The 144,179-nt window shown below is 37.0% G+C and overlaps 3 protein-coding genes across 4 annotated transcripts; 1 reads left to right on the top strand and 2 right to left on the bottom strand.

Annotated features, from left to right (window-relative positions):
* Nucleotides 1-33,507: 33,507 nt before the first annotated feature.
* Nucleotides 33,508-48,488, bottom strand: LOC140165888 (protein phosphatase inhibitor 2-like). Its single transcript, XM_072189234.1, has 4 exons — nt 48,328-48,488; nt 37,676-37,861; nt 35,559-35,659; nt 33,508-34,466 (listed from the first exon to the last, which is right to left on the bottom strand). The coding sequence occupies exons 1-4, from the start codon at nt 48,444-48,446 to the stop codon at nt 34,243-34,245; spliced, it is 630 nt and encodes a 209-aa protein (XP_072045335.1). The 5' UTR covers nt 48,447-48,488; the 3' UTR covers nt 33,508-34,242.
* Nucleotides 48,489-55,827: 7,339 nt separating this feature from the next.
* LOC140165503 (deubiquitinating protein VCPIP1-like) lies at nt 55,828-85,925 on the top strand. The gene is given in 16 exon segments (XM_072188793.1): nt 55,828-55,971; nt 57,087-57,969; nt 58,448-58,580; nt 62,234-62,363; nt 64,674-64,785; nt 69,394-69,477; nt 69,480-69,611; nt 69,792-69,876; nt 70,208-70,351; nt 71,475-71,664; nt 72,915-73,175; nt 77,450-77,740; nt 78,753-78,972; nt 82,800-82,946; nt 83,838-84,025; nt 84,783-85,925. Coding segments are annotated over 16 exon segments (3,993 nt in total). The 3' UTR covers nt 85,632-85,925.
* Nucleotides 85,926-104,761: 18,836 nt separating this feature from the next.
* On the bottom strand, nt 104,762-143,504 carry LOC140165887 (UDP-N-acetylhexosamine pyrophosphorylase-like). 2 transcript variants are annotated; one of them, XM_072189232.1, is made up of 11 exons: nt 143,387-143,504; nt 139,674-139,970; nt 132,411-132,615; nt 129,829-130,004; nt 128,830-129,002; nt 127,483-127,676; nt 121,558-121,698; nt 120,186-120,371; nt 112,797-112,865; nt 107,546-107,618; nt 104,762-105,674 (listed from the first exon to the last, which is right to left on the bottom strand). In XM_072189232.1, exons 2-11 carry the CDS (start codon nt 139,942-139,944, stop codon nt 105,573-105,575), a joined length of 1,590 nt encoding a protein of 529 aa, XP_072045333.1. In that variant the 5' UTR covers nt 139,945-139,970; nt 143,387-143,504; the 3' UTR covers nt 104,762-105,572. The 2 variants fall into 2 exon arrangements, with proteins under 2 accessions (XP_072045333.1, XP_072045334.1); XM_072189233.1 differs by lacking the exon at nt 112,797-112,865 and having other exon boundaries at nt 143,387-143,503.
* Between the last annotated feature and the right edge of the window lie 675 nt (nt 143,505-144,179).

The raw sequence follows: 144,179 nt of genomic DNA, 5'->3' as shown, positions 1-144,179 counted from the left end.
AGACTGTTTTTGAGTACTGGTACATGAACATAAACTGGCCTCAAAAAGAAACTTATAATTTTTTACAAGGTCATATCTTAAAATCCTCTGCATAAAAATGAACAAAAATTGCACACAGGATTACTTCAATAGTCTACTCTAAACACATGTCAGTAACCAAGCAGTTGTCCAACTGACACAACAGCAAAATGCACTGACATGGAACACCTTCCTGGACCAAAATTCAGATCCCAACAGATTTCTTTTGTTGGGTTCCAATTATTCGCCTGTACATGCACATAAATTACACACAGGATAACTTAAATACTCTACTCTAAACACACTTCAGTAACCAAGCAGTTGTCCAACTGACACATCCGGAACAGCTTCCGGGATCACATTCACAGGCGAATAATTGGAACCCAACAAAGGAAATCTGTTGGGATGTGAATTTTGGTCCAGAAAGGTATTCCATGTCAGTGCATTTTGCTGTTGTGTCAGTTGAACAACTGCTTGGTTACTGACATGTGTTTAGAGTAGAGTATTGAAGTAATCCTGTGTGCAATTTTTGTTCATTTTATGGTGAGGATTTTAAGATATGACCATGTGAAAAATTATAAGTTTCTTTTTGAGGCCAGTTTACATTATAACATACCTTCAAAATGATATATGTTGCAATGACAACGGTACAGGTCTTCTAAGATATGATAAACTCATTTTGGTAAAATGGAGTTGAGTCCTTCTTCCACTCAGGTATTCAATTAAACACAGGTCAATTTAATGTAGTGAGGTCCAGATTTGAAAATTGCACTTGTAAAAACAACAATGCAAAAACACTCTGGGATATCTTTACAGAGATTTCCATCCATTATATTGAATACAAATCAATAGAATTTACTGCAACTTTCAAATCTTGGGTTACATTGATTTAAATGTATGCCATGACGTCAATATTTAGATAATTGCTACAAATGAGGTGTTAAAATGTGCAGAAATAAACACATTTTACAGATTTGTAATACAATTGCCCATTTTTGAGTAATGGCTGTTATTTAAGGGGAGGGGGTAGTTACTTTTGTGAGATATTTATATATTTACTATAGCTTGCATGAATAATTAAGAAGTTTTGGCAACTCACAATTACAGTATTTCTGAGAGGTAGACTTGCCAAAACATTATAAAACTGTTTAGCAATTAAACACATTCATTTATCACTCTGTAACATGTTTAGAAGGTAAACAATGTGTAAATTGCTAAACATTTGTGTTTATATCATCCATCAATTTTATGTATTTGTATTAAAATGTTTAATAAGTCATATAGAAAGAAAAAATGTGTTTAAATAAGTCAAACATTTTTTTCAATGAACGTTGATACTGAAATAGCTAAATATTTAAAGTGTTTAGAGTATATACACCAATGTGTGTACTTTGTACATGTGTTTAATTTCAACTGTATTTTCAACATTGTGTTTAGTATTGGTAAAGTAAATACCTTGCTGTGTTTAAAAATTGTTACAGCCTGATAAACACTTACATGTACATGTGTTTAATTAATAAATGCAATGTGTGTTTATTTTAATAAACAAAGTGTTGATAACTTAAACAGAATGTTTGGTTTAGTGTCTATTTGTGTCTGAGTGCAGTGTTCGTGATATTAAACATGTTTAATACTGCAACACTAAATGTGTTTATCCATTACGCAGAGTGTGTAGGTTGTAAACACACCATGGACGAAATAAACACATTTGTGTTTTAAAAGTGTTACACCTTCTATCTGGGGTGATTAAATAAGTGCTTAAAACCTAAACGTTTGGATTTACATTGTAGGTGTTTGCTAGAAGTATATGATGTGCATGTATAAAAGGCTAAAAGCTATAGTTTAAAATTAAATCAATGCCCCTATATTATCGCACTCTTGTCATCAATTTGTAAACATGTTTAAATGTGAAACATGTTTGAGTATGAGGGTTAATGTTTATAGACCTTCGAATGAATGAAGAAAGAAACAAACATGGTTTTCCTATTCATTCTGCCTTCAAACAGATAATTAGCCTGATTTTATATGAAAAGAAAGGAAGAAAAAACAAATGAAGGAAAGAAAATCAGTTCAAAACTGTTTAATATATCGGCCTATTATACAAAAACATCCAAAAAGCAGGCAAAATAGACAACTTGAAGGAATGGTTTGTGGAATTAAATTGAAAGAAAGTCACTGAAAGAGAGAAAACAAAATAAGAAAGAAATATATTTTATTTTTAATTTTGATGCAGAAAGTTATCCCCTTTACAAAGATGTTTAATAATTATCTATCAAATGGCTACAGCCTGACTAAGCACACGGCAAAAACCGACCCACTTTCTATGCTTCCAAATCTGGGTATTTGATATACCTAGATATGGAAGACCTATGTGCGCGCGTGAATAGGAAAAATAACGAGTTATTTATATGAAACTTAAAATTAAACCAGTTTGTGGAAAAAAAATTTCAGTGCAATGCTTCTTGGCGCGCCAACTGCTGCGCGATTTGTGCACCACGCTCTTTATGCGTCGCGTCGCGCTCGCGTGTGACGCAAAGCATCGACCCCGATGCCACAGATTTGGTTTGTACTTTTGTGGACAGACTTTTTTTTGTAATGTGTAAATTTAGATTTTAAAAAGTCCCCAAATGGGCTGAAGATGCCTAAAAGTGTGGAAAGAATGACTTTATAAAAGAAGGAATTCGGGCAAAAGAAGAAAAGGTGGCATCTCTGATATCGGAAATTACTGGGAAATACTTACATTGAAATTACTAGTATGGCAATTTAGAAATATCGTATAGTTAATTTGAATGTTTGAATGCTGAACATGTTTGAGTATATTGAGGGATAGTGTTTATAGACAAAAACATGCTAAAAAGACAAAGCAATATTTTGTTAAAATGTGGAATAAAATTTAAAAAAGTGACTGAAAGAGAGAAAGAAATATATTATATTTTTTGATTTGAAAAAGAAAGTCATCTTACTTTACGTAAGAAATAGGTGCTATTATTTGTGTCGACAGCCTGACCATGCACACGGCATAAAACCGATCCACTATTAATGCTTCCAAATCTGGGTGTTTGATATATCTAGATATGGACGGATGATGTTTGATATACCTAGATATGGACGGATGACATGTTTGAATGCTGAACATGTTTGAGTATATTGAGGGATAGTGTTTATAGACAATAACATGCTAAAAAGACAAAGCAATGTTTTGTTAAAATGTGGAATAAAATTAAAAGAAAGTTACTGAAAGAGAGAAAGCAATATATTATATTTTTTAATTTGAAAAAGAAAGTCATCTTACTTTATGTAAGAAATAGGTGCTATTATTTGTGTCGACAGCCTGACCATGCACACGGCATAAAACCGATCCACTATTAATGCTTCCAAATCTGGGTGTTTGATATACCTAGATATGGACGGATGATGTTTGATATACCTAGATATGGACGGATGACATGTTTGAATTTGAATGCTGAACATGTTTGAGCATATTGAGGGATAGTGTTTATAGACAAAAACATGCTAAAAAAGACAAAGCAATATTTTGTTAAAATGTGGAATAAAATTAAAAGAAAGTTACTGAAAGAGAGAAAGAAATATATTATATTTTTTATTTTTTTAAGAAAGTCATCTTACTTTATGTAAGAAATAGGTGCTATTATTTGTGTCGACAGCCTGACCATGCACACGGCATAAAACCGATCCACTATTAATGCTTCCAAATCTGGGTGTTTGATATACCTAGATATGGACGGATGATGTTTGATATGGACGGATGACATGTTTGAATGCTGAACATGTTTGAGTATATTGAGGGATAGTGTTTATAGACAAAAACATGCTAAAAAGACAAAGCAATGTTTTGTTAAAATGTGGAATAAAATTAAAAAGAAAGTTACTGAAAGAGAGAAAGAAATATATTATATTTTTTTAATTTGAAAAAGAAAGTCATCTTACTTTAGGTAAGAAATAGGTGCTATTATTTGTGTCGACAGCCTGACCATGCACACGGCATAAAACCGATCCACTATTAATGCTTCCAAATCTGGGCGTTTGATATACCTAGATATGGACGGATGATGTTTGATATACCTAGATATGGACGGATGACATGTTTGAATGCTGAACATGTTTGAGTATATTAAGGGATAGTGTTTATAGACAAAAACATGCTAAAAAGACAAAGCAATATTTTGTTAAAATGTGGAATAAAATTAAAAGAAAGTTACTGAAAGAGAGAAATAAATATATTATATTTTTTTTTTGAAAAAGAAAGTCATCTTACTTTATGTAAGAAATAGGTGCTATTATTTGTGTCGACAGCCTGACCATGCACACGGCATAAAACCGATCCACTATTAATGCTTCCAAATCTGGGTGTTTGATATACCTAGATATGGACGGATGATGTTTGATATACCTAGATATGGACGGATGACATGTTTGAATGCTGAACATGTTTGAGTATATTGAGGATAGTGTTTATAGACAAAAACATGCTAAAAAGACAAAGCAATGTTTTGTTAAAATGTGGAATAAAATTAAAAGAAAGTTACTGAAAGAGAGAAAGAAATATATTATATTTTTAATTTGAAAAAGAAAGTCATCTTACTTTATGTAAGAAATAGGTGCTATTATTTGTGTCGACAGCCTGACCATGCACACGGCATAAAACCGATCCACTATTAATGCTTCCAAATCTGGGTGTTTGATATACCTAGATATGGACGGATGATGTTTGATATACCTATATGGACGGATGACATGTTTGAATGCTGAACATGTTTGAGTATATTGAGGATAGTGTTTATAGACAAAAACATGCTAAAAAGACAAAGCAATGTTTTGTTAAAATGTGGAATAAAATTAAAAGAAAGTTACTGAAAGAGAGAAAGAAATATATTATATTTTTTAATTTGAAAAAGAAAGTCATCTTACTTTATTTAAGAAATAGGTGCTATTATTTGTGTCGACACTGTACCTGACCATGCACACGGCATAAACCGATCCACTATTAATGCTTCCAAATCTGGGTGTTTGATATACCTAGATATGGACGGATGATGCTCTTTCACCCGAAGACCCCTTATTAAAACATTTGATCTGTCACCCAAAGACCCTTGCCAGTTCAATTTGAACAGCAACTTGGTTTATCACTGATTTTGCTGCTTATTTTGAAAAATGAAGACATTTGAAGCCATTTAGAACTAGAAATTCGATTTTCGAGGTTTCTGTGGCGCTGTTTCGGTTCCACCCAAAGATTCCATTTAAAAAAAGGTTATGTTCTCACCCAATGACCCCGATGATATTTTTTACATTTTGCTCTCACCGAATGCTTAAAACCATGCTCTCACCCAATGACCCCATATTTTTTACATTTTGCTCTCACCGAATGCCCCTTAGTGCGGCACCTGTATCCATTTCAAATTGAAGTGAATCCCCAGGATTCTTCCACTCCAATGTTCAGCTGAATTATGACTATGAGTCGATCAGAGTCAATTTGTTTCAGCTCACCCTATGACCGTTAAAGATGGTCAAGATCCTAAAATGGGTTCAGTATAGGGTCAGATGCTAAATATTGGGTCTTTTGGAGCAGAGTGTTGCAACAGTAGGGTATTGGGTGCACAAATATGCATTTTTGGGAGGAATGACAAGGCATTATGGGGTCGGGGATTGCATGAATCTCATAATATTAGAGCATTAATTGCCTTTTTGGAGGAGAACAAGAAAAATATGGTGCTGGGGAATCTTGGGAAGGCACTAGTAAAATATGAGGTCTCATACGGTGGGGTAAACGGGCCAAAAACAAAAAACATAGGCCTACATACAAAAAACAAAAACAAAAACAAAACAAAAACAGGGGGGTTTTAGGGGTGCGCATGTCGGCCTATTTATTGTGGTACTGAATCATGACAATATGGGCTAAAATTATCAATTTGTCATTACAATGACATTCTGAAAAAGAAAGAAACAAATACAGAACAAAGAAAGAGATCCGATCTATTTCTTGTGTCTATTTAAGTGCAAAGAGAACAAATATCTAGCTCATTTGACAAAGATAATCTTTGTCAAATTGCTCGTCCATCATGTCATTTTGTTTTCTCAAAAGTGACCAGCATACCCGCCAGCATACCAACTTCGGTCTGCAAAGGACAGAGGCGCGATCTGATGACGCTTCAGTGTTAACAATGCACTATTTTGTTTGTACATACTTCTCAAATTCAGAAATCAAATATTTAGAGTTATATTATGCAGAAGAATGAAACTTGAAAGAGTGAAAGTCCGAAAATCTACATGCGAATTCCAAAACGACTGCAACGGAAGTCTATGAACAAATTAGGCAACTCGGTATTAAGGACATATAGGCACGATCTGACGCCTCAATTCTGGTTAACAATGCATTATTTTGTTTGTATAAACTCCTTTCTTAAATTTCTCAAATTCGGAAATCAAATATTTCATCAAGGGTGGAATGACAAAAGACCGAAAAACCACATGCGAATTCCAAAACGACTGCAACGGAAGTCTATGAAAAAAAAAATTATGATAAAAATGATCGGTTTTTTTGTTTGTTTTTTTTGTATGTTATTTTTGCATGTGTATAGGCTTATACCATATACAATGCTTCCAACATTCAATGTTTGAAATTAGATGCAACACATTTTCTTAATGCCTACCGGTATTATTTATACTATAAGCCTCTCCCTAATAATATCATTATTTTCTAATAAATAGGCCTACACGCCGGCAATGATACCAGTATTCATTTTTATGATAGGCCGATATCGTAAACACCAAAGAAAGCTTGGTCAAATCACACGTGCGAAATTTTAAACGACTACAACAGAAGTCTTATTGAACAAAAATTCTTAAAGTTGAACTGAAAAATGCTCTGAAAACCATGAAAACTTTGCACCTAATTATTTTGAAATTTAATGTTTACTCGCGAGTCGCGATATGCTTTATTTAATACAGACCATTGATGGGGGCCATATCCGGGAGCAACGATCCGTTCGTGTACTTCCTCCTCTAAAATCAATAACCCATTGAATCTGCAATACTCTCATATCGATGATTTAGCCGATTTGAGAGACTCTCAAATCGATGATTTAGCCGATTTGAGAGACTCTCAGATTGATGTTTTAGCGCATCTGAGAGACTCTCAAATCAATGAATTGGCCTATTTGTGTGCTCTCCTCTTTACTCTCAGAACTTGGAATTCTACCTCTTTAGCTACCTGGAGTAAGCCCTAAAATCACAAAAGGTCCGCTTATGAGCCTGTCGAACCCCAAAGCACGTGTGCATGGCCACAGTGTCGCCCTTCCATCAATGTCTATCTCCCTATTTTGCTTCCTCTTGCCCCCCCCATGATCAGTCTCCCACCTCCCTCCCCAGTCCCTACTCTCTCCTCTCGAGTTCTTCTCTTTCTAGTCTTTCAGTCTCTCCCTCTCCTCTCTTTCTTCCTCACCCTCCCACTCTCACTTGTTCAGTCTCAAGTATTTCCCTCTCTCCCTCCCTCTCCGTCCCTTGCGAAATTTATCAGTATGATCCATGACTGAAAATAAGCTCTGCAAATAAACATTTAAAATAAACCCGAGCCTTGCATATAGACCCAACCAATTATCAGATTAGCTTGCCAGTAATACGAATGAATAGAATACATTATCTTTGCTCCAATGCAATTCTTTTGTTGTATTTCAATATAAAACATGATCAGATGATTACCAAATCACCACTTGTACGCGCCTCATTGGGAGATATTTGACTATTTTAGACGCTCGTTTCATCGCCAATATGATAAACTTTTGCTTATAACTTGGCAAATGGTTAGTATATATTTCAATGCAAGACAATTTTTACGAGCCACTTACGTCTAGGCGTAAGTGCATATACACCAGGGCATATACACCAAACACAAGTCAATTGAAGCCGTACAATTTACCGCGAATTTAGGACCGTAAAATTTAGACTCTTCTTTTGTCTAGATTAGCACCCAACCGCACATCTCAAGGTTTTATGTAAAAAATCTATATAACTTACCAAAACGAAAACTGAAATTCACGAGCTTCAAATTTTCAGTAACAAACAAAAGGCTAGAATAAAAGATTGGCCACACCTGGGAGACTACCACTTCAGAATAACAATGACTTACAAAAACTATTACGGTTACCATGGAAATAGTAGATGAGAAGGAATCTCAACTAACCATCATCAAAGTTCCAAACACATTGCCGACATGTACATTGACGTTTCTATACACGTCAACCGCTATAGTTATATCATAATCCTCGGGATTATATCCCAACACGATGGTCATCGGTGACGTAACATTTCTATGACATGACATTTTCAATTCTAAAGCTGCAGTCAAGCGACCAATGCTTATGGACTAAATGCGGCCTTGTGAGCAGGAAAGGGCGGGAAATATGAATGCATTATGGGACAGATGGGATAACATAGCCAAAAATAATGCCTTGTGGGAAGGATGTATTACCAAAATCGGAAGTAGAAACTCATATATTTGAAACATTTAGGGGCAAATTTACCTATGTGGGCGGTCTGGGGCACATATGAAGGCAATTTGATAGAATTGATTTTCCGTTTGTCTTATGATAGAATCTGTTCCCATTTTTCGGAAACAATCGGAACAACTTGTTTTATACCTTTACATTTTAATTGAATTTGGGGTCAGCGAAAATACGATTATCCTTACAAAATGTAAAACTTTTTTTAAAGTGTCTTTAGTCGAAAATACAACGTATTTTGATTAAATTTCCCAATATTTGTATTGTTTTGACTTCTCTGCATCTGAAAATGCAGAAATCTGTTGCAAATGTTTATAAAATCCAGTCTAATTGAACGTTAAAAGTGCGCTTCATCAACGAAGCGCGAAGGTCACAACAACCGGTTCAAAATTTGTTTGTGCGCAAAGATTTATCGCTATGAATTTCCAGTTATGCTACCAAATCACGCTGATGGCGGCAATATGAGTGTCCTCAAAAGGGAATTTGTTGAGTCCTCTTCCTTTGTAATGAAGAATAGATAAGCGGGATTAGTCACAGGCGATCGATTTCGTTGTGATTCCTTCTCATCTACTATTTCCATGCGGTTACGGAAACAGAAACTGAAAAGATAAAACGACGGATAGGTTGTGGGTTCGAACCCCAGGTAAACCGTTATAGAATTTTAATTCTATCGATTTCTTTTTATTTTATAAGAGGAAATAATAATGGTAATAAACTCGTGTTATATCTAGCCTCATAGGCTTATAATTACATGTATGTACTATGTGTTATCGCATTGCGGCCCATTATGGTTGCAGAAAGAAATAACGCTTCCGGCAGCAGGGCCGTCGCCATGGGGGTGTAGGGGGGTGCGACACCCCCCTGGCGATCCCAAAAAAGGGAAAAAAGAAAGAAAAGAAGAAAGAAAGGGAGAGAGAAGGGGAAGAAAGAGGGGAGAGAGGGAGAGAGAGAGAGAGAGAGAGGGGGGGGTTGAGGTGATGTGGCCAATAAACGAATGATTTTGTAAGATCGACAGAATTATATGCGCATTCCAATACCCCTCCGCACCTGGCCCTTCATCAGCTCCAATGGAGATAAACCGTGGGCATAGGCGTAGATCCCAGGGGGGGGGGGTGGGGGAAAATTCCTCAAAAATAATGAAAGGGGGATCACGGTCCATACAATCACCCCCGATATGTTGACACCGACACCTGTATATGGGTTTCCGACTAAATTAACCTCATATTTGGCCAAATAACCCTAAAAAGTGCCTATTTTTGAGCGCTTCGCGCTAATTTATTCCACTTTTGTACCATTCTTCACCAGTTTAGCTTATAAATATGCTAAATTTTTCGCGCGCTTCACGCACATTTATACCATAGACTGATATTGTCACCAAAAGATGCTGAATTCACTTCCAAGAAATATTTTCCAACCCCATCCCCATGTTAAAAAGAAATATACGCCATTGCCATAGGGCAGGGTGGCAAGTCAGTCCCCTACCCTGCTCATTCTACAGAAATGTTGTGACAAAATTAACGATTTGCATCTTCCTTTTGGTCTATTTTAGACCCAAAATTAAGCCCATTTTGGTATATTTAGTATTAAAATGCCAAATTGCCGCGCGCTTCGCGCGCATTTATTTTAGCAAACCCAAGTGTTAGTAGATCTGCAAGACGCCCCATTGGAAATTCCTATTTTTTTCATCTCAAACTTGAACACAATCCCCGGGGGGGGGGGGCACTCCCTATCTGAAATGGCAGGGATGTGCCTCGGCCATGTTAAAAGTAGGGGGCATTCAGGTCAAATGTACAATACAAAAATATGGGGTCATTCAGTACACAACCTGAATAAGAATGGGGTGATTCGGTATGAAACTTCGAAAAAAGGATGGTCATTGGGGTAACAAAAAGTAAAATGGGAGTCATTGAGTACAGGATTGCCAAAAGAGTATCATTAAGTACACATAAATAAGTGCCAAACTGCGTAAAAACAACTTGGCCACCTTGGAAATGTGAAAAATCTCATTATTTCTGGAGGAGAACACAAATACCACCTAAATTTGGGACTTAAAAGGGGGGTCATTGGGTATAGCAGGAAATAGAAAAAGGAGGTCATTGAGTACATGGAGTTTCTAAAGGGGGACATTAAGTAATAGGTAGGACCATAACACAAAAAAGGGGGTCATTGGGTACAAGCCGGTTTGAAAAAGGGGGTCATTCCCGAGGCACATGATGCGTATCCACTATGGAAGTGCCCCCCCGGGACACAATCACGAAGTCGGGCACGAAGTCTCAAAAATGACAGTTATAATAATCCATCCTTTCTATTAAATTATAAATATGAGCGCTACTAGTAGGGCATACAGGTCTAATAAGTTAAGCATAAAGCTCATGAGCTGGGTCAAAATACCAAAATTGTAAAGACCTATGCATCTTCCTTTAGCACGATTTTAGGACACAATTGTCATCGTTGCGTTCATTTTAGCATTGAAATTGCAATTTTTTTTTTTTTTTTTTAGATTAGTCCCAGCAAAGTTCTTTTAGTAGCAGGTCAGCGGGACAATTTGGAAATTTTTCCCCTGGCTCGGTGTCTCTGGTACATCTCCCTTTGAATTTTAGCATTGAAATAGCAAATTTTCAGGCGCTACGCGCGCAATTTATCAAAATTTCGTTTCTTAGTTTCCCGGTAAAGGAATTCCGGCGAGTGGAAAAATGTGTGTTACAGTAAGTTTGTGGGGGACGGGTGCAGGTGTCTTCTATCCGAGGAGCCAGGGGTGGCATGTTGTACAGGTGCCAGCAAAAGGTAAATCAGGGCATACCAGGAAAATTTATTTCTCGACACCCCCCTGAGAAAATGGTCTAGCGACGGCCCTGCGTTCCGGACCTATACATGTTTCTCCGTTTAATAGCTCGGCATTAGGTTTACTGAAGCTAGCATTTAGCATCTCATCCCGATTCACAATCCATTTCTACTGTAGAAATCACGTTTTACATCATTTTCATTTTATCACGTAGCGGCTATTTTGTTTCTTTCTAGTAGGCCTATCAGTCCCGATAAGAAATTTGAAAGCAATATTAAAACCTCATCACGTTCAATACCTACATACCCATGATAACCCAACATTTATATGTTTTACATTTTGTGTTCGCTGGGAAGTGAGGTCCGGGCCTAAGCCCATAACACTAACAGTGCCAAAATACAAAAATTCCAAAAAAAGGAAATTGAGTGAAATTATGGAAAAAAATGTCGAAATAACAACTGGTCATTTTATAGACAAGAGTACCGCGATGGTGCAAAAACCTCGCCTGAATTGAGCATTCACAACTGGAATTGTATGCAGTCATGGCAGTCTGGTTCAAACTTTGTTAGAGCCTTTTGGCTTGGTTGGTGCCTTTTTTGCAACATCTTTCCTCTCAGTTGGCATGGATTGTAGGGGCTGTGCAATAATAATGAGCCCCGGGGGAGAATAAAATCGCTTGCCCCCTGCTCGGCCCGCCAAAAAATCTTTGTCTCCCCCGACACTTTCCCAATTTGCAAACCTTAAATGGTTTTAGACATATGTTGTGAGCACAGCAAGCAGTAAAATTTGCATATTAAAGCGTTTCTGTACTGTTTTTCTAAGCCTTTTTAGAGCGTTTTTATTAAAAAGACGCACCATGAATGTGTGCCAAAAATTGCTTGCACCTCCTCTCGGCTGGCCAAAAATTGTTCCCCCCCCCTTGGCTCGCCAAAATCCCCCAGGGCTCATAATTATTGCACAGCCCCTTACTCCTCAGGTCTGTCAAATGGGACACCCTTGCTAGATCCCTCATTGTTCTGTACAGGGCCTTTCAGTTCCAGTCAATTCTCAGCGGAGAAAATACCAATTTGTCTTTCTTGGATAATTATTGGAAGTTGATTTCCCTGATGAAAATTTGAACTTTTGGAATTGTTTCATCAAGAAGTTATTTATTTTATGGCATTTTACCATTGAACACAACTCTGCTTCGTGTCAGAGGGTGTGAGATGGAACAGCTAAATACCGGCAAAAAAAAAAACACTGGAAAGAAGCGATTTATGCCTGCCGACCAAATCCAGACTAAGTAGCACAAAAATAATGACTTCAAATTCCCACCATGTTTTACTCAAATCTGAACAAATTTACAAAACATTTGTTTGATGGCATGTAATACTGAGTCATGATTTTTAAGAAAAGTTGAACAATGATGGCGCTATTTGTCTTAAATTTTGTGTGCATCTTTTCAAGGGGTAGGCACTTGTATAATGGTATTAGAACATCAGCAAAAAGACTAACAAGTGACAAGTGAATTTTCAAAAACTTATCATCATCAAAATGTAACTCATATTATTTGGCTAATTTGAATTTAAAATATATGTAAATAGCGCCCTCAATTTGCACACAAATGTACAGTTTAGAGAATAAAAATTAACACAAAAAGCAGAAAAATTTGAATAATTTGGTATAGAAACGAAAATCTATTTTATGAATTGCTATAAAATCTATGTGTATATACAGTCTATTAGTGTGATAGCTGTTGGTATTATTCAGGTCTAGAATTGAACATTATGTAATGTTTTGTTAGAAAATTTAATAAATAATCACATTAAACAACCATGACAATGTGACCTCTAGACGACATCTGGTTGAATTTTATCATATCTGCCACCCCAAATTTATTTCCAGCAAGTATTTGCCAAATCGAGCTATTTTCTGAAATTTCATAAAAATGTGTACATGACCCCCTAGAGGTGACTGACCCGTCCCACATTAAGTATTTTGACCAACCTTCAAGTTGGCAGTGACAAGAATGATCTTTTCAGTATTTTCAATATGACCCTTGACGTCAACATCCTTTGGGTCACCGTAAGTCTCCCACCCAAATGATTATTGCTACTACTAAATTTGAGTTCGCTAGTTGTGATACTTTTGGAATGGCATCTTATCTATTTTACGAATTAATTTAGAACATACATGTACCCCTACAAACACACCCCTACCCAAACAGAAATAGTGACTGCATAGTCTCTTTTCTAAGTTCAAGCAAAACAAAAAAGGTCACTCGGTGTGAGCTTTTCATATGAAAAAGTTTGGCCACAATATGAGCAGAAAAGTGGTAGCATGAGGAGCAACATTTTTTTACTGCATGACCTTGTATTAGGCAAGCATGGGAAAACCCATTGTGCTCCCCATTGTTCACTCGTTATGGCTGATTGATTTCCATTGTTAGGAATCCCCGTGCACACCAAAAATATGAGTTTTGGTGATATTTATTATTATTTTGGATCAAAAAGTGCCACCATTTGCTATCCACTAATAAACATGAATTTTATATCATCAGAAAGATAACTCTCTCAAGTGTTTATTGCAATGCGAAGAAAAATGTTAGCATGTTCCAGTGAAATGTTCTGAAATTATTTATCAAATAATTTGCCCAAAAAACTTGAAAAAGAAAGAAAAATGTCTCATTTCCCATTGAAAATTGAAAAATGTACAACTTTCTAAGTAAAAAGTGCCACCTTTTCCCAAAACTCAATGGATTTATAATTTATATTATTTGAAAGTAGATATAGCAAAGTTTTTAATACCGAGCGAAGATATTTAAAAACATTTTTCATTTTCCTGTAGTGGTTGAAGATAGGTAGAAAAGTCGAAATTTTACTAGAGTTTCCTGTGCTAAAAAGACCTTTTGAAAGTGGTGTGAGCAGATGCACCAAAGTTTTCCATATGAGAATTAAAAAAAAGGGGTCATTGGGAAAGAGCAAAACAAAAAGGGTCATTGTTAAAGAGTGAGTTTAGAATGGGGGTCAATGAAGCTGGCAAGCTGCACATCCCCATCACCACCCTGCACATCCCCAACACCCATTTTCAATAAGTGCACCCATTGTCAATGAGTGCCCCCCCCCCCTGGATTGAAGTCTTCAACAACACAAATTGACAAGACACACACTTAAATTTGTTATAAATTGTTTTTACTAAATGATACGTAAAATCAATTCATACATCATCAATCGGCACCCTTCAACAAAAATCATGATCACAATCACGGAAGATCCGAGATAAATAATCTCAGATTCCATGCAGTGTCAAAACAATGTTTCATAGTTCATACATTTACGAAATAATGGACACAGTTATACAGTTATTGCTTTTAAAAAAGCATACATTCACATACTTTTAAGAAACTTATCTCACATTTTCATGTTTTTGAAGAACTTACCATAACAATTTCAACATTCCAATGAATCCCATATGGGTAAACTATCCCATTAGTCTATAAAAAAGTTGACTTGCCCTTATCTACCACAAAAAAACAGGGTCGCTGTTTTTTTTTATTTATTTTTTTTCAATATGATATTTTGGTTTATAATATTCAAAATGTGGTTTATTCATGTGTTAAATGCGGTATAAACGCATAAAATCACAATTCTGACTCAATTTCTGCATTTGTTTAGTTAATGTCAGCTTTGTAAACATAATAGAGACCCCAGCAGCTGTGTATGTGTATATTTACGTGCCTAAAGATGTTGAGATCCAGAAAGTATGGACCATGCATGCAGTAGGATACATTTGTAAAGCGCATAAACATACAAAAATATGCAAAGTATTACGTGTCACATCGAATTTTGCAGAGATTACCAAAAAAAAAATAAAAAATATAGACCAATCGACCGACCGACCCAGGTGCTGGCACGTAAAGGGCAAGTCAACTATTTTTTTTAGCCTTATTATAATGATTTTTATATAGTGATAATAAATTAACCCTGTATATTGCAATTCAGAAACTATATTCACAAAGCTTTGTCAAACAAGGTAATAGCTAGTCTTGGACAGATGAAGACGTAAGTGACAACTTACTTGCCAGTGCTACGCAAATTGGTATGACTCCAACATATTATTACATAATAATAATCAATTATTTGGTTCACCTCAAGTTTGGTAGTGACGTATGTGCGTATTTCGCTGGTTCCAGTATCAAATCGCACACACAGAGCGTAGCATAGAGGGGAGGTTTGTCGGCAAGTTTGTGGCGCAACTGCGAAAAGGCACTGACGTCACTCACTACCAAACTCAAAACGATTCGGAGCCAACAGATAAAAAATACACTGTTTAAAACTTTGTGAATATATTCCCAAAACATGATAGTTCAAACTCAAGTTCAATATCTGTCTACATCAGAAGTACTTGTTTCACTAATTTGCAGAAATTTGCACAAAGTATCTTATGAAAATGTTCTTTTGATCAAAAATGTTCTTAGTTCAAAAATTGTAACTGGATAAGATGGCACATGACCCTATTCTTTTTCCACTTAAATAACTATAATTATACATCACAAAAGGATATTTTAAGGTTGTGGCAACATTCACTAAAGCTACCACACATTTTCCAAAAGTTTTGTATACCATTTTTTGATCTTTGTCTCCCCTGGGGACTCTGTGTACTTTCCAAAGGTCATGTGCCATCTTATACTGAACAGACTTTAGTTACCAAAACATTCTCTTTCTCACACATACTTTTTGCACTATCAGCGATTCCAGCGAAAGCATAAACAAATAACAATTTGTAGGAATTGCTGAAGGATAACCAATAAAATTGTCATTAGAGAAAGAAAAATTGCAAAAACAAAGAAAACACCCAGCTCCATTCAAATGCACAGAGCTTTAAGAATCTGTACTCAACACTGACCAAAATATGGCATTTTACCCTTACTATGCTGTTCTCAATCTTATCCAGGCCCGTACGCAGGATGTTATTTGGGGGGTGCTGATTTTGAAAAAGTGTACCTTTTTTCAGGGAAGGGGGGCGATTTGGTGAAAAGTGGACTAAATTTGGACCTTTTTTGTCAAAAAAAAAGCGTAAAACACCTGCTTTTTTTGCTTGCTACGATCGCAAATTCTGAAATTTTGGGACTTTTTGTATACTTTTCCAATTTTTTTTTTGGGGGGGCCTGCGTGACGGGCCTGATCTTATCACTTGCATGGTATGTACGCTCATCATCCCCTTCACAATGCAAAAATATGGTTTTTGATGACATTTTAGATTTTCTGAAATCTGTGAATCACTGATTGTGTCTTTATTAATACTCTTTAATGTGACATATACGCTGGCGAAAGTTACGTAATAATCGGATTAACTACAATAGCAATAGGTGAAAACAATTTTTGAATATACCACCTGCACTGATATGTTCATGCGGTACCTCTGCATTGAGCCATATCATGTTGATCACTTGCACCTGTAAGATTAGTATCTTTGAAAAGACCAGTTATTGTATTCAATCTATATTGCAGACAACACAGGTGATGAGTGTACCTGCTAGTAGTGCAGCGCGATATGTTCAAAATTGTTTTCACCTATTGCTATGGTAATTAATCCGATTAATTACGTAACTTCGCCAGTGTATAGGGATATAATAAGAGTGAGGGTACACATTCAGGTGAATGGGAAAGTGGGGGACTTATAAACACATTTCATATTTGGTCCTCATTGAGGATGTGTGACAAATTAGTAGAACAGCATATATATTCATTTTCACTTTTACATTTCACATATACACCTTTTCAAATCATTGTTCAACTCAATCTACAATACTAAAACAGTTGGCAAATATATAAAATTATATCCATACATATTTATACATACATTTCTAACAAAACATTTTTAAGGCAAATATATTGAAACATGTGTCTTTGTAGTTACCTACAGTAGAAATTTCAATTGAATGAACACAGCTTTCAACAGCTGTACTTGATCCAACTGCGATGGTCTATCGTGTATTTCAAACTACAATGCGAACGTACCACTTTGGATACAATACTTAGCAATCGCGAGCGAGTTGGCATGGTTAGATTCACTTGCGCATTAGGCACGCACACGCTGGCGTACATTGCCGTGTTCATTCAATTGAAATTTTTACTGTAATACAAACTCTTCAATTCAAGTGAGAAAACCAGGGATCTAGGTACTGTAAAAGTAGAAATTTTCGCGAGGTTTTTATTTTCGCGAATTTCGCGAGTGGACATAAAATCGCGAAAATAAAAAACTCGCGAAAATAACCTTTTGCATTAGGTTGCTATTGTATCAATTTCAAAACCGTGAAATTTAATTCTCGCGCAATTGACAAAATCTTCAAAATCGCGAAAATATCTTCTCGCGAAAATATTGACTTTTACAGTATTTGCATGTTCTGATGTCTTTATATACATCAAGGTTGATCATAATTCAAATCCATTCGGCATGTTACCATGGTTACACAATTTCAAATGGGCTATTCCAGTTGAAATCCATACACCCCCCTATGGAGGACATGACCTTAATCTACCCCACAGGGGGTATACATTTCAAATGGGTCTACCTGAATGGGCGAGTCCATTTGAAATCTACACTCCCTGTGTGGACGATAAAGGTCATGTCTTCCACAGGGGGTGTATGGATTTCAGTTGGAATATCCCAATGCACAATCTCACACACATACACTCTACACACGGGTAAGAGATTTTGTGGGCACACTGTAAAGCGTGAATGTCTGTCTGTGTGCATGAACATTTTGTGAACTTCACGACTGCAGTTGATTTGCAAAGTTTTCATGCACAAAAAATATTTTTCTTCCTGCAGGCCTTTAAAGACATGTGCAAGATATCGAAACATTCATGTCGTGGAAACATAGGTTCTCTCCAAAACATGAAATTTTAATGCTGTGAAAATGTCACGCTTTACAGTATTCACTTGAATTGGTCTAAGGGACCGTTCACAAACACTTGTAAGGGGGGGCCTGATGCAAAAAAATTTTATTGCAAAAATTTTTCGGGGCCCCCCTTTACAGACCTCGAAAATTTCAGGGCCCCCCTTTTTGACCTGAAAATTATGGGTCAATCCCATAGAAAAGCATATAAACTCAATCTTTCCAGGAAAATTTGTGGTAATTTTTTTAGGGTCCCCCCTTAAGAGGCTCAAAAATTTTCAGGGCCCCCCTTTTTGCATCAGGCCCCCCTAACAAGTGTTTGTGAACGGTCCCTAAAATGTCTTTTGACATGATGCAGCTGCACATCTAACTAAAACATAAGCTGAAAAATGTGGGTGATCTCATATTTATAATCAGCCCGTACCACACTACTCATGGATAGGGTTAGGTTGATCTGTAATGATTTCTCAGCTGTATTGAGGGAGTAGTGCGTTTTAATATTGGCTTAATGCCGGTGCCAGTGCCACAAACTATATTGGACAAAGACTATGATTGTGTATATCGCATGATGATGATCTGAATATCAGATATATACTGTTTAAATAAATTATATTACAAAATAATACAAACAAGATTCTTTACTTTTAACAAAATTAAATAGATAGCCACCATTCTTTCTGATTGTCTACAAAAAATACTCCTGCTGTAAACACATGAGCTTTCATAGCTGATGATTAACATACCGTATTTCGTCAAATAGTCGCCCCCCCTCAAATAAACATAAACGCCCCCCCCACCACTTTTTTCAACCAAGATGTTTTAAAAATGCCGATATTTCCATGCTATCTTGTGTAGTATGCTTACCAAGTTGTCCACATGGTCGATAATAGCGTCACTTTTTGGCAAAAATCTCGATTGGAAACCCGGAAGTGAAGCAGAAGTCAGTGTTTCTAGTTCATCAGTTTTAAGTTTACCTAATGATTTTAACGGGAATTATCGTTCTAAAATTGACCTTGAATAAACGCCCCCCCCCCTGGGAAAATGTAACGCCCCGGGAGCGTTTATTTGACGAAATACGGTAACGGTGATTGATATTTAATATTTTTGTGCAACACAAATTTCTTCTCATAACAATTATCAGCAAACACTCCAATACATGTACATTTGACAGGATCAGCTTTATTTATGTGATCGTTATTTTTATCCAGCACTCTCCACTGTATAATTTGCACTTATATTTTGGGCTGCGACTCATCTGTTGGAGCACACTTGCAAACGCAGTGTGTAGTTCTTCATTTGCAGAAGTCAGCACTACAAGGAAGGAATGTGTGATGTCAATTTGATTTCATTCAAGAATTTCATTCATTCATTGATTAGTGCAGCGACATAACGTGCATGGGCGTCAAACACAGGGGGGGCAGGGGGGCGTGTCCCCCCACATTTCAGCAAAAAGACCCATTTTTTGTTATTTTCAGCCACTTTTTAACAATTTTGGACGGTCCCCCACATTTCAAGCCAGATTAGGCGCTATTGATGTGACATAACACATTCAGATATATTGTCTGTCTGGGGGGGAGGTACTCAGTAGAAATGGCCATACTGGAAAGTGCTGTAAACCTGTTTTGCATTTTCGATCTTCTAGGGAACAATTGAAAATTGTGTTCAATTTAGCCGAACAAAAATTCTTGACTTTTTGGTATATTGATGGGTCCAAATGTCTTGGAAAATTTGGTACAGTGATGGAACCACTTTCAGAATTCCACCCCTCCCAAGTCGATTCCATATGAAAACCATTCCTGTCAATTATTATGTATAAGTGTGGATTTCATTTTATAAGGCAATCACTCCAAAGTACTCATCTTTATTTTGCCCACTATCCTAAAGTTGCATTTTGTTTTACGAGGAGTGTCTTTTCAACATGATTTCCTTTCTTTTTACACACTATATTCACAATGTCCAAAGAATCCTGAAATCCATAAACTAAGTCCTCAAGTTGCATCCAATTCATGAGAAAAATGAATATAGTAAAAGATTATTCATTAATTTGTTTAACAGCCCCAATGATGTAATTATTTACATCTCACAAATATTTTACATTTGAATGACTGCAGGTGCAAGTAAACTGGCCTCTAATACAGCGGTAAAGTTTGTTCGGTTTATAGGCCTTATACAGGCATTGAGTTTTGCAAAGTGACAGGTGTGCTGTAAATCGCACGCCTGGATAGCCCGAGGTGTGCTCTTAGGTGTGCTGCAAATCGCACACCTAAATAAATCAAGGTGTGCTTTTTTCAAAACTGGTGTATGACTATGATTTCATTTTCAGTTAAAACTTAGCAATATTGTGACTACATGTACTTTTTTAATTGGCCACGTTAAGCTCTGGGGTAATGAACGTGCATTCTGCAAAGATGTCTTTTAGCTGTAAATTTGCTTTGGTGATAACTTTGCTTGTATCATTCGTGGTTAATTGAAAAAATACAATAACAAGAAAAAATTATTTTACAAGTTGGTATGCACAAAGGGCAAAGTTGTATTGTGTTCATATCACAATCTACCGTAATTTTTTAATTTTGTTTTTTACATTTTATATTCCCCTGGATTTAGAATGTCCCTGGACCTTGGACTAATTGCTAGTGTCATTTGTAATTAATTTAATAAAAATACAAAAAAATTACAAAAGATTTAAAAAATTATAAATTCTTGTTTAAAATAGGCAAATTAAGTAACTTATGTTCACATAATAATCTATGAATGATTTTCAAATGCATTTGTTTTGTATGAGTCTTTACATCATAAATAGGTTGCAATGTGAACATCAATTATAAATTTGCCTATTTTGAACATGAATTAATAATTTTTTTAAATCTTTTTGTAATTTTATTTTTTTTATTTCTAAAAATTTTTTCAGGGACATTCTTAAGTTCCAGGGACATTCTAAATCCAAAAAAAACTTAAAAAAAAAAAAAAAAAAATTTTTTTTTTTTTTTTTTTTTTTTTTTAGGCGTGCAAAAAATCGCACCCCTCGGCGCATTTTCAGGCGTGCGGCGCGTGCGAATCGCACTCGCACGCCTTAAAACTCAATGCCTGGGCCTATAAGGCTGAAATTATTAAATTATTCGGCTTTTGTTACTGCACGAGTCAATAAAGCCCCAACTCATGCTCACGTTCGCTAGTCGCGCATTACGCAACACACACCTAGCGTAAGCATTGTGCCCAACAGCGTGCACGCCATGCTATATCAATACAGTGTTATGGGTTTTATTTTTCCCACCTTATATAAGCCGAACAAACTTTAGTATAATACGAAAATTACAATTATTATGAAATTTTGGAAGAAAACAAAATGACAACTGCACATCACAAAGTTATGTCCTCAAGCACACATTGAACTCAAAAAGGCAAAATTATTTTTAAATAATACATGATAACTGAATAATTGAATACTTGAGTGGAAGAAGGGCCGAACTGCAATTTTTTACCAAAATGAGTTAGACCCAATATTTTATTGCCAGCAGACTGTTCTTCCTTGTGTGTGAAAGATGAGCCAAAATCCACTCCCTAAATAGTCTTCCATGTACACTTAATCATGGTTTTCATGGAAGAAAGGCCCAACTCCATGGAGTTGGGCCCTTCTTCCACAAATATTGGGTTAAAGAGGAATTTTGTTCATCCATGAAATCTGCTTTTCAATTACAATAAACATCTTGCTAACATATTACATGCTTCTACTTGTGCAGTTAATGGATAATTTTCAAATTTCTGTAGCTATTTATAACACATCTGCTTGGCGAACGGTCACTTTCAGTATATTAGTGGAAGGGCCCAACTCCATCTCATATTAAGACCTGTACCATTGCCATGGAGACATCATATATAATTTTGAATGTATGTAATATTGTATGTTAATGTATTAAAAGTCCCCTGAAGACGAAAAACATTCTGTCTATAAAACTTCAAAATATTAAGTTTTTTCTTAATATCTTAAAAACGGTTTTGATGGAGTTGGGCCCTTCTTCCACTCAGGTATTCAATTGAATGTATGTTTACAGCAACATTATGTGCATCACATTAATAATTAATGGGCTATTCCAGTTTATATCCATACGCCCCCTATGGAAGACATGACCTTAATCTTCCACACAGGGAGTGCAAATTTCAAAGTTGCCTAAATGGGCAACTCCTTTTGAAATCTACACCCCCTGTGTTAGAAATTAAGGCCATGTCTTTCACAGGGGTATTAGTATATAGATTTTAACTGAAATAGCCAAATGCACATCATACTTTTTTTCTGGTCAACTTTTCAGCTGCACAAAATACCCAATACTGTCTGTAGCCCTCCTAGCCTGTCATGCCCCAGGCATTGCACTCTTCATTTGCTGGTTCTAAATGTCACATGAACACACAGGAAGCAATATCATTTGGGTCATTGACTGCTTGTAGCATTTCAGCAAGCTCCCTGGTATTCAAGCAGAATTTCTATTGATGTTGGCAACATAATTCCTTTAGCATTATCCTTCCAGATATTCCAGCAGGGTGATCAAGTTTGAAGCAAATCTGTGAATTCTTGCACTGTTCTAGTGTGATGTGCCCTGAGTAATTTGATTTAATTTAATTATTTAACTTTGTTTACAAGCTGAAAGTATTTCATGAGATGGGAAACCCCTTGTATTTTGGAATTCCCCAAATTATTGTAAACAAAGTCAGAGCTATGTTTGGAACTTGGAAAGCCCCAGTTCATTATTGCACCATCAGGAAAACCCCCCAGGAAGTGATGTAATGTGAAAGGTGAATGTGTATAATTAATCTTGGGAAATCCCAAGATTGCAGCAATGTTGTGAAAATGTGATTGAAGTAATGGTTTATTAATAGATGATGGGTTTTTTGCATGAGTACTGATATAAAAAGCTGAAGGTTTTTGTTGGGACTTTACAGAATGTCATGTGAGATTGAAAACTCCACATGTGTGTGATGGTCTTCGTGCTTCAAAAAAGAAGTACATTTTAACCAGTTTATATAGCCAATAATTGAGCTAATTTTAATACAGCAACGAAGAAGACAGCGAGCACACAAAAGTGCTCTTCCTCATCAAAGGATTAAAAGTTCTTCTGTCAAATTGCTGGAGTTTGCTGAGTTTGTGAAGGCCACGCATCTGTCAAAAACAGCGGAGCTGTGTTAACGAAACCTGTTCCCTGGAAAAAGAGTGATTGGTGAAAGAAACACCATTTTTGGAGAAAGCAGCGCAAAGAGATATATTGCGGAGAGAGCAGCGCAAGAAGATAAGCAATAGAAGAAAGCAGCATCATTTTCGTTTGAGGATTTCATACGCAAGGATATTTATAAACGCAAGAATACACTGGACTTCGGGACAAGTGAATAAGGATATAATACATCAGTCGTCCAGAACATTGCAAGAACTCTAGGATCACCAATAACAAGACAGCTGGTTAAGTACTGATATAGTAAAACTGTCATTGTGTGATTTTATTGTATATGCGATATTGTTATTATATGTACCAATCATACTCCGTTTTCAATTAAAGACTTAGATTTTGTTAGCTTAAACAAACAGTGTATTTGTGTTGTGCATTCGTGTAAGTTCGGGAAAAAGGTGATTTTGGCCTTGAGTCAAGTACGACTCGTAACAAAAATTGGGGGCTCGCGTCCGGGAAAATACACTGTAAAAAAGTTGACATTAATTTACTGAGTCTTAAAAGTGAAAGTACAGTATGGAGTTCAAAGCAGAAGAGTTTCTTGAAACTATAGATTGGGAGAAGTTTGATAAGTTGAAGAAACCTGATTTATTAGCATTTGCAAAATACTATGAATTGGATGTAAAGCAAGCCAACAGAAAACAAATAATCAAAAATGCCTTGATTGAAGTTTTGGTTGATGAAGAGTATTTTGAGGAATCCATTTTGGAGAAGAGAAAAGAGGTCAAAACTGAAATTGGGGATGCAGTTAAGTTGAAAGAACTAGAAGTTCAGGTGGAAATGGAAAAAATGAAAATGCAATTGCAGTTGGACATGCAAAAGCTAGATATGCAAAATAAAGAATTAGAAATGGAAAAAAAAGCACGCCAAGAAAAGATGGCGCTTGAGCACCACAAATTAGAAACAGAAGAAAAGGAAAAGGTAGCAAAATTGGAACTTGAAAAACAAAAGTTGGAAATGGAAGAAAATTTGAAACAAAAAGAAATTGAAGAAAAGTACAAGTTTGAACAAGAGAAGTTGGCAAAGCTAGGTGACAAATACTCATCAAGTTTCTCCTCAAAGTCAGGGTTTGATGTTACAAAGTATGTAAAGCTTGTGCCTAAATTCAAAGAGAAAGAAGTTGACGAGTACTTTCAACATTTTGAAAAGGTAGCTACAAATTTGAAATGGCCTCCAGAGCATTGGACCCTACTTTTACAAAGTAGTTTTGTGGGGAAGGCCAGGAGACTTACTCAGCTCTACCAATAGAGAAGTGTAATAATTATGAAGAAGTCAAACAGGCAGTTCTTAAGGCCTATGAGCTGGTGCCTGAAGCATACAGACAAAAGTTCAGAGATTCAAGAAAGCAAGCAGATCAAACCCATGTAGAATTTGCTAGAGTAAAAGAACAAATGTTTGACAGATGGCTTGGGTCAAAAGAAGTCAAAGATGATTTGACCAACTTAAGCAATTAGTTCTTATAGAAGAGTTCAAGAAATGTGTCCACGTTGACATTAAAACCCATTTGGATGAAAGCGCTAGCAAAATTAAGACGCTAAACGAAGCGGCGACAATGGCGGACGACTATGGCTTAACTCACAAATTGAATGGGAGTAAATTTAGTCATAACAGAAGTTATTCAAACAGGTTCAGCCATAATCAACCTAGAGCAAATCAGGGTGGTACACAAGAAGTGAAACCTCAGTCTAATTTACAGCATAGTGCTGGTGGTAGAGGGACCCCAGGGAGTTCAGGTAACAGAGCAAAATTTGGAACTGAATTTAAAGCCAAAGTAACTTGTACTCATTGTAAGAGACCAGGGCATACGATGACCCAGTGTTATTTCTTAAAAGGCAGACAAGACGCACAAAAACAGCAGCAAACTGCTAGTAATACTGTAGGATGTGCAGTGTCACTTGTGTCAAAGAAACAAGTCAGTCAAATCAAGAAACAAGAATTCCCACAAAGGGAAGTGAGACAGACAAGGTGTGTGAAGAATTTGAACCATTTGTGTTAGAGGGAGTGGTATCACTTGGTGATAATGGTAGTCCAAAGCCCATTAAGATTGTGCGAGATACGTGTTGTGCACGGTCTATGATTCTGGAAGGAACTTTGCCCTTTAATGAGGATAGTTCAGCAGGTAATGCTTTGATCCAGGGTATTGGGATGGAAATAATTAGTGTACCTCTCCACAAAATTAACTTGAAATCTGACTTAGTTTCTGGTCCTGTAACCATAGGAGTTAGACATGAATTACCAGTCAAAGGAGTGTCTATGTTGCTAGGAAATGATCTGGCAGGGGGGAAGGTTTTCCTGACCCAATAGTCACAGAATAAGCCCTGTATACAGGATGATAATAGTGAGGAAGAGGAGATATTTCCTGCATGTGCAGTGACACGGGCAATGAGTAAAAGAGCCTCATTAGAAACAATTGAGGACAACCAAATTGATGACTTAGGCTACAATTTGGAAGACACATTTGTGTCAAAGTTGAATGAGAAAGAAGATAAACTTCCTTCTCCTGGGGATAAAAATACCCCTAAAGAGGACGCAGCCTCTGAGCATGAACAAATTGGGGAAACCATGAAAGACCCATTAAGTCATGACAAGCTGATTCTGGAGCAACAAAATGACCCAGAACTCAAAGAGATCAATCAAAGGGCATTGACCCTAGAAGAAGCAGAACAAAATTCTGTCTGTTTTTACAAACAAGATGATGTGCTAATGAGAAAATGGCGCCCCCTGATGTACCTGCCGATGAAGAGTGGAAGGTAGTGCACCAAATTGTGGTACCAAAAGTCTACCACACTGAAGTTATTAACATAGCACATGATAGTCCCATGGCAGGGCATTTGGGTGTTAAGAAAACTCATGAAAGAATTCTGAGACATTTCTGGTGGCCCACTCTCAGAAAAGATGTTTCTGAATATTGCAAAACATGTCACATATGCCAAGTAGTAGGAAGCCAAATCAGAAAATACCTCCTGCTCCATTAAAGCCAATTCCAGCCTTTGATGAACCATTTAGTAGGGTTATTATTGATTGTGTAGGCCCCTACCAAAGACTAAGTCAGGTAATCAATACCTTCTGACAATTATGTGCGCGTCAACACGCTTTCCTGAAGCCATACCCTTGAGAAATATTAAAGCAGTGACAATAGTGAAAGCTTTAACCAAGTTCTTCACATTTGTGGGGCTCCCCAAGTCCATACAGTCAGACCAAGGATCAAACTTTACTTCTGGAGTATTTCAGCAGGTCATGTATCAATTAGGTATAGAACAGTATACCTCAAGTGCTTACCATCCGAATCACAAGGTGCACTAGAAAGGTTCCACCAAACTTTGAAAAACATGATCAGACCTTACTGTTTGGAATTTCAGAGGGACTGGGATGAGGGAGTACACTTGTTGTTGTTTGCTGCTAGGAAGCTGTTCAGGAAACTTTAGGATTTAGTCCTTTTGAGTTCGTGTTTGGCCACACAGTACGCGGACCCTTCAAGTTGTTGAAAGAAAAGTGGCTCAATGAGAAATCAGATATCAATTTGTTGGATTATGTCTCCAATTTTAAGCATAGGCTTAACAGAGTAACTGATATTGCCAAAGAAAACTTGAAACAGGGTCAGGCCAAAATGAAACAATGGTATGATAAACATGCCAAAGAGAGAGTGTTCAAACCAGGTGACAAAGTTCTAGTACTGTTTCCAATTCCAGGACACCCATTACAAGCCAGATATCATGGCCCATGTGAGGTAGAGTCAAAAGTGGGTGAAGTAGATTATATTATCAAGACTCCTGGTAGACGCAAGAGCAGGCAGTTATGCCACATAAATATGCTCAAAGAGTATGTTGAAAGAAGTGACAGTGGCATTCCAAAACCTGTGTGTACAGTAAAACATGCTGATATTAATGTAGACAAACATGCCGATGTAGACAAAATCGCCAATGTAGACAAGAGTAAAGATGACAATTCTGATGTCACATTTGACCAGGATAAAGAGCTGGAGCACAAAGAGTATAATGTAAAATTGAACAATTCTGATGTGCTCACTAATTTGGACTCAAAGTTAGGTCATCTTTCTCAAGATCAACAAAGTCAAATTGCAAATTTGATTCACAAATTTGACAATATATTTCCTGATACGCCAAGTAGAACAAATGCTGCATTTCATGATGTAGATGTTGGTGATACAAAACCAATCAAGCAGCATCCTTACAGAGTCAATCCATTGAAAATGGAACACCTCAAAAATGAGATTAATTGTATGCTAGACAATGATATCATAGAACCAAGTAGTAGTGAGTGGAGTTCACCATGTATTCTTGTTCCCAAGCCTGATGGTTCATACCGATTGGTCGCAGACATGAGAGCTGCAAATGTACATTCAAAGACAGACTCGTACCCAATTCCAAGAATTGATGATTGCATAGACAAAATTGGGAATGCAAAATTTGTTAGCAAATTTGATCTATTGAAAGGGTACTGGCAGGTTCCACTCACAGACCGTGCCAAAGAGATTTCTGCTTTTTGTACACCTTTTGGTCTTTACCAATACAAAGTTATGCCATTCGGGTTGAAAAAGCAGCATGGCGACATTTCAGAGAATGGTGAACCAAATTGTGGCAGACATAGAGGGATGTGAAGCGTATGTAGATGATTTGATTGTTTACAGTCAAACTTGGGAACAACACATGGAACAACTCCATCAATTGTTTGAGAAGCTGTCTGAAGTACAATTGACAGTCAATCTGGTAAAAAGTGAGTTTTGCCATGCCACAGTCACATACTTAGGATATGTTGTAGGTCAAGGTCAGGTGAAACCTATCAAAGCCAAAGTTGAAGCAATTGAGCAATACCCCACACCTGTAAACAAGAAGGCACTCATGAGATTTCTAGGAATGGTTGGCTATTATAGAAAGTTCTGTCCAAACTTTTCAGAGATAGCAAGTCCTTTGACAGATTTGTTGAAGAAAGATGCAAAATTCATTTGGTCAGAACAGTGTGAAAATGCTTTTCACAAAGTCAAATCTATACTCATGAGTTCACCAGTTCTTACTGCACCTGATTTTCAGAAGCAGTTTAAGTTGACTGTTGATGCCAGTGACATAGGCTGTGGAGGTGTTGTGATGCAAGAGGGTAAAGATCAAATAGATCACCCCATTTGTTACTTTTCAAGGAAGTTCAACAAGCACCAGAGAAATTACTCCACAATTGAGAAGGAGTGTCTAGCATTGCTATTAGCATTGCTACATTTTGATGTGTATTTGGGTACCACAGTATACCCTGTGCTTGTTTTCACAGATCACAATCCCCTCACCTTCATCAACAAAATAAAAAAAAAAAACCAAAGACTGGTGAGGTGGAGTTTGACCTTGCAAGAGTACAATCTGGACATCAAACATATTAAGGGAAAAGACAATGTAATGGCTGATGCCCTGTCCAGAATTGCATAAAACCTGACAAACAAAAAATTCCTTTAAAAGGGAAGTTGTGTGTGACAAGTAGTCACTGTGTATATGATGAGTTAAATACTCAAAGTTGATAATATGTTGAAGTTGATGTAAAAGAAGAAAACATTTAAGAAAGTTTTCATTGCATTCGAACTTTCTTCTTTTAAGGGGGAGGGTGTGATGTGCCCTGAGTAATTTGATTTAATTTAATTATTTAACTTTGTTTACAAGCTGAAAGTATTTCATGAGATGGGAAACCCCTTGTATTTTGGAATTCCCCAAATTATTGTAAACAAAGTCAGAGCTATGTTTGGAACTTGAAAGCCCCAGTTCATTATTGCACCATCAGGAAAACCCCCAGGAAGTGATGTAATGTGAAAGGTGAATGTGTATAATTAATCTTGGGAAATCCCAAGATTGCAGCAATGTTGTGAAAATGTGATTGAAGTAATGGTTTATTAATAGATGATGGGTTTTTTGCATGAGTACTGATATAAAAAGCTGAAGGCTTTTGTTGGGACTTTACAGAATGTCATGTGAGATTGAAAACTCCACATGTGTGTGATGGTCTTCGTGCTTCAAAAAAAAGAAGTACATTTTAACCAGTTTATATAGCCAATAATTGAGCTAATTTTAATACAGCAACGAAGAAGACAGCGAGCACACAAAAGTGCTCTTCCTCATCAAAGGATTAAAAGTTCTTCTGTCAAATTGCTGGAGTTTGCTGAGTTTGTGAAGGCCACGCATCTGTCAAAAACAAGCGGAGCTGTGTTAATTGAAACCTGTTCCCTGGAAAAAGAGTGATTGGTGAAAGAAACACCATTTTTGGAGAAAGCAGCGCAAAGAGATATATTGCGGAGAGAGCAGCGCAAGAAGATAAGCAATAGAAGAAAGCAGCATCATTTTCGTTTGAGGATTTCATACAAGGATATTTATAAACGCAAGAATACACTGGACTTCGTGGGACAAGTGAATAAGGATATAATACATCAGTCGTCCAGAACATTGCAAGAACTCTAGGATCACCAATAACAAGACAGCTGGTTAAGTACTGATATAGTAAAACTGTCATTGTGTGATTTTATTGTATATGCGATATTGTTATTATATGTACCAATCATACTCCGTTTTCAATTAAAGACTTAGATTTTGTTAGCTTAAACAAACAGTGTATTTGTGTTGTGCATTACGTGTAAGTTCGGGAAAAAGGTGATTTTGGCCTTGAGTCAAGTACGACTCGTAACACTAGTAAAAGATCTGCATGGATCGACGTTGATTCTCATATACCGTAAAAGTGGTCATTTTTGTGTGTAATCTTTCACGCTCTGCCAATTTTGAATTAATTTGTTTGTTTTTTAAATTCTTCACATTTTGAGTTTTCTTACACAGACCTTTCCATAAAAGAACATATTTTGTGTCTTTTTATTTTCACGGTAGCTGTGTTGAGCGTGAAAATTAAAGTTCAGCAAAAATGTCCCCTTTTACAGTACTTTATAAGGGACCGTTCAAAAACACTTGTTAGGGGGCCTGATGCAAAAAGGGGGCCTGACAATTTTTGACCCTCCTAAGGGGGGGCCCTGAAAAAAATTACCACAAATTTTCCTGGAAAAATTAAGTTTATATGCTTTTCTATGGGGTTGACCCATAATTTTCATGTCAAAAAGGGGGCCCTTACATGTGTTTGTGAACGGTCCCTAAACAGTACATAATTATCAAGAATCAAAATGATTCCTGCCAATTTCCTACTCAACAATCAAGATCAACTCTCACACCGTGTGACAAAATTATGGTCATGTTCCAGTGAAAAAGTTTCTTATTATTTGACCCTGAAAATAATTCTAGGTTAATAACTGGATCTGATTTTGCTGTAGTTCAATGTATGCCCCCATTTTATTATTACAGAATTATGCAAACTCTGAATTGGAGCACACTGTTCCATTGCCAGCTCTTATTGGTTCTTTCACATCATGAATATGAATGAGATTAGGAATATAAGCCAGGGATTTTCGGGCGGGCTCGCGGGTACCTGCCCGAGATTACATTACCCGGGCAGGAAATACCCTGCCCGGCGGGTGCCCGAAATTCCAACAAAAAAAAAGTGCACAATGTTTTGTATTTTTTTGGTTGCAATTCGGTACCAAGTTACCCGCCTCGAAAAATGCGCTGGTACCCCGGCACAAAAATACCAAAATCACACCCCTAATACAGAGGTGTATCCAGATACTTCAACTTAAAGAGGAAGATCGGAATGTCATATTTCCCTGGGTAAGATCTGACAGCTGGCCAGAGGGTAACATGACTAGGTTTATTTCACCTTGGAAGGCATGGATAGTCTTGCAAATACGGGATTACTTTCCCCTATGCCATCCAATATGCCATGAATTAGTAGGACTACTACTGGTATCCAATGGTCAGTTTATACTCTTATTTCCACATTTGTTATTATTATGTGTGGCTTTAAGATAAAATAATTGATATTTGTCATTGAATGTCAACAAAATCATATTATCCAGTCATTACCATAAATGTCATAAAAATATTTAAATTGGCTTTGAAAAGACTTCAAAATCTCAAAATCAATGGCCCAAATTGCATTGGTGACCTCAAAAGCTCTCACCTGCAATTAAATGACCTAGCCAATACTACAAGTACACAAAAATACACTATAAATGCATAATTATTACAAGTGGTGCATATGTGCATAACAATTATATCATAATTCATTGCATGGAGCACACTGTCCAGTGGTTGCATCACGGGGGTGGGGGGGGGGCAAATGTCCCCAGTCAAAACTCTTGTTCCCCCTGTTGCCCCCCAGTAAAAACCCAAAATTACAAAAAAATTCACCTTTTGCCCCCCCTGAAATTCACTTTGCCCCTCAATGCCCCCCCCCTGGAAAAAAATTCCTGGTGCCACCACTGACACTGTTCCATTCCCAGCTCCTATTAGTTCTTTCACATCATGAATAGTATGAATGAGATTAGGAATACAAAGGCGTATCCAGCAATGGTGTGGAGGAGCGCCAGCACCCATCCCTGTGGTCTGTGCATATTCAAACATTTAATATTATTATCGTCACCCTCATAACAAAACTGCCCAAGTCATAATTACATGTTTCTCATTTGCAATTTTGATTTTCTGAGTAATAAACCCATAATGAATCAAATTTCCAGCCCCATTCTTCATTAACTTGTGGAATACATGTATTCCACAAGTTAATGAAGAATGAGGCTGGAAATTTGATTCATTATGGGTTTATTACTCAGAAAATCAAAATTGCAAATGAGAAACATGTACCGTAACCACTCGGGCTTAAGCCCACCCCCTAGATGGCAGATTTCACTTCAAAAATAGGTGGTGGGCTCATATCAGAAGGTGGAGTTATACCCGGGTGGTTACGGTAATTATGACTTTTTGTTATGAGGGTGACGTTATTTAAGATCAAGTTTTAATGGATAACTGCAACATCATGATGCTTTGAAAACACATTTGAAACAGTCAAAACCTATTGTTTGCCCGTTTGTTAATTTCAAACGGTTCCTAGATATTCAGCACCCGAATTAAATCCAGCATCCTGGGCGTTGGTTTGTGGATACGTCCCTGGAATATCCCTCAACTGGTTGAACATGTGCATTCCTATTCAGGGATGTAGCTACGGCGGGCGGCAGAGCCCGGCACTCAGATTCAGAGCCCGCCACTGATAAATAATTTATAAGCTCTAGTACCCAGCAGTGTCAAAAATGGCAAAATCACATAAAATTTGGCCAAATTTAGGCAATTGTCAATAAAATTGTCAATCTCACAAAAAATTACCTCAAATACCACCTGGCACTAAAATTTCTCTAGCTACAAACCTGTTCCTACACACAAAAGGAAGACCTTCTCTTCATGGAATACCACATGTTAGGTTTCAGGCTCTACTATGAAATGCTTTCTGCATCTTTGCAGGATATGTAAGGATTCAAATGGTTTTAAAAAGCATGCAGCTAATGCTTTATTAATATTATTACAAAATGAATTGCATTGATATCATTACATTTCAACCTTAACTCTTGAACTCCAGTGGAATTATTACACTACACTGGTCAGCCGATCCTCTTCCCAATACTATGGGTTTCAGATAAAGCACCCAAATTTCAAGAATTTGGGTGTTTTTCTTTGAGTGTTACTTGAAAGGAACCTAACACTGCATTGACATGGCATATCATGCTTATGGTCTAAATAGTCTTTGGCATACTTTGTAGCAATTGCAGACTTTGTTTCCACTAAGCTTCTATGATGCAGCCAAGCCGGCCATGATGAAAATGTACAAAAATTTGTTGCAGAAAATTTGCAAAACACCCTTTTTGCCCCAGTTCCACTCAAGTCCTTTCCTAGTTGTTACACATGTGACCAGAAACACAATGGGTAAATTTAACCCATTCTTTTACAATCGTTCTTCCAGGATGGGGTGGGGTCCAATTCAGCACCCCAGGGCATCTTCTATCACTTGAATCAGAATTCCTCAATTTCTCTAGTTTTGCCTCAAACAGGGGGCACATACTGCATAAAACTATGGCATTACTATTTATGTACTGTATTTAACTGGTAATTTTCGCATACAGTTATTTTCACAATTTGGAGGGACAGAGACATTTAGGAATTGCCTAATCCTGCCCAATCCTAATCCTACCTCAAAAGCAAGGTTTACCAACACCGCTGAATTTGGAACACATCCCAAGGCAATGAATTGGCTAAACAGTTTTTAACAATATATGTTTCTTTCTAGCCTTACTAGTAACATGTACGGGCACTAGCAAATCTACAGTGCTCAGGTAAAACATGCCTTCATTCATGTTTACCCAGGAATGAGTGCAAGTATATAATATATACCATCAGCGTGTTATCCAAGTGTAATTTACAGCACACGGAAATTTATGAACAATGATATGTAAACAGTCCAGGCAGTACTCCTCAACATCCATTAGGAATTTCTTTTCTCCTTTAAACATGATTCCTTACCCACTACATAACCCTAACCCTGCAGGAGTGGTGTAGGTGTGGGTACCCTAGTACCCTAAGGAGGGCACCTAGGGTGTAGGATATAGTGGGATTTGCTCGAGATAGAGCTAACATCTGATGCTCCTGCCTTCTACAATGTGATTAATGGATTAAATATAGTAGCTTTTTGCCGTAAAGATGTCTCAGTATTAAACTTGGCAATGAACTCGATATAGTGCAGTTCATTACTGTAAAAAGGCTTACTATTTTTTTACACAAGGGGGGTATTACAACAAGTACTACCTTTACACAGTAAGACTTATCTCAAGACTACCTTCTCACATGTGTGTTAAATTAACATTAGACTCACATCAAGGACAATGATACTGGTTAACAAACACAATGGGACCACACAATAATATGAGAGTCGTCAGTGCTGCATGTCTTCTTCTGTTGTCTTCTCAGCTGTCGACTCGGGGACGGAGATCGTTGCCCCATTTGCCCCTTTATCATCAGAGTCTTTTGCACCGGCAGGGTTTGATTCTTCATCGTCAAGTTCAGCCAGTTCTTGTTCTATGAGTTGCTTGGCAAGTTGCATGTTGTAAGCTTCATTGTAATGGTGTTTCCTTTTCTCTTTAAATTCAGCTAGTTTTTCTAAAAAATAAAATAGGGAAATAAAAGTTAATCCCTTGGCCTTAAAGTACAATTTCCTTCCAATTTTAAATTTGTTATTACATACTCAAAATGCTGAAATAATGCTAATATTGCTAATTATCGGGAAGGGTTTCTGTCCATTTTGAGCTGAAATAACAAGGTAAAGGGAAAGAAACCCTTCTGGTTATTTTGGCCGTTTAACACGCAGTTCTATAGAGGATATAATGTCATAATTCTTGAATTATGACATTATGTCGAACTTTGCTCTGTTGACCTACAAACACAACAAATTTGGCTGATTCCATTCCCGTGCAAGTTGGGACATATGTAAACATTACAATTATACAATTATGGTTTAAAAAAATTAACCAATTTCATATTATAAGATCGTACATTATGGCTTTAAATGAGAATTACTCGGTTCGTAATTAAGATGGCCACCACTACAAAGGTAAATGTGACAAAGAATATGCAAATAAGGTCGTTAATAATTATATATTCATATAATGAAAATAATGCTATGCCCAACCAAGTTTATTGGACATTGTGTGTAAGCTGCAGAGTAGATTACAATACTAGAAGTTCGGTCAAAATATGCAAATTATCATATGCAAATAACTTGATATAGCTCAAGAGGTGATCATAATTCTATCATCCAACTTAGTTATAAGTAAATGGCTTATTGTGTGTAGTCTCCAGAGTGGATAATTACTTGGAAGTTCATGCAAAACATGCAAACGTTACACCATGTATGTACAATGCACATTGTATGATGGCACCCCTGTACTAAATGACAGAATTATTGCGAGAGCAAAACTAGACAACTTTAAAGAGTGTATTTTCTCAAAATATCAAGAGCTATCTTAAGTGCTGCTGAAACAATACCGACCGGGCTTGTTTGTACACACCACTGAACGAATACCAGGCTTGTTTGTACACATATTAATGCATATTTCATGCTGATCCCAAATATGGTCATGGCAATTTACAATTCTGAAATTTTTTAACATTTAAAGAAAACTTGGAACTTGTCGTCTGCAGTCGACAGTAGCCACCTGCAATAGTTAATCCCAGCTTGGCCTGTTGACTAACCTTGTTCTTCTGCTGTTAGGTGCTCCTCTTCTTCTTCACTGGATTCCTCCTCACCTGGTTCATTATCCCACCATCTTTTTTGGGCAGTATCTGTTTCTAACCTTCAAATAAAATTAACATGAAAAAATTAAACAAAATTGCAACTTTGTATGCAACACAATCATTGTGCAACAAAACAAAAGGTCTTCTTCTAACTTATTGTTTCAATAATATCTTATTTTCAGATTTTCTGGAACACACTTGTCAAATTTTTCCCACTAAACTTGGTACCTATCATACACCTTGGTCTGGGGCGGACATTTTAAAAATGAATTTAGAAGAGCAGCAACGACATCACTTGCATTACATTCCAGATGTTAAATCTACATCATATGCACAATTTGAGGACATTCGCACGAATCCGTTTTATTTTAGGGCCATTTGTCTAGAACTGGTCTGTACATGTAGCCCTATGGAGAGAGTGCCTGTTGAGGGCGCTATAACCCCCATTTTAGGAACAAAAATGGGATTTAAACTAGATGGACCGCGGTTCTCGGATGTCGCGGTTTTCGACGCAAAGCGTCGACCGTGATGCCTCCACCAAAGGGAGTGATGTGGCACGTACTCACAAGTTGATACAAAGCTGGGTGACCCCGGATGACCCCAAAATGACCTTCCAAATATTTGGCTCTAAATGTTGACTGTACCCACCAAGTTTCATGTACGTATGACAGTTTTTACTAATTTGACCTCAAATAACCCTGGTGACCCCAAAATGACCTCCCAAAAATTTGGCTCTAAATGTTGACTGTACCCACCAAGTTTCATGCCCATAAGATAGTTTTTACTAATTTGACCTCAGATGACCCCTGGTGACCCCAAAATGACCTTCCAAAAATTTGGCTCTAAATGTTGACTGTACCCACCAAGTTTCATTCCCATACGACAGTTTTTACTAACTTGACCTCAGATGACCCCTGGGTGACCCCAAATGACCTTCCAAAAATTCGGCTCTAAATGTTGACTATACCTACCAAGTTTCATGGCCATATGACAGTTTTTGCTAATTTGACCTCAAATGACCCCTGCATGACCTCAGGTGACCTTGACCCACTAACCAATACAAACTTGTTCTGCCTGGGGTCAAGATGCACCCACCCACCAAGTTTGAGGAACATGCGACCCCTAGTCTCTGAGAAAAGAGGTAAATAAGGAAAATGAGCCCCCTGACCTCAAATGACCTTTTACCTCGGTATACGACCTTGAACCTCACCCAAAAAAAAGTAGCCAGAGTTTTTGACCATGACCCACCTATCCTGAAAATCTGAAGTCAATCCGCCCATCCATGCCTGAGATATGGCATCCGGACGGAAGCACGGAAGGACGGAAGCACGGAAGCACGGAAGCACGGACATTGCAAAAACAGTATGCCTCGCGGTGGAGGCATAAAAAAACGGACTCGTGCGAATTTTCTAAAAATTTCACAGTATGTAGTATGAACATGTAGAAATATAATCAAGTAGTTGCCTTACCTGCTCTTCTCCGAAAAAATAAAAAGTCCTTTACCTCAATGATAATGAAACCTAGGTGGGGATATATGTCATCTCTAAGTTTTGATTAGAATTAAGGTTGGGTTTAGGGTAGGATGAAAATTCGCTGTCGTAGTGCACGTTAGTAACCATTGGTTACTGCTCCAAGCCTGGGCCCATACACCTGTTCCGAAATTTGATATGCCATAGGCTTTGTGTTGTGATCATTTCGATCAGTACTGGTTCGTAACAAAGAAGCGGATCCAGTTGACCTAGCAACGGCCATATTCTAATGTGCACTACGACAGCGAATATAATAAGGATAGGATAAACATAGGTCAAAATTATCAGTTTGGTGTTGAGATTAGTAGAAGATTTAGATTTAGATTAGGGTTGGGGCTCTCTGTATAAATTTCTAATAGTTGTTCAGGGGCTAGATTTCGATGAGAATCACAAAATCAATTATCGTAATAATTCTCGTAAGATTTGGTTGCGAGAATCAACTTCTCTCATTGTATCATACATTAAGTACAGTGACTATGATGGATTTTGATTCTCGCAAACTAAGACAAAATCTAGGCCCTGTTGTTGCTTTCAATGCCAACTTACTTTTTGCTAAGTACATCTGCATTAACTTCTTTGTTTTTTTCAGCCTCACATAACATTTCATCATCATCGCCCTCTATCATCTTGTTGTATGGAGTGTCTGGTTCATCTACCTTCATGTGTCCATAATCTTTACCAGGAGGATGGAACGTCTGTAGAATGTTCATTTCATCCCATTTTATCCCTTCCCTGCATAATAAAGTGTAATGTGCATAGTATCAAAATCTAATATTATAAATACACTCGGAAAGGCAATTGAATGAACACAGTGTGGTGAATGCTTGCGTTCGTTCGAGGGCAATCACATAAATGGTCTGTACGCATGCGTGACCAAAAAAAATAGTAAAAAGGGGTGTTTTTTTAGGCAAGGCAAGTTACGGGCGTGACGTATTTAGGGTCTAAAAAACACTGATTTTCAAGAATAAGTTTCTGAAACTGAACAACTTGTTTAGGGTACCTTTTCAAATTTTTGGTAAATTACGAATTCAAAAAGGGTACATTTGTTGCATTTTTATTAGCCCAAAACTCATTAGGGGTAAATTCTATATTATATTACTTTATTTAGGGGCTAAATTTGCTGGTAGGGTAAAACTCGTTTAGGGGGTGTTTGAAAATAAATTGGTCACGCATGCGTACACGGTCATATTTGAGTGATCCCCCGGGTTCGGTTCCCGCCACTCAACCATAATAATGTGCCCACAAGAAAGATGTGTAAACGCACAGACCCTGGAAGCAGGGTCTATGGTAAATTATAGTTTACACACATCTAAAATGGCACATTGTGTGGATTCTCTAAGATTTGTGACAAGGTAGTGTAAAGTTAATTTTTTATTGCATCTATATACTTGTACAATGTACACAAGTACAACCTATTTAACACCACAGGTGCTTAAGCCAGTAATTTTCAGCGGCGCTTGGTAAAATTATGAAATGAAAACTATAAATGGGAATTTATATTGTAATAAACATTAAAACATTCAAAATACAATGCATGGTATAATCAAGTGAAAATCATCATAATCCTAAACTGAAAGTTGTAGTAGGTAATTTTATTCAGACATTTGATAGAATTAAAAGGTGCATTCAAAAGGGGCGTGTTGACAGTTATCACTCAAAAAACTATATAGGGGTGGTTCTCGTAGGGGTGGTTATTGTAGGGGGTGGTTCTTATGGGATGGTGCTAATTAGGTCAAATATACACCAGGCGGGTCATTATTTCTCAAATCACCCAAAAAAAATATGATTTTACACCTCACCCCCTTCAATTTTGTTCAAAATTGGTATACAGGGTGATTTTGGCTGAAGCTCAAATTTCAAATTTTAGCTTAATCGGACGTCACGGTTTTCACGCTATGCCCGCCCATTTTTGTGATTTCATTGAAAATGGCGCACATCAATATTGTCACAGCACATCTCCGTAACAGTAGGTCCTACTGAGCTGAAATTGGTGTCATTTTTTAGCTAATCTCTCAAAGAATCCAAATCTACTATCATTTAGTGTGTAGGAGGAAGAAAAAATATGACCTTTTTTCTGTACTTTGACCTTGAATTTGACCTTGTTGCCCACGTGACCGCAATGCGAATTTGCGCTGGAATTACACCTCCATATGTTGTCTACATAATAAAAAAAAATTGGAGGAGTAATATTTTTTGTTTTCTTGCTAGGCTTTCATAAAGCAAGCATGGGGTTGAAAAACTGCAATTTTGCATGTAGGCTCAGTATACTGTACACATGATACTATTATAATATAGGTCAAAATTGTATACATGTAGGCCTATGTATGTACATGCATTAAATACATGTGTTTTCACCTACATGCTTGCTTTGTGAAAGCCTAGCAAGAAAACAAAAAATATTACCCCTCCAATTTTTTGATATTTTGTAGACAACATATGGGGGTATAATTCCAATGCAAATTCGCCTCGCGGTCACGTGGGCAACAAGGTCAAATTCAAGGTCAAAGTGCAGAAAAGAAGGTCATATTTTTTCTCTTACTCCTACATACTAAATAAAAGCAGATTTGGATTCTCTGAGAGATAAGCTAAAAAATGACACCAATTTCAGCTCAGTAGGACCTACAGTTATGGAGATATGGTCACATAATATTGAGGCGCCGCCATTTTTCACCAAATCACGAAAATGGGCGGGCATAGCGCTTAAAACCATATCATCCGATTAAGCTAAAATTTGAAATTTGAGCTTTGCCACCCAAAATCACCCTGTATACCAATTTTGAACAAATTTGAAGGGGTGAGGTGTTTCCCATTGGGTGAATTGAGAAATAATGACCCAGGCACAAAAAGAAACTCGTCAGTTATATTCATCCTTGCTGTTCAATAACTTGATAATTTTGGATTATTCTGAAATATACATTCAGCAAGGATGAATATAAGGCCGTGTTAAATTAATATTTTGTTCTCGTCCCCTCCCTCCTCAATTTCTGGGATTTGTCAGATTTTTTTTTTTTTTTTAGAATTTTTCAATTTTTTTAGACTTTGGATTGATTTATGAAATCTTCATATAAATAAGTTTATTAGAGAACAAGCATCACTTCCAAGTCTTTTTGTGGTACTCTAGGGGGTTTATCCCTCAGAATCTCACATTTGAAAAAAAAAAAAAAAAAAAAAACTAATTAATTTTATGCTGGAAAGACCGAAAACTACTGACAATGCTAATTTTACATTGAAAAAAAAAAAAAAAAAAAACCCTCCCTCCCTCATCAATTCATGAAAATCCTCTGGACGAGAACCAAAACATTAATTTTATACGGCCTAACTGACGAGTTTCTTGGTGACTTAAAGGGATATTGCATCAAGGGGAAAAATTGAATGTAAATATTATCATACCCAAATTTTAATCAAAAATTTTCCAAAATCAGAGAAAAAAGTTCATGCTAGCAATTGCAAGGGGAGCCAGGTAATTTTGCTAAGACCTGCTAGCTAAAGAATGCATGAAAAGTTCCACATTTTGAGGGGCCTCTGGTTATATTTCCCTGCAAAATAATTTACTTTAAAATGTCATTTAAACTGAAGAATGTACTCTTAAGGGCTGGGGTATGAACGTTTGGACATTATTTATTGTGGGACATTAGAGCACATCAGACATATCGAATTGCATTCTGAATACGAAGAATGTCATTCTGATATCAAATAATTTAGATTTTTTGAAATTCACAATTTAATACACATTTATGGCAAATCATTAAAAATTGATATTTTTGATATTTAACAGTACTTGAAGTAAACTTTATAAATCTGATGATTTATACTTTTAAAAAGTGTATGTACATGTAGGTGGGATGAAATGCCTCGATCAATTGAAAATTTTGACCTTTCAGATTGAAGATATGGATTTTTTCCCAAAACACCAAAAAAAATTAGGTCTTTTGGGGAAAAAATCCATATCTTCAATATGAAGATTCGATTTATATAATTTACTTCGAGGACTGTAATATATCAAAAATTTGACAAATATCCAATTTTTATAATTTGTCATAAAATTTGTATTATATTGTGATTTTCAAAAAATGAAAATTATTTGATATCAGAAAGACATGCTTCGTATTCAGAATGTAATTCGATAGGTCTGAGGTGCTCTCATGTCCCACAAAAAATACTGTCGATACGCAATAAACGCTCATTTTAGATCCCTTAAGGCTGACCAAGTACAAAAATTATCTGGTTCTGGGTCCATGTACATGCAACTAAATGGCACTGGTGTATCCAGGTGTCTGTGCGGTCATTCCATAAACACAGCACACACAGGGGTAGTATTGTCAACAAAAAGTTACATCCTAACAGGATGAGCAAGGTTCATTTTCCGCTGGGTCAAGGTTGGAAAACGGAAAGGGTTGATTTATCAACACTTTTAGTTTTAGTAACTAATTTGGTCAAAAATTCATTTTACATTTTGACTTCCTCAGAGTCAAAATAAAAATATTTTGTTATAAAGCAAAGAAAATGCCACTAAAAAGTTGATATTTAATTAAAATTAAGGGGCAATTTAAGAGTAAGTGCAGAATTTAATTAAAAGCCCATTCAGAGATTTTCTGTAAAAAATATTTTGTCCAGCACCACCAACAATTTATAGGCCGATTTGATCACAATACATCATGTTCAGGGTTGTAGCCAGCCCAAGTTGGGTGCCTGCTAATTATACTATGGTATGCAATTAGGGCGAGCTGGCTCGGCACAATCTTTTAGCTTAATGCAAGGGTTTAAGGAATATGCTATGGAAGTATCACTCCCTAAATAATGTTTAGAAATGTTTCTTTGCTTCAATTGATCTTTTTATGATGAAAACTCCAGTTGTTGAAAAAAAGTAGGCCCAAAACACTCAAAAGCTATAGGACCAAAAGAAGCTGACAGGCCTGAATCAGGAATCTTATTATTCCCAGTGGCGTGCGCAGCACATTGAGAGTGGGGGCAGGTTGTTCAGTTCCCCTAATGACCAACAAAAGTGGGGGGCCATGGCCCCCCTGACCCCCCCCCTCCCCTTTGCGCACGCCACTGATTATTCCTGGGAAATATGGTAATCTGGGAATTTATACATTTTATCCAAGCCTGCAAGCTGAACCCATGGTTGCTGACAGATTTTTAAAATTTAAATCAGATATTTTTTTCTCCCTATCAGTATCAGTATCACCAGTCACCACATAACATCTGCTACTGTAGTAAAAGTAGAAGTCAACCAAAGTTGCTCAACACAATTGAAATTCCAATTTATGAATAAAAATCAAACAAATTGTCGCTCATATAAGATGCAAAAAAAAGATTCTGTGATTTAAAAAAATACATAAAATGGGACAATTTAAAACTGTGATTTTTAAAAATCAAGCAGCCCTAACTGAACCACTCCAAAAAAGCTCAAAGTAATAGGCCTAATCCAAGCCAAATTGATTCCATCCACTTCATATGAGTACCCTCTTGAGTCAAGTACCTCTATCTATTGTAATTGTAGGGCCTATTGACTGATCCAACATTCAACTTCAAGTGTATTCATCCAATTTCAGCTTATTTTGACTACATAATTCATTCATTCATTCATATTTATTTGGCAAAAGCGACATAAAATAGTACAATGAAACATACAAAAATTTAACACATTGAAAAGCTGCACACCAAAAAGACACCAAAATGCCGAATTGCCAGGATGACCCATAAAGTCTAGCTTCCTGTGTAGACTTAATTCCAATGGGGTCCAACAAAAAGAACAAAAAGATGCCTGGGAGCGTGTGAAACAATAAGATAAAACAAAGGCGGGGACCTAAAGGAGTAAGCTACACAAATTCAGCAGACTCATGGGTCATAGCAACTCTAGCCAGGTATTTTTTCATAGCATGTTTATAAGTACATTTGTCCAGAATGGATTTGATATGCGAAGGTAGGTTATTCCAATCAAGAGTTGCATGGTAGAAAAAGGATTTTTTGGTATTTGAACCAACTCTTGGGACATGAAAATTCCAAGAGCTTGACCTAGTGGCATGAGAATGAATATCAGAAATTTTGGTAAAAAACTGGGTAAGATAAGAAGGGCCCTGTGAATGGAAAATATTATACATGTGGTTGAGTCTCAGCTGCCTAGCCCTGTTTTGGATATCTAGAAGTTTAACTAAGTCAAATTCTACCTGACCAACATGATCTCTGGGAGCTAGGTTCAAAATAAAACGAATCATCTTGTTTTGAATAACTTGAAGTTTGTGCTGATAAATTTTGGACAAACCAGTATACCATGAGGTGCAACAATAATCAAGATGACACTGCAGTAATGCAGAGCAGAGATTTTTATGAAGCTTTTGGTTGAAAAATTGAGAATGTCTGTATAAAAATTTGAGCCGACCAGTAGCTTTCTTAATGAGAGAATCGACCATAACTTCTCCAGAGAGGTGTTGGCCAAGTGACACCCCAAGATATTTTATGCAGGGAGCTGGTTGAATGGTATGATCATTGTATGAAATGTGAAAGTTGGATGCTTTTTTAAGCTTTCTACGTGAGCCAAATAAAATCAGTTTGGTTTTACCAACATGCAAGGATAATTTGTTGTTGATGAGCCAGTTGTTACAGGATTTCAAATCTAAGCTAAGATCATGGGCAATCACATCCGGGTTTGTGTCTGAAGATATAATAACACTATCGTCGGCATACAGGAGCAGCTTGTTTTTTACCGACATAGCCATGTCGTTGCTATAGCAAAGATAAAGCAGCGGCCCAAGCAGGCTCCCCTGTGGAACTCCACAGGAGAGCTGCATAAGATTAGATTGAATGCCGTCAACACTGACAAGTTGCTGCCTGTTAGAAAGATATGATTTAAACCAATCGGATTTGATGCCCATGGCCTCAAGTTTGTAACAAAGAATGTTGTGATTGACGCTGTCAAAAGCTTTTTGCACGTCCAAAAGAAGCATGCCAACATAATTACCCTTGTCAAGTTGAGACCTAATGTAATCTGTTAAAAGATCAGACAAGTTTCTGTAGAGTAGCCAGGGCGGAAGCCTGATTGAAACTGGTAAATTAAGTTTTTAGAGCTTAAATATTGCTCCAATTGAACATAGATACACTTTTCTAAAACTTTTGAAACTGTACTCAACAAACTGACAGGCCTATAGTTACCAACTTCCAAGCGGCTGTTCTTTTTGAAAAGTGGGATAACCTTGGCAATTTTTAGATCCTGGGGAACAGTACTGGATTCAATGGAGAGGTTCACTATGTGAGTAATTAGAGGAGAAAGGTGTTCTGCACCATCTCTCAAAAATTTCGGTGCAATATCATCCAGGCCAACAGCTTTGTGAATGTCAAGGCTGGATAGCTCATCAAAAATATAATCTTCATCAACACACCTAAGATCAAACTCAGAGCTGGACACATCATTACTCAAGTAAAACCTCTCAAAAGAATCAGACCCCACCCCAAAATCGTTACTCACTTGCGGTAATTTGTTTGTCAAAGCATCAGCCACAGTAGTGAAGAAACTGTTAACATGATTACAGACAGAAAGGGTATCTGATTGTAATTCCCCATCAACATTTAAAACAATTTTCCCTTTGGATTTAGATTTAGAACTATAACCCAGATTTTTCAGGTGCATCCAAAGTTTTTTGGGTTCTCCCATATTTTCCTCAAGTTTACTTTTAAAGTAGTTTGCCTTTGCCTTCTTAATTTCTCTCTGAATGGAATTTCGGAGAAATGCTAAGTCGGTGAAAGAAACTTCATGGTTGCCTTTCTTGATAAGTTGACTGGTTTTGTCCCTCATCCTAATTTGTTCAAGAATACTGGAAGTCATCCATGGCTCTGTACGTTGTTTAATGCGAACCGTCTTTCTTGGGGCAACATTGTCAATAATGCCAGTCAGAATTGATCTAAAATTAGACCAGGCTGTGTTGACACAGTTACTGGTAAGGACAGAGGACCAGTCAGCATTATCAAGAAGGCTAGTGTACATATCGACATTGTAGTTTTTCATGGACCTTAGATTTACAGTGTTATGACAAGAGAAAACATTCTTCACACCTTTCCTTGAGCAAAAAATCAAAAGTGATCGCTTAAACCAATGGGTATTACCCCACTTTGACAAACTTTTGTGGTGTCGCTACAAAGAATGTGGTCGATTAAGGTTGATGATAGCGACCCTGACCGTGTGCGACCAACTCTGGTAACCTCCTTGATAAGTTGCTTAAAGCCAGTAGATTTGCAGGTGTGAAGGTATTTTTTTGTCTTAGGATTAGGTATAGCCGGATCAAGGAGATTGAAATTGGTATCTCCCAAGATGTATGTTTCTTGGGTAACACATAACGAGAGAACATGATCAAAGAGTTCAACAAAATCTGTCTGATCGGGTGGTCTGTAGATACAACCTATTAAAATAGGTTTTGATTTAGGTAGTAAGATATCTATCCAGACCCCTTCCAGACCGTCAACCTCAAGGTCATCACGTGTGTTAAAAGCAATATCAGACCTCACATATATATGCAAACCCCCCCCTCCCTCACGGTTACGATCTTTGCGAACAGGAATATATCCGTCAATGTTAATTTCCGAGTCTGTAAATGTTTCATCCAACCAAGTTTCTGAAAATGACATTATAGCGATATTAGTTTGTTGTGTTATTATCTTAATTTCTGAAAGTTTAGGAAATAATGATCTAGTGTTCAAATGAATGAAGTTCAATCCTTTGCGGTTTAGGCAGCTAAAGTCAACTTCAGCGATAGGTGGGAGATCTAAAGCACATGTCATATCCTCAAATGTCTCTGGTTCAAATTCACACTCGTCATCGCCACAGTTATAAAAAGGTAAGCTCTGGATCGAACAGAAGACACATATATAAGAGAAGGAGGACTGTTCTTGAACTAGTCGAATGTAATCTTGATCAGACATTGTACCAGTGCAGCGACTGTGGGTCCAGTTAATACATAAATCGCAGCTGATGGCTTTGCTACGTGCAGTAATGCCTTTGCCACAAACAGTGCATGGGGTTTTAGATTTATACACAGGTTTTCTGGCAAGTTTACCAAGGGCCGAGGGTTCTGGGCCAGGGTTGGGGCAAATGTCTCCAGATTTGAGAATCTCCTCTTGAAAGGTTGCAGATGTGTTATAATAAAGAACTCTGGATTTCAGAAAATGACTATGTTTCCATACAGTTCGACCATAGAAATCACAAGAACTAGCAGTAGATTCCAATGCAGTAACATGGTGTTCGCTCATGCATAAGCCTATCAAGGCCAACACAAGCAGTACTTTGGTCAGTAGCATGGTCACAGGATCAATATCTCATTGTTGACAGTTGAGATGATATAAAGCTGAATTGATTGGTTTGGTTCAGTCAAAGCTGAATACCACTATGTCCAACTATGACAAGACTGCAGAATTTGGATATTATAACTTGTCCAGAATAATCACAAAAAGTAGATGAAAAAAGCACCAAAATGATACAAGTCTGAGAGTTGCACTTTCAAACACTGCAAAGTATAGATGAATAGTGATTCTCTGAGACAGTTCGGTGTCAATCCATTTTCAAAAACAGTGAAATTCAGCAAAGAAAGTCAGAGCTCTGATGGTAGCCTGCCTAACACACCGTCCCAGGCAAAAAAAAAAAAAAAAAAAAAAAAATATTAGTAGGCATTTCCACTAAAAATTGCAGTAGGCCTACTTTTAAATTGATTCAAACCTAACTTATTGACTGGGAATTGATGAAAGAAACATTTTGGCATTTAAATAATCTTAATCGGACACTCCATTCCAAAGATAAGGCCAATTACAATTGATCCTTAGTTTCCTGTTTCCCTCGCGCGTCCAAAATCAAGAATGGAAAAATATTTAATTATTTTATTTTTATTTAGGTATTTTCATCTTTTAATTGACTTTGTAATTACTTTTATTTGCTAATATCTGTTTTTGATCATCTCAACTTTGATTATGAATATAAAACAAGAACATTGTAGGGTCCCCTACTAATATTAATGTAAAAAATCAATTATAAAGGTAAAATAATTAAATCCGTAGTCTTAGTCAAAATAACCAAATGGACTGTTGATAATAGTCACGACCACATTTTCAAAATAAAGAAAATAATAGATAATTAATAATTAATAATTAAAAGTCGCCTCGTCCTTTATTTTCAAACTTGAAACAGGAAACTAAGAATTAATTGTGAAGGGCCTAAGGCTTTCAAATCCGAGTGTCATGGTTTTTATAGGGCTGCTAGATTAGAACATCAACATGTTAAAAAGTTTAAGTCCAAAAAGGAATACCAGTACTAATTAACAGAAAGTACAATTTTAAGGCGCTTTTTCTTAATGTATTATTAACTAGCGTTAATATCTGGAACATAATATTTGCTTATAACAACATGAAATAAGATCATCCTGAAAATTTAAGCGATTTAGTTGACATACTGTACAACAAAAAATATAAGACCTCAAAACCACCAGTTTATTTGGTGAACCTCAAGTATGATCATGCTGCCACTTGCTCGAGAAACACTAGCCACGAATTTGCTCATGGATGCCCTCGCAATCGCATTCGTGTTTTGCATTAATTAGAGAATTATGCTCGAACAAGCTGCCATGGAAAATATCTCCATGCATAGAGGAGCTGAACAATAAGTGCATTATTTCAATCAATAGAATAGCGGCATTCTTAAACATTGTTCAATCTTTTAAGGTCGGCACATTTTATCTTCAATAAACTGAAGTTTTGCTTGTAATCATGTACTATAGCTAAAATAATAGTTTCTCGATCATGAGAGCTCAATAGGCACGCAATGACAATTGCGTCGGCGTACAACGGCAACGCCTACCACACACGCTTTCATATGGCTCTGGGTAGCGCTGCATTTCCTGTGCATCATGTGTGCGTGCACAATCAATCGCGCGTACGTGTACGTGTCATTACACAGCGCACACAGTACATTCATACTCTCATGATCGAGAAATTATTATTTTAGCTATAGGGTCTATGTTCATGATGTTGCAGGACTAGACTAGTGCAGTCAGTGATCAGATTACTGTGACAGTCATGACATGATGACAGTGACTGAGGACAGACTGAGACTGGAATTCCCACTATATAGATGTCCAGACTCCAGTCCAGACTCCAGTGCAGTGATTTAAAAAAAATGCTTGAAAGTTGATGTACCCATGCATGCATGTCACGGTACTTACTCTGGTCGATTAGCAGGATCATCATAGTGTCCAGGTGACTTCAAAATACCTTTCTTAGCTTCAGGTAACCTGACTTTTGCAGGTTTTTCATCACTCGTATTTTCTACACTATCCGCCATTGTAAAAATTAGCTATGCACGGTGAACGTCGGTGATCAGGGTGAAATGCCAGACACTGAGCTTAACGGGGGTTTACGGAATTTTGATCTTTTGAACCAGTTCAAATTACCATCGGTTAAAACAATTTAAATATCAATTATAAAATTGGATGTCTATATTTATTAATATAACATTTTCAATACGTTTTTAAATCAAATAAAAGAATTTTATTGACATTTTTAAAAATTGGTATCAATTTATTTCTACAAATCTATTTTCGATGTAAATCCTGACTGTAGGTAAACTGGATTACTTTTACATTCACTCGGGTTGAGCGGTCACAGTGTCAAAGGTCAATAAAGAACGGGAAAAACCTAAACAACATGAACAACGAGAAGTGACGGAGTTAGATTTTTACAGGGAAATACAACATTTGCTGAGGAGTATTTTCTACAAATTGCGAATATTCCGGTTCCCTGTAACATATTTAAAATATCCATAATTTTGGAGGCGCGTGGTAAAGACAGAGTAAAGCTCAGTTGGTAAGCTTTTACCGGTCTAATTTTGCACCGTCAATCAATCATGCAAATTGCAATGTGTAAATATTATATGTTTGAATGTATCATGCATGCATGACCATGAAATCATCATGTCTTTCATGATCATGAAATCAAATGACCATTTTGGTTTGTCAAGATTTCACAATTTCATCATGATCAGATCATGCAATAGGGCATGCAATATCGTGAATGTTGCAAACACATTCACACAGTAAAAAATTCTGGTCTCACATCAAATGCCTGAAAAACGATTCAACTGGAATCCCCACGCTGAAAAGTAAAGGCAAGCTTGAGTCTGATAACATCACCAAAGCAAACATTCTCAATGCTCAATTTGCCTCAGTATTCACACAGGAGAAAGACTTTTTACCCCAACTACCTCCCAGTTCATTTCCACCTGTCCCAGATTTCAAAATTTCAACCCGAAGGCGCTTGTAAGCTTCTTTCTGGTCTTAACCCACACAAAGCTTCAGGCCCTGATGGTGTCTCTGCCAGAGTTCTTAAGGTTGCTGCTGAGGAGATATCCCGGCCCTTACTACCGCTTTTCCAGAAATCCTTAGACACTGGCGAGATACCATCATCCTGGCTGCGTGCAAATATTTCTCCCATATTTAAAAAAGGTGACCGTTCTGATGCCTCCAACTATCGTCCAGTGTCCCTTACCGCCATTTGTAGCAAAGTTCTTGAGCACATCATCCATTCACATATCATGACCCACTTTGACAATCACTCCATCCTAACAGACAAACAATTTGGTTTCAGAAACAAACATTCATGCGAGTCCCAACTTATCCTTACCGTTAACGACCTAGCCACTTCATTAAATAAGAAATCCCAAACAGATATGATCATCATGGACTTTTCGAAAGCCTTCGATACCGTCCCCCACAACCGTCTTCTTTTAAAACTTCATTCATATGGTATTCAAATAATTTACTCGCATGGATTTCAAATTTCCTGAAGCACCGTGAACAGAGAGTCGTTGTCGGTGGAGAACACTCGACCTGGGCAGATGTTGGTTCTGGCGTCCCCTCAGGGCACGCAGTGCTAGGCCCGTTGTTATTTTTAGCATACATTAATGACCTCCCAAATAATCTAAATTCAGAAGTCAGACTTTTTGCAGACGACTGCCTCTTCTACCGCCAAATTGTGAATGACATCGATCATATCCTTCTCCAAGATGACTTAAACACTCTAGAGAAGTGGCAAAAAGACTGGCAAATGAATTTCAACATTAAAAAGTGTTTTGTTATGAGGGTGACTCATGTCAGAAATCCCAAAATGTACAGTTACAAGATCGGAGAATGCATACTGGAGGAAACAGACAACCACCCATATCTTGGCGTCAACATATCTAACAATCTTTCATGGTCAAAACACATAAGCAACATAACATCATCTGCTAACAGATCCCTAGGCTTCATTAGGCTAAATTTACATTCCTGCCCCAAACCACTCAAACAAACTGCATACATGTCACTCGTTAGACCAATACTTGAGTATTCTAACGCAGTGTGGGACCCACACCAAAAAGATCTCATAAATAAATTGGAAAAAATCCAAAAAAGAGCTGCAAGGTTCACCACAAATACCTATGACAGGAAAACGAGCATCACAAACCTCATCAAAGACTTGGGTTGGGACACCCTTCAAAACAGGCGCCATGCAAACAGACTGACAATACTTCAGAAAGCCAGAGAGGGCCTCCTGGCTCTGCCGGTGGATCACTTGCTCAGACCAAACCCACGTCAATCGCGGCATACACATCCAGCAGCCTATCAAATAATAACCAGCACCAAAGACTGCCACAAGTATTCCTACCTGCCAAAAACAGTCAAAGACTGGAACAACTTGCCGTATTCTATTACGCAGATAACTGAGCCAACAAGTTTCAAGGAAGCTGTGCTTCAGCACCTTCGCCAAGACTAACTTTTCACCCCGTATGCGCACACTACCCTATACGCCTGGCTCCAGCATTGGGAGTGTTGTATAGTATACCTACAGATACAGATACAGATACACACACCAGATTGCAAATATGATTTATTTTTTAAAATTCATTTCATTTTATGTAATTCATTTCATTTTTTTAAGATTTCACTGACATGAGTCATGACTCTTGCATATTTTTAATTTTTTAATTTGTTCTCTAAAGTCAAATTAATTAAAAACTAACTCACTCTGGCTTCGATCAAATTTGCACACGATAGTTACACATTCGATGCTGGAGTAGGCCTACAATGTATGTTGCTGTTGTTTTTCGATCAGTCAGCGGTGACATTGACCACATTTTTTGCAACGGATGTTATTCGATATATACAATTTCCGGTGTTCCTTAGCAGGGTCTTAGGCAGGATTTGAAGGTTTGGGTGTGTAAATTCAAAAAACTGGGTGTGTAAATTTAAGATTTGTGTACAAAGTATAGGCCATGTGGGCAAAAACTGGGTGTGTATTTGGGTCATGCAGTCCATGCCGAAACAGACTGAGTGTACACCCACCCTCTTGGATTTTGCTTTCCTTTGGCTCAAAGGTACTTTTCATGGATCCCTAGGTGAGGTCACAAGAAAAAAATTCAAATTCCATTTCGTTTGCGAATGACGGGCCGTCAAAGTTCATGGCGATCTTGACCAAAATTGGGAATTTAAGGTGTCCAAATGACAAAGTGCTCTCTTTGAGGGGCATTTTCTTCTTAAGGCCAGAGTAATGGAAGACACATTCGTCCACGACCGAATTTGAGATTTTTTGATATTTATCAACACTAAGATGTATTCTTTCACTTGAAACTGATAAAATACAACTCGCTAATATTTATTCGTATTTTTGCTTGATTTATTTCACTCTTTTCAACTCTAAAAAGTCACATGGCTCAAGACAGCTTAGTAAATTGGCGGAAATAATGAGTCAGAAATGCGCGAATGCGAAATATTGTGATTACTGCATACGATTCGCGTCAAAGTGACGCCAAGCGCAACTCTGTGCGTATGTCCAACGCAGTCAAGACGCATTCGGTATGTTGTTAACGCCGTCAAATGCGGTGTAAACAAAACAACAATTTACAGTCAAAATGCCACTAAGATTTTTTAATTATTTTGAATTTTGGCGCACTGAAAGCAGAGATTATAGATTCATTGGTGTAAAATGATGCATATTTAGACCATGCACCAGATACAGCTTTTACAAGTGTGAAAGTCTTACCGTTTTAAAATTTAAGGACGTTTTGTGCATAATTTTGACATTTTTTTACTAAAACGTCTATTTCTCAGAGTTCACTTTTGACAATATTGCGCGATTTTGGTGACAAGATAACTCGAAAAATATGCAAGCAAAGGGTAAACTTGTTGCACTATCCTTTTGAGTACATCAAAGTCTAGGGAAGGTTTTTTCATTTTTTCAAAATATTTGTTTTAAACAAAAATATACACCATTATGTGCAATTTTTAGCTTAATAGAGTGACAAAATGGCTTTTTTCACATGTTTTTTTCAATATTTCGAAAAATGGAGACTAGTTTCAAAAAATTAAAAAAACCATCCCTAAGTTCATGTCTCTTCTTCATGAAAAGCTAACTGAATTTGTTTTACTCCGAACGAATTTTTTTCTAAGTTGTCACACAAAAAAATTGGGGTAAAAAAGTGAATTTTTGTGATTTTTTCAAAAACTTGGGTTTTTTGAACAAATCTGACGTCACCATGGGATTCCTTGACTCATTTCCTTTCCAAAATGTATAGTTTTATATACTTTGGACATACAATTCAGAAATAATGAAGCTCGAAAAGTTCCATGTTCTCTCCCATTACTCTGCCCTTAATTGAATCAGTTGTGATCCTCTTGGTGAATGTTGTCACTCACTGGTTGTGCCTGATATGCCTAATGCCAAAAAAGATAGATTTCTGAATTTCGTTTGGATTTCAGGGGGGGTCAAAATCAGCACTTTGTACTGTTCAATCAAATTATTTTTGATTTTGAAGGACCCATGATAATGTCACAGTGCACTTATAGGTCCTAATTATATTTAGAATGGATTAAGCATGTGCCAATGTCTATGAGCAATACAAAAGAAAATAAATAATACAGAATTTTAGGCCCCCCTAAAGTGGTTCAGCCTCAAATGGCGCTTAAAATAAGGAAATTTTGACCCCTAATAACTTTAGGTGTACACCAGATATGAATTTCTAGTCTTTTGCATCTGAAAGAATGCAGTCTAACGTTACTAGGAACATAAGATTTGTTTTGTAATTTTTGTGTTTTGACATTAAGTTGATGCTTTCAAAAATAGTCATTTTTGCCTACATGTAGCGTACAGGATACGGGTACAAAATTCAAATTTTAGTGTGACTTTTTGAAATATTTTTGAACATTTTATAGCAAATTGTCTTTATCCTGATTATTTCAAGTTGCTCTTGAGTCAAATAATAAGAAATAACTACTTTAAATCCTCTGTATGGATTTTAAGGGTGTCAAAAGGCACTTCCTGGAAACGATGCACATGCAAAGTACAGGTTATGTTCGATGTGCCCATTTCCATGATATCAGTGTGCTCTTTTTTCTCTGTTTTACAGTTGTATTGCAATTTTCTTATTTATTCTGACATCTTTTCTTTACGTAAGTAAGTAGAGAAAGAAAGTAAAGAAATTGCAATAATACTAAAAAAACTTGAAACATTAGCACAGTGAAATGGGTATTTTGTACCATTACCTGTAATTTGCAAGTGCATCGTTGCCAGGCCAGGAAGCACCATTTTGACCCTCTTGAAAATCCGTATAGAGAATTAGAAATGAGTTTTTTCTTATCATTTGACTCAAGAATAACTTGAAATAACATTGTAAATAAAACAATTTGCTATAGAATGATCAAAAATAGAAAAAAAAAAGGCATTTAAAAATTGGCATTTTGTACCCGTAACCTGTACGTTGGTCAAAAATTGGCATTTTTGAAAGCGTCAACTTAGTATCAAAACACAAAAAATACAAAACAAATTTTATGTTGCTAGTAACATTAGACTACATTCTTTCAGATGCAAAAGACTAGAAATTCATATCTGGTGTACACCTAAAGTTATTAGGGTCAAAATTTGCCGATTTTAAGCACCATTTGTGGCTGAACCACTTGGGGGGGCTAAAATTCTGTAGGAGGTCTAGAAATTTCTCTTCTTTCGTACTGCTCAATGTGCTCATAGACATTGGCACATGGGTAATCCATTCTGAATATAATTAGTGTCAAAAAAAAGAAAAATGGCATATTAAAATTGGCATTATGTGCCCCTAACCTGTATGTTAGTCAAAAAATGGCATTTTTGAAAGTGTCAACTTAGTATCAAAACACAAAAAATACAAAACAAATCTTATGTTCCTGGTAACGTTAGACTGCATTCTTTCAGATGCAAAAGACTAGAAATTCTTATCTTGTGTACACCTAAAGTTATTAGGGGTCAAAATTTGCTGATTTTAAGCGCCATTTGTGGCTGAATCTTCTTCTTCTTCTTCCTTATAAGTGCCTCCCTCATATGTATGAGTATTGTCGCACTGCGTACAGACAAGCTGTACTTATTTTTTACTCTGGAACCTAGAGTAGATGAGTGTATTTTGAAGTACAGTCAACATGACCGGGATGATCCCCTGCTCTTTTCGAATAGCCTGTGACGTTCTCTAACGTGCACACTACATTAATGTGAGAAAATATGCATGTACACGGGACCGACAGCCTAAAGTGCCCTCCGAAGCACTAAGCAAGTAGAGTGAAGTGTCTTGCTCAAGGACACAAAGAGCCGGACCTGGGATTCGAACCCTTGACCCTTGGGTTCACAGTCCTATGCCTTAACCGCTACATGTAGGCCACGCTCTCCTCGGTGGGGCCTAAAATTATGAAGGGGGTCTAAAAATTTATTTTCTTTTGTATTGCTCATAAATATTGGCGCATGGTTAATCCATTCTGAATATAATTAGTGATCAAAAATAGAAAAAAGGGCATATTAAAATTGGCATTTTGTACCCCTAACTCTGTATGTTAGTCAAAATTGGCATTTTTGAAAGCCAACTTAGTATCAAAACACAAAAAATACAAAACAAATCTTATGTTCCTATTAACGTTAGACTGCATTCTTTCAGATGCAAAAGACTAGAAACTCATATCTGGTGTACATTATACCTAAAGTTATTAGGGGTCAAAATTTGCCGATTTTAAGTGCCATTTGTGGCTGAAGCACTCTAGGGAGCCCTACAATTCTGTAGGGGGTCTAGAAATATTTCTTTTTTTTGAATTTCTCATAGACATTGGTACATGGTTAATCCATTCTGAACATAATTAGGACCTATAAGTGCACTGTGACATTATCATGGGTCCTTCAAAATCAAATATAATTTGATTGAACAGAACTAAGTGCTGATTTTGACCCCCCTGAAATCCCAACGAAATTCAAAAATCAATATTTTTTGGCATTGGGCATTTCAGACACAGCCAGTGAGTGACCACATTCAACAAGAGGGTCACAACTGATTCAATTAAGAAGAAAATGTCCATCAAAGAGAACACTTTGTCATATAGCCCACTTAAATTCCCAATTTTGGTCAAGATTGCCAAACTTTGACGGCCTGCCATTCGCAAACGAAATGGAATTTGAATTTTTTTCTTGTGACCTCACCTAGGGATCCATGAAAGGTACCCTGAGCCAAAGGAGAGCAAAATCCAAGAGGGTGGGTGTACACTCAGTCTGTTTCGGCATGGACTGACCCATTTACAAATTTGGGTGTGTACAACACTCCCTACACGGCTGGCTGCCTAAGCCCTTGTTCCTTAGTCTCTTTTGCAGACTTCAGTAGTGGATCGTAGATATGACTTAAGAGCTATATGTGCCTTCCTCTCTGTTTAGGGTCTTGGTGCCCCGTCTCCTTATTTTCCATTGCTTCACAGTTCACGGACATCGCTAGACCTTTTGTTGTGTTCCCGTCATTTCTAGGATCCACTACTGAAGTCTGCAAAAGAGACCTACATGTAAGGAACACTGGAAACCACTCAAACTTGTTTGCCGGTAAAGTGGATCAGATAAGAGCGTTGGATCAGATGACCATATCAATCATACTGTATCTGATGAAGTCCTCCGATGTTGTTCACTTTCTCTGAGTCTCTATCTTGGATGATATTGACCATATATAATGGTACCTGCTTGATTTAAAAATTATGAATTGATAATCATTGTTTTTTGACGGGGAGAGCTTCACATTCAAAACCCAGAAAATTGTAATGGAAAGGGAAACAAAGTCTTTAACTTTATCAAGATACACAAATGTACATTGTAGTCTAGCTTCAGGTCACAGTATTTGGTAGGGGTTCACCATACATTTATGGTATGGTTTGAATTAACCCCTTGGACACTACTGTTCATCTAACAGCATTTCTGATTGGTTGAAAACTTGAAATGCTCATTTCAATCAATTGCCAATTATGACTAAGCTTTAAAATATTATATTTATGGTCAAACTTGCATTTGCAGAGGGTCTTATTAAAATATTCCTTGATTGGGTCAAAATTGGACAAAATATTCATTTTGGCCAATCGGCAGGTAGTTCTCATTGGGTTAAAAAGAAAAAGTCATCAATTGCTTCCAGTATCTTATTACAGTCCAACCTCTCTTATCCGGACCTCTTTTATATGGATCTCTCTGTTATCTGGCTGTGAAATTTTCAGAGGAAAACATGTTTTTGATGATTTAACACCTTAATTCCATGCTCTGAATGCTTAGAATGACATCTATATTGCACAAAGCACTCTAAAACCATCTTTTAGTGCTATTATCCCATATTAGCACAATCTTTTGTTGTCACAATTTCAGCCCTTGGAACTTTCAATACAGAATTACATGTAATTCACTTATCCGGATTTTTCACTTATCCGGACAATGCTTGGTCCCATCATGGCCGGATAAAAGAGGTTGGACTGTACCTATGTGAATGATTGTAAAATGATTTTCCACATGGTTCCACAACACAGACTGAACTTTAACATTGAACTTCTAAAACATGTGAGACACTCCTGGGAGACACTACTGTTTGTTGCATACATTTAATACAATGTTACTTTTTCTGTTGTTTTTCAATTATTGGTTTCAGGTTGTTAGACTGACAATACGAACACAAGATGCTGCCCCTTCCAAAACAGCCGAGCGTTATCGCATTCTTTGCGGCATTTGCCCAGACGAGTCGTGCAAAACAAAGCTCTACTTTCCATCATATGACACAAGTATTGAATGCTCCAACTGTGGGCAACGCCATCCACGCAGCGCCATGGTCAGTGTAGAGGAAGTTACCGACCCAGAGGTGGCGCTTCATAATATGATACGTAATCTTCTGGTTGGTAACTTTGTGCCCAAGAAGACAGCCGATTCTGTCAAAGTACTTGGTCTATCGAATTATCACTGCAAACTACTGAGCCCATTGTTAACGTATTATGGCATGGACAAACAGGACAAAGCCCGTCCTCTGCGAGAAGTCAACCAAAAGGACGTGTTTGACTGTTCCGTGTTAGGCAGTCGCGCTTTCCTAATTCAACCTGAGCATATCGGGATCATGGGTTATGGGCGTGATCAAACAGGAAGTGCAAAGTATCTGGCTGAAACGCTTCAAATGATCTACAATTTTCATGACGGACAAGAAGTTCTTGTCCCAATCCATGCCGACGGGGACGGACATTGTCTCGTCCATGGGATATCCAGAGCGCTTGTGGGTAGGGAACTCTTCTGGCATGCACTGAGAACTAATCTGAAAGCGCACTTCCTAGAGAACTTGGAACGCTACAAGAATTTGTTTTGCGATTTTGTGGATGCAAAAGAGTGGGACATCATCATTGCGGAGAGTGATCCGGAATATCTGCCAGGACCTAATGAGGCATTTGGATTGCAGAACATTCACATCTTTGGTTTAGCCAATGTTCTTCATAGACCCATCATCCTGTTGGATTCATTGAGTGGATTGCAGAGCTCTGGAGATTACACAGGTGAGCTTGCTTGGTTGAAAGGAGATTGACTGCATTTGAAAAAAATATTTCCCCAGGAAGATTTAGCCCACAATGATAATAGGATTTCCCAATTTTTTTTCTAGTAACTTTATTTTTGGAAAGCAAAATTTCCCTCCAAATGCAAAATTTCCCAGGAGGCACTTCATATTACCAACCTTGAAATTTACAGGTGTTTATTTTTTCAATAATGAATAATTCATCAGATTCTGCCACATTTGCTCATCATGTCTTCATTCAGCTAAATTGTTTCATTATCTGCCTACATGTAGGACAAACTAGATGTGTTTACAAAAATACAAGTAATATTGTGATTTTACTGAGGCCCAATAAATTCTTATTAAGGCTTGTGCTTGGATTAGGCCCCATCTAGTATTCATATAATTTACTTCAGCCCACATGCATAACAAATCAATATATGGGAGAATAATACTGTATAAATTTGCCCTTGTCCCAACAGGTGTATTCCTTCCAGGTTTGGTGCCGCCAGAAGAATGCCGTGATAAAGATGGAAAACTGAACAAACCACTGTGTATCGCATGGAGTAGCTCGGGTAGAAACCACTTCATTGCACTAGTTGGCGTTAAAGGTAAGCAATATAATTAAAGACAGAGATAAAAAGAATTTATCGTGTCTGATGTCACTGTCAATTACGATCCTTGATTGGTTTACACAGGGGTCAGTCCATGTCAAAACAGACTGAGTGTACACCCACCCTCTTGGATTATGCTCTCCTTTGGCTCAGGGGTACCTTTCATGGACCCCTAGGTGAGGTCACAAGAAAAAAATTCAAATTCAATTTCGTTTCCGAATGGCGGGCCATCTAAGTTTGGCGACCTTGACCAAAAATGGGAATTTAATGTGTCCAAATGACAAAGCGCTCTCTTTGAGAGGCATTTTCTTCTTAATTAAATCAGTTGTGACCCTCTTTTTGAATGTGGTCACTCACTGGCTGTGTCTGAAATGCCTAATGCCGAAAAAGATTGATTTGAATTTCGTTGGGATTTCAGAGGGGTCAAAATCAGCACTTCATACTGTTCAATCAAATTATCTTCGATTTTGAAGGACCCATGATAATGCCACAGTGCACTTATAGGTCCTAATTATGTTCAGAATGGATTAACCATGTGCCAATGTCTATGAGCAATTCAAAAAAGAAATTTCTAGACCCCTACAGAATTTTAGGCCCCCTAAAGTGGTTCAGCCACAAATGGCGCTTAAAATCGGCAAATTTTGACACCTAATAACTTTAGGTGTACACCAGATATGAATTTCTAGTCTTTTGCATCTGAAAGAATGTAGTCTTATGTTACTAGGAACATAAGATTTGTTTTGTATTTTTGTGTTTTGATACTTTCAAAAGGTCGTTGACCTATGAACATTTTTTCATAGCGCCCTCCTGAAAGGTCTGACACATAACAAACTATACATTTTTGGAATCCTCATGACCATACGAGTAATTTGATATATTACTTGACATAATTGGGAGCATTCTGAAAATTTGACCCCATAACCTGTACTTTGCATGTGCATCGTTGCAGGAAGTGCATTTTTGACCCCCTTAAAAATCCATACAGAGGATTAGAAAGTAGTTTTTTCTTATTACTTGACTTAAGAGCAACTTGAAATATCAGAATAAATAAATACAAATGGCTATAAAGTGATCAAAAATATAAAAAAATATCATACTAAAATTGGCATTTTGTACCGTATCCTGTATGCATGGTATGTTAGGCAAAAATGACTATTTTTGAAAGCGTCAACTTAATACTAAAACACAAAAATACAAAACAAATCTTATGTTCCTAGTAACATTAAACTACATTCTTTCAGATGCAAAAGACTAGAAATTCATATCTGGTGTACACCTAAAGTTATTAGGGGTCAAAATTTGCCGACTTTAAGTGCCATTTGTGGCTGAACCACTTTAGGGGTGGCCTAAAATTCTGTAGGGGTCTAGAAATTTCTCTTTTTTAATTGCTCATAGACATTGGCATATGGTTAATCCATTCTGAACATAATTAGGACCTATAAGTGCACTGTGACATTATAATGGGTCCTTCAAAATCAAGATAATTTGATTGAACAGTACGAAGTGCTGATTTTGACCCCCTCTGAAATCCCAACGAAATTCGAAATCGATCTTTTTGGCATTAGGTATTTCAGACACAGCCAGTGAGTGACCACATTCAAAAGAGGATCACAACTGATTCAATTAAGAAGAAAGTGCCCCTCAAAGAGAGCACTTTGTCATTTGGACCCCTTAAATTCACAATTTTGGTCGAGGTCGCCAAACTTTGATTGCCCGCCATTCATAAAACGAAATGGAATTTGAATTTTTTCTTGTGACCTCACCTAGGGATCCATGAAAGGTACCCCTGAGCCAAAGGAGAGCAAAATCCAAGAGGGTGGGTGTACACTCAATCTGTTTCGACATGGACTGACCCACAGGTTAATAGCGCGTAAAAGGAAGGCCGATCTATCTGGTGCTGATCGGAGAAAAGGAATAGCAGCAAATGGCGAAAAATTACATACTTTTACAAGGCACAAAGCAGCTTTTCTAGGCATTGTTGACATGGTGCCTTCGTGAAAGAAAGTTTCCTACCATAAAGACCTAACTTTTGAGATGGTTTGCATGTTTGAAGGTGCAAAATTAAACCGCCGCGTTCAGCAAGTCATCATCACGACACTTGTAAACAATCCCTGCTCGAGTCTGATTGACAGATGACGTCAGACGCGATGTATTCTTTTTCTCTCTCTTTAATTATACATTTTTGTACAGATGATTCAATAATCTAAGGGAACAAACCAAAAGATCGATGACGTCCTATAAACGTAACTAGTTTCGTTTATCAGCCGACCCCCTCCCTCCCTGCCAGAAACGTAATAAAGAAATGTTGAAAATTTTGACATAATAATAATAATGACACATTCTTCAGACCGATGTTTTTGTACAAACGTAATCGAGTATTTTTACCCCCTCCCCCCTAAACGAAACTAGTTTCGTTTTTAGGACGTCATCGATCATTTGGTTTGTTCCCTAACCTCTGCAAAAACACCACTTCTAGCACTCCCTCAGGCTTTGAGTTTAAAAAAATTGAGGAGTGTGATAAATAGCACTCCTCAAACTTGTGAGGAGTGTTATTTGTGTGATTATGCTTATATGTGATGTAAGCTTAAAGATAAATCACACTCCTTATGATCATTTAATTAAGGAGTGCTGAGGAGTGTAATCGCACTCGCACTCCTCAAAACTCAAAGCCTGACTACCTCTCGAGCTCATACATCTCCCACTACATTAATGATGTGGACAATACTCTGTCCACAACTATTTGGTGTTTGTGTGTGAGCGTGGTGTATGAATATTATGTGGTGTGTGATCAAGCAAATTCCACATTTTGTAATTTCTAAATGAAGGAATTTGTTAGCTTAATTTCATTAAAAATCCCATGTTTCTATCATCTATTGTTAGAAAAGTGTTCAAAGTTTATAGTTATCACAAAAACATTTTGATTACATTAGAAATACTGACACATTTTCCTCTATATCTGCAAACTAGAATTTCTGACTTCTGACTGATTTTGCCTGATCACATTACATATGATATGAAATGGATATCAGCCAAGGGCCCGAAGAAGGTGCAGATTGTCTTTAAATTAAAGCACCAAAACACCAAAACCCTCGGGCATAATCACCACAATGAGGAAAAGAAAAGCAATATAGGCTATGCATATTTTACTATTTTAGTGTGCCTTGGATGAATGACACCATTGCTAATCAACAAGACAAGCTCTCTTACATGTATGTCATTCAATATCTCCTTTACCCTAACCGTACTGATTACTACAAAATACTACTTGATATATATGCGCTGTTCGTGCATGCGTCCCACGTGGTGTGATGACGCAATCGCCCTAAGTGACATAGGCACGGTTTCACTGGCCAGCGAAGCCCAACACCCGTGGCTAAGTGTCGCAGAGCCAGTGGTTGGCATGCAAGCTGTCCTGGGTTCGAATCCCACCCAGAGCAAACAACTTCTTTCTTTCTTTTCTCTCTTTATTCCTTCCTTCTTTCCCTTCCTGTCACGAAAAAGCCCTGAGGGTGTTAGGGTTAAGAGATGCCTTACCATGGAATGGATTCCATTTTCAGCAGGGAGCACACCTTTTCAGCTGTACATCCTGATGATGCATGACCTCACTGATTGTTTTTTTTTTTTTTGTTTGCTTGTTTGTTTGTTTCCTCTCAGGCGTCCATTACCAAGACTACCACACTGGATGTTAACAAAAGCTTGGGGTATGCCTCATGAGCTCATCTCATCCTACATAGAGTTTGATAAAGACAACATGTGTATTGTGGGAGGTGACAGGTCTCTGCAGGTATGAAGTGTGGACTATTTTCCTATTTTATTTTGTAAATTAAATCTAATACTGGAACTAAAATTTGCAACTCACTTTGCTACGTTGCGTCCGACTTCATCAGGCATCTGATCAGCCCTCGAATTAAGGATCTGAAGGGGCACGGCAACTTTTTTAGGGCAAGTTGATAATTGCCTTGGATTTTCACTGAAAAGGCAAGGCAGCACGGCAATTTGTAATATTTCAAAAGGGCATCAAGGCAACTGTTGAAAATTTGAGAAGGGCACCAAGGCAATTTTTCAAAAGCGAATAGATGCATTGCTGTCAGCTGAATTCGACACCAAAGTAAAATTTGACTCTCAACTTTACACTAAAACTAACCTGCTTGCTCAAAAAACCTGCTTAAATAATACAAAGCAATCAAAAATCAACAGTTTAATTTACTTAAATTTTGCGATCCCTAGTTCCGAGCTGCAAAACTGACTTGAAACAGCGATGAAAGAGCTGTAAGTTGGGTAATAATATTGATCAAATTCGCCGGGATAAAAATTATTTCGTGCAAAACATATCTAGAGATGGGCTCACATGTACAAGATAAGACGATACCGGAAGGGGGATCGCCATCGGTTTGCAATAGGAAGTCAATGTTTGCTAATCGAGAGATCAATAATTGATTTGCCCAGCGCTCGGATTTTGTTCACGACACTCGTGAGGAAGCTTTTAGTTACTAACAGCATTTCTGATTGGTCGATAGTAGGCTGAAGATATTTCTCTGACCAATCGAGAAAATGAAGTCAGATTTGATAATGTATAAAAGCCGATGTGATTGGCTGAATATGTAAGCTTACGTAGGGGTAATGAATATTAATTGACAACAAACTATTGTGTATACTGTGATTGATAGCTGGGTTACAATCAATTCTGTGGTTACGATGCTCAAAATAGCGATCGTGTTCAAGATTTTCGATTTATTTTCCACAATTTTTTTTGGTTTTAACCAGTACTTGTTAATGATTTTATAATGAAGGGACAAGGCTGGCCGGCTAGGGCACCCACGGCAACTTCATTTAGGGGCACGGCAAGTGACTGCCGTCGGTAAAGGACATATTTTGAGGGCATTGCAGCAATGGGGGTGGGCACCCACGGCAATATGCCGTCGGTGCCGTGGGTTTATTCGAGGGCTGCATCTGATTGTGATGCTGTGATGACGTCAGGTGTTGTGACGTCAGAGGCGAGGAATGTCTCATAATGCCGTGTCCCATGCATGTCACAACTGGAAGCAGAGTCCCCCTTTCTTATTGATGGCGGGCTCCTCCACTCGCTCCCAAATGGATTCTCTGACTCCTCTTTCAAACCACCTCTCCTCTCTGTCAAGGATGACTGTTTCTTCAAGATTAAAGAAGTGTTCAGTGTTCTTATTACAGTGGTTGTATACAGCGGAGTTTTGAGCTTTGTTGGAACTTGCGAGTCTGTGTTGGTTTAAATGCGCTTGATAGGGAGTTGCAAATTTTAGGTCCAGTATTAGATTTAATTTACAAAAATAATGTTTTGAACTACTGGATGAATAATCAACACCAAGATATTCATCCCTGGGCCTCAAGGAAGAACAGATGATTAATTGTGTTTTCAACTGAATGAGTGTCCCAGGATAAAACAAACAAACAAAAGATATATTTTTCTATATATATTAATGAAAATCACCTTTATTCAAAGAGAAGTTAATACCTGGGCACCAAGGGTGATATTGATTATAGCAGAAAATTACACTTTGAATAAATTGTGAATAATTGTTGATAGCCCAGGTTCCCCGATGATTTTCACTTGAAATTTTTTTTTAAGTCCATTTTTGTGCACAAAAAATTCAACATTTTGAATCATAAAAATGTAATTAGCAAATTATCCTGACTTGGTCCAAATTTGTAAACAATAAACATTGGTGTATATTATAAACCATATCAGAAGTTGTAAATGAATACCATTGGGTAGGATTAATGTCAGTGTAGTGAACCTCTCCTTCATTGTGCTAAAGAAGCACTGATTTGTTTGTTGTGGGAGGGGAGGTTATAATTTTCTGTTTGACAACAATTTGTAGAGTGCCAATATCTGTAAATTACATGCCTGGGTACTTAAGGGATGAAATCAAAACTCGACAGGTGTTGACCGCAGTTCCGCCCTCTTCCGACTGGTTTCTGTTGTTTAGAACAATAGAAACCGGACAAAACCAGATGGAACCGCCAGTCAACAAGTTTTGATTTCATCCCTAACATAAATGAAAACTTACAATGTTCATTTCAAACCTGTTTGGTGACGTTTAATGTGTTATTCACACAGGATAAATATATTCAGCGGTTGGCTACAGCTATGGAGGCAGTGTTTCTAGAAAAGTCTGGCGTCCATCCCTCTGTGGTTGCGGACGTCCACCATTACATCTACAAACGTACAGGTCAGTCAAATGTACTATATTGTGCAGGGCCGTAGCAAGGTTGAAAAATGTGGGGCGACCATCACAAATATGGGGCGGCCAAATTACAAATATATGCCCTTGCCTTGCCTTGCTGGCTACGTCAGCCCATGTCGGCTGTAGCCCTCCTCATGAAGCTTCCATGTTTCTCTGTCTTGCGCTATCCTAGCCCAGGTTGTGCCAATGTATGATGTAATGTCGTCCCGCCATCTGCGTTTTTGTCTTCCCCTTCGCCTTCTGCCTGTTCTAGGTTGCCACTCTGTTAGACGTTTTGTCCACCTGTTATCATTTGATCTTGCTAGATGTCCTGCCCATCTCCATTTTGCCTCTTTTATTTTCTCTAGAATGTCCTTGACTTTGGTTTTATTTCTTATATATGAGTTCCTAATTTTGTCCCGTATTGTGATGTTCAGCATTCTTCTTTCCATTGCCCGCTGTGCTGTTATCAGTTTTGTTCTAGGTATTTAGTTGTTGTCCACGTTTAGCTTGCAGCCGTATGTCATTGTAGGCAGCACACATTGATTGAAGACCCTCTTCCTTAATATCATTGATAGTTTTTTATCACACAGAATGTCTTTATATCTGCCAAAGCAGCTCCAGCCAGCCTTAATTCTGATTAGAACTTCCTCTCTCGTGTTGTCTTCCAGCTTCACAGTCTGGCCAAGATATTTGTAGCTTTCTACTTTTTCTATCTCATCAGTGTCAACTACAATGGGCTCATTTGTTTCGAAATTTGTCATGAATTTTGTTTTTCCTTTGTGTATTTTTAAACCGATCGTCTTGCTTTCACTGTTCAAACCATTTAATTGAATCTCCATGTCCTTGACTGATGTTGTTGTTAAAGCAACATCATCTGCGAATCTCAGGTCTGTCAGCCATTCTCCATCTATATTTATTCCTTGCTTCTCCAAATCTAACTTCTTGAAAATCTCTTCCATGGCAGCTGTAAAGATCTTTGGTGATATTGTATCCCCTTGCCTCACTCCTCTCTTTATGTGAATATGGTTTGACACATCATTGTCCAAATGGATTGTGGCTACTGCATCTGTGTAGATATCCTCTATGATGAGCACATAGGTTTCATTGACTCCTATTCTTCTTAGGGCTGCAAAAAGATCTGAATGTTCAACCGAATCAAATGCCTTTTCATAGTCTATGTACCCTACACAAAGCTTTAGCTGGTATTCATTCGCCTTTTCAATCAGCTGGTTTAATGCGTGTAGGTGGTCTGTTGTTGAGAAACCTGCCCGAAATCCTGCTTGTTCCCTTGGCTGGTTTTCGTCTAGTATTCTTTGGATCCTGTTTTGGATTATTCTGGTAAATATCTTATATGCATGAGAAAGCAAACTTATCGGCCGGTAATTTTTGATGTCTGCTTTATCCCCTTTTTATGAAGTAGAATGATCTTTGCCTCCTTCCATTTCTCAGGAATCTTTTTGTCTTTCTGGATTTGATTATAAAGTTTCACCAGCTGTTTGTTGATCTCCTCCCCTCCTATCTTAAAAATGTCACTTGATCGTCATCTGGTCCAGGTGCTTTATTGTTTTTCATTTGTGTTACTGCCTTTTCCACTTCTCTAACTGTTATATTTGGTACTTCAGTGTCATCGGTTGATTTTGTGGGTACTCTGGTTCCGCTGTTTTCATCTGTTTTACTGCTGTACAGGTCTTGGTAGAATTCTGTACATACATTTAGAATTTCTTCTCTGTCTGTGGTTATGCTTCCATTCTTTTGTCTCATTTTGCAAATTCTTTTTTCTTGCTGTTCATTTTTGTAATCTGTTTTGGTCCCTTGCCACTTTCTAGGATGGATTCAATTTGCTGCTTTTTTCTCTTTCTACTTCTTTCTCGTCTTTTCTTTCTCACTGTTTTGACTAGTTCTGAGTATTCTATCTTCTGTTTTGGTGATTTGTCCTCTACTTCTCTAAGTTCTTTCCTTTTCTTATCTAACTCTTCGATTGCTTTGTCCTCCTCTGTGGTCTGTTTTGTCTTTCTCTCTCTTGGCGCTATTTCTTCAGCTGCCTCCACTATTGTATTGGATATAAGCTCATATTTGGTATCTATATCTGCATTTTCTATGTCCAGACATGCAAATCGGTTTTTCAACTCCAGTTGAAAATCATTCTTCAAATCTTTCAGTTTCAGTATGTTTAACTTGCTTTTCTTTTGATTTCTAATGATTTTGAGTCTTGCCAATTTCCTGTCTATGTGTATCTTTGCTCTGACCATCCTGTGGTCACTACCAATGTCTACACTCGTGATGACAGAACAATCCTCTACAATTCCACGCTGGCTACTTAGGATGAAGTCGATTTGGTTCTTTGTAATTCCGTTGGGACTTTCCCATGTCCAATACCTGTTTTATGTTTCTTGAAGTATGTGTTAGCAATGATAAGTCCTTGTTGCGCAGCAAACTCAAGTAGCATGTCCCCTCTTTTGTTTCTTTCTCCAACTCCAAACTTTCCCATGATGGCTTCTTCTCCAGATTGACATTATCCTATCTTGGCGTTGAAGTCACCCATTACTATGGTGTACTCAGCTTTGCTGTCTTCTATCGCCTTATTTACCTCCTCGTAGAGTTCTTCAACGTTTTCATCATCATAGTCCGATGTTGGTGCATACACTTGAATTACGCAGAGCTGTTTGTTTCCTGTCAACTGTACTATGAGAGAGATCACTCTATCTGAGTAATATTTCATGTCCTTTACATAGTCTATGAATTTTGGGTGGATAAGAAATCCAATTCCCTTGGCTTTTTTGTTTGCCTCTGTTTTTCCTTGGTTATAGAGCCAAGCACCTCCCTTGAGTTCCTCAATGCCCTCTCCTTCTCGTTTTGTTTCACATAGTCCAATTATGTCCCATTTGAAGTCTTTCAGTTCGTCTAGCAATGATTCAAGTGATTCTTCCGTTCTCAATGTTCTAGTATTATACGTACATATGTTGAGTTGTGTTTGTCCAATCTTGTGACCATCATCAGTCACACAGCTTCCTATTGGCTTTGACTGTGTGACGCCATACAAAGATTCACATCTTATGTCACGACTGGGCAATCTGCAATCACCAGGTCCTTGATGTTTGCGCCCTTCTGGCCATGGGCTTTACGACCTCTTTTTCTTTGTCTTCCATAGTTTCATGAGGATTTTTGCCATATACCGGCCAGCTGGCAGGGGCGTGGTGTCAGTAGAGGTTTCTGTCAGGGATTCCTCACCCTTAGTCCGATGTTGAAGAAGACTAAACAATACACTGGAGCCGGCTGGCTCCAGTGTAGTGCCCCCATTGCTCCCGTCTGTTCACTCAGCCGCAAAGCTGAGCTATCCAGGGTATCTGCGATTGACATGCACTGGGTTCCAGTCCACGTCAATCTTGAGGACGTGGGAGTTGGGTAATTACAGAGAGGCGATTAGGGACCGGTGGGCTGATCTTATTGCCACCAGTACCTACAACCTGATATTAGATATAGCAAAAGCAAAGGTTGAAGTTGCGCATCATGCAATATTATACCCCAATATATGCCCAAATTGATATAAAGATATAAAGAAAAACATAACAAATTTCTCAAAAAGTGGGGCGGCCATGGCATCCCCGGCCGCCCCGCTTGCTACGGCCCTGATATTGTGCTTCATGAACTGCTCACAGTGTTGGTAAAACCATGTCGGTAAAATTTTGTAATTATTTATAGAATGCATGTAACTCAACATGTAACTGCCTAATTCCTGTTACAGCAAAAGGTTCCTTAGGGGTAATATGAATAATGATGGAAATGGAAATATCTCAGAACTAGTATGGCCGACTTAAGGTACCTTTTGCTGTAACGGGTCACTATTGTAGTTTTGTGATATCATATTATGCACCATCAATCTTTTGTACTGGGATCGAACAGTAAATCAAGTTGCCAACATGTATGTACATGTATGAAATTCATGCACTGACAACTAAGTTATTCTTCATCAACAGTGAGTCAGTCTTCCATAAGTGTCATTAGTAATATCATCGTTATATGGTTTTGTCAATATGTGATGTGGTCAAGCAAAATGTGTCAGATGTCGGAAATACTAATTTTGAGATATCAACAATAATAGTATTCTACATTAGAGTTTTGGAATTGAATCTAATACTGGAACTTACTTTTTTTGCAACTTTTGCTACGTTGCATCTGAAACCACCAGACTTTATCAGTATTCTACATCCTTTGTATTTTATTGTTCTGAGCAACACTAAAATGGCCATATCTCTATTACTGTAAGTCTAATTATGATGGGGTTTTAGCAAAATAATGCTCTGAGAATGGCTGGGTTGAGGACTGAATTTTGATTTTGATCTACATTGGACTCATTTAAATCGCATCACATATATATTGTTGATAAAAAAAGTTGATTCGATGTTGACATACAATATCAATGTATGCTGGAATTGTTCTCCATATGTATTCCTGGGGACTCTATAAGCAAACTCTTGGCCATAAATCCATGCAAAATGTGTCAGGAATTTCTCGCGACATGTCAACAGAAAATTTCTTGTCGATGACAGCACCAATTATAATGTATTTTGATTTGACTAATTGATTGATCAATGTCAATTTATTGTTAACCAGGTGTAGTGGGTGTACAGATGGACATTATCATAGAGAATACCAGGCGGGCTGTGCAAGACAACCAGCTGTATAGATGTCTCATGTGTAATCGGTATCCCAGATAGAACCACAGTGTATACCAACAGAGAGGCTAGGACCTGGTGGAGATCTCTACGATATGGCTAAGAAGCTCTATAAGAAACTGGATCCAACAAAGATATACTCAATGCCAGCACAAGGTATAGTAGGTGCCCTCAAATGCGGTGTTTCATTTAATCCGCAAATGAGGAATTTTATCTGTAATGGACTAGAAAGACCTCTAAAATTGCTTTTTGATGCAAAGTCCCCCTTTTTATTTACTGTTAACATAATCTATAAGACTTATTAATTTTTATTTGTAATTACCGGTACTATTTCAGATATCACCTGTAGCTATGACCCAGTGAAAGATGTGTTAGTTGCTACTCCCAAACCGCAGTCGGCTCAGTGTGCCTGGTGTCAAGGGTAAGTGAGGCTTGCATCAGTGGCGTAGCCAGTGGGGGGGGGGGGAGGGGGAAGGGTGGGGGGAGGGGGGCTAATAATGGACTGTTGATACATCACTGTCGCCGACAGTTGATGGTGAAAAAAGTTTGGAGTGAACAGTTACATGCTTTTCAGTGGCTTGAAAACAGACAGAAATGTAAGCCATCAAGGCAACACTATAGGGCAAATTCAAAGGCCTTTGATGCCTTTGATTAATTTGAGGGCTGTTTCACAGTTCCCTAGATCACACCCCCACACACACCCTATACATGATTGATGCAACTTGTGTGATATTTTTGTTTGTTATCTTCAGAAAGCAATTACGGCTTGTGCGTGCTGATGGTACCGTGTTGTATCAGAATGGCGATCGTACTTCTACACCTGCTCCAAAGACAAGATGTAATTGTGGCTATAAACACTACTGGGATGCCAAAGAGTATGACAACCACCCTGCTGTGTAAGTACATTGTATGTGACACGATCTGGTCCATGGAAGCCAAAGGAGGCATTTTTGAAAATTGAGAACTACTATAATTATAACCTTATACAAACATAAGGTCTAGCATAGTTATTTCTAAAGTTATCAAATGTGTGATATCTGTTTTCACATCATTTTGCCCATCATACTGTTGGATTTTACCAGCTACCGGTAATTCTCGCTATTCGCAATAAGGGCGCCGCCAGCGGTTTGCGATGTATCATGGGAAAAATATCATGATGTATCATGGGAATGTGTCGACGTCCAAGTCCGAGCCATACGAATATTACCATGCTATTACATAGGAACAAACAATATTTTTTAAGTTTGTCAAAATAAAGGTGTTACACACGAATCGATACTCAATAATACTTAATAATGTGATTTGAAATGTACACAATTAATTTTTCTCTATCGATTTGCGTGTAATACCGTTATATTGACAAACTAAAAATAACTTATTCAGATTATGCGCTGGAATGATACATCACGATTTTTCCCATGGTACATCGCAAACCGCTGAGAATTCAAAGCTTTAATCAGCTGATAAAATCCAGCAGTATTGATGGGTAAAATTATGTGATGCACAGACCCGGGTATCTCGATCATTGAGTGAACATCTGAGTGGCTTGAAATGCACATTTTGAAGGAACAAAATTAACTTGAAATTTTCCAACAAAATAGGAAACAACAACCTTAATCATGGACATGTTCAGTCTCTTCAAATGCATATCCCCATTACCTACTATACTTATAATTATACTGGGGAAACGATTAAGCATCAGTAATGATCTCCTTCACTTGTGTTCTTGCATAATATTCGTTTGTTTGTATTGTATACCATGACTGCTATAACATTAGACCCAGCTTTAACCACCGTTTATCATTGGGAACTGGTAGCTTAATGGATAAGGCGTCTATCTAGAGATCGGAAGGTCGTGGGTTCGATTCCCATGCCGGCACATTCCCTTGCTTTTTTTTCAAGTTAGGTTGTGTGCCGGTCGGGATTTGTGTTTATTTGTTGTCATGTTTATTTTGGGTTGGTAAACTATTCATTCTTTCTCTTCAAATAAACAATTGTCATAAAAATCTTCTTTTGCAGTTTCCCAGTGAAAATGACATGGAAGGGTGAATCAGTAACAGAGGAAATTGTGTGGTTCCAGAATGAAAGTGACCAGTCCCTAAACAGCAATGCCTTTGATATAGCCTTGTCACTAGTACAGAAACACTTTCCAGGAGAGTTTGGCAGTGAGAAGCTGGTACAACAGGTGGTGGATACTATACTGCAAAATGTAAGTGGACAGACAGAAAAAGAAAAGAAAATGCACAAATGTTTTAATTTACTGTGATTGTGATTTCAGGCCAACAACTTAATGATAAAAACTAACATTTTGTACTCCCAATGTCCATGCAAAGAAAACTCTCAATGGTCATACGAAGGGACCACAAAAACAGACGCAGATGGAAATTACATGACTTGGAAAATTACACGACCATTTCTTCACCGGGGTCAAAAGTGTTATCTAACAATAGTCTGAAATCTTTATTACCAATGAAGGATTCTGAATCAACTATATAGACCATAATTTTATTTATTACATACAGATGGATGGATGGGGTGTAGAATATGTGACCCATTCTGACAAAACCAGGAACAAGTTGTATTTTTGACATTTCTTGATTTGAATTAAAATGTAAGCATTAGACAGTGAGCTTTAAAATGATACCAACATTATATAAATAGCATCAACACTTTTCTAGATATGGATAATTTTGTAAATTATGATACCTTGATATTTTTTACAAAATTGCTATTCTGAGTAATGGGCTAATTAGTTTCCTGTTTTACACATGATTGAATAGGGATTATTATAGTTCAACTGCTAATTATTGATTAAATAAACCTCTTTTTAATAAGTACTTTCAAGGATTTCAAAAGGTCACTTAGTCCCACAGTCAAATACAATGAAATAAAGACTTCCAAAATTTGGTTTTTTTTAATGGGAATGTCAACTTGATAATAATAGGCCTATAACTCAAAAACATGTCTGGTGACTTGTTCCGGGTTTTGTTGGAGCTGGTCACATATATCAAGGGTTCAGAACCAGAAAGCCAAACCTCACTATGACCAGCTCTCACAAAATGAGCATAAAGTTGGCTCTTTGCTTTGGTCTTCAAAAATCAATATTTCCTCCACAATATTTTTTGTTTTCCATCAAATTTTGTCATGATTAACGGACTGTATCTTATGTAATGCCCTGGTGACTTAATGCGCATTTTGTGGAAGCAGGTGATTGTGAGTTGAGACTTTCTGGCTCTTAACCCTCGGTATATTACTTATATGTATGAGCAAGTGTGTTGACCCCAAACTTTAGTCTTAGCAGTTTAGCAGTTTGTTTGAGACAAATCAGTTTACATATGTTTATACACTTACAGAATGTAAATGTTCAAAACAGTAAAAGGAGGAATCATGTTGTTGTTTTTTGGTGTTTTTTTAAGAAATCATGTTTTTTTAAAGCATTTGTTTTGTTTCATGCCACAGACTGCCAAAGTAGAAGAAACATATGAGCCTATCTCTCTGAAAAACATGCCAAGTCCAACGTCTAGTCCCTGTACCACAGAGGCAGCTATATCGTCTGCTGGCTCCTCATCAGAATCGCATGCTACCATCAAAGAAAAGGCAGTGAAGGATGACACAAACCAGGCCATAGCTGGTAAAAAAGGGAAGGCGTCTAAAGGGACAGGATTATCCACACCGGGTTTTGGACAGTCAGCTTCTAAAATCATTCTAACTGGTCATGCTGTAAGTATCTTGTCAAATGGGCTATTCCAGTTGAAATTAATACTCCCTCTGTGGAACAGGTTTCCAAAATCTTCCACAAGAGGGAGTATTAATTTCAAATTTGAACATTAGGCCAAACAAAATATATTGTTGTGTTGCCCTCAAGTGGGAAAATGGGAAATTTGGGTCGGACGGTCGGATTTCTTTTTTTTTTCTTTTTTTTCTTTCTTTTTTTTAAACCTTCAGTTTTTGTCTCGCCTGAACTTTGTTCAGGATGGGACTTAGTAATCACTATTTCTGTCTGTCCGTCCGTGTGTGGGGGGTGTGTGTGTGATGTATGTGTGTCCGTCCGAGCTGTATCTGGGGAACCGTAAGACTTACGGCGACGCTACTTGGTGGGAGGAAGGGTATCCAAGTTTGCTCCGTAACCGTATGTTTTCGGTGAAAAATATGCAAATTAACATAGCTAATTTGCATAATTTATGCAAAAATCAGCGCAAATTGATAGCGGAGTTTGTGGACAGACTATCTCAAGATCCGTCCGGGCGCATGGTAACGAAACCTGGTGACAGGAATGATACACACCTGCTAATCCCCTGATTAGTTTTTTGCTAAAAGTATGCGCATTTAGTTGTTAATTTGCATAATTTATGCGGAACGATTCTACAAATATGGTTGGAAATCTGAAGAAATCCGCCTTATGGAGCTGTATCTGGGGATCCGTAAGATCCATAAGCCCTATGATGATGAAACGTGGTAGGGGTAGTATGACCAGAGGATCTCAACCCGATTTGATTTTCAGCGCAAAATATGGTAATTAAGTACCTAATTTGCATAATTTATGCATAAAATGCAAAAACCTATTTTCTCGGAGACTAGGGGTCGCACATTCTTCAAACTTGGTGGGTGGGTGCATCTTCACCTCAGACAGAACAAGTTTGTATTGGTTAGTGCGTCAAGGTCACCCGAGGTCATCCAGGGGTCATCTGAGGTCAAATGACTAAAACTGTCGTATGGGCACGAAACTTGGTGGGTACGGTCAACATAACGTGGTAGGGGGTAGTATGACCAGAGGATCTCAACCCGATTTGATTTTCAGTGCAAAATATGGTAATTAAGTACCTCGGTTGCATAATTTATGCGTATCAAGCAAAAAACCCTTGTGAACAGCTTATCTGGAGATCCGTATGGGGTACAGTGGCGTAACTTGGTGAGGAGTAGTGGGGCCAGAGGTTCTTGACCTGATTAGATTTTGAGCGTAAAATATGGTAATTAAGTACCTAATTTGCATAATATATGCGTAATAAGCAAAATACCTTATGAACAGATTATCTGGAGATCCGTATGGGGTACAGTGACGTTACTTGGTGGGGAGTTGCGTGGCCAGTGGTACTCGACCTGATTAGATTTTCAGCGCAACATACTTTATCCAATTTCGTGAGGTCAAAGGTCACATACAAGGTCAACTGAGGTCACCAAATCTTTTAATAACTAATTTTCAACTGTGCATCACATATCCAACTAACAGCTTGATCGATCATGTAATTAAGGAAATATGACGACTTTAAGATAGTCGCTTTCCATGTAAAGTATAGCAAAGTAGCACTTTCAATGAGTGATAACTCGTAAAGGAAGCATCTTTCTGTTTTGATTTATTTCATGAAATAGTTCTTTGGTATTGCCAAATTTGATTTTTCAGCGCAACATACTTTATCCAATTTCGTGAGGTCAAAGGTCACATACAAGGTCAAAGGTCAACTGAGGTCACCAAATCTTTTAATAATTAACTTTCAACTGTGCATCACATATCCAAATAACAGCTTGATCGGTCATGTAATTAACGAAATATGACGACTTTAAGATAGTCGCTTTCCATGTAAAGTATAGCAAAGTAGCACTTTCAATGAGTGATAACTCGTAAAGGAAGCATCTTTCTGTTTTGATTTATTACTTTGATGAAATAGTTGTTTGGTTTTGCCAAATTTTTGGAAGGTCATTACGGGGTCATCCGGGGTCATCTGAGGTCAAGTTATTAAAAACTGTCGTATGGGCATGAAACTTGATGGGTACAGTCAACATTTCAAGCCAAATTTTGGAAGTTCATTTTGGGGTCACCAGGGGTCATCTGAGGTCAAATTATTAAAACTGTCGTCTAGGCATGAAACTTGGTGGGTACAGTCAACATTTAAAGCCAAATTTTTGGAAGGTCATTTTGGGGTCACCAGGGGTCATCTGAGGTCAAATTAGTGAAAACTGTCGTATGGGCATGAAACTTGGTGGGTACAGTCAACATTTAAAGCCAAATTTTTTGAAGGTCATTTTGAGGTTACCAGGGGTCATCTGAGGTCAAATTAGTAAAAACTGTCGGATGGGCATTAAACTTAGTGGGTACACAGTCAACATTTAAAGTCAAATTTTTGGAAGGTCATTTTGGGGTCACCAGGGGTCATCTGAGGTCAAATTAGTAAAAAACTGTCGTATGGGCATGAAACTTGGTGGGTACAGTCAATATTTAAAACCAAATATTTGGAAGGTAATTTCGAGTCACCAGGGGTCAACTGAGGTGAAATTAGTGAAAACTGTCGTATGGGCATGAAACTTGGTGGGTACAGTCAACATTTATAGCCAAATTTTTGGAAGGTCATTTCGAGGCCACCATTGGTCATCTGAGGTCAAATTAGTAAAAACTCGTATGGGCATGAAACTTAGCATGAGGGGTACAGTCAACATTTAGAGCCAAAATTTTAGAAGGTCATTTCAGGGCCACCTGGGGTCATCTGAGGTCATATTAGTAAAAACTGTTGCATGGGCATGAAACTTGGTGGGTACAGTACAGTTACCATCAGCCAGATAATCGTGCCCAGCCAATAACCGCCAAATTCATTTACCTCTCTACCAACAGTTATCGCCGTATCAGCGGAAACAAAAGCAGGCGGTCACAAAAGCAGGCGAGACTCGTGGTTCGAGAACCGCCTTGTTTAAAATCCCCTCAAATATTAAATAATGCTTCTTCAATTAGGGGACATTTGTCTATTTTGACTTCTGGATAAGAGGTCTTCTGTTAAGACATCAATTAAAGACTAGTCTTTCAATAAAATATTAATTTTAAGTGAAAAACATTGAGTTTATGAACAAATCTGTAAAAATCATCATTCAAAAAAAAAAAAAAAATTGCGACCCTAGGGTCGGACGGTTGAGGGCAACACAACAATTTTTTTTGCCTTAGGCAGCTCCATTTGAAACTCATTCTCCCTCTGTAGAAGATTCAGGTTGAATCTTTCTCGAAGTGTGTATGAAGTTCAAATGGAGCTGCCTAATGTGCTAGTTCCACTTAAAATTCATACTCCCCCTATGGGACATGTCTCCAAATTCATCCACAGGGGTAGTGTGGATTTCAAATGGAATAGCCCAATGCATGTGAAATTTGTAAGACAAAACAAGGACCAAATCACATTTTTTGACATTTGTGATGCGATCAAGCAAAATGAGTCGGAAGTCGGGAATATTGATTTTGAGATATAATCAATAATAGTATTCAACTTCCTTTGTATATTTTTGTTCTGAGCAACACTAAAATGACCATATCTCTGGAACCATAAGTCTAATCATGATGGGGTTTTCAGCAAAATAAAGCTCTGAGAATGGTTCATATAATGAGATTGAAAACTGAATTTTGATATTGATCGACATCAGACTCATTTTGCTTGATCGCATCACATTTTGTGATTTTATAGGAACGAGACAAGCTGTAAAATGATACCAAAGTTATATAAATAGCATGAATGGTTTTTAAGATATGAATAATTTTGTACAGGATGCCTTGATATCTTTACATTATTGTAATGCCCAAGACTATTAAAGCCTGAAGTGCTTTAATTACAGTAAAATTTTTGTAATAAGCCTGCAATATCTGTTTATTCACTGTGTTCATCAATCAAGTTATGGCTGAAACGTCTCATGCATGCGCAAATCAATGACGTATAAACTAGGGGTATATCGTTATTTGTCTTCAGTTATACATTTTATTTATACATCCCAGCTGCGTTAAGTTCCACTCAATAATTCTCGGCAATGCGTGTGTTAACTTGATATAGCATTAGCAATATTCTTTGTTATTTTAGTTTACCTTATTTGTTTGGCTCGAAATTAAAAGGGGCAATAATGTGATCAGTGAAAACTAACATTTTGTGGAAAACAAATAAGAATCTATTCTGTATGGAAATATCACATTATTGCTTTAAAAACTCACCTACAAAGATCTCTAATGATGATCTGATTTGTATTGTTCATTATAGCAAAAAACCTTGCATAAAGAGGAGCTCACCATGAGTCAAGCAGAAAAGGATCTCAGACAAAAAATTGAACACAAGGCTTCAGTACGGCAGAGACAAAAGTCAGCGGAACAGGCCATAAAGTTTCAGAAATCTTCCCAAGTTCCACCATTAACAAAACAAACCAGTGAGCCAATAATGAGTGCATCCACAAAGGCCAAAGCAGGGAGTATGGGTGTGTCTTCAGACCAAGAGAAGAAAGCTGTTCCTGCTAGAGTTAAGAAGATACGAGTGACAACTTCTGATGGAAGACAGGTATATATTTAATGATTACTCCAGAAAAATACAGCTAAACCCTAATCCTTCAGTTAGTTCTAACTGACAATTCGCTGTAGAAGTGATGTAATAATCGGATTAGCTACCGTAGCAATAGATGAATAGTTTTTGAATACAGTTTTTGAGTAGATCACCCTGCACTACAAGCAGATTGCACTAATCACCTGTGTATGTCAGCACACATAGATTGAATACAATATTGCTCTTTTCATAGATACTAATCTTACAGGTGCGAGTGATTAGCCTTTCTTTGACATCTATGGTTCAATGCATAGGTACCACATGAACGTTGTAGTGCAGGGCGATATATTCAAATTTGTATTCATCTATTGCTATGGTAGTTAATCGGATTAATTACGTCACTTCTACAGCGAATATAAGTCAAATTATAATGAATTGGGCTATTCCAGTTGAAATCCAGAAATAATTTTCCACACAGGGAGTGTGAATTTCAAATGGAGTTGGTCACTCCCTTTAAAATCTACACCCCCTGTGTGGAAGATTAAGGTCAGTCATGTCATCCATATAGGGGGTGTATGGATTTCAGCTACAATAGCTAATATCAGCATTCAGCAATAGCGTACAATGGATGTAAATATGTATGTTAACTGTGTGGATATGCGGACAATTTGATTATTGGTTTAGCATAGAACAGGTTTTTTATAATGGGAATAGGCTATGACTTTAAATTGAGGGGTCAGTTACACAAAGGTGTAGCTCCATTTTTGCGAAAATTAGATTTTGATATCAAAATTTGTAGAAACATGAGTACTTTCCAATAAACACATAGAAGTAACTCCATTTAGCACCCCATTGAATTCAATGGCCAGTGAAATGTGGACCATTATCTTTAAACTCATTTTTCTCAGAATGGCCAAAATGAAGTTACGTCTTTGTGTCACTGACCCCTCGTTAAATTCTTAAGTAAAAGTTCCTTTTTTAACTGAGACTTCATAATTCATGCTTTTTTTAAATCCAAACCTCTACACAGGCTACCATATCATTAGATAATTCCATAACCTTCTCTGAGCTACAAAACAAGATTGAATCTGAGCTGCAGATCCCTGCTATCCAACAACGCATCCGGTGCGGCTTCCCTCCAAAGGAGCTCAGACGACCAGAGGAAGGACAAGAGAATGAACCATTACCACTGCAGAATGGAGATAAGGTTATGGTGGAGGTAATACCAGATCCTAGTGACAAGCCTAGAGGTGAGTGGTGCAGAAATGTGATGTGATTAAGCTAAATGAGTAAACCTGAGGTCCTGGGTTCGATTTCCAGGCGGGATCATTTTTCTACTTGTCTCCTTTATTATTTGCGACGGCGAACCTGGTGAAAAATTATGTTTATCTAAATGAGTCCGATGTCCATCATAATCAAAATTCAGCTTTTTTTGCATTACATGAGCCGTTGTCAGAGCTTTGTGTTGCTGAAAATCCCAGCATAATTGGACTTACGGTTCCAGATATATGGCCATTTTAAATGTCGCTCAGAACAATAAAATACAAAGGAAGTTGAATAATATTATTGCCCATATGTCAAAATCGACTCATTTCTGTTCGGGGGGCACTGCTAATTCAAAGACGTCTCTGATATCAAATACTCTTGAAGCGTCATGTCACATAACAGTATCATATTTCAGAGACGTCTCATAAATCACATACGCCCTAGTTTCAAAACCCAGTCGCAAACGATATAAGTAATTTTGATGAACGTGCCAGCGCAGTGGGAATAATTTTGTGTATAGGCCTTATCAGGGTTGTAGCTAGCCCAAGTTGAGCATGTTGAGTGCCTGCTAATTTTACTATCCAATTCATGAATTGGATAGTAAAATTGGGATTTTTTTTACTTCAAAACATTTGATTTTAGCCATTGCAATCTAAGTGTGTTCTGGGACCATTTGTCAGAATTTGCACAGATAGATATAATTTTTGCACAGGTAGATATTTGCTAAACATAGGAAAGCTTATTGTAATACACTCAGCTTCGTTCCGATGTGCTGCATCGAGCACCGAGCTGTCAATAAAGATCGACGTATGTGATATCACAGACCCCCGTATATGAAATCACTGACCCGTCTTTGAAATCAGAGACGTCCGGTTATTACGAGTGCCCCCAAACTGATTTGGCTTGATCACATCACAAAATAGTAGCATGATGTAGTTTTATTTATGGGGGGATATCATGTCAATTTGATCATAAATGAAATGTTGGAAATTAGAATTTTTATAACTTACCTTGCCATATGTTGCATCTGGAACCACCAGACGTCACCAAACATCTGATTGATGATGACATGGAAGATGGTGGAGACGAGCTTCCAAAGCCAGGTCATGTACAACTAAAGCCCCCTTTCTTGTTAATGGTGGGCTGCTCCACTTTCTCCTGTATGGCTTTGAATATTCTTCTCCATCATCTACTACGTCAACTTCAATCAGATGCCCGATGAAATTCAGTGGTCCTTAAGGGATCTGAAATGAGCGTTTTGAGCGTTTGACAGTATTTTTGGGACATGAGAGCACATCAGACATATCGAATTGCATTCTGAATACGAAGAATGTCTTTCTGATATCAAATAATTTTCATTTTTGAAATTCACGTTATAATACAAATTTTATGACAAATTATTAAAATTTGATATTTTTCACACTTTTGATATAAATTTATTACACTTTATAAATCTGATGATTTATACTTATGTATGTAGCTGGGAGGAAAAGCCGACGATCAATTGAAAATTTTGACCTTTCATATTAAAGATATGGATTTTTTTCCCAAAAAGACCTAATTTTTTTTGGTGTTTTAAAAAAAAAAAAAAATCCATATCTTCAATACGAAAGGTCAACATTTTCAATTGATCGTCGGCTTTTCATCCCACCTACATACACTTTAAGTATAAATCATCAGATTTATAAAGTTTACTTCAAGTACTGTTAAATATCAAAAATACCAATTTTTTTTTTTTTTTTTGTTTTTCCATTTTTATTCACCTGTACTTGGGCCTGGTGGAAGGGAAAAAAGAACATACGAATTTTCAATCATTTGCCATAAAATGTGTATTACATTGCGAATTCCAGAAAATCAAAATTATTTGATATCAGAAGGACATTCTTCGTATTTCGAATGCAATTCGATATGTCTGATGTGCTCTTATAAATACTGTCCAAATGTTCATACCCCATCCCTTAATGCAAAGTAGGAAGCAAGATGTAAATTTTAATTTCTCATACTTGATTTATTTGTCAAATTGATGTCTGAACTACTGGATGAAAAAAAAAAAAGAATGCCTGTGTTGAATTGGTATGCGATGTTGATTTAAAACAATGTTAAACAGTTTCAAATGGTTATAATCACTTCTGAGTTGCACTGTTTATGTGTAGCAGCTGTAGCATAATGTTGTTTTACATTAAGGTTGGTCTGAACCCTGGAATTATGAAAACTTTCAGGCCTCATAACTGCTAAATTATTAGTCAAAAAAATAAAAAAATGGTCCCTAGATATTTTTATCTAGTTTTTAAAAATTAATAAAAAAGTTTTTTGGCCAAACAATTTTTTTTGTTACGTTGCACTTAAAAATTTGGGCCAAAAACCTGTTTTTGGGATTTTCTCCAAAATGAGCATTTTGGCCCAAATTGGACCTCACAGATGAATTAAGCAAGTCATTTCCAGTCTAAAAATGTATACTTTTATATTCTTTAGACTAATAATTTAGCAGTTATGAAGCCCGAAAGTTTCCATAATTCCAGGGTTAAGACCACCCTTAATATTGGAGGTAGATTAACAACTTTAAACATCAGTAGTTAATGTTTGTTTGTTTTTTATTTTGCAAGATCATTAGAATACAAAAACAAATTATAGAGACAGAAAAATCATTACAAAGCACATCAATGTGACAAATTAATTAAAGCTTAATTAAATCAGCCACAAAGCCATATAAGATCAGGACATACAGACAAAAAAAATCACAAGCCGGGATAACCCATTATGCCCGCAGAAAAGGCAAGCTTATTTCCAATGGGGTCCCAAGAAAAGATGAGAGAACAAAAGGCAAACAAAAAAAATGCCTACACAGTGAAATCAGACATCTCTTGACTGAGAGAGTTGCTGGCAAGATGTTGTTTGACACTCTGTTTAAAAGCAGACTTGGTAGGCAATCCCTTGATGTTTGATGGGAGTTCATTCCAGTCAATGGCTTTGTAGTAGAATGTGTTTGAAGCAATACCTTTTACCCTAGGAACAATGAAATTGGATTCACTTGATCTGGTTCCATAAGAGTGAGCATTTGATGTTCTAGTGAAATACTGATTAAGAATCAGTACCAAATTGTTGAGCCTTATAATGGCACAAATTTCTACTGAACAGAACTGAAAAAGTGTAGGTGCAACACATGCAACAGGCACAGTGCATTAAAAATGTACCGTATTTCGTCAAATAGTCGCCCCCTCCCCCCCCTCAAATAAACGCCCCCCACCACTTTTTTCAACCAAGATGTTTCACAAATGCCTATATTTCCATGCTATCTTGTGTAGTAAGCTTACCAAGTTGCGCACATGGTCGATAATAGCGTCAATAATTGGCGAAAATCTGGATCAGAAACCCGAAGTGAGCCAGAAGTCAGTGTTTCTAGTTCATAGTTCGTCATTTTAGCGTGTGTTTTTACTTTACCTAATGATTTTAATGGGAATTATCGTTCTAAAATTGACCTTGAATAAACGCCCCCCTTGGGAAAATGTAACGCCCCCCGGGGCGTTTATTTGACGAAATACGGTATTGCTTATGCTAACCAAAGTAGAGTGTGTAAGCCTATTTTTTTTAAATGCACAGAGAAAAACAAAGTGGAACAATGTGTAATGCATGTTGGTAACATGTGCTAAGTGCTACACATATAATATTTAGTACATTTATAGATCCTTGTCTCTAGAAAGCAGAAGTGCACCATTTCACCTCTTTTTGTCGTATTGATTTTGCAAAAATAATCTGTTGTATATGTCAGTCAGTTTAATTTTTATATAATAACCCTTGTTTGTGTTGCTTTCAGAGTCGCCCATGGACACAGGAAGATCCGTTGTTAAAAGTTCAAGTATGGAAGCCAGTACATCATCAGGAGAAAGTTCTTTAGATGATGTGGCAATTGCAGGAGAAATCATGAGGAATTTAGAGCGCTTACAACAGGGGAGTAATACAAGTAAGGATTATGCCCGGGTGGGGGTACTCAAGTTTGGTTTTGGTAGGGACGTGCCGCTGAGATTTTGGAAGTGGACCCATAAATATACCAATTTTTCAAGAAATTTGGACCCATTGATATACCAAAAGTCAAAATTTTGGCGAATTTAACCAAAATTGTCTTAGTTTTTACAAATTTTCCCAAAATTTTGAAAATTTTAGCTAGATTAAAGAAAATTTTGAAAAAGGACCCATTCATATACCAAAATAAGAATAGAAAAAGGGGTCATTGATATACCAGAAGGCGAAAATGCTACCCATGTTTGCGTGCACGTCCCGTATGGTCATTTGTACTGAGTACCCCGGATTATGTTACAGATAAGTAGAATTATCTTTGTTTGTAGCGGTACATGGGAACTAGAAATTGTGAAGTCTGTCCATTTTGCTGGCATAGTACATGGTGTTGTGTGCCCTAGAACTTTATATAATGCGATCAAGCAAAATCAGTCGGAACTCGGAAATATTGATTTTAAGATATAGCCAAACAAAGGACACATTTCCTTTTGTTTCCTATTGTTTAAGAAACTCTTTGATTGCTCATATCTTTGGAACTGGTTGATCAATTTCAATGGTGTTTTTGGAGTGTCCCTGGACCTAGACCTAAAAAAAAAAATATAAAAAAATTTGCACTATATTTTGTGTTTTTAATATGAAAATTGATAATTTGTCATACTCTATTAATGATATCAAACTGCATTGAATTTGAATGAAAAATCTTTTTTTTTTCTTCTTTTTTTTTGTTGAAATTCGAGTATAATCCCACCCCCAATTGTGAAAAAATTTCACCTAAACAACGGGTGGGACTATACTCTGACCAATACGGTAATTAATTTTAATGATACCTTCTTTTCAGGTGATGAATTGGACATGCAACTCAATGCTTTACCACTGTTAGCAACGCTGACTGGCGTGGATCTGTGGACATACGCACAGAGAAACCCACATTTCTTTGAGAGAGGTGGTATGTATTATCGAATCGTGCAGAGAGATCTGGGGTTGGTTGATGGCAAGCATTGTACACTGCCAAATTTAGCTAATAAGGTAAGTAAATTTTCGTCAGGGGGAATATCAGGCAGGAGTCAGCTGTATTGTTTTGCCTTAACTCTTTAGTTACTACTGATTCCTTCATGGGTGTTTTGGACATTTGTAATGTACTGATTTCATCACTCTCCCACTACCTCATGCCAATTGACACAGATCGTGCATCCAAGCAGTACCAAAGTGAATTAGGACTGGCGGGGGCTAACTCTTTTTCGAACTTGAGCTGCTTGTACACTGGATAGACATCAGCTTAATATTCCCTCCCAATGACAGAAGCACTCTCATGTATTATTTACCACATTCTAAAAATGTGCCCGTATATTCCGGTTGATGATGTTCGAGTGAAAACAAGTCCCTGATTCGATTTTTGTTGATGATTTCTGTCATTGGTGTTATGTAAATTTCGATCGCAAATAGTCAGTGGAATCACACAACCGTCTCTAAGTCTTCAGAGTGAAAGAAACTTACTTGATTTACCGTTTATATACTGACGAACTTAAAATTAAATTCCATGGTCGAGTGTTGTTTTTCCGAAATTGAATGCCACTCCAGCAACATCGCTATGTAGCCTCCTTCACAGCCGGTTTCTGTTGTTCATAACAAACCGTGAGCCACATGCAGTTTGGGCCCGAGACTAGAGATAGCCCGGATGTCCGACCGACAGAATATGAATCGATGCCTTCAGAACCCCATTCATCCTACACCCATGTGGTATATCAGCTCTAATAGTTTTTCTTTTGCTTGTATTTATTTGCAGAAATTTTACTACAACGGACTGAAAGATCACTTGGAACTTTGTTTGGAGCCGTTAGGTCACTTCCCAATTAGTGTTGGCATTGATGATCCTCAGAAACTGTCAGAAATAGCAGCTGGACTATCTAGTAGCTCAAGTCAAAGGTCAGAAGAGGCCATACATGTAGGTCAAGGGTCACTCAGTGCAGGGGGTAGTGGTGTGGTCAAGCAAGGACACCATAAGAAAGACACGTATGTTGCATTTGGCGGACAGGCTCATACGTTATCAACAGACAGTGGTGATAGAGAACGAGATGCGAGACCAAAAATGAGTAAAGAGGACCATGTCGTGAAGTATAACCCAAATGAAGTACACGATATTAGCCAGGTTCCAGAACATGAATCATCTAGCAAAGAAAGGGACTCAAAAGAGAGTTATGACATTGCAGGTGATAGACCATCCCATTTAGATAGTGAGGATCATGATGGTGATGAAAGAGACACTGCAATGGACACAGATGCTGTAAGTAGACTTGATGCACAGAGTGGCCCATCTTCCCCTATGGAAGTGGAGCCATCCACAGAGTTCCCATCTGTAAATGTTGACACGGGTTTGAATCGCCAAATTACGGATGGTTCACCGAGAGAACATTCTAGCGCAAGTGATATTCCTGAAGCTTCACAGACTCATCAAAGCACATCTAGGATTGTTCATGTACAAGAAGAGAGCTCCATCACTACTACTACCACTACCACCACCTCCACAGAAAGTATGTATGTATCAAAGAAACTGGGTCCAGGGTATACAGTACTGATGAAAAAACCAGCTTCCGGTATGTCTGAGGAGGAGGATGGAGATGGTGGAGAGACTTGAAGGTGAAAGAAGACAAATTCATTTGGTCATATGTGAGAGGATTGTAAACAGTTCATCACAAGCCAGTTGGCTATTCCAGTTGAAATCCATACACCCCCTATAGAAGACATGATCTTTATCTTCCACACAGGGAGTGTGAATTTCAAATTTGGTTACTTGAAAGGGTAATCCTACACCTGTTATGTGGGAGATTAAAGTCACATCTTCCATATAGGGGATATGGATTTCAACTGGAATAAGCCAATACAGCCAAAGATCTTATACAATGAGATGAGACACTTCATTACAATTAACGTGCAAAACGGCCTATACCGATGTGAAGACAGTGCAAGAGTCACATTTGCCTAGTCTCGGGCCAGACTGTATGAACGATTTGAGTGTCAGGACCACATAATTAACTGATTGTGTAGGAGACTAGCACGAGAGTCACATTTTCTGTGCTCAGACTAGCTCCGGAGTGTCGCGGGCTTGATACAGCTAGGCTTTCCAGAAAGTAGGTGAATTTTCTGTGAGAACCCTCATAATCTGTTGATGAGGTAGTGTTGAGAGTATGTTTTTGTGTATTGCTGATTGAATTTGATTAATACTTTCATCAAGTAATAATGAGAAGTTGATGTGTCCCATATAGACTCTAATAAATGGGACCGGTCGCCTTGTTTTCATGAGTCCAACTACTTAAATTAAAGGTAAAGGAGACGAGGCCTTATAAACAGCGATCGGAGTGCCCATCTCTCTTTCATTGACGATTGGGCCAGACTCCTCCATGTAATAATATTGCTATATGAGGATCGCTACACCTCCTCCAAAGCAAGTCTGTTACCTTACCAGCATTTAAGAATGCCGGTACCCATTTATACACCTGGGTGGAGAGAAGTAATCGAGATAAAGTGCCTTACTCAAGGGCACAACACGATGGCATCGCCGGGGCTCGAACCCGCAACCTTCCGATTATGAGTCGGAGCCTGTTCCGCTTGGCCATCGTGCTTCCTCGAATTACTACATCACTATCTCATCAATGGTTACGTGTAGATGTTGTTAAGGAAAAGGCAATTTTCATATTTCTGTACATATCTCATAATTACACCTAATGTGTACACCATGATGGCTTCTTTATGAAGACTTGGTTATTTCTATAGACGAATCCGATGAGCCATATTCCTACACCTCACTGGCGGCCATAGCTTGGGGCCATCCATCTATTTTACGTGACGCCAGAATCATAGGCGTGCAGCGTTTACCGCTCCGGTGATGCGGCACAAGTGCTACCTGCTCCAATGCGCTCGCGATAGTGGGCGTCTTGGATCGCAATATATCGGAACTAAGCTATTTTGGCGCGGATGGCCCCAGCTATGGCCGACTTAATCCTGACCATCGCTTGGCTTATCAGATTCGTCTATAAGCTGGCATTTCCCTCACCTTGATAGTGTTGAAAGAGTAGCTTTATGTCCCCATTTTACTCAAATGAGTAATGCTTTATGCTTCAGTTCAAGGCCATCATGATAGTAAATAATAAGAAAGGGTACATTTTGTAACTGTTGCAACTCTTTCTGACAGTCACCAAGTGAATTGTGGGTATAGCTAGCTAGAGAACAATATTTTTTCATCTTTATTTTTTTTCTTAAGATAACGAAAGTGATTGATTAAACAGATATAAGATATCTGATGCCAGTGAATTAATGTGTTGTAAATGTTTTGGAAAGAAAAGCAATATAATTGTACATATATCTCTAAATGGACTACAGGCGTTTCAGGGTTTCAAATAATGGGCTATTCCATTTGAATTCCATATGCCCCAATGGAAGACATGACCTTAGTATTCCAACCAGGGAGTGTGCATTTCAAATTGGGTTACCTGAATGTTTGATTCTATTTAAAATCTGCACTCTCTGTGTAGGAGATTTAAGATTATGTCTTACATATGGTATATGAATGGCTACTGGATTAGCACAATGGGCTATTCCACTTAAAATCCACACTACCCCTGTGGAAGATTTAGGTGAAGTCTCCCACAGAGGGAGTATGAGTTTTGAATATAATAAACAATTGGGTAAATTCCATTTGAAATACTCACTCCAGTTGTAGAAGATAAAGCCATAATACAGGGGGAGTATGGGTTTCAAAATGATTAACCCTGACCAATTACATTTGAAAAACATACTCCCTCTGTGTTAGATATTTCCAAAATCTTCCACAGGGGTAGTGTGGATTTCAACTGGAATAGCCCAATTTGTGGCCATCCTGGAACATAGCTATCGTGTACATGTAGGTTACACAGTATTGGGCTATTCCATTTAAAATCCACACTACCCCTGTGGAAGATTTTGGAAATATGTTCCACAGGGGGAGTATGAATTTCAAATGGAATTAGCATATTAGGCAGCTCCATTTAAAACTCACCCTCCCTCTGTGGAAGATTCAGGTTGAATCTTTATCAGAGGGTGCATGAAATTCAAATGGAGCTGCGTAATGTGCTAATTCCATTTGAAATTCATACTCCCTCTGTGGAACATATTTCCAAAATCTTCCACAGGGGTAGTGTGGATTTTAAATGGAATAGGCCATTGGACACAGTCTACTCAATGTTATCAAAGAGCATGATTTGTCAGTTCTGCTAAAATTCCAGCTACGCATTAGGCATGTCTGCCCTTAACATTATCTGCGTACTGAATGTTCCACGATGGACACAAATTAGTTGACAGACCTGTGGGAAAGTAACAATGAAAGAGGTTTCTTTGTGAGGCTTTGTATGACAAAATATATTTACATAATTATACCCAGTGATGACAGTCTAGCATCAAATTATAAAACTATTATGAACATAGAAGATCCCAGATCTAACTTGGTCAGCCGCAAGAGAGATCGTTTATCGCCTTTTCATCTGGCATATAGAATGCCCTTCCTGAATATATGTGATGCGATCAAGCTAAATGAGTCTGATGTCGATCAAAATCAGGATTCGATTTTCAATTTCATTACATAAGCCATTCTCAGAGCTTTATTAACCTCATCATCATTAGGCTTACGGTTCTAGATATATTGCTATTTTAGACTTTAGTGTCCATCAGAACAATAGAATACAAAGGAAGTTGAATATTATTATATCTCAAAATCAACATTTCTGACATTGACTCATTTTGCTTGATCACATCACATGTACCGTAAATAGAGAGCTACCTCCTTTGAAATCCCAACAAGAATTAAGGTTCCGTGCCCTTATTTGCTGGTGTGAATTTTACGGGAGGGCACTTTTAGGTTGTGCCTAAAATATCACATTTGTCAAGAGAGCCCATAGCGCCATTACGCGAACGTTTACGGTATTGTGTCTAAACTAAATGCACAAAGCTTCAAGCAGAAGGTGAACTGCTTTTAATGCATGATTAGCCTGACATACAAAATTAAAGCCATAATGTGTGATTTGCATAAAGAATAAATTCCTATTTAAATGTTAGTTTTCATTGATCACATTGTCCCCTTTTAATTTTGAGCCAAACAAATGAGGAAAACAAAGAAAATTGCTATTTCATTCCAGTGCGTGTAAAAGCTCGCCAATCGTATTATTATCATGAATATTGGCGTAGCTTCACGCAGCTGGGACTAACAAACAAGATGTAAGACGGATAGCGATATGCACACAGTCTATACGTCAAGACGTAAGACGAATAGTGACATGCATACAGTTTATACGTCACTGATTCAATGATTCAATAATACACATGCACACAATGTGTTTAGCCACCGCTCGATTGGTGAACTCTGAATAAAACCGGAGATCTCTGGATTTAATGTAAAAACTTTAATTTTACTGTAATTAGTACTAATATTTTAGTACACCATTGGGAATTACAATCATGCAAAAAGTAGAAATTCAAGAAAAAATTGAATATTGAGGGCATCGCTGTGGAGCAAATCACCCAGTATGGCTTTAAACGGAAACGGATGACAGAATCGCTTACAATTTACTTACAATATCCAGTTAATATACAGTAATCATAGGGATAGACTTTGTTAGGTCACATTTGAGTGAACAGGTAGATAGAAGTGTACTATAGTAGGAACTTGTGTGCATATACATGTATACAGTTTATAATTGGATCAAATCAAGTCTTCTACTTGTATTTTTTGTAATCTCTGCCACCAATACATGTACTATGTGGTTGTTCTATGAAAAAGGAATAACTATAATCCCTCCAATTATCCCCTGCTGATGCCCTATTATATAACTATCAACATGGTGTGAAAAGGGTGCCAACAGATTCCATAATACCATTATTACATAACAATTTTTTATCTTTCGGCTTGTCTACTGTGGTTTATCATTGGGGTGGGCAAGTCCAGCTCATTAAGGGGGTACTACACCCCTGCACAATTTTATGCCTATTTTTGCATTTTTCTCAAAAATTATAGCGCATATTGATGACAAGTAAGATATGTATATTATAGGGGCAAGGACTACAACTACTGCACTGAAAATTTTATTTCAGCACAGACAACAGCTGTGGAGTTACAGTCAAAAATAAGGGAAAACCACTATTTGATCAATAAATCATTAACTACTTGCCTTGAGTTGCTGAATTTTCAGTGCAGTAGTTGTAGTCCTTGCCCTTATAATAAACATATTTTACTTGTCACCAATGCGCTATAATTTTTGAGAAAAATGCAAAAATAGGCACAAAATTGGCCAGGGTGTAATACCCCTTAAAATGCTTGGATTGTAACTATCTAAATTATCCAGACAAATATCCAATTAGCTTCAGCTATTAAGCTATTTAAGATATTTGGATATTATTAAAGGATATTATGGATAATTTGGATAATAGTTGGACCTACTGATATTTTGGATATTTTAGATAAGTTGGATATTATCAAGGATATTATGGATATTTATATATTTCAGATATTTGGATATTTTAGATATTATGGCTAATTAAGATATTTTAGATATTTTGGATATTATTATGGCTAATTAGGATAATTTGGATATTTCTTATATTTTTCATATTGTTATGGGTCATTAGGATAATTTGGATATTTGAGATATTTGGATATTTTAGATAATTTGGATATTATTAGGGCTATTTTGGATATTTTAGATATTTTGGATATTATTATGGCTAATTAGGATAATTTGGATATTTCAGATATTAGGATATTTTAGATATTTTGGATATTATTATGGCTATTTAGGATATTATTAGGGCTATTTTGGATAATTTGGATATATATCCATCACTTACTAAGTAAAAAATTTCAATAAAAATTTTATAAGTTCCTAATAGCCAAATATCTGATATAGCGGATATTTGAGCTAATATCCAAATTAGCAGATATTTTGCTAATTTAGATAATAGCTAAATAGCTGATAATATCTTAATATCCACCACTTACTAAGTAAAAAATATCAATATAAATTTTATAAGTCCCTAATATCCAAATATCTGATATGTTAGATAATATGAGATATTATGATCCACAAAAATAGCCAAATAGCAAAAAACAACCTCAGCTTGTAACTATCTAAAATAGCAGATTTTTCACCCTATACTACAACACACAAATTATCCAAATTTATAGCTAAAAAAAAAAAAAGCTACAATCCCAAGCACCTAACTCGTCCAGCTTGGAGTGAAATTAGCCAAAGGGGGTAATTACTAGTAATTGGTCCTGGATAAACAACCTTTTTCATAGAGCAAGAGAACTATATGTACATGAGTATTCATAGAGTTCCTATGGTTCTTCGTTCTATCAATATGTACTATTCTTTGATGAATTTCAAAATGTTTGTATAATCATCTCTCGTTCTCACTTCTGTACCAAAATTGGTGTAGATCTAAGACTAGACAAATACACAAGTTATATTATCTTAGTCTCAGTTGTAGATACGAGTGGGTCAAAAAGCTTGATGATGAAAATACTTTCAGCCATGGTTTTATGTAAGTTACTACTTGGCCACCTAATAAGATTCCACTATACACACGGTTGATATTTTGTGTTCAAACCAAAATAGGATAGGGACCTGGTTTGATGCCTGCATATTCAATCCGGATTAAGCGTTGATTTTCGGTTGACATTATTATACATGTAGTATACATGGGTTAAAATTTCACCTTATTTAATGCCCCATGATCTGTGGCCTTGCATATAAAAGACCAGAGGAAAGCTTATCAGTTGTCACTATGGACCACAATGGCCTCATCACAGTAGCATAGTTCAACAACCTCAATTAAGCAATCATAGTGCAAAATTTGACCTCAAGTTGCAGAGTATGAGTTTTTGTACCCAAATTTTCAAAGTTCATTCAATGAATGTATAAATGTATTAGGTTTAAAGAACTGTGCCCTGATAGATAGAGCATGTTGTGGATCCTAAGGTGTTAACTCCCAGTAAACACAGATATAATAGAGAGCTTGCGAAATGATGTTACTTTAACTTTAACTTTAACGTCTAGAGGATTATAGAGGATTATGTATTCAAAACCACCTTGGTTTTGAATACATAATCCTCCATAATCCTCTAGACGTTAAAGTTAAAGTTAAAGTAACGTCATTTCGCAAGCTCTCTAATGCTAAAGTTGTGGTTTACACCAAAATAAATCTTCATTGTACCCAGGTTTTATGTGGGTCAATAGGTCATATTGTAAACACATCAACAAAAATAAGTCCCCCTCCCAATATTTTGTCATAGCATTATAAGGTTTCGTTTTGTACCAATAAAACTAACTTTGAAATAATTATATGACTGTTGTCCAAAGTTCAAAGTCATTTATGAGCTTCCCAGTATTGTAGATACAGATGTGCAGTTAGAATTGTTTTTATAGGATACATCTAAAACCCATTCCTACACTCTCTAAAATCTGAATATTATTGTACAGTGTACATGCTATACAGAGTGTAAAGGGTTTTGAGTTAGGTGAAGAACAAATTTATAATATTGTGAAGGTACATTGTGTATGTTAGTTTTACACTTATTCGCATTGCAATTAATTCTGAAGCAATTTCCCTTTCACAGCTTAAAGCCCTAATGTACGATCATATAATATGAAATTGGTAATTTTTTCCAATCTGATTTTTTGCTATATTTGTATTGTTATACAAATATTGCTTTTTATTCGGGGCATGGTTAAAATCATAGGCCCGTGGTGATCTCTAAACCATGACTATGCCCCGAGGCGTATAGGCATGGCTTGGAGATCACCGCGGGCTAGTATGATTTTAACCATGCCCCGAATAAAAAGCCGTCAATATTTGTTTTATATACCAAATCTTAAGATTCTTAATTGTCATCTGTTTGGTAAAAGCATCAATTTTGGGAAGAGAAATGAATAGTTTCAATGTGAACGGCACAGAATGTGCGATCGTGTATAAGAATGAAAGTTTTGAGAGTTCGAAGAATCCCAAGTTTATTTTGACCGAGTTTTCGAAATAGGGGGCGTTTATTAGATGTCTTTTTTACAACGATAATTCCGGAAAAATCGGTAGGTAAGCTTAAAAATCAAGCCAATATGGTGAACTATGAACTTAAGATCAATGACTTCCGGTTCACTTCCAGGTTATGAAATGTCATTTACGGCATATTGCGGTAATTACTGATCATGTGAGGACGATGGAAAGCTTACATGCACAAGATAGCATGGAAAATTCAGACCAAAATTGTATGGCCGAAATTGATCTATTTTTGCTGATGGGGTGGGGCATTTGATAGAAGGGGCGTGTTTAAAATAGAGTAAATACGGTATGTCAGTTTTTTGTTTTCCGGTATGCATAATTATGTTTTGGATCATTCAATCTTGGATCTTGCACTGTACATGTTTGTGCTTGTGAAGCACACTAAATCAACAATATCCAGGGTTGCCATAAGATTTCAGCCCGAATCACGGGTCAAATAATCAAAAAGTCACCCAATTTTTCTCTTTACCATTGGTTTCTATGGGACATGAAACTATTGGAAGTCGCGGGAGGCAATGTTGTAAAGTCGTCCACTTTTTTTTAACCATTGGTTTCTATGGGACAGGAAATTGTCAAAAGTCACGGGGGAAATCTTCAAAAGTCGCCCAATTGGGCTACCAAATCGCGGGTTTGGCAACCCTGACAATATCTCAAGTGACTATTTAAAATCATATAAACCTTTTATTATACACAGCTTTCTCTTGACAACAAGAAATGAATGAAATGGCTATTCCATTTAAAATCCACACTCCCCCTGTGGAAGATTTTGGAAATATCTCCCACAGGGGGAGTATGTTTTTCAAATGTAACTAATCAGGGTTATCATTTTGAAACCCATACACCCCCTGTATTATGGCTTCACCTACATTTTCTACAACTGGAGTGAGTATTTCAAATAGAAGTTACCCAATTGTCTATTCTATTTGAAACTCTTACTCCTTCTGTAGAAGACTTGAGCTAAATCTTCCACAGGGGTAGTGTGGATTTTATGTGGAATGGCCCATTTCTTCTCACTTGTAGAACATTGTATTTATTGGATATTTTTTCCCAGCATATGTTTTTACAACTTTTTATTTATTTTGGAAATGTTTTAATAACATTAAATATTGGGCTCTAAAAAGATACTTTTTATTTGAACGTAAAACATTTTGTATCAAAAAGTTGCTACTAAATATGTTTCTAATGTTAACCAATTATTAATATTAATTATTGTGAAAAATATGTTTGACAAAACGTTTTGTATTTGTTTTGTCAACATTACAGTAATATTGTAACAGATATTTTGTGACAACACTTAAAAATGTGAAAACATTTTGATCACCTTTTTAGAACCCAACATGTAAGGTTTCTGGCAACATTGTGCTCCCTGTTGAAAAATGTTATGACACATGATTTCAGTTTGCTGGGTCCTACAAGCTGTAGGGGTATTGGGGTATTTCAGTTGAAATCCATATTATGCCCTATGGTAGACATGACCTTGATCTTCCATACAGGGAGTGTGAATTTCAAATGGGGTTGGTGACTCCATTTGAAATCTGCACCCCCTGTGTGGAAGATCAAGGTCATGTCTTCCATAGAGGGTGTATGGATTTCAATTTGAATAGCTCAATATTTTGTTTCTTTCTGTGCAATGCATTACCTTCATTTCAAATTGTAAAACATTTGAAAAATTGTTTTGTTATAAAATGTTAAGTTACCAAATAAAATGATGTAACTTCAATGTTTGGATGTCTGATCATTTAGCCTCACTACCGCACACCGACATCGGCCGGTTAATAATTACATTATACAGCAGAGACACTGAAATGAATACCGGGATCGATACACGTGAATGTGCTATGCGATTTGATATTCAGACGATAAATCTTTGGATACCGGGTAGAAAATGATGAATATCTCCGTAATTTATTTAGTCTAAAGAAGCCGGATTTTGTTCCTTGCACTTGAATATATGTGTTGAACGGATATGATAGTCGTTAGCTTGCGTCTTGAGAAAGAAGCTTGCATCTTGAACTCAAAAACTTACAAAAATTCTGATTTTATATTCACTCGGTCGGACATCCGGGAATATTGTCCCCTTTGCACAAGCGCGCGCATAGCAACCAGCTCGAGAAAGGGGAACTGCACATGCGCTGCACATGCGCACACTGGTTTTACAAGGCTATTTCCCCTTTGTGACGTCAGCCCGACCAAGAGAATGTACCGAACTATAGCGCAGCGTAGGCTAGCTCCACTCACTCGTGGAGGCAGTGTATAACCATTGACCTCATCATGGCGTATACATGCTCACTCACACACAGAGAGGTCAATTACCAGGCTATTGTCGGATGTCCCTCGGCTCATTATGCCTCTCAAAGGTCGGAACAAAATGGCCATGCGTGGCTGTGGATTCAACCTACCATGGCGATTTCTGCCATGAAGATATCGGGGCAATGACACTGTGTACCGTAGAATTCCATCTACAAGCATAAGATGTGTATGCCTCTAAATGAGTGTTTGTTTTTGACGATAGATGGGCACCCTCCATAAAAATATTACAATAGATTGATCTTACAATAATACTTGTTTTACAGCCACCTGTATCAGTAATATACCATACAGATTCGCCTAATGGCACAATTTCACATACAAATAGAGCTCCCACTTCTGTGAAAATCCAAACAAGAATTAAGAATGCCCTTTATTTGCTGGTGGGATTTGTACAGAATTTGTACAGAATCTTTACGATAGTTGCTCAAACTCCAAATAAAGTTTTTGTGGAGAGAGTCTGCCTTTTGTATCTTTCGTCAAAAAACAACACCACTTTTTAGAGGCATTATGCTTGAAGATGGAATTCTACGGTAGTTTCTTATGAAGTAGATCAATAAAATTGCGAGACATGTAACCGTTTCAAGATTAATTTGGTCCTCTAAGCAAACTTACCAATGTAAGGAACCCCAGTTGGAATTTACACTCTGTGGAAGATTAAGATCATCGTCTTCCATAGATGGTGTGTGGATTTCAACGGATTGCTTGAGGCCTAATTCTTGGAGGTAAAATTCTTGAAGAAAGGAATAAGACTGAAAACGAAACAGTTGACATTGATTTTGTGTGCAATGACATTGTAGATGGAATCCACACTCTCCTATAGAAGATATGACCTTAATATCCCACCCAGGGAGTGCAGATTTCAAATGGAGTCACCCATTCAAGGAAACCCAGTTGAAATTTACACTCCCTCTGTGGAAGATTAAGATCATGTCTTCCATAGGGGGTGTGGGTTTCATTTCCATTTTGATACCTTGCAGTGACCAATACAGTTTGAAAAACACTGCTAGATTAAAAATTATGAGGTCTTTGGTCAACTTCAGCAAGCAGATTACCAACGTCGCACTGTTATCTGTCAGTGGCTTCTTGCCCGTCCTCTACCTTTCCTGGAAGATTTCATCATTGACGATGAAGCAGAGTTTGCATTAAATGTTTTCACAAGTCCTCCTGCAGACCTTGATGAACATCAGAGACGCATAATTGCACAAGTTGACATTCTCAGGCAGGACAGACCTCTCATTAGACGTGGTGTGAACACAATGTTGAGAAGAGCCTAAATCTGCATGCAGAGGAATGGTGGCCATGTGGAAGACCAAGACTAAAACTATCAATAACTGTAAACAGTAGAAGTGGTGAGACTTTTTTTGTGATTTGTATGTTATTTTGATTTTAATTGACTTCGCGCATCTGCTTTTTGTATTCGGTTCACAAAAGTAGCCACCCCCTTAATGGTCACACGGCAGTGATTTTTCAGCTGTAGGAGGACAAAATGTTGATTAAGTTATCAACTAGAGAATTTTGACCAAAGACCTCATACTTTTTAATCTAGCGGCATATTTCAAACTGTATACTTTATTTTGATACACCCTGTACTGCTATTACCTCTAAGTTGGGGGGTCGTGGCCATGACTTTCTAAAAAACAACAACATTAAAGTGCAGTGCCTTAATTGGCTCAAAAATCCCCCCTGGCACCTTTTTCTGGCCATAATTTAAGCTTCATATTTTCTGGATGTGGGCAATAAATCACAAAGAACTACAACTTGGACAAGATTTTTTTTTTACTGAGAAATGTTTAATTTCAAGATACAGTGATTATAAGTATACAAGTTTATTACAACTATTGAATTCACATTATAAATCTTGTACTCCCAAGAAATTAAAAAATATAGTCCCTACACTGTAACCCTGATCATTGTTGTGGAAAAATTCAATTTGTGAAACCTTTAATAATTAATACTAGAGTTGATAGGCCACTGCCATAGTAATACATGATAACTGTAACATGTTGACTAATAAGGTATAGGCCTATTGCTGATAGCGATCGATAGGCAAAAGTGATGCATGCTGGGAAGGAAAAGGGCTCAAGTTCGCGATCTCAGGTGACGAAATATATAGATTTTGAGCCCTTTTTATTCCCAGCATGCATCAAATTTGCCCATCGATCTCGATCAATTATATAAACGAGTCTTTCCCTATTTGATTATAATATACAATAGTATGCATGCCATCATCAAAGTCCACATGCACCCTACTATTACTAACTGGTCCCATCATGTGTGACATAGTTATATAAATGAATTTCTACCTCTTTAATATTTACAAATCGCCATGCCTATTACACACATACTTCACACCCAATAAAACTCAATATGAGTCACATGGGTCCATTTGCTGACAATCAATAAAACATGTCTTAATTCACAGTTATGATGGCACTTATTCTCAAAACGTGATGGTCACAAGATTTTTACTTTCCTATAGACGAATCCAACGAGCCAAGTCATGGTCAGGATTTGGTCGGCCATTACTGGGTCCCCCCAACACCAAACTGGTGTTGTGACTGCCCATCATTCTTTTGTCTATGTGTAACACGGGTGATAGAATGCAGTTTAAAATACCCTCCAAGGCCGCATCATTTCACATTTTAGGTGAGATTGAGCCGACGGGGACCCAGCTACGGCCGCCATTGAGGTGTAGGAATGCGTGAAATTGGATTCGTCTATACTTAAACAGGGAAGCATGTCCCATGTATCGCCTTAAAATAACGTGGTCATGCAATGCTACAAGGTGCCAATTTTTAGGTCTTTTGGGGAAAAAATGTTTATCTTCAATACGAAAAGTCAAAATTTTCATATGATAGCCAGCTTTTCCTCCCAGCCACATACACTTTAAATACATCATTAGATTTATAAAGCTTACTGCGAGGACTGTTAGATATCGAAAATGGCAATTTTTAATAATTTGCCATTATATTTGTATTATATCGCAAATTTCAAAAAATCTAAAATATTTCACTACATTCCTCGTATTCAGAATGCAATTTTATGTGTCTGATGTGCTCTCAGGTCCCACAAAAAATACTATGCAAACATTGCTATCTGATCCATTAAGTTGTTCATCACTATCAGAATGGTCGAATGCAGTTCCGTCGGATAACGCTTTATCAATGGGAAATGAACTTTGCTGCTTGGATGATGTCACAATGAGGTTAGCATTTATTCCATATTGAAAAGCGTGTTCCGACGGATCTGCACTCGAACGGCCTCCTATTATACAATGCACTCATTCCACACACTTTCCCCAGTACCATTTTGTAAGATGATACATCTCTAATACAGCCTTTTCCATAATAATATTCCATATACAGTTCTCTATTTTATAATACAATATTGTGTTTGTCAGATATTAAACAAACATTATTAACATCATTTGACTTAAAAACTGTCTTTTTGTGTTTGTGAAAACACACAATGATCTGTCATTTCAAGACAGGATATCGTCAGCCTGCTACGCTAATTATTGTCCAAGTCATTTTTACATGTTTCTCATTTGCAATTTTAATTATCTGAGTAATAAACCCATAATTAATAAAAAAATTCCAGCCGCATTTTTCATTAACTTGTGGAATACATCTCTTTTGATGTATTCAACAAGTTAATGAAGAATGCGGCTGGAAATTTGATTAATTGTGGGTTTATTACTCAGATAATCAAAATTGCAAATGAGAAACATGTAAAAATGACTTGGCAATTAGCGTAGCAGGCTGACGATATTTTCTCTTAATTGTGTTTTTGAGTACCAAGTAAAATTAATGTTTTGTTTTTATTATTAGTTTTCCTTCTTTTTGTCTCTTAACAAATAAAAGTAGATCTTTATAATATGCAAAGTTCATAATAAAGTATTGTTTAGAGTCAAACCAGCTATTTATCTATCATCTAATAGTTCCATTCACTACTTGTACGGTTCCGCCATTATGTACTTTGTGCAAGGAGAGCCTCAAACTGACATCACATGAATGGAACAATTACTTAACTTTACACACAATGTAATATGACTGGTTGATTCTCATTCATGTGTGCTGCCAGTTCGAGGCTCTCCTCGCACATTGTGCATAATGGCGTAACCGTGCAAGTAGTGAATACTATACAATGGGCTATTTAAAATCCACACTCCCCCTGTGGAAGATTTTGTAAACATCTGCCACAGGGGGAGTATGGATTTCAAATGGAATGAACATATTAGTAGCTCCATTTGTAATTCCCCTCCTCAGTGGAAGATTCAGGTTGAATCTTTCTCAGAGGGTGTATGAAATTCAAATGGAGCTGCTAATGTGTTCATTCCATTTGAAATTCATACTCCCCCTGTGGGAGATATTTCCAAAATCTTCCACATGGGGAGAGTGGATTTTAAATGGAATAGCCCAATACACCGATGCGAGAGAACACTGCAAATGGTGCATGCAACTGCCCAGTTCAATACACACCCAGCTGCACAATATTGCCTCACAGCATATGCATGGGAAAGAACCAATAAAAATTAAAGAAAAAAAAAACAGTTTAAGAATTATCATTTAAATCTATGACGCCATACGGTTTGGTCAAAATTGGTTGATTCAAAATTCCTACACACGGCAAACATGCAGAAAATCATACACATTGGTGAGAATATCAAGTGAGGTAGAAATTGCTTTAAAAGTAGCTACACAGAATATGAAAAGTTGTTGAAAAACTTTTCACTCCATTTTGGCACAGAGATGCTTTGTATGAAAAACAAAAATTGATACAAGATAAAATTTAAAACCTATGGTGATGAATCCTCTTTCACTTATATTCAAGTACAACAACATTAATTTGTAACATTTTCAGACAAACACAAGTGAACTTCAAGAGGATGATTTAAGACCTTTCCAACACCCGCTGGTGGTAGAAATAGCGAAGCCAAGGTACTTCTAAAATAAATATAGTTTATACATTTTTTAAATTTATTTTGTTTGCCTGGTGATTTATCAAATTAAGTGGAAATAAGCACATTTATATATGAGTTATATAAACAATTATTGAAGGTTTTTATTTGTTCTATGGAAAGAATATTTTCATGAGGTGAAATATGAACTGTTCCATTCAACTTGGCAAGTCCATATTTCACCTCATGAAAATATTCTTACCATTTTCCTCATATACACATTCAATAGTTGTATACTACAGAATCCAATGGGACTTGTAAGCTCACTAGTGGCACTTGAAACCCACACAGGTGAAAACACTTTTGCAATGCATTATGGGAAGGTTTTCAATCATCCTCTGTCATAGTTCCATGCAAAACAGCAAAGTAAATAAAAAAACTAATGCTACTAATAAATTAAATAAAATTGTCAATTTCAGGCTTAAACTAAAATAACATCATGCAAATTAAAATCAATTATAATTATTAAAACTGCTACAGAAAGCAAAGATTCGATTTTATAAGACAAACAAGAATTGTACATTTTGTGTTTTCATCCTACACATGATTTCAAGAATCTTAAGTTAGATTAGCCTACTGATACTTTCATAAAAATCAGTTTAGATAATATGTGACGTGTCATGTCAAAATCAGACACTTTTGGGCAGATTATGAATTTTGAGGTTTTTACATATCTTAAATATAGAGATATTTTGCTCCATAACGCCATTTTCCCCAATGAAATCGGACATTCCTAAGCAAAGATAATGAGTTTGTAAGTTATGGTAATATGAAATTGAGATATCGGCCTTTAAAAATATTATTGACAATGAGAGTAGGAATTACCTTGAAAAATGGCCCAAAAAATACAAGATGCCAGTTATATTCCGGTCTGAAACTCTCAGACAATATTTTTAACATTAATAACATCACAAATTCGCAACAAACCCAAATTGTGAAAAAATCACCCCGGGAAGATTTTTGGCTATTTCTCCATTTACGATCCTGCCCAAAAGTGTCTGCTTTTGACATGACACATCACATATTAGGAATGTGCCAGTATCCCATCTATTTGATAAGCAAAGAAAATAGCTGCCATAAATATTGGTCAAAAGGCTGAATTTTCTCAAACCAAATTTATTCCTATTACTAGGGTCAATCTGGTACTGTCCATTTGCTATAAGATAATACAACAAAACAGATGTCAGCATAACAGCATACTGAAACATAATCCTTTCATGATTCAAAGAAGTTTGTAAAACTAAAGAAGCACATCATGGTATGATTGTTTAAAATTGGACAATTTAGTAAAACATTTGGTGCATTCAGAGGGTATTTACCCTTTCAAGGCTGTGTTTGCTATACTGTAAAAGTGGAAATGTTTGGGCTTAATTTATTTTCGCGCTTTCCGCATTCCAAGCTGCTACCGTGAAAATAACAACACATGAATATATTCCTTTTGTGTTTAGGTCAATGTAAGGAAACTTAGAATCGCAAATTTAAAAACAAGGCAATCAGTTCAAAATTGGCAAAGTGTGAAAAATTAATGACGCAAAAACTTCCACTTTTACAGTATTGTAATGAAGCCATGTATATTCGCCATAGAAGTGATGTAATAATTGGATTAACTAACAACGCAATAGATGAATAAAATCGCCCTGCGCTACAACGTTCATGTGGTACTTATGCATTGAAACACAGATGTCAAAGAACAGGGAATTACGTAATTCTATAGAATTCTTAGTATCTTTGAAAGAGCGGTATTGTATTCAATCAATGACTGCAGATATACACAGGTGATGAGTGCAACCTGCTTGTAGTGCAGGGCAATGTATAAAAAAATTGTATTCATCTATTGCTATGGAAATTAATTCTGTTACATCATCACTTCCATTGAAGTTCCACAGCGAATTACAGTATGGTAAATCAAATATTAACTACCTTATATTCATGTAATATTCAACATATAATTACTTGGTGAATCATTGTATTGTTCAATTCCGCTCGCCGTTCCAGCTCCTGGAATGGAATAATACATCTTTCACCTCAGATTATATTTCCACCATCACACTCATAAACAGTGAACTGACAAACATCATATTTCTAACACACAAATCCTGAATTTGTATACAATTACATGTATACAATTAGAAGAAATTGATGAAATATTACAAGCTGACATTGGAATTCAGAATTCATTCATACTTGGTTGGCACACACAGTGTGCAAATACAGCAACATTATGCTGCACTATAATATACATTACATGAAACATAAGCTCATTTATAGACAATAGTGACCAAGTTGCTTAATACCACAGCTGCCTTTTGTCATTTTGAGTCGAAAAATCTTCTTTTTCTCGTTCTAAACATGCATGGATCAAATGTATGTTCTTTGACAATTATGTTTCATTAGGTTTTACTGCCTGAACAGAACTTTGTTCATGTCTCACCTCCTTTTTCAACCAAATTGATGGTAATAACTCGTGAGGGATCAACATTTAACCACAAATTGCCTCAGGCAAAACTCACTTCCTGGGAAGTAAATACCACACAAGGTCATTTATATGTAACTCATTGACCCATGTGTGTCATATACTGCCTCTAGCTATAATGACAGCCTGGTGACAGATACTAACCTCAAGAGGGAATTCAATTTTTGATCAATTCCCTTCAGGTAGTGAAACGTAATGTGTTGTTTTCAGAGTTAATTTTGTTGTGTGTTGAAACAGACTTTTCACATTTTACAACAATTAGTTATTTCTAATCACATTATTTGTTGAAAATCGCAAAAAGCAGCTATGTGTTAAAATCCATTTTGGCACCAATTGTTATTTCCATTTCCGAATCGATGCAATTTACACAAGGTCTGCTGCACATATGAAATCAATGAAAACAAAAGGATAATGTCATACCATGGTGTACTATTTCCATGTTTATACATGGCATGTAACAGCTGGTAACAAGCATCCACTCAGCACACATAAATTCCCACTAAAGCTAAATATGAAGTTGTATGTTTCACAAATGTGTCCAAAAAGTATCAGGACATTCGAAAGAACTAGTTAGCCAAAACTACCGTACTGACGCGAGTATAGTCCCACCCCGTTTTTGGGTGAACATTTTTTTCAAAATTGGGGGGTGGGACTATACAAAAAAAAAAAAAAAATAAAATGCTAGGATCATTCATGGTTGACCTAAAAAAAAAAAATTAAAAAATTCAAGATATTTTGTATTTTTAATATGAAAATTGATAATTTGTATTCATGTCATAGTCTATTAATGATTTCAAAATGCATTGACTTTGAATGCATTTTTAAATCATTAATAGATTATGACATGAATACCAAGTATCAATGTTCATATTAAAAATACAAAACATCTTGAATTTTTTTTTTTTTTTTTTTAATTTCTGAAATTTTTTGAAAATTTGGGGTGGGACTTTACTCGAAGGTGGGACTATACTCGCGTCAGTACGGTAACTATATTTGTACTCATTTTCAAAACTGCTTAAAGGCATATTCAGTGATTTGCTCATCCGGAGGATCATAAAAATCATCAAAATTCAGATTTGAGTTAGTGTCATAGATTGATTTATTGTCATAGATGTGCTAACATAGCCTGCTGGTGATCAAGCCGAAAGCCGTGTAATTTAAGACAAAATGAGACAAATTAACTACATGTATTTGAATGGGATTTCAAATTTGCCAATACTGCTGTTTTCCTTGTTTTTTTTCTAAATTTTTCATAGCAAAAATACCTAATGACAATTTTAATGACGAAACCTTCATTATTAGCAATTTATAAACAATTTGAATTTTTTACATCTTCGCTAGGATCACTGAATAGGCCTTTAATGTTTGTGAAACTGTTTGCTTTGTGATTTATAATCGACAGAGCGATTATGGGATGACTACCAGCTCTTACCCTATTCTATCTATTACAAACACTGGTGTCATTGATACCACAGTGGCATCATCATCATTAAATTCCAAGTATTATGAGAATAGATTCCCACAATCAGAATTCTAGTTCTATATGTTCGCAATAATGGGTTAAGGTTGCTAAGGGGCTATGGTTGACACTGCAAGCCAATTATTTCTATACCAATTTAAATTAAATAAATAAGTTCTGGTACAGCTCCAATAAAAATGAAAGTACTCAGTAGATATATTTCAGTTCCTATCAGGAACCTTGTTCACTCTGCAATGACTGTAGTGTTTCTAAATGTCGGCAGTCCTTGGTGGCTGTGATGGTGTTGCCACATTTGTAGGTTGCCGTTTTGAGATGATCTGGTCATAGATCTTCGTCCTTGTTCATAGTGTTTTTGATATCTAGTGAGTACTTTTATTTCTATTGGATCTGTACCAGAACTTATTTATTTAATTTGACTTTGAACGATCCTGATGAATCTTATCAATAATATTTCTATACCATTTTTTTTTTTGTTGTTGCAGTGACGTCAGTGTCTATTTCATTGGGCACAGCTTCAAATCGCTAGCGCATGCTGAATGGGCTGGCGTACCCATGCACCCCGCACAGATGCATGTACGAAATTGCTGCCTCAACGCATTGATGTCTCGGCCACATCAGGGTGCAAAATGGTATACAAAGTGTGGCACTATCCCAATAAAAAATTTCGTCAACATTCGCAAAGACTTAGAAAAGATTGTCACAAATTGTTTAAAAGTGAGGTTATATGAAGAGTCTAAAACATTTTAAAAACATGTTAAACAAAAGATTTTTTTATAACTCTGCAGAAAAATATTTCACCATAACACAATATACCCATTTAAGGCAACAGTGCCAATGCCAAAAATGAAGAGCAAACATTGGTTCTCCTGATCTATTTCATCCAAATACTCTGAATATTACTAAACACTCAATCATGATTGTCATATATTGCATCAAACCCAAGTCAGTGCAACTGACAAAACATCATATTTTTCCTTCCTATCAAGCACCAATGATCTCACACATACGATTTACTTCCGCTATACACCCACAAAATTCTGCAATCGGTGCAACACTTTAAATACAGAACAAGCAAACCGTTCAACCAAAAAAACAACATTGCTCATTTGCTCTTCATCGATTTTGACCGTGAAAGTGTTTGACTCTTAAATGCAAGTTAACTCTTCAAACCAAAATCCAAGGATGCCCTTCATCAAGTTTGGCCCTGTTATACAAAACATATACGTGTATGAAATACTTGTGGTGTAAATCCATTGAGATGGATCAATCATTGTCATCAATTGTTATCAATTCTGGACTCCTTGTCCTCCTGGTAGTCTCCTTCTGATAGAAGTACTGGTGGTGTAAACTCCCGTCCGTCGCATAATGGTTGAAGGCCCTGTTTTATTGCATGAAAAAGATGGTAGTTTGCATATTAGTAAAGCTGAACTCATACTACAGGTAAATTAATTAATTCTTGGCCAAGATCGAACACTATGAATGATAGTGGCTCCGCAATAAACACACATGCACATAGCCCGGTACAGAAGAAAGCATACACGTGCCTTACATTGCGTACACGCTACATGGACACAACGCCCATGTTCCAGTTTGGCCAAGAAAGACTTAATTTACCTGTAGATTACAGAGTGATTGCTATGCATTGTCACTTTGTCAGGGTTGCCAAAAGATTTCAGCCCGAATCGCGGGTCAAATAATCGAAAAGTCGCCCAATTTTTCTCTTTACCATTGGCAGGAAACTATCGGAAATTGTCAAAAGTTGCGGGGAAAATCCTCAAAAGTCGCCGAATTGGGCTACCAAATCGCAGGTTTGGCAACCCTGTGCATTGTTTTGAAAAACTAGGCCTACCCTGCTTTATGGAAATCCCAGGCATGAGAATTTTCCATGTTTAAACCTGAATTCATGTTATTTTTGGTCCAAATTTCCACACTATTAATTTCAGCCCATTTTTTGGCCTTTTTTTTAAGCCTAATTTCACACGCTTTTTCAAGTTTTTAAAAAACATTTTAGGGTTTTTTTTTCATGGATGATCATTCTCAATGCCTGAAATCCTATATATATATACCGGTATATATTATGTGATCAGCATTGTATACGCATTGTACCTAACCTTCATATATATCATTGACAGCAAGGGAATGTTAATCTACATGTGTATGTTTACCTTAAGGTTGGTCTGAACCCTGGAATTATGGAAACTTTCGGGCCTCATAACTTCTTAATTGTTGGTCTAAAGTATATAAAAGTATACATATTTAGAATGGCAAAGACTTGATAAGTTCATCTGAGAGGTCAAATTTGGGCCAAAATGGCACTTTTGGCTAAAATCCCCAAAATAATGGTTTTGGCCACTTCTTTTTGTGCACCGTAACAAAAAATTCTTGAGCCAAAATTTTTTGAAACTAATTTTTAAAAACTAGATCAAAATATCTGGGACCCGTTTTTTCATTTTTTTTTAATTTCGACTAACTTTGAGAAATTTGCGCTAAAAATGGTCAAAAAATGCTGATTTTTCAAAAAAATCATAAAAAAGCCCGATTTTGGCACAAATTTCAAATATTTTTGGTGAAATTGGTCAAAATTAAAAAAATGAAAAAACGGTCCTAGATATTTTGATCTAGTTTTTAAAAATTAGTTTCAAAAAACTTTTGGCCCAAGATTTTTTTTTGTTACGGTTCACAAAAAAGAAGTGGGCCAAAAACCGTTATTTTTTAGATTTTGGGCCAAAAAAGTGCCATTTTGGCCCAAATTTGACCTCACAGATGAACTTATCAAGTCTTTGCCATTCTAAATATGTATACTTTTATATACTTTAGACCAACAATTTAGAAGTTTAGAGGCCCGAAAGATTCCATAATTCCAGGGTTCAGACCAACCTTAAAACAATCCACCTTGCCATTGTAATTTTAAATGAAAATCTCACATCACTAATCACATTAAATAGAACATTAACACACCAAATATCAATACCATAAGGTATATTGCTGATAGCGATTGACAGGCAAAGTGATGCATGCTGGGAAGAAAAAGGGCTCAAATTTGCGATCACAGGTACCAAATTTTATAGCTTTTGAGCCTTTTTCATTCCCAGCATGCATCACGTTTGCCCAATCGATCTCGATCAACAATATACCTTATTTACTAACCGAAAAGCGGTGACATGCGACCATAAAGTTGGTGACCGCAAAGGACTGGTGACCGCTAGTAAAAATGAAATAAATCCTCTTTACTGAGGATATGGAACCTACCTCTCCTGAGAACGAAAGTAGAGGCGAGATCTCACATACAACTGGATACTCATCAGGGTCTGTGGCCTTTTGACTGTAAAACAATAAGAAAATTACATACACATGTTGATTAGAATTGGGTGAATGACAGGTGTAAGCACTCATTACATATCCATATGGCTATTCAGTTAAAATCCACACTCCCCTGTGGTAGATTTTGGAAATATCTTACACAGGGGGAGTATGTTTTTCAAATGTAATTGTTCAGAGTTAATCATTTTGAAACCCATACGCCCTCTGTATTACGGCTTTACCTATATCTTCCACAACTGGAGTGCGTATTTCAAATGGAAGTTACCCAATTGTCTGATTCTATTCAAAATTGATACTCCCTCTGTCGCAGACTTTAGCTAAATCTTCCACAGGGGTAGTGTGGATTTTAAATGGAATAGCCCAATGATCCTATTTGTGTGGTGTTTCTACACAACAAATTAGGTATACCAACTTGATGTCAGTATAACAAGCATTTATACAAGGATGAAGAAAATCTCAACTTGTCTTGTTTGCGGTAACATTTTCTTGTTTGTCCCTGAGGAAGAGCAGAAAGAAGTTTCTGTGTTTTTATTAACTTCAGTCTACTTATTCCTTATTTATTTGATTTTGTCCTATATGTTCTATATCTATTAAATATGGATGGCCTGCTAAATAACTTAATAACTTTCTTTTTCCTTGTATAGCTTGTTCCCTGCATCAAGCTGATATACATGTGGCGCTAATATTTCTGTTATCAGGGTCTAGATTTCGTCTTGGTTTGCAAGAATCAAAATCCATCCATAGTCACTGCACTTACTGTGTGATACAATGAAAGAAGTTGATTCTCGCAACCGAATCTTACGAGAATCATTACGAGAATCGATTCTGTGATTCTCGTCGAAATCTAGGCCCTGGATTATATATTCCTGGTATCTAGACCTATTGAATGATTTAGTTTGATGATTTTGTACCTTCTACATTTTAAAACACTATCCATTACCCAGTTTTCATGTCTCTACACATTATGTGATGCGATCAAGCAAAATTAGTCGGAACTCGGAAATATTGATTTTGAGATATAACCAAAGGAAATATTTCCTTTTGTTTCCTGTTGTTTTGGAAACTCTTTGATTGCTCATATCTTTGGAACGGGTTGTTCAATTTCAATGAGGTTTTCTAAAAAATCCAGATTTGTAAATGCTTTTTACTATCCTATAAGAAACTGAAAATTTAATATTTCCGAGTTCCGACTGATTTTGCTTGATCGCATCACATATTCCTACATGTAATTTGATCTGATACACTTGCTCTAAAGTCAGATACTTTTTTAATGTGCATTTCATCTGAGTTTGTGATAAACAAAAACTCTCAAATGCTAAAAAAAAACCAGTTACATTTGTAGAATCTGTCCAAGTCCAGTTTTCATGTATACATTTTCATGTATTTATATTTAAAAAAATAAAGCAAAACATTACTTCCCCTCTATTTTCCAGAAACTGTTCAAATTTCTAAAGACAATTTGAAAGTTCATCAGGAAAAGGGAAGCAAACCCCATTTATGCTTATTTTACAAATTAAATCATATTACATTTTGTCTTTCAACATAGTATGATATTTTTTATTATATTTGAAATGTAAATGAAACTGAAACTGAAATGCTGGTATAAATGATAAAGAGTTGGAAGTATGTAGTTATATTATTTTTATATCATGAGAGTATATTTATAAAGATATAATTTCTATGTTGTTATAGTGTGAATAAAACCAAGTAAGTTCCTGTATGTGTATATCAAAACTACTGTAGTCTTAAACATGTGGGGGAAATCTGGTTAACCATACCAATATTTTTGTGAAGGAAATAGAGCTACATATCGTGAACCAGGAAATATTTGTGATTAAAAAAAAAGAGGGAAGAAGAATAAAAACAATTTGTAAGTTTATTTTTCATTAATTTTACCTTCAACATTAATATTTACTAAATTTATTGCACCAAAACAACCTAGTTTAATCACACAGTTACAATCACAGTCATTGTCATCATTTTGAGGCATTTTGTACTTAATTGACCCTTTGCACCAGTGGCGTAGCCAGTGGGGGGGGCAGTACCCACCCCAGTGGCGTAGCCAGTGGGGGGGGGCAGTACCCACCCGCTCGTCATGGCCGTCGATTCATGTAAGGCCGTTGGTAGACGGAAGGTGTTGGTGAACAAAAATTTGGGTTAACAATAGACTATTTTTTACCCAGGGTGACAGAAAAAAGGGGAGAATTGTAAAAAAAAATGATGAAAAATTGTGAATTAAATTGAATTATACATACAAATTCCTTCTTTTTTTTTTTGGTCAACAAATCACAACTTCCGTTGGCAAAAAATATTTCCAACGGTAAATTTACAAGTTGTGCCCCCGGTTCCAAAATCCTGGCTACGCCACTGCTTTGCACGGATCCGCCATCTTGCTTCCAAATCAAGGTTCTTCCTGCAAATGCATGCATAAAATGTATTTTGTTTTTTCACACTTTTCCAGCATTGAGCCAGAAGGATTTTGCAAAGTTTACACGGTAAAGCTTACACACACTTTGGGGGTAGAACCTTAATTTAAGATGACCGTGCAAAACCAAGTGTCAATAATTTTTTTAAAGTACTGACAAATAATATAGGTTGCACTTCAACATTTCTTGATAAAATATTTCCATAGTGTATTGTTTAAGTTTTAAGTTTTACTTGAAACAAAAAAAATCATTTTGAAACCCCAGGAACAAAAAGTGTACATTCTACTATTTATTTATCATATTATTTCCTCTACACCTACACTGCTATAATTCCTAAATGATCCACCGATTTAACCGTCATTCAAAAATATTGTGCTGTAGTGCATGCAACAATCTGCAAAACAGTGGGCTATCCCAACTTCAAGTCTTCCAAGTGCTGATCTCCTAACAAAGCTAGGCTTATCCAAGGAGTATGATGCTCATAAATGTGCTAAGTGCGGAACAACAAACGGTGCAGGTAAACCGATTTCCATACCCTCCTATGGAAGATATAACCTGAATCGCCCACACAGGGAGTGAAAATTTCAAACGGAGTCGCCCATTTAGGTAATCCCATTTGTAATTCACACTCCTTTATGTAGAAGATTAAGGTCATGTCTTCCACAAAGGGTCTGAATTTCAACTGGAACAGCCCATTGCAGATCAAGTGAACTAGCATGCATGGTCTCCCAACCATGTAGATATAACTACACACCCAACATGCAGTGAAATGACACCTTGAAACAGGAGCTCATGCAATTTTCTGATATTCTTCCCCATCCCCCATCATTTGATTTTCCAAATAGCTTCTATATTGCCCAATTAAGCTGCTATGAAGTGTGGTCAAGTATTATTATTATTATTTATTTTTTATGTCAAGACATATCAGGGCATTAACAGGGTTTATCATTAGGGTAAAGCTGACGGGTTGACGACTAGATAGCTGTTAACCTCCTTTTTGATGCTGGCCCATTTTACAATACCTGGGATGTGAAGTGGGAGTGCATTCCATGTGCAGGCTGTAGATGGGATGAAGGACCCTTCATGATTAACAAGGTTAGATCTTGAAATTTCAACAACAAGGTTGTGAGATCGAAACGGAGCAGCAAAGATGAGGGTCAGCCTGGAGCAGGGTTGCCAAAAGATTTCAGCCCGAATCGCAGGTCAAATAATCGGAAAGTCGCCCAATTTTTCTCTTTACCATTGGTTTCTATGCGGCAGGAAACTATCGGATGTCGCGGGAGCCAATGTTGAAAAGTCGCACAAATATTTTCTTAACCATTGGTTTCTATGGGACAGGAAATTGTCAGAAGTCGCGGGAAAATTTTCAAAAGTCGCCCAATTGGGCTACCAAATCGTGGATTTGGCAACTCTGGCCTGGAGTTGGTCCAAGAGCTCTAGAACATTACCATAGCACATTCGATAGAACGTAGATGTAGTACAAGACCTCTGGAATCTTGCAATATTGACAATAATTTGATAAACAAATTTTCTAGCTGATTCTAGTTTTGATTTATGTATTGATATCACTTTGCTTATATTTGCTTCATTTCTATCCCACCAATTGAGCCATTGAACTATGAATGCAAAATATGAATCCTTTGTCATGTTTTAGGATTTGTTCGAGTGCCTTTGTTTTTGGAACATGCTTGGTTGGAATATGCATTCCATGCAATTGAATTTGAGATGAGTTGAGATTTAGCATTTCAAGATCATCCTTACCACCCCATTAGGATACGGACATGAATGGGATCATTTTGGAGACATGCTTAGGGAGTTGGTGTGATGAGGACTGGGTTAATTCCCTATTGCAGCTCTGACCATATGTTTTACTATTATACAACTGAATTGCCCATCGAGAGGTTATCATTTATAATTAGATACATATAATGCTTTACTAATTGTAAAACTGAACTGCCCATCCAGAAGTATAATCATTCTAATTTTATAATTAGATACATATGATAATTATTACTTCCATTTTTTCCTGCCCAATTTTGCTGCGCATATCCATCTGATAAGTTCAGGGTCAGAATTTAGGCGTGAATCAGAGAATCGATTCTCGTAAACAGAGTTGATTCGCGCAAACATTTGTAATTAACACAGAAGTTGATTTGCGAGAATCAAATGATTCCCGCAAATTTATTCTGCAAGAATCAAGATTGATTCTCGCACTGTGAAACGAAATTCTGACCCTGTACGTTAACTCAAGTGAGGCACTGCCCTTTTGGTACTTGTGTGTGGAGATGTGTGTATGAGTAGCTTGAGCTTATGTGATATTGCCCTGGACAAAGAAGTCACTCCGATTGCCTATTTTACATCATACAAAAAATGGTTACTATACTTAGATATAGGCTGTTTAGGGTACTGTATCCATGTAGAGCTGTAACACTGACATTGCTAATTAGTTTTTAGGGTCTGATCAGCAATATTCTGTTGAACACAAAATTAATTTATTTATCAAAATCTGAATATAAATCCATGATTTCTGTTATGTTAACAAAAACTTGCGTATCCTTTTCCAAATCTTCGAGCGTCTAAGAGAAATTCAGATAAGGTACAAAAAATAAAATCATGCAAAAATAAAATTAAAGAAAAGACCCACAACTTTGTATCTGACATGCTTGAGTGTTCCCATGCATCCAGTGTCTGCAAGAGTATCCCATCGTGTAAGTGCATAAAAATCAAAACAAAACAAAACATAAAAGTGACACCTATTTGTTGTGCGACAGTAGTCAACATTTGCCCTAGCTCCCGAAGTATGATCTGCTTGCGCAGAGTTGCTGTAAATTTGTTCAAAACAAAATAAGTATATAATGCTTTATGTATTATGTTAGAAATATGCAAACCTTATAGGAGTAAACTAAAGAGCTTTACAGTCTACAGTCTCTTTACTTCAATGAAGTTCAGGTGGACTGGTATTCATTGAAAGAACACTGGGTTCTTCCATTTAAAATTCACACTACCCCTATGGAAGATTTTGAAAATATCTTCCACAGGGGGAGTATGAATTTCAAATGGAATTAGCACATTATGCAGATCTATTTGAATTCCATATACACCTTCTGAGAAAGATTCAACCTGACTCTTTCACAGAGGGAGGATGAGTTGCATTTTAAGTATGGATTTTAAATGGAACAGCCCATTTAAGAACTGAGTCCACTCATTATCTCCTGTTGCGAACTGTTTGGTACCACTGATAAACTTGGTCAGCTATACATTGTTCAGTACAGCAGAATCTTAATGATTTTAGACACACACACACCCCACACCCATAGAAACAAATACCACACCTCTCAACACTCTCACTTCCCTCTCTTGTTTCTCAATTGACCTATTACCGTATTCATCCGAGTATAGTCCCACGCTCGAGTATAATCCCACCCCCCATTTTTCAAAAATTTCAGAAATTGTAAAAAAAAAAACTAGATGTTAGGATCATTCATGGTTGACCTAAAAAATAAAAAAAATTCAAGATATTTTGTATTTTTAATATGAAAATTGATAATTTGTATTCATGTCATACTCTATTAATGATTTCAAAATGCATTGAATTTGAATGCATTTTGAAATCATTAATAGAGTATGACATGAAAACAAAGTATCAATTTTCATATTAAAAATAATACAAAATATCTTGAATTTTTTTATATTTTTTTTTTTTTTTTGGTCAACCATGAATGATCCTAGCATCTAGGTCTAGGTCCAGGGACACTCCAAAACCGATATAAAAATAAAAAAAAAAAAAAATTTTTTTTTTTTTTTTTGAAATTGAGTATAATCCCACCCCCAATTGTGAATAATTTTCACATAAAAAAACGGGTGGGACTATACTCGGACCAATACGGTATATTCTTTACTGTAAGGATATTGAGGCCAAAGAGGACACATGTAATACATGCAAAGTTCATACATCTAGTCTTGAATACCAACATAACATCACATCCTCCTATTACAATTTGAGAGTTACAAAACCTGGCTCAGAGAGAGTATCAGAGCCAGTAAACCTGAGGTCCTGGGTTCAATTCCTGGCAGGATCACTTTTTCTACTTGTCTCCTTTATTATTTACAACAACGAACCTGGTGAAAAATTATGTTTAGTTAGAGTATCTACCTTTCATTACTAATTACTAACGACAAATGACTGCTTTCAAATGTTATGTTCGACAGCTATAAAGAGAAATTACCTTCCCTCTTCAGTAGCTAACTACCATGATGGTGTATCTATGTTGATATTACAATTCCCTCACATAACTTGACCAATATCAGCCGTGAGTGCATGCTGTACAAGGGATTGGCTAGCTAAGGCAATAGAAACAAATTAGTTCGATCTTTCGATCGACCATCGACGCTTGGTCGATCCTTATTATTTATGAAATCAATTAATTGACCACTATTAACTGTGATAACATGTAAATCTTTGCCTGTATTGATATTGAAAAATAAAAATTTAGAATTAATTTTGATTAATCAGTCGTTAATTCATTAATAACAAGCATCTAAGCAGCATCGAAGGCCGATCCAACAAATAAGTTTCTGGTGCCTAAACAAGTTGTAAATTTTTGCTATCGCAAGCACTGCACAGCCCTGCTTTCTTCAAACATATATATCGGCACATGTGAAAGATTTGTAACCAGAAATTGAATGGATAATGTTGGTATCTTTTATAACTTAGATGAACAGTCTAAATCCCAATATAATGTTAGGCCCTTAAAACTTGATTTCCTGTTTCATGTCACTTTTTTCAGCTCATAATGAGGCATTTTTTCATTATTCATTATTTTGGCGATTTCCATTTCTCACAAAACTGATCTTCTTTGACACCACCCTTACATACGCATTGTAGCATTGTACCCAAAAAAGACACTCTTAGCTAGCGAAATGAATACTAGATCACCAAAGACTGAATTGTTTATTCCCTGCTTCCGAAATGATTTTGCTGCCCGTTTTCACTTTGAAGAACACTAAAATATTTAGAAAAAAATATTTTAAGGTACAATTTTACCAAATTTTACTGAATTTTCTTTAGATTCTTGCTCCACAAAAGCGGGCGAAATTTTATACCACACACGGGTGACAGGAAACCGGAAATCAAGTTTCAAGGGCCTTATCAAGTATGTTAAATTGTGTGATCAGTAACATGGTATTAAAGATCTTCACACATATTCTGAGTTTCACATGTTTTCAGAAACAAATGCGGTCAGTTTTTCATTATTCATTATTTTCCCAAGTTTCGCTATCAGTCAAAATGTGGAATCAAATGCACACAATATTATTAAAGAATTGACAGATTCACTTACGCATGCTCCACAGGGTGTAGTAAACAAAAAGTGCACAAATTCTGGGTTCTTTATCAAAAAAAACCACCACTTTTTAATTTTAATTTTTGAAGAGTCGCCATAAATTTGATACATGCGAGGGGGTGCGATGGGAAACTCAGAATAAAGTTTGAAGGGTTTGATAACATATAATTTTATTTTATTTGATCCTTGGTCAAATTAAAATTGAAAAAAATGAGATGTCAATGTGTACACAATGTTGTATTTGACATGGGCATATTTTTTTCTTGATTATGAAATGTTTAAGTTGAATGCAATTGTACTTCATGGAGTTATTTTGATGATGGAGTTATATTTGGAGTTATCTTTTAATGTAATGGCACTTAATGGAGTTATTTTTTGTTATGGTTATTTTCTATATACATACATATATGTTTAGGCCCCTACTTGTCACACATGATGCATGTTTTAAATGTACATGATAACACCTCTCTTTTGACGAAAAACTTAAAAATAATAACAAAAACCACCAATATATTCCCAGACAAAAAAACACATGCTTCCAACAATGTACGCATAACACATACCATTTTCCCCATAATGCAAAGCATTCTTATAATAACAATCTGATTATAATACATGTAAAAGAATTCTGGCAGTGTTACTGTAAAGATCAATCAGGTTTGTTATTGTTCAACTTTAAAAGATTATTTTTACAAAACCAATAGAATAGTCATGAAAATCTGGTAAAACTCACCAACTGACTTTTGAAGGAGTCAAGAGTTAATTGATAAGGGGAAGATACAGGAGAGGAATGACCATGAACCGAGACGAGGGCACCTACAATCTTAGTCATTTTTACAATCCTCTGCTACAAGGCGTCGAAAGAACTGCAACACTAGTTCCTGCCGTAGCACAGCTTCACAACTCTGAAGAAATCCAACTGGTCTAGACGGATGAAACGTCAGTTGGTCAGTTTTACCATCATTTCACCATTATCATATTGGTTTTGTAAAAACAATCTTTAATAATTCTGGAAGTGATCTGCATGTGTTGGGCTGTGTAGCTAAATCTACTTACTCCCCTAGAGTAAATAATTAGAAAGAGTTGTAACTATTGCACAGGTGTATGTGAACAAAAGCATATTGTTCTATTTTAAACAGGAAAATCTTGACACCACCTTTTAGATAGCGTGTTAACATTGGGTTATTCCAGTTCAAGTCCACACCTCCGCATGAAATTCACACTCCCTGTGTTGAAGATTAAGGTCAGGTCTTCCACAGGGGGTGTTTGGATTTTAACTGGAATAACTCAATTAGAATGTCCCAGCAGTTTTATAGTGTTACAGGGACTGCCTTTTGAGGAGAGTGAGAGCAATTGCTCTCTACTACTCTCCTTAAATCTGATATAGGAGATTGATTTTTAGCTCTATGTTGACCATTCTCTCCTTACATTCTATCGTAAATTGCACTAAACAGCTCTCCTTGAAGGCTCCAAAAGAGCGATTTAATGCTCTCCTGCCAATTCTAAAAGACAGTCCCTAGTGTTATGAGAATGATAATCTGACTGATGTGATTTGTAGATGGCAATTCAAGGTGATTAGGCTTTATACCCAGAATGTGTCGATAAGTCTATCAGAGGCATGACTAATGGATTTTGATGTTGAGATTTTAGTAGGGGTCAACCGATTATCGGATCGGAAATCGTATCGGCCCGATATCGACGATATCAGTATCGGATCGGATATTGGTAAACAATTTTTATCCTAGCACTTCAGAATAGGTTCAGTGGTTCTCCAAAGTCGCCAAAAACTTTAAAAAATTTTTTTTTTTTTTTTTAATTTCTTTTTGGAATTTTTTTTTTACCGATATCAGATCGTATCGGATATCAGCCGATATTACAACATCAATATCGGATATCGGATCGGTAGACAAATGCCATATCGGTTGAGCCCTAGATTTTAGTATGATTTTAGTATGTCAAGTTCTGTAAAACATGTCAGACATGCCACTGATAGCGTATCATAACAAACCAGTGTAATTCCTTAATACCTTCCTGTCATTAAGTTGGTAGGAGTAGTAGGAGTTAAAGTCCTGTGACAATGCAAAACAAAACAAATGAAATAAATCCACAGAGATAATTTTGTCTCCAAGTTTTGGGACACAATTTGATCCAACCATGGCACAGTAATTAAATATGCCATTGCTGAAAACCTTTCCGTAAATAAGTGTATCAAAATGGTTGGTACCCATCAGCTTTGTCATCTCATGAAACGCCTGGTTCTCCAAAATTATACATTAGACTCTCTTGAAATGATTACAATTTATACACAAAAATTTGAATAAAATCTTTCACTTCAAATAATTATTACTTTTACAATTTGCTACATTGCATCAGACTTCATCAGACTGACCTGCTGGGCTGGTCATGTGACACTTGATGACAATTAAGGATCTTCTTGATGGCCTGGTCCCATGCACTAGGATCCACAACATGTTCATCTATCAAGGCACAGTTCTTTAACCCCCATTCATTTGCATATTCATTAATTGAATGACCTTTGAAAATTTGGGTACAAAAACTCATACTTGAGGTCAAATTTTGCACTATGATTGTTTAATCAAGGTTATTGAACTATGCCATTGGGATGAGGCCATTTTGGTCCATAGTGATGGGTGAGATAAGTTGTGTTATAGCAGTTCAACCATTGTGGATGTTTGTCCAACACATCCAGGCTGCCGGTCAATCATTTGTACCTCATCTTTAGCGTGATATGCATGATCACCCGGTAGCCAGGATTTGTTTGAAAAACATCCCACGATGGGTTGAATCTGCTATAAGTGACATGTTAAGTGACAGTTGCTCTACTCTCTCCCAGATAGCTTCCTTGATGCCTCTTGTGTCACATGACCAGCCCAGTGGATCAGTTGCCTGATTACGTCTGATGCAGAGATGTAATTAAGTGAGGTAATGATCCACTTCCTGAAAATCATGCGAACAGCTGATCCGAAGGCGAGGCATGCAACGGGGGGTCCATAGGGCAGAGCCCTGGCAGGGGTTCACCCCCCCTCAAATTGTTTTTGCTCTTTTTATGACAAATTATCATCATCCAATTCCGAAAATGTACTCTACTCTCTCCCAGATACCTTCCTTGATGCCTCTTGTGTCACATGACCAGCCCAGTGGATCAGAGATGTAATTAAGTGAGGTAATGATCCACTTCCTGAAAATCATGCGAGCGGAAGGCGAGCAGCCGATCCGAAGGCGAGGCATGCAACGGGGGTCCATAGGGCAGAGCCCTTGCAGGGGTTCAACCCCTCACAAATTTTTTTTTTTTGCTCTTTTATGACAAATTATCATTAATTTTTTTTTTACATTTCCGGAATTTTATTCTTTTTGGCCCCAATTCCGGAAATTTCTGGAAGTCTTACATCTCTGCTGATGGTATCAGACACAACATAATTATTTAGTTGTAAAAGTAAGGTCCAGTAAAAGATTTAATTCAAAATGTGTGATTTTAATGATTGGATGACTAAGAATATTCACTATATATTTTCACTACAATTTATAGTTTTATGACCTTTTATTACATAAATCTACAAATTAAGTGGATGTAATGCTGCAATTTGATGTGGCAGTCTTAGCCATGTTCTATGTATATTGATGGGTACCAATCATTTTGATACACCCTGTAGTTGCCAAGAGAGATAGAAAAACTGGGGATGTTGCATCTGACATCATCCTTGAGGGGTGTGTGGCAAGTTGCGGCACTCTAAGCATGCCATGCATATGTATTAGGTAAGACAGCCAATTACAGCACAATTCTACTTTGAGTGACAGCTGACATAAGATGCAACATTCAAAGCTTATCTCTGCCGGCAACTCTGGCACATGGTATGCACTCTTACAATGCCAAGATATACCAAGGCATTAACCCCTGTTATCATTAGCCTTTTTAAAATTTGGCGGGCACAAAAGCAGAGTGCATACTTTGATTTAGGTAATCTTTTGTCAGGTGAGAAGCATACAAAAGATTACCCCAACCAAAGTACGCCCTCTCCTTTTGTGCCTGCCATACTTCAAAAAGGTTAATTAGGGTTGGTGCCTAGACAGCTGTTAACCTCCTTTTTGAAGCTGACTCGTTTCAAATTTCCTGGAATGCGAGGCGGCAGTGCATTCCATATGCTGGCTGTAGATGGAATGAAGGACCGCTCATGACTAACAAGGTTAGATCTTGGAATCTGAATATCAAGGTCTGCACAGTTTATTGAACTGCATAGTTTATTGCTTCCTATTTTTTGCTGCTAGCTCAAATAACAATTGCCACCTTGGCCTGGCTGGACCAACTTGCATCACATGTATATCAAACCTTGGAAAAAACAAGCAACTACAGTCATGCAGGAACAGGGAGACATCATGAGCAAGGAACTCATTACTGAGTTTTTGTGATGCAATTGACATTTTTTCACTTCTCATTGCAATAACTTCTATATCGTCACTGGGAGGGGAAAACTTCATATGTACTTTTTGCCCTTGAACATGGATGAAGCAAACCCTTTCAATATAAAGTCTACACCTACAAGGCATTATCCATGTTCAAGGGCCAAAAGTAAACATGAGGTGTTTCCTGCATGTACTTTTGGCCCTTAAACATGGATGAAGCAAACCATTCAATATAAAGTCTACACCTACAAGGCTTTATCCATGTTCAAGGGTCAAAAGTACATACGAAATTTTCCCACCCAGTGACGATATATAAATAAGATTTAACACCAGGCTAGTATAACGTAATAGCAAAAAATACCTAGCAATAAAGAACTCTACCTTGGAATAGCAGGAATTGGTGTGCCATCTTTGTCCACAAAGCGCCCTCCTGCATTGAGCACCCATCGGTGATGGAGTGATAGCAGCGCATGTCTTGCTGTGGTGGGGTTATCCTTGTCGGCCTTGATGCCGTTCTTCAGCGGGGAGAACTCGTCTTCTCTCAATACTTCAAATGCAGCAAAATCCCTTTAAACAAATTGAAAACATGAAATAGTCAAATTAGTTTAAGGTGAGTCGGAGCGGTGCCTGAGCTTGTAGTGTTTGTGCTCAGATATTGAGAAAAATAAAGCCCATACTCACAGGGAAAGGTATGGGTTCAATACGTGACATCCCAAGGCTCATTGGTTTTATTTTTCCCCAATGTGCACAATTTTCCTGCGAGGTGGGAAATAGCAAAAACTTTCATTTTGGCCTATTATTTGTCATAACTCAGTAACATATAGAAATATAAATGTGACCAGTGGCTTCCTGGACTCAGTTTCCTGGTGTTTTTTTTAATTTTCCTATGGCTTATTTGGTAAAAATTTAACAATGTTTTGCCTGTTTGCAATTTGTGTTGCACAACTCTAATATATTACAAAAACGAGCCTGAAATCATTGATCCCCGATCCAAAAAATTTCAGATCAGCCGATCCCGATCCCGATCCGATTTTCAGAATGAATGACGACTGTGACACATTTAATACTTCCATGTATGCTCAGCTGCTCAGTAGCTCTCAGTAGTACATATATTTAGTATTTTACCTTGAAAGAATTTCTTGATATCCCACGAAATAACTCATTTATGCTGACTTGCGTAGTTGTAAACAAACATGTATACCACAGTACGTGTAGCACACAATTCTAAGCTAGCGACGCGGCGCTAATCTGGTAAATTCTAGCATGCTTCTCAAAGTTCGTTAACCTGTGTACCATGAACTCGTGAACCTGCGCAGACACAGTGCGCAGTGGCATGCTTACGATAACAACAAGCTCACAGCGCTGCTGCGTAAAATGCGGAAGTATATACAGTCATGTACGAGGCATTATAGGGCTAATTATGTGATATAACGTAAGGCTTATCGTTTCTTGAACTTTGTAACTATTGTGGGAACACATCATGTACTTCAGTATTTATAAATTTCATCGTTTTTAACATCGTTCAGGTCGGAATATATCTCTTTTATCAAACAATGTTGGATCGGTTCACAGGATTGGTAATTGAGTGGATTTTTACCGATCCTGATCCACATCCGATCTGGCCAATATCGGGTTCGTCACTAACATTAATGGTTAAAAAGAACAAAAGTGTGCAACCTAATGGAGTGATCACAAGCATAAAATGGATGATTGTTTTGAACTCTATGTGAGCCCTTTAACACATTATACTTACATTGAGAACTCAAAGACATCAAAGACAAATTTTTCCATCTTGATTCCATTAGGTTTGGTAGGCACTATACGTTCTCCACTGTTATCTATGAATGGGATCTTCTTCTTGGCTATATGGTGTTTCAGTCTTGGTTCGTGTTCCCTATAATGGAATACATAGATAGATAGGTAAAGCAGTAAATCACCAGCAGGAGGTTACAGCATGGTACTGCCAATTGACAGAATCTATACTGTGCCAATAAAGTATCCTTACACTTGGAAAAATAATCACAATTTCCAAACTGAACAATATTGGAGTAAATTTGTTTTTTTAATAGATGCACTATCTAATCTTGCATATTATGACACCACATTGAATCCAATGTGACTTCAAGAAGTAAAGTTACAAGCATTTGATTAGACGAAGGTCCCGTTTCAAAAGTGACAAACTGGCCTATTCAAACCTCCACAGACCACAAATCTGGTTTGAGAGTGGTGAAAGGCTAATTTATGCGTTTGGCTTTAATTTAAAACAAAAGGAACAAAAGAAAACTGAAACAAAAGAACTGACAAATAAATGAAAAGTACAGAGAAGTAAAAACTGAAATAAAAACTGCTTTAAATAACGCTTCATTGGAGAAACTGTGTTGTCTCTTTGTTGCGCTTGTTGGAATCTTTTTGCGCCTTGTATAGGCAAGTTTGTCAATTTTAAAATTGGATCTTTGTCTATTCAATTGCTTGTAACTTTACTTCTATAAGGTCGCATTGGATTCAACGTGGTGTCATAATGTGCAGGATTAGATAGTGCATCTATTAAAAAACCAAATTTACCCCAATATTGTTCAGTTTTGTAATTGTGATTATTTTTCCAAGTGTAAGGATATTTTATTGGCGCAGTATATAAACCAAGCTAGTATACTACAGTGGAAAGCGAGTTCGCGTCCTGGCGGTGCCATCGTGTTGTGCTCTTAGGTAAGGCGCTTTACCTTACTTGACACTCTCTACCCAGGGGTGAAATGGGGAGCTGTTATAAATATTGTCCATTGAGCACCACCCAAAGGTAGGAGCATGCCTCAAGTGGGCATTGTATGGCAGCTGATATATTCTAATGCCAGCAGAATAAATGTAAAGCACTTTGATACATGTGCACACATGTGAAAGGCGCTGTATAAATATCAACATTTTAAAAACATTTTTTATACATCCCTTAACGCGGCTGTGTACTCAAGACGTTGTTTCTTTCGCAAATTTGAGCTTTTTTGATATTTGTTACTTTGTTATGTTTTTTTATAAATACAAGGAAAGAAAATCCAGATTTATAAACTCCAACTGCGCTATTTTATGGATTTTATTTCACTATTTCATTCGTGTTTGCAATTTTAAAAGAGAAAAATCTTTGTTGTATCAGCGGGTGACACGCGGCAGAACAACGCATCGCTACTATGTATCGCAAGAATTTGATAACGCACAGATACGCTTACGCATACGCCGACGCTTATCTGCATGCGTGGCGCATCCTTTGGAAACACTTATTTCAAGTGGTCAAATGGCTCCGTTTTAGCTGATAAAATGTGGGTTTTTTCAAGTTCTTTTCCTCGATTTGAATATCAAGTTATGAATGGATTTTGCTCAAACTTCTCAACGGGCTGTGGATTTACCCGTTGTTCACATAATATAAGGTAAAAAAACGAAAACTGCCGCATTCTCCTATGAGATTCGATGAAAGGGCAAAATGTGACCACTTTAAACTTTAACGGCCATTATTTCAATGTTCATTTTCTCGGTAAAATGACGATTTAGGTACACGATAACTCAATAAATACAGCATCTATAGGTAAGCAAATATGATCATCGTAAAAAGCATGATCGACTCAAGAAACGGTTTTCTCATTTTTTATATTTTGGTCTATTTCCGATTTTAGGCATCATTTTGTGCAAATAGGCATTTGTGAATTTTAAAAAGTTCAATTTGATGCCTTATATGGTCAATATCTCAAACAATAAGGCCAGTATCAAAAAAATTAAAAAAGCGTTTTTGGAATGGAGCCTCAAGATTGAGCTAAAACAAAATGAAATATTTTGGAAAGAGTGTTTTTTGTTATGATGTACCTAACAAATATTGCCAAAAACTCACTTTTTGTGATTTTCTTCATAATTGTTGTTTTTACCCCAAATCTGTATTTATATTAAGATTTATTGATGTCTTGCCTTTATAAAATGTATACTTTTATATGTCTTATGCGAATAATTACAAAGTTATTGCACTTTTACTACATGCATGTCTGAGAGTACACAGCCACCTTAAAGGAGTGTGACCCGATCGACAAAAGTTTGCTGTTTCCATGAATTTAAGTTTGTTTCTCATTTATGACACTCTTAACTTTCGTATCTGGGTTGATGTTTTCTTTTTTGATATGGCTGCTTCTTCTTGTGTATGTACAACATACACCTAAGTGGTAAGTGCATTACGGGAGATATTCATCATTTTCTACCCCGGTATCCAAAGATTTATCGTCTGAATATCAAATCGTGCATAGCACATTCACCTGTATCGATCCCGGGTATTGATTTTAGTGTCTCTGCTGTACAAAGTAATTATTAACCAGGTGATGTTGGTGTGCATCGTAGCAGTAGCAAGAACATAAACTGGACCAGTATGGCAAAATACAGGTTCTTGACCTTATATGGCAGTACACAGTACATCATGTGCTCCAAATAGTCCTTGATTCATGTGACTTTTATCAATCAGCACAAGAACTATACAGGATGCTTAGCTGCCATTGTCATTCAAACAAAGGCCATGGTCACTCTTTGATTCCAATCAATGATAATCTTTAATTGGGACAAAAATATGAAACATCATCAAAAGCTAAGTGCAAGTTAGCATGGGTTATATCACATAGGCCAAATTAGCTTGAGGAAAAAAAATGGAAATTCCTGGCTATTTTTATACATTTCTTCAAAAATAAAACTTTGATTTCAACAATATTTCACAGATTGCATTTCTTCTTTCAATTGAAGCATGATCTGATCCATGCACCAAGGCCAATTTTAGATTTGGCTAACTGGATTTCTTGCATCATTTCCTTTTTTGAAAATGTATATTTTTATATACTTATCATCATTACGTATAGAGCTACGATAAAAACAACATCTAAATTACTCGAGGAAGGCGTATGAATTACAGCATACTTGGTAGCAAAATTGAACTTACACATTGTCATTTTTTATATATATTTGACTGTTTTTCACTCCTTATTGTTATCATTTCACAATTGCCACCTTTATAGCCTCGTTGGATCAGCTTGCCTTACAATGTGATTAAATCTTGATATTTGACAAAGGGGAACAAGTCATGTGAGTGCACTAAAGTCGTATGTGCAATAGCGACCTTTTGTCATTTTGTCACCTGATGAGCAATCTCAAACCCAATGCCATAATGAGATAAACATTTTGCCAACGTTTTGGATTCCTCTTCAAGTGCAATTTCTAAGGCCGGCGTCGACACGTCTTCTGTCGGAATCCTGTTGACAAAGTGAATTATGTCAATGTATGCCGACAGAACTTCTTCCATGGTGACATAAAAGTTCAGTGCTCAGGAAATGGCCTGGTAAAACTTTGTCAGGCAAGCTCATTATCACTCAAAATATTGGCCACTTCCAATGTATTTTCAACAAAATGCAGTGCCAAATCTTATCTTTTACCTATTATTTCGCCAACTTTTCTTGATATTTGCCTACAGGGGTCATACTTTTGACAGTATTTTGCCTTGTTTTCTGGTGTAGATGTACACTTGATCGCTATGTGATCGCTATGATGAAGACGGCCATCTTGAATTTTGCCAATGGTGTTTCTAGATATTTGTAGGAATTTTTTTACACTTTTCCTAAAATCATGAAAAAAAAAGTCCTGGTAAATTTTGGAACCCAAATGTATGTCGACATCGAGATACAAAATATGTCGACATAAAAAAAACGGTGCCGATGCCGGCCCTAGCAATTTCAAAATCTAACGTCAGGCAGCCATTGCACCTTCCATTTTTTTGCACTCACATGACCAAGTATGTTTTAATATGTCACATCACAAACAAAACTTACCCACTACTAAAATGTACAACATGAAAACGAGCCACAGTATATAGGTATTCAGTGATGACAGCGTGGAGAGGAGAGATGAGTCGGACGGATGGACAAGACAAACACAAGCAGATAGATATGCCATGATGCGGGTATGCAGTGAGGATGTTCATCAGTAGAGTAAGATGAAAGAGAGAGAGGAGGAGGAGAGAGAGATGGGAGGATAAGACAAAGATGACATGTGATAGTGAAGATGAATACAAAAGCTTTTATTCATACCTAGTAAGTAAATTTGATGCAAAAATCAAAGGCATTGGGATATCTGGTGCCAAGTCTGATGATAGGTAGATTGTACAAGGATTGTATGTGCTCTTGTGTGCTTTGCTCCTTGGTCCGTACTTCCACCATTTATAAACATAGGGCCTAGATTTTGTCTTGGTTTGCGAGAATCAAAATCCATCATAGTCACTGCACTTACTCACAACTGAATCTTACAAGATTCAATTACAAGAATTGATTCTGTGATTCGGTTGAAATCTAGGCCCTGAAACAACAATAACATATGGAGCAAGGGTGGGCATTCCAGATGTTTGTATAATTTTAACAAATTGCGGTATTTACTCCATTTCTTTTTACCCCACTAATGACGGCACCTAAAGAGGGCATCTTTATGACATTATTATGAAAGCTTTCTAGTCTACATGATAAAATACACAATGTATATGATACAGAAAATGTAGGATACAGGGGTGTGAGAGGCCACGGACCAAAAAAGAGGAAAATTATTTTTTTAAAGCTGACAAGCACCAAATATGGGCTGAAAATAAAAGAAAACAACCACTTTTTAGCAAAGAAAAAAGAGTAAATCAGCTGAAAAGAGGAACTCTCACATCCCAGCAGATAGCAATTCAGGGGTGCATTTTGTAACCATTTACAATGCATCACATATCGTCATATCCTTTAGCCCACCGTAAGTCCAGACAAGTTATAATGCATCGTAAATGTTAGTAAAAAGCATCCCCTGGGTTTGTAAGCAGTAGGAAGTGCAGAGTAACAGTGTTCAAAATAAGTAGTACCTCAATTGCCTGAGATACCGAAAACTTAAGTTTGTTCGGCTTATGATAGGTGAAAATTATTTGGTTTTTGTTACTGTGCATAATTAAGTCCCAACCCATGCATGAGTAAATTCACATAAGTGTGCGCCAATCATGCATTATGCAATGTGCAACTAGCGTAAGTGCTGCAGCAAAGTGCATGTATGCCAATACACGGATGTTATTAGTCTTATTTTTTCGCCTATTATAAGTCGAACAAACTTTAGCTGCGGACCACCTAGAATGACTCATAGTGGTTGTGTGATGGACAACCAAGAATCTACACAAATCTGTAAGCATACCTAGAATTTCCTCTTATCATTGCCAATTGAAAATATGGCAAAGAATTCAAATTTGATAGTACAAATTCCCATCGAACATTCCCCATTGCTATTGCAATTTATTATCTACACTTATTCTCAAGTCAAAATATTGGACCAAATGAAGCCAACAAAAATGGAGAGACTAAAATTATTGAATAAAAAAGCACACATTTTGGCAAGAATTACAGTTTGGATAAAATATGTGTTACAATCCAGTAACCAAAAATTCTGGTGAGCAACAAGAAATTGTGATCAGGTTGTCCGTCGGATATCTGAATTTGATACTTAATTTGAACACTGTATAGGAATAACAAGAATGCAAGTAGGCCTAAAAACATTTATTTGCACTTATTGTTCCACATAACGAGGACTGTTGCCATGGTTGCCTTCCCCCATCAGCATTATATGCTTCTCACAGTGTTTTTAAGACACATCTCTCTCTCTCTCTCCTTACCTGGCTAATTCTCTCAAAAAGTCTGTTGTGAAGAAATGATTACAGATGTTGCCAGCACTGAACATCAGACGACCATCTTGGTTTCTTCTCTCTGCTGTCTTGAGCGTAATCTCGCTGTACTCTACAACTTGGAACTTGCCATCCACTCTGCATATTACTCCGACTGGTTCTGTGGGGTAGGCTTTCTCAACCACCTTTCATAATTAAAAAAAAAAAACAGCCAATTTATTCCATTACAAATTTGCAGGGATACACACAAACAGTATGCTCATGAAGTAAAATCCAAGCAGAATCTTGATGTGTACATGGTGGAAGCAAAAAATTTCAAATTATCAGCACAAAATTAAGAATTAATTTAAACCTTGAATTCAAACAAATAAAAATAAAAATTAAACCAGTATCAACATTAAGTCATACAAACATATTTATACACAAAATTAATTGCACCCCACTTAAGAAGACATGGGATTCCTGTGTTCGTCATGGGAATTCCCAAGAAATATCATCAGTTAGCAATCATTTCAAATGACTAAAGACGACATAGGATTTCCAAAAATTCTTTGTGAAATTTTACCTTTTCTGAGAAATCCCAATTTTACAATTATTCCCAAACTGGGAATTCCCATTTTTTTCCGAATTAAATTCTGGTCTGGGAATTCCCAAGTTTAAAAAATAAAAAATGAGGGGATGCAGTAAATTTCTGGAAGAGCAAAATAAGATGACACACACGCACCCCTGTTTGTAAATACGTTCAAACGAGGACCTCGACTTTAGAAGGATCTAACGAGGACTTACACACCCGTTTTTAATCGACACACCGTGGACCTCACGCAAACACACCAGGCAACTTACTATCCAACCGAGACCCGTCCTATACCCGCTATGGGGACCTATCTTATATGCTATCTTATATGCATATTTGCATCATTTACGTCATCCTGGGCATAGTTTTAATTCGTGGTCGTCCTCGTTTGGAGGTGTGTCCTCGTTTTTACGTGTGTGTATCCATATGTAGGTCCTCGTTAGACGGCATTTACAAACGCACCCCCCCCCCCACACACACACAAAAACCCTGTTTTACGGGCATGACCACCCCAGGTTTTGCATGTTGGGGATAAATATTTTGTTGCCATACATAGGTAAAATCTGTAGTCTTTTAGTAAAAGTGGATTGCTTTTGACTGAAAAAGTGGATTGCTTTTGACTGAAAAAGTGGATTGCTTTTGACTGAAAAAGTGTGAGTGAAGTGGGTAAAAAAATATGTGGTCATGTTTGGGGGGAGGGTCATTAGAAAAAAACGTAGAATAGAGTTTATATTTTTTGTTATCTAATACTTTCGGTATCTTACCTTGGCACCGCAATTGGCCCCCTTTGCAATACAGAATCCTACAAACCATGGATCAGCCAATTTGACCAAGATATTGTCTACTCCATACACGTGACAGTATTTCAATCCTCTTTGTTCCATGTCATCTATGATGTTACAGCTTGCTAATGCTCTGTATAGACCCCCATTTCCATCTGTCAGTAAAGAAAGGAGGTAATCGAGTCAGACAAAAAAAGATTGGTTGCTTGTCCAACACCGACCAACCCTATTTTCAAAATCGGGAATGAAGTTTTTACAGACCCTAATTTTAGAAATTCCAGATACAGTTTTCTTGCTTTTTGGTATTCTGAATTATAACACAAAACATTTTAATCCGTTCCTTCAAATGTCTAAACTGTTTCAAACAACAATGAAATATCCCAATTCACACCTATTTAGGTCTTTTATTATTTTAAAGCCATAGAATGAACAATCTTTTAAAATCAGTGTGGTCAATTTTTGTCAAGCCTGAATTTTTAGAATATTTATAATGTTTACACATGTCCCAACTTACACCTAATTGGATTCAGCCAAATTCTTTGTATTTTTAGGACAACCGAGCAAGTTTGAATTAAAGTCATAATTGTGACTTTACACATTAAGGCCACCCCCCATATTATAAAACGTCAAACAGCCCAAAATAAAATAGCCAGTGGAGTTTCTTTCACTTAAATTCATTATTTTGGCTTTAAATGGACAGTTATTAATAACTAATATTATTTCAGCATAACAGATATCATACATCATGGCTTTAATCCCCTGAGCAGTACCTGCCGATCTAACATTGCCTCTGATTGGTCAATTACATGATATCGTCACTTTAATCACCAATCAGAATGGAGCTTTGCTAATTTTTTTTGTGTGGTGAAATTATTCTAACAATGTTGCTGATTGGGCCTATTGATAATGAAACTTCTTTTTAGCCAATCGGCAGGTAGTTCTCATGGGGTTAAGTACACTATACAAATACAACCAACCAACCTGGTGCTCTGGAGATCTTGTGCTTTTGATCCAGTATAATCTTGCCTTCAAAGCTTATGCATGGTAACATGTTTTGCTCAAACATCACAACATTTTCTTTGATCAAGCCAAAGTAGTTATTGCGTTTAAAGAAAGCTTCTGTTGGGTCCTTGGTGTGTTCACTTGTCATGATGTACCTGTACAGGTAAATAGAATCAAACAAGAAAATCAGCATATAGGTACATGTAGGTGGTCTGATTGTTTCATATGGTCGTTTGTACATGTACCTTAGGCTCCCAACAAATTTTTGCCTTACCATTATCTGACCAACCCAAGTTTTGGGATTTTTTTTTGGGGGGGAGGCAGGGGGTTTGTTATAAAATACAGTAAAAAAAATTAGAAAAGTCTACTAGAATCAAAGGTAAATTTTTTTTTTCTTGCTGTTTTTTGTAGAATATTTGCAAACAAAAAATAGCCAAGTAAACACAGTGGCATAGCATTTGAGTCCCCTGCCCCCTACAAGGGGGAAAAGAGAGAAAGGAGGGAGGGAGATGAAGAGTAAGAGATAGAAAGAGGGTGGAGAGAGAGAGAGAGAGAGAGAAGGAAAGAGGGAATCTGTTTGTATACCCGTAGATTCAAGAATGGTGATGGTTGTTAGCTTCTCGAAAGCAAAATACAAGTAGAAAAGTGCTGAAATGCTAATTGTACAAAAAGCGCCTCTACATGTAGGATCAGTCAATTGTAAATTGGACAAGTAAAAATAAATCAACAATAAAAGAAAAGTCAAAATATGGGGTTAAAAAGGCCTATGTGCAACACATTTTTTGTATAGCATGCCTAATGAAAGCAATAAAATACATTTAAGCATTATTGTACCCTTTTTTAAACCAAAATCTCATTATCATAATCACTCATTATGCCATATTGAATTATTATGAATTTTAGTACCTCAGAAACAAGATGGGAATAATTTGTCCATCAATCAAGTAAATATATTTTTGTCATCATTAGTACCACAAGTACAAAATGTATGATCAGTACCCAAATGCAATTAAACCTAATGAGTCAGATAACGAGATTTGTCTAAAATAATGGTACAAATGCTATATATACATTTTAATTTCTGGGAACCATATGCCCGAATTTGATGGGTATTTCAGCATATTATCCTCAAATCATGATAAGCAAATGATAACTTTTATGTTTTTTATGTATGCTTGATAATATCACAAATAATCATTGTTTGCACAATAGAAAACAAGCTATGCAAATTGCAATGCATTATTTTTGTAGTTTTGTCAATTTTTTGACCAAAAAAGTTAATTTTACATAAAGTAAAAGTATACCAACTGTATTGATAATTGTCTGCACCAAATAAGGTCATGACACCTGAAACCAAAGCTTTTTTTTAAAGGTCCGTAACCCGATCGACAGCATCATCCCCCCGATATTTTTCATTGTTGATGAGGTTTTGGTATCACATGATAGATACTATTTTTCTCATTGCTATCCTGAAACTTGCCGCTCCAAGTCGATGTATTTCCGGAGAAATCATGAAGCACAGCGGCCTTTTGAGGCTACCACTTTGTAAATACTAAGAATTACTTTGGATTTATGGACAGGGAATTAATTGCGAATCATCAGTCTCCTCAACAGCTACTTGGGTTTCGCGTCATTCACATTCTGTGAAAGAAGCGAACTACACTAAGTGCTGAGGAGACGGCGCGCCGTATATAGTTTTAAAAAATTCCTTTACGATCTCAGTGGGCTAAATGGCTCAATTGGTTAGCGCATTATGTTTTTACCCGAAAGGTACCCGGTTCAAAATTTTTCTTGTGTATTTTAAATGAAATTGTGAGAACCAATTTATGGCCAAAAATCATTTCTATTTAGACCAAAATTATAGTACTAAAAGTGCAAAAATTTTTGTGCAGCACGCAATTTCTTTGAAATAGTATTATAATACTAATAGGGGTAGGTAAGCTGGATGACTCGTTTTATAGATGCACTGTGCAAAGGGCCAATTAACCCTGACCACCGGGATTCTGGTCTACATGCATGGCTGTAAGAAGCTTCAACTTCTTTTGAATTCCAGGTTTTATCAGTATAATCTCAGGTTTTTTTAAAAGATTTCAATTTGATGTATATGTTGCCTAATAACCTTAACTCTAAGGAGTTATTTGGGTGGGTGCATACCCAGCTCCATGGTATAGTGAATCTAAGCATGTAGTACTATTTCACCATATCCCTGTAAATTTGGTAACATCCCATTAGTCTGAAGAGTCATTAGTCCGATTTTTTGTAAATTAGGTTTTAGTGCATTTTAGGTTACGATTAGGGTTAGGGTTAAGGCTAGGGTTAACATTTAGGTCTGAAGGGTTAGTGCCAGGGATATAGTTTGGATCAGAGTTTGGATTAGAGTCAGGGTTAGGTTTAGCTGTAGATTTAGGCCGTAGATTATAAGATAAGGTCAAGTTAATGGTTAGTGTCAGGATTAGGGTCTACAATACTTTGATTTCATTGGGTGTTCAGGCTAACGACCCTTCGGACTACCAACCTGTACCCGTGATTTGTCTAATACAAACAGTTGGTTGATTTCTTACCATGGTACTACCCCATGCTTGCCAGTCTTCTCATAGGCTAACTGTTGGATACGTTGAATACGCTGTGCTTGTAGTTCATATAGCGTCTTGGTTGATGGTAGACCTACATCATACATTCCTTTAGGGTATGTTACACCTAGTCTTGTGCCTTGTCCACCAGCCATAAGTAGAACACACACCTTGCCATTAGCTACCTGTTTTAAACCTGAAAAGTAATGAAGTAATATAATTAGATCAAATAAGATCAATGCTTTATTGCATGTAGATGGCCACCAGGGTCTTAACTAGGATTGACAAGTGCCTGTCATTTTCACAGAAACTGCCTGTCCAAAATTTGACCCTCAAAACATAAACCAGACCTCTGCCCCTGCTAGGGTTCAGTTTGTTCAAATAGCTATTGTATAGCCTTCACTTATTAGTCTGGTCTTGTTTTGAGTTCACAGAACTTTTTCAAGCATTATTGTTAGAATTCAGCGTATGTCACAGCCATTAAAGGAGGGTTTTGCGATCCTAGCATCCTCTTTATGACATTTTTCAATAAGTATCCAAGAATAAAGCTTATTCCCAAAATTTCAGTTGATTCTGATTTTGCGTTTGCGAGTTATGCATGATTATGTGTATCACACTGCTCCATAGGCCACTGTTGTAATTAAATTTGACGATATTTTAATAAAAATATAACGAATTAATCTGCAAGAAATCTTTGGTATATAAACATTATGTAGCCAAAGATTTCCAGTGGTATAAAAATCTCAACTTTTTAAAGAAAAGTGGGGGGATGAGGCTGTGGATGACATGGTGAATTACAACTTAAAAGGGGGCCTATACAACCATAGACACTATATAGAAGTTCTCTCTATACTACTGTCTATGGTACAATGAAGTACAAGCTGCCATTCCTTAACAATCAAGCTCTGTCACCCAGGGTTGCCAAAAGATTTCAGCCCGAATCGCGGGTCAAATAAACGAAAAGTCGCCCAATTTTTTTTTTAACCATTGGGCTACCAAATCGTGGGTTTGGCAACCCTGCTGTCACTCATGTTAAAATTGAATATTTTTATACCACAGCAGCTGTATTATGAATTATCAATGGATGACAGATCAAATTCCATATATATAGATTGTTTTTTCCTAGCATGGTGCACAATAGTACACATTGGTACGGCATTGGGCTATTCCAATTGAAATCCATACACCACCATTTGGAAGGCATGACCTCTATCTCCCAGACAGGGAGTGTGGATTTCAAATACAGTCATCCATTCAGGTAACCTGGATTTGAAATGCACACCCCCTGGTTAGAAGAGTAAGGCCCTGTCTTCCATGTAGGGTGTATGGATTTCAACTGGAATAGCCTATTTATTCTGAAGAAATACTAGTCCTATGAAATCAAAAATGGCTTCATTAGGCCAAAAAATAAAAAATACATTTGTCTCATGTCCCATGGGAGTTTGAAATCTAATGTAGTATGCATTGTTTTTATTAATAAATCAAGTGTTCAGGCAGTTAGTTTTTTTACCCCTTTGAAAACTCACTGGTTTTGGCCCATTATGTTTTGCCAATAGCAATTTGTCTTCATTTTTTGAAAATGAAACAAATATTGTGAAAATGAAATTTTATTTTTGAAAGTTTTCACCATATAAAATCACCATCAGAAATCCAATGCACGCAGGGTGACATGAGACAAATTTATTTTTTAATGTTGCATGACCAACTCTCTCCATGCAGAAATTTGCAGGCAATTCTAAAAACATATTTGTCACAAACTATTAATTGCATTAAAATTGTAAATTTGTCCTTTTTAAGTCTTGTCTTATGTTGTTTGTGTTTTTAAAATAAACCCATACATTGTTTGTATATTTAATGACTTGTGACTCTCTCTCCCCTCACGTGCATGATGTGGGATAACAATGCAGACTGTTTATTAGTTATTACAAGTTCTTTGTCATGCAAAACAGTTTGTTTTTTCACTTTCCGGTTCACACAATCAATATAAACAATGCACGTGTCATGTCCTAATATGCATGATTAATTCGGGCATTGCTCAATTGGATGAATTGTTATACAGCATTACATCAACTCACAGGCTTTTCCACTCATAAACTGATAAATAGGAACTGCCATTTAAACATTATTTCCTGTAATGTAAAACAGGAAATTGTAGTTTAACGATACAATTAATTATCTTGAGATAATGTGCATCTTGGGTCAATTGCTTTACCAAATACCCCTAGCTTACCCATATGATGAACACTACACACATACTCAATGTTTATCCTCAATTTTCCATATACTAGTACCTGTTAAGGTCCCCAATTGCACAATTTGTGTGTATCAAAACATCCCCAGTTGAATGGCAAAAGAAGTTCACAAAATGAGACTGCTTAGTGGCCAACCTTTTCTAAGGGGCTATGCAATAATTATAAGCCCCTCCCCCAGGTTAAATTTCCAAATTTCCCACCAAAAATTGCTTGCCCCCTCCCGGCCTGTCAAAAATTGCTTGCCCCCCCCCCCTCGGAATGGCAAAAAATATCCCCCTCCACACCCCTCCCGCTTGCACATGACAAATATTTGGGATCCCAACCCAATTTGAAAACCTTAAATGGTCCAGATATATATTGCGAGCACAGCAAGCAGGAAAATGTGCCTTTTTAGGCGCCCCATGAATGTGTGCCAAAACTCTCTTGCTCCCCCCAATTTTACCTTCCCCCATGGCTCATAATTATTGCATAGCCTCCAAGTGTTTTAACACATCAACAGAGACAAAATATTTGGGGGTATGGTAGCCATGTTGGAGGACAGAACTTTCTATGACCAGTGCACCAGTCATGAGAATGATCATCCATGAAAAGACCTGAAAGGTTTGAAAAAGCCTGAAAGCGTGCAAAATGAAGCTATTAGAAGGCTGAAAACAGGCTGAAGTGCCGAAATTTGGACCACAAAAAAGCAGGAATCCTGCAAAAGCAGAAAAATCCAATGCCTGTATGACTGAGGAACAAGGCTCTGGCAGATTGATTCCACAACCATTAATTTTATACCTACCACAATTTATTGTATTATCATGGGAAATTCCCAATGGAGGCCTTTTGGAGGACAGAATTTTATTTAAATGAGGATGACTCTATAATGAGTAACGCCATATTGCATACCCTCTAAGGCAGGCTTCCTCAAGTGCCACATGAAATAAAAGAAACTGCAAAGCGCCACTCAATGGCTCTGCGAAGCACTCTTGCTGGGTGGGGAGTCAGAGGGGGTGTCCTCTGAAGCTATTGATTTTTTGAAATTTGAGGTGCAAATGATGCCATTTGGTGCAACATTTTGTACTATTTTAGCCTGTCTTTACAAAGATAACATGGGAATCGCATTGATTAATGTTGAAATGTAGAATATTGGAGATATTCCTGATGGATGAAGTTTGATCAAAGGGTTTTATTTTATTTTGATTTTATTTTATTATTATTATTTTTTTTTTAAATCTAAACGGCGCCGCGCGCCACTCGGGAAGCCATGGCGCGCGTCGCTATTTGCGGACCCCTCCTCTAAGGGGTGTTATTTCTGCCCCATGTGCATGCTTTTTCTCAGACAGGGGAAAATGCCTCATTTCTTGACTCAAGAACCACAAGAATTATGGAAATATTAATTTGATTATTGGCTTCCTTGAATTATTTCCTATGAGATCAATGTATGTATATATACAGCTCCTGCCAATCCACTCACCTTAATTTTGTATAATTTCATTTTATTTCCCCATCATATGTCATCTAATGTCGTAAATACTTTTTTTTACAATCTTTATATTTTTACTTTTTGGTTAGTACTGGCTGAGCATTAAATGAAGTTTTAAAAAAAAAATTACATTGTATACATAATTGCCACACACACAAAACCAGTATCAATTGCAACATGCCGTCCAGTTCCTGTCAGATGTCATTTGCTAGGTAAACAATACAATAATTGATTTGTGATGTGGCAATGTCTATCATCTTCAATAGCAACAGCTGGTGAGACTGGGTGTCCCTTTGAACATACATTTAGAAACAATACTAGGAAATTAAGCCACCATCAACATGCATTAATACTGGCATTATATAGAAATGTTTTAAATTTATGCTATTTCCGAGGCACATATACCAACCCTAATATACATTACATTACACATAAATGAAACTATGATAAAAAGAACTTTGTAATAAAATTATATTAAAATTAAATATCGTATTTTTGTCTATTAGTTACAGTTGAGTTCATCTTTAAAAATATATTTATTTATAGTCATATTTATCGTTTATTACCGGTAACCATTTATTATGGAACTTCCTCCTTTTGCCTTGGAGGCAAATGAGCACAACTCACAAAGAAAAAAAAGGTTTATCTCTAAAGTTCGCACGCATTTGCAGCACCCCTTCAATTTTCAAAAGACAAGGCCTGCATCCGATGTCATGCCCCCTCTGACTTGCCAAAGTATTTTCCAATTTTCACACATAAATACAAAAGTACCATACATAGTATGCAAATTACCTCATCCATGTAAAAGCACCTTTTCAATTCATTTTACACACATTACACAATTTTCTCCTCCTCTTAACCCCCCTGAGCACTACCTTAACCTGCCTTTCTAACATTGCCTCTGATTGGTCAGTTACATTATCTTTATTTTCATCACCAATCAGAATGGAGCTTTGCAAATAATTCACCCCTATTTTTTTTTGTGTTGAAATTATCAATAATGTTGCTGATTGGTCCAATTGATAATGAAAACCTCCTTTTGACCAATAGGCAGGTAGTTCTCATGGGGTAGTTCAAAGGGTCATTAGTCCGAAAATCCAAAACGGTAACTAACCATTACCTAACCATCATTTGTTTTTCCCCCATTGGATGTTGTGTCACATTTTTGCTTTAAACATAACCTACAACCTAAGCCATAATCAATACCCTAAACATAACCCTAACCCAAAACCTAACCATAACTCAAATCCTATCACTTATCTTAACCCTAAACATAACCCTAACTCAACACCTAACTATAACTCTAATCCTATTCCTAACACTTACCAATCCCTAACCCTAAACATAACCCTAACCCAAAACTAACCATAACTCTAATCCTAACACTTACCATAACCCTAAACATAACCCTAACTCAACACCTAACTATAACTCTAATCCTATTCCTAACACTTACCAATCCCTAACCCTAAACATAACCCTAACTCAAAACTAACCATAACTCTAATCCTAACACTTACCATAACCCTAAACATAACCCTAACTCAACACCTAACTATAACTCTAATCCTATTCCTAACACTTACCAATCCCTAACCCTAAACATAACCCTAACCCAAAACTAACCATAACTCTAATCCTAACACTTATCTTAACCCTAAACATAACCCTAACTCAACACCTAACTATAACTCTAATCCTATTCCTAACACTTACCAATCCCTAACCCTAAACATAACCCTAACCCAAAACTAACCATAACTCTAATCCTAACACTTATCATAACCCTAAACATAACCCTAACTCAACACCTAACTATAACTCTAATCCTATTCCTAACACTTACCAATCCCTAACCCTAAACATAACCCTAACCCAAAACTAACCATAACTCTAATCCTAACACTTACCATAACCCTAAACATAACCCTAACTCAACACCTAACTATAACTCTAATCTTAACACTTACCCATCCCTAACCCTAAACATAACCCTAACCCAAAACTAACCATAACTCCAATCCTAACACTTATCTTAACCCTAACTCAACACCTAACTATAACTCTAATCCTAACACTTATCATAACCCTAAACATAACCCTAACTCAACACCTAACTATAACCCTAATCCTAACACTTACCCATCCCTAACCCTAAACATAACCCTAACCCAAAACTAACCATAACTCCAATCCTAACACTTATCTTAACCCTAACTCAACACCTAACTATAACTCTAATCCTAACACTTATCATAACCCTAAACATAACCCTAACTCAACACCTAACTATAACTCTAATCCTATTCCTAACACTTACCAATCCCTAACCCTAAACATAACCCTAACTCAAAACTAACCATAACTCTAATCCTAACACTTACCATAACCCTAAACATAACCCTAACTCAACACCTAACTATAACTCTAATCTTAACACTTACCCATCCCTAACCCTAAACATAACCCTAACTCAAAACTAACCATAACTCTAATCCTAACACTTACCATAACCCTAAACATAACCCTAACTCAACACCTAACTATAACTCTAATCCTATTCCTAACACTTACCAATCCCTAACCCTAAACATAACCCTAACCCAAAACTAACCATAACTCTAATCCTAACACTTACCATAACCCTAAACATAACCCTAACTCAACACCTAACTATAACTCTAATCCTATTCCTAACACTTACCAATCCCTAACCCTAAACATAACCCTAACCCAAAACTAACCATAACTCTAATCCTAACACTTACCATAACCCTAAACATAACCCTAACTCAACACCTAACTATAACTCTAATCCTATTCCTAACACTTACCAATCCCTAACCCTAAACATAACCCTAACCCAAAACTAACCATAACTCTAATCCTAACACTTACCATAACCCTAATCATAACCCTAACTCAACACCTAACTATAACTCTAATCCTATTCCTAACACTTACCAATCCCTAACCCTAAACACAACCCTAACCCAAAACTAACCATAACTCTAATCCTAACACTTATCCTAACCATAAACATATAACCCTAACCTAGAGTCCGAAGCGGAAAACGGAAAAAAATCATGGAATCGGAGGTACAACACGGAAAATGAAATTTTTGTATGACATGACAAAAATTATTAAACGATAAGAAAAATGAATGTTAAAAACAATCTTGAGCTGTGTGAATCAATTTTTATGATAAAAATACTGTTTTTAAAATAATACGTATATTACCAAGGCATGAACCCATCCAAACATCGTAACAGCGAACAGTCGGTCGGCCTATTATCGTGAGAATATTCCAATCAGAGCATATCGATCGCGATATTGAACACTTTATTGTGACATTAATATCATTCATAATCATTGTTTATACATTTTAAGGTTTATTCATAAAACATGCATTTACAAATTTTACAAAAAACACGGAAAATGGATTTTAGAAAAAAAAACGGTAAACTTCGGACTCTACCCTAACCCATAACCTTTTTGGACTAATGACCCTTAGCACTAATGAGCTGAAGTACATACCTTCATTGTACCATTTCTCCAACTCTTTCCCAGATCTTGTCACAGATCCGATAAGCTCTGACGGGATTGGTTCCATCTTCTCATCCACCTTCTCAACCTCCCCTGCATTCTCCATAGCCTTAGTAAAGAACTGCAGCACTTCTCCTATGTCGGTACTCTTGATGTCGTCATACAGCTCCTGTTTCTTTTCACTGTCAAGGTCATCCCAGAACTCAAGCAGGTGCTCCTGCCCAAAATGGGCCAGCTCTTCACGAAGTTCCTCTACATTCATGGTTTACCAAATGATTTGGAATCACTCTGTTTTGTAAACAAATGAAAAATTCTTCCAATATAAACAGTCAATAATCAATTGATAGAAAAAGAAAATATACGGTACTTAGTAATACATTTTGTACAACTGTACATGTTGGATGTTTGCATGTAGTAAGTCCATTGATCTTCTTGTTGGAACTCAAAAATGACCCCGGTCCATGTTGGAACCACTGGAGTATGGAAGAAATTAATAGTCATTAACAGGACTGAAACAATGTGGTCATTTCTATGTTTGTACCGGGCAAGTACCAGGCATTTTTCGACACGGAGACTTCTACAAATTCGTCCAAAGGTACACAAAGGGTTTGGGATCACATTTTTAACTATGACTAAACTGTTTCCGAGTTGAGGTCCGCTAAAAGTAGATCATTTTGGGGGCTGTATTTGGTGTACGGTACATGTCACATTTTGAACAGAGTAAAAAACAACCATTATTTCAGTTACGAGATAGACTTGATTTATGCACATATCAAATGCAACCCTGGCCCCTGGGGACGGTCCGGGACTTGACATCATGTGATACGGGATTTGACTCAAAATGTGTCCCGGGGGAGCTGGGTGTTGGCAGGGACTGGTATAAGACTTGACGTCGGCCCAAACCCGGGAAATTGGGCTGGGACTTTACCCGGGCGAGGGCCGGGATTATGTCGTAACTTACCCAGGGTTTTCCAACCAGTAAAATGGGCCGTGAACATGGCCGTGGTTTGCTAGTAAGGATGCCCACATTTATGGGCCAAGGAATCCTATCACTTGGCCGTACTTGAGCCGTGGATGTATATTAATAATCCACTGAGTCGCCACATTAATGTTACTGTTCATATAAATCCATTCCAAAAACAAAATGTTGGCTGTTATTTCCAAATTTTGCATAGGCCATGTATCTGCTATTTAGCGGGGGCTCTAAAGTTAGCATGTTTAACCAGACCACAGGCTTCTTGACATGCACGTGCAAACAAGAGCCTGCTATACGCTTATTTATGCCAAATGTATTGTTTTTTATTTTTTTAACCACCCGCCGAGAGTAAAGTTTTAAATTATTAGGCCTATACACTCAAAAACAAAACTGACCGTGATAATTAATACAAGATTCCATGATACTTTTGTGACATCTGCGATCTACTGCGACATGGCCATAATACTTAAAAGAAGACTATACTATATAGGTAGTGTACATGTTCTTTATAAATTCTTGAACTGTTTTTTCTTCTTCTTCAAAAAATAATTATATGTGTATGATATAAAATTGAATTCAATGTTTTGTATTAATATACAGATTTTCCAAACTATATTATATTTTCATGTTGGAGCATTTAAAAATATCATTAATCACAAATCATTGAAAGAATGTTTTAAATAATCCAAAATGGCAACCTCGTGAAACAAAATATTAATAACTTGTGCGCCAAAAGTTTAATTTGATACATGGTCATTTGATTTTAAACAAGATACAAGGTAGACCTATTTGGATGGGGTATGGGCCTTTACAGAATAGCTTCATTATAGTTGAAGTTGAATTTTTGATTGACATCAAATCATATAGCCTATAATATTAATATTAATATGAACATTCGTCACTCCCGTATCGTGGACAGATGTAAATGCAGTGAACCGTTTCTTTCATATCTTTGATGTTTTAATCATATAGACCTACATGTAGGCCCTACATGTATATCAATCGATATTCCTGGTTTATTCCCGCATTTTCCGACCCGCCATTCATGCCTCGTAATATTTAAAACAAGCATGCATATTAAATATAGTGATGGCACACAGGGATCCCCCTCTTGTCCCGTTCCGCCTGCCACCGTAAAGCATGAAAAATACACAAAATGACTAAGTGGGAAAGTCGGGTGACTGGGGTCCGACATTGATTTATGCAAAACGTAAAATTCCTTCCACGGTGTGCTCGTCCGAAAAAGGGTCGCTAGACATAATAGATTAGACATTAGTCCGAAAGTGAAAACAGTAGGCCTAATACACATGTCACTTGTATGACCCACCCTAGGACCCCCGGGGATGTGCGTCATGGTTGGGTCATTTACCAACCAATAAGTGACGCAGGGTACGGTCATTTACTCAATATGTGCGTCACAACATACCCCGAGGGGTGCGTCAGTGTCACTCACTTTACCTAGGTGCATCAATGGTTAGGTGCATCAGGGTCAGTCAAAATACCTAAATGGTGAGTCAAATTTGCGCCATGAGGACAGTCATAATCCTTAACATGTGCGTCACAATTTTGACGAGGGGCTCAGTCATTGTCGGCAAATGTCCGTCATTGTTTAGATGCACATGTGGGTCATGGTATATAGTTAAATCCGACGCACCTTTGTAAAGTGACTCACCACTCCCGGGGGTCATGGGGTGGGTCATACAAGTGACATGTGTATAACATTTCACTTCTGAATGTGAGACACACTATATAGTTCGAATATGAAAAACACTCATAGTCCGAATCTGAAACATGGATCAAGTTTCCTTCTAACTAACTTTATGTGTGTTCATAATCGGATTTATGCCGTGTCGGATTAAGCAGCGTTTTTGCTGAACCATGAAATGGTCTCACTCAGCCTATAGCTATATTATTTTGGTCAACTGAACTCGACTCATGCGTTCTTTTGATTGACATAAATTATTAATGAAGTTACTTGTAGTTTTGAGGAATGACAAAGTTGTTTTTGGAAACTTAGATGTTTGTTTCAACTGATGATGTAGGATCGCAAGGTGAGTGAATTCGTGAAGAGATTTACTTGTTTGAGTGATAGTAGGATACGGGATGTAGGCTAGTCCTCTGTGTTTGACCGGCTCTGACGTCTCAATTCACGCGGAATTATTCGTACCTGCTAACCAGACAGCAAAGAATTATGCTGCTCTGCGCTAGTGACGAGAATCTAGGTAGCCTAATTTCGTTTATCGTTTTTAGATGTTCCGCAACAAGGAGAGTCACTGACGTATTTGCAATGGAACACACATGATATGTAGGCTTATAAATATTAATATATATGGATAACTGGATTGTTGACGATATTTTAGTCTTTCTCAACGATTTAGAGTTCTCGAGTATAATCTTTGACAGATCGCATTCATTTCAACTATAAATGAGAAAAAAGTATAAGTTTCTGGTACTAATAAACCTCCTATAGGCCTATATAATATAATGTCCTAAACCTACAATCATATAACTTCACTCGCCACGTACCACGTCTTTTCTTGCAAACCTTCCGAATTTTGACCGTGCTAGCAAGCAAACTGCAAAGCTTTATATTCGCGACGTGTCGTGGAATTCAAATCAAGATATAAACATGATAAAAGCACTGTGTTATCGTTATTTTCTGCTCATTGCAGATTAAAAGTTTTCAAAAAATCTTACTGCACTGACATAGTAGGAAACTTAGATTTACCTTTGAGAAAGAAATCCCCTATCAACTTCAGCGTTGCCACACACACAAATCGACTGCAGTTTTTCCAGCTAGCCCTGCCCCACAATCGATATTCGATAATTGATTGATTGATTGGTTGGTTGATAGTCTCAGCCCAGACTGCGAACGACGAGCCATTCCAGAAAAATACAGCAATATAATATTCTAGGATTAAAAATATCATCGGGAATATCATGTTCTGCCCGGCGGGCAGAGGACCGGTGCCCCCCCCTGCTCATGACCCCCCCCGCTCATGATAGCCGTCGGTTCATGTCACATGTAAGGCGTCGGTAGACGGATGGCTTTGGTATGGTGAAAAGCAAATTGAATGAAGAAATTGACTTTTTTTTTACCGTAAATTGTAAAAATAGGCCTAATGTAGTAATGTAAATGTTCATTGGTTTAGGTTCGTAGTGCCTTATAGGCCTAATCCCCCTTTTTTTTTTTTTTTTGCTCTTCAAAAAAAAAAAAATGGATCTAGAAATCTGAACATTCGTCGGTAAAAAATATTTCCGTCGGTACGTACATTTACAAGTTGTGCCCCTCCGGTTTCGAAATCCTGGCTACGCCACTGGTTCTGCCGATACCTCAATCCTAATCTGAGACGATCCTAATCATTAATTTTTGTACTAACTGGAGAAAAAAGAAAAAGTTCACTATTTTACTCGCAATAGTTCACACTTATAGGCCTATTTCTTGAAAACAAAGAAAAAGAAAAAAAAAACATTAAAACGTGCATTTTCAGCTCGTCTCAGATTTTCAGCAAAGCTGCATG

This window comes from Amphiura filiformis, chromosome 12 (genome assembly GCF_039555335.1).
Source record: "Amphiura filiformis chromosome 12, Afil_fr2py, whole genome shotgun sequence".
Classification (NCBI taxonomy): domain Eukaryota; kingdom Metazoa; phylum Echinodermata; class Ophiuroidea; order Amphilepidida; family Amphiuridae; genus Amphiura; species Amphiura filiformis.
Note: the sequence above shows the minus strand (reverse complement) of the source record. Positions and strands in the feature narration are given on the sequence as shown.

What these genes read in the sequence shown, in the direction of transcription:
- LOC140165888 (XM_072189234.1), bottom strand. Translation starts at nt 48,446, where the DNA reads ATGGCGGATAGTGTAGAAAATACGAGTGATGAAAAACCTGCAAAAGTC. An exon ending in GCAGATGTACTTAGCAAAAA is followed by an intron (nt 35,660 to 37,675) that starts GTAAGTTGGCAT and finishes TTTTATTTGAAG; the next exon opens with GTTAGAAACAGATACTGCCC. An exon ending in CCTAACAGCAGAAGAACAAG is followed by an intron (nt 34,467 to 35,558) that starts GTTAGTCAACAG and finishes TTTATTTTTTAG; the next exon opens with AAAAACTAGCTGAATTTAAA.
- LOC140165887 (XM_072189232.1), bottom strand. Translation starts at nt 139,944, where the DNA reads ATGAATGTAGAGGAACTTCGTGAAGAGCTGGCCCATTTTGGGCAGGAG. An exon ending in GGAGAAATGGTACAATGAAG is followed by an intron (nt 132,616 to 139,673) that starts GTATGTACTTCA and finishes ATTACTTTTCAG; the next exon opens with GTTTAAAACAGGTAGCTAAT. An exon ending in CAAGATCTCCAGAGCACCAG is followed by an intron (nt 129,003 to 129,828) that starts GTTGGTTGGTTG and finishes CTTTACTGACAG; the next exon opens with ATGGAAATGGGGGTCTATAC.